The sequence below is a fragment of the Peromyscus maniculatus genome, chromosome 4 (genome assembly GCF_049852395.1).
Source record: "Peromyscus maniculatus bairdii isolate BWxNUB_F1_BW_parent chromosome 4, HU_Pman_BW_mat_3.1, whole genome shotgun sequence".
NCBI lineage: Eukaryota > Metazoa > Chordata > Mammalia > Rodentia > Cricetidae > Peromyscus > Peromyscus maniculatus.
Genome location: NC_134855.1, coordinates 95,982,163 through 96,125,977, shown reverse-complemented (window position 1 = coordinate 96,125,977; position 143,815 = coordinate 95,982,163). Strand labels below are relative to the sequence as shown.

Genomic DNA, 143,815 nt, shown 5'->3' with positions numbered 1-143,815 from the left:
TAGTGCTGGGATTAAAGGCGTGTGCCACCACCGCTCAGTTCACCCTTCCTTCCTTCCTTCCTTCCTTCCTTCCTTCCTTCCTTCCTTCCTTCCTTCCTTCCTTCCTTCCTTCCTTCCTTCCCTCTCTTTTCTCTCTCTCTCTCATCCTCTCTCTTTCTTTCTTTGGGTCTATAGCCCAGACTGGCTTCAAACTCACTAAGAATCCAAAGATTTCCTTGAACTTTAGATCCTCCAAAGTGCTGGGATTACAGAATTTATGTCAATACATATGGTTTATGCAGTGATGAAGATCAAATCCAGGGCTTTGTGCATGCTAGGCAGGCATTCCACCAACTGGGCTCCATTCTTAGACCACTGATCCATTCATTCATTCATTCATTCATTCTTCATTCATTCATTCTCTTTCTTTTTCTTTTCTTCCTTTTGAGACAATCTTACTGTGTAGCTCTGATTGGCCTGGCCTTCTCCTTGTAGAAGAGGAGTAGGGAGGATGACTTGAACTTGAACTCATGGAGATCTGCCTTGCCTCCTGCGTGCTGGAATTAAAAGTATATTCCATCATGCCCGGCACCTGATTATTTCTTTAGAAAATAGTCCTAAGCTCAATGTCTGGGAAATAAATGTAAGGGACAGTAAATGCTAGCATATCTAAAGCTCCCATTTTCAAAGGCTTCACGCAAGAGTTTATTTCTCACTCACACATCGGTCTAATGTGACTATGTGACCTCTGACCTTTGCGTGACTGTTCAGGACTCATGTTCGTCTAGCTTATTATGCTGTTACCATCAACAGGTTCTTTTAAAAGCCCCTAGGTCTGGAGAAAGTAGGGCGGAGAACACACACCAGGTCTCTCAGCGTGGAAGGGATGCATGCCGCCCCCACTCACTTTGCATCAGGGGAGGAGAACTGGTTTCACAGGATCACGCTTACCTCAAGGAAACCTGGGGAACACAGTTGCTGGCTGCCTAGCCATTTCCCAGAACACTTGTTACATGAGGTTTTTCTGGGGAGAATGAACAAATGCCCATTCGCCCCAGACAGGGAACCAGGGACAGATGATTCTACGCAAGTGTTGCTTGAACCAATGAGTCTACTGGGCTCAGCTACAGGAACACGAGTTACTGGCAGGAGGAGTGGGTACCCACAAGCAGCCACAGCATCAAAAAGTCTCATCCCAGCGTGGATGATGACTTCCCCATAGCCATGCACATGCTGTCCCCCTTAGTGAGCCTTCTACTTTCTATAGTCTCTGGCAACTTGCGAGAGCATGTGAGAAGCGGGGGAAGAATTATGTGCAGTGTGGAGGAAGGGGTGGCTGGGATCTCAGGTGAGGATCTAATGACTCTGCCAGTTAACAAGTCTGAAATCGAGGCTGGCTTGTGGGTAACCACAGCTGCTCTTGATTAAGATGATGATAGCTGTTACACGCGGAGGAGACCATTCCTCGGCACCTGTGTACTAGGCAAGGACACTTGACTGTAGACAGCTGTTATCTCTGGTCACACTGGTATGAGTTTCTCAAAAGCTCTGATGCCTGTGTCCAAACCGTCTTTTGTTAAGTCTCTACCACTTTATGCTGTTATTTCTAGTATATGGCCGTCCTACCTGCTGTGGAATAATCCCTCTGTACATGTGTGAATATATGTTGCCATAATTGGTTTAATAAACAAGCTGATTGGCCAATAGCTGAACAGGATAAAGTTAGGTGGGAAAGCCAAACTGAGAATGATGGGATGAGGAAGGGCAGAGTCAGAGGAGTCACCGGCAGAGGCAGAGAGAGCAAGATGGGCATGCTGTACTGAGAAAAGGTACCAAGCAACATGGCAAAGCATAGATAAGAAATATGGGTTAATTTAAATGGAAGAGCTAGTTAGTAACAAGCCTGAGCTATTGACCAATCATTTATAATTTTATTATAAATAAAGTCAGTTATTTGGGAAGTGGTTGCCGGTTATTTGGGAGAAGATGGACAGGACAGAAACTCCCACCAACACATGCCTAACAAAGATTATTTAAAATGGAATGCAGTACTATAATCTGAAACTTTATTTTGCTAATCTTGAATGAAAGGGGGATATTTCATTGTTTAATATATTTCTTATTTTCTAAAAGAATAAGAAGTATGTGTATGCTTAATTGGCATAGTTTCTTCTGTTAATTATCTATTAGTATTGGCTCTTTTGGAGGGATTGGGTAGACAGGATGTTAATATTTAGCCCAGGCTAGCCCTGAACTTGCCATCCTTCCACCTTAGTCTCTTGAGTGCTGAGATTACAGGTGTTTTGTTTATCACCATGCCCATAAGTATTTATCTCCTTCAGCTTATGGCGGTAATATTTTATTGTCCATTTATGAGAGTTCTTTATAAATTGTTATTTGTTTTATAATTTTGTTTATATGAGTTCCAACATTTTTAATATACTAAAATCACGCATACTTTTCCTTTACGGTTTCTGTTGCTTTTATGCTTCTAGAGTGTTTTGTATAAAAATAAATGAATCTTTAGAAAAGAAAGAAATTCAAATGTTGGTTGAAGAGGGGCCATCGTTCAGTGGTAGAGCAGATGTTCAGGATGCATGAGGCCCTGAGTTCAATTCCCAGCACCAGTCAACAGCAGCAGCAAGGCCCCAAACATTTGCCTACAGAAGCTTCTAGTTCTGTACGGTGCTTCGCTTCTGCTATAATTCCAGCGCACACTCAGGAGGCCGAGGCAGAAGGATCTTACAGCATAGGCCAGCCTGGGCTACGGAATGATGAAAGGCCACAGAAGACCTCATCTCAAAAAGCAAGCAAGCAAATAAAGAAACATTGCTTCCCTTCCAAGGACAGTCGTTTCTTCTGGCTGGCGTTCTTTCTGGCACACGTGTGTGAGATAGAGAAGTACAGTTTGATTTTCTCCCGTAACACATCTCTGCTGCAGCCACTCGCCAGGAGACCTAGAACACACATGGTGTCAGTGAGGATTCAGCTTGCTCTAACAGCCTTTCGGTTACATGAACACGGTCATCCACTCTCCCCCAGCCTTTCCTCCTTCTCACTTAGCATTCCCCTTCCTTACAACGTGCATTTCCAAGTCCGCGTGAACTGACTCTGTGAAGACAGTCTGAGACACGGGTGGCTCACACGATGACTAAAATGGCTACAATCCATTTAATTTCCTCTCTTCTCTTATTGTTAGACTCGAGGTAAATCACTTCCATCCAGTGGTGGTATGTTCCCACCCCAGCAGCGAGCGGTCTCTCCCCTCCAGCTTTGACCCAGCAGCCTGCCAATCTTTGATGGTGGAAATTCCCCATACTCCCTCCTCTTCCCTTCTGGGGCATGAGAAGTCATTTCGCTGACTCATTTGTCCTCTGCCCCACAGTCCAGAGCCCCTTTCTCTGAAGCCGAGATATATACTCCTGTGTTTTCTGAGTCACGTCTACAGGCTTCATCCCCGTGGCTCCTCTAGACACCAGTTCCTTTATTTCTTGGAGTTAGATCTTCCGAGTGTGTTCTCAGCAGTCTGGACTCAGTATTCCCTGGGTCTCCTGGCCTGCTTATCTATTTAGACCGGTCTCTGGAGAGGGTGGGCTTCTCCGGAGCTCTGCTTCTCTCTGGGCCTGGAAAATGGTTGCCCCAGAAGGATGTAGGGCAAGTGGACAGCGAAGACGTCCTTCTACCCACAGATCCTCTTCAGTGGAAGAGGAAAGACAGGGAGGGCCAGGATGGCAGAGTAGCATCCAGCAAGCCGGCGTGCACCCTTGAGCACTGCGTAGGTTTCCTGGAGGTCGTTATCGTGGGCGGGTCCGGTTAGTGCCTTGGAGAAGCAGACTCTCCCCACCTGAGAGACTGACAGCCAGAAATGACTACAACATTCTCAGTTCCGAGGCCCCTTCTGAGAGGCCTAGGATCAAAAGCTCTTCCCTGTGAAGAGGCCCCGAGGTTAAACTTCCTCAAAAAGAAGGCAGTTTGTGGGGACAAATCTCATGTCATGAGCCTCAAGGAAGTGTGCCTTGGAGAACTTTTCCCAGGGCTGGTGATTGTGGGTGCCATGAGGTTAGGGACTGGAGACCCTCTCTCTCCCAAAACTCCAGCTTACAGAGGGCCCTGGTAGAATTGCTCGCTTACCTGCTTCAGATGACCCCGTCTGCTCTCAGGGTGCCCCCGTGACCTGCTAGAGGAAGAGAGGGAGAAGAAAGGGTAGTTTCCTCGAGAGACCAGGGCAGGGGACCAGCAGGGAAAGCTGCTTGTCTGCAGAGGAAGCCAGAGAGGAAGGCTGAGACTCTTTGAACTTCTCCCACGGGCTGACGGGAAAGTTGCACAAACACCGTGGGGCTCCAGCAGGCTGTGGAGGAGCAGCCAGGATGAGGTGGCTCCTTTGAAGGCTTCCTTCCCACCCTGACCGAGGGTGGGGAGTGAGAAGTGAGCCTCACCGTCACCGGACAGGCACGGTGGAAGCAGGCTGCTCAGTAGTTGAGTCCCCAGCATCGGCAGAGCCAGAAGATGGGGATGTGAGGGGCAGATGCTGTGAGTTGTCACCGACAGGGGAGGCCCCAGGGGAGGCCGGCAGGAGCTCCGTGAGGGCAAGAGCAGCCTGGGTCCCGGCAGGCAAGCAAGGATGAGGCCTAGCCATGGTTCAGAAGACTGGAGAAGATCAGCAGTAGCTTCAGGCAGGGCTAGGAGCTGAGCCAGCTACCTGTCCTGTGGGACCTAGAGCCGAGGGAAAGCATAGGCTCCTTGTTTAAAAACAAACAAACAAACAAACAAAAACAAAAACAAAACAAAAAAAACCAAAAAAAAACAAAAACAAACAACAACAACAAAAAAAACCAAAGGTGAGTTTTAAGCTATTAATTAAATCATGCTCAGAACCCTTCTGAGCATCAGACCCTGTACGATTGGCTGCATTAGGGTGGAGTGTGAGCTTAAGCAGAGAGAAGGGGACATGTGGGAGATGAAACTGGACTAGATGGGGAGGGGTCTGGGAGGGATTCCCTGAGGGGTCCTTTGGTGCTAGAAAACACTGGAGACAGATAGACTGCATTAACAACACAGTTTTAACTTTCAGACAGGACTTTACATCTCTGAAACCATATAACAAAGGTGACAATTTTATGAGCCAAGTTATGCGTAGCACATTTTATGTTCCTAAACGACCTAAGTGATTTTTGTAGGTCCTTCAAGGACACTAAAAAAGTAAGTGTTGGGGCTGGAGAGATGGCTCCGTGGTTACAAGAACTTGCAGCTCTTCCAGAGGACCTGGGTTCAGTTCCCAACCCCCATGTCAGGGGGCTCACAACCACCTAGAACTGCAGCTCCAGGGGCATCCAATGCCTCTTCTGCTCTTCTGCCTCTGAGGGCACACACACACACACACACACACACACACACACACACACACACACACACAATAAATAAAAGAAAATGAAAATAAATTTTAAAAATCACTTCTCAGTTTGGCATGGTGGCTCATGGTTGTAATCCCACTGAGAGGCTGAGGCAGGATTATTGCCTGGAACTGGCCTACAGTGTCTCAAAAGCCAAAACAAAGAAAGAAGGGAAGAAAAAAGGAGAAGTAGAGGGGATTGCTCAGTAGTAAAATGTCTTTCCTGCGAGCACGGGACCTGAGTTCCCATTCCCCAGAATCCACATAAAAGTGGTCTCCGCGCGCCAGCCACCCCGGCAAGGAGTGCAGGGCTGGCAGAGACAGGCAGACCCCGGAGGGTCATTAGCCAGCAGCCCTGTCAAACCAACAAGCTGCAGGTTCAGTGAAACTAAACCTAGAACTGAAAGTGGAGGGCTGGAGGGCTGACTCAGAGGCTAAGAGCGCTTGCTGCTTCTGCAGAGGACCCGGGTTCAATCCCCAGGCTTCCACATCAGGAGGCTCACAACAACCTGTAGCTCAAGGTTCAGGGCTCTGATGCTCTCTTCTGGCTCTGAAGGCACACACATACTAACTAAGGTGGAGAATGAGCAAAGGACACCCAGTGCTTACCGCTGGCCTCCACAAGCACACACGCATTCAGGTACACACATAACACAGACACTGGCAGAGGTAAATCGAATCCTCCCCTCTTACCTGTCGAGATGTATGGACAGCTCCCACCCTAGTTTTACTTGCCCCTGCCTTATTTTCCGTTTGGAGACAATCATTCCAGGTCCCTTGGGGCTCGGACATCCTCCTACCCACCATCCCAAGCTCCACTCTCCCCTCAGCTGTCAGTCAGTGTGTTTCACACTGGACACCAGAGCTCCCAAAACGGGAGGATCTGGCCCCAGAGCTCAAGGGAAAAAGAAAGGCAAAGCGGGTACCTTTGGGGCCCTGCCAAGGTCTGCCACGCAACAGAGTGCAAGGGGTTTGTTGGGGGAGGTGGAGGTGGGGAGAGCGAAGGAGTGAAAGGCAGGGTGGGAGTGGGCACATGAGAGAGGCAGACAGACAGACAGACGAGAGAACAGGAAGAGACAAGAGAAAGAAGAGAGCGAGAGAGGAAGAGAGGAGCGAGAGACAAGAGAGCCAACTGAGCCTGGCAGACACTTTTCCGGGGTGCACGGGTCGAATGGCTGGGAGTGGAAAGGCCACAGGTGATGACGTAACCGCTTTGGTGGCAGAGGCAGGCTGCTGCCATGGCTGTGGCCAACGCTGACAAAAGTGAGGGAAACTGAGGGTGAAGAGGGAGCTGAGGCCAGAGGGAGCGCCCGCCACGCGTAACACCCCGCCACACCTAACACCCGTGCTCACACTCGGCCACACCTAACACCCGTGCTCACACTCCGCCACCCCTAACACCCGTGCTCACATTCCACCACACCTGACACCCGTGCTCACACTCCGCCACGCCTGACACCCGTGCTCACACCCCGCCACGCCTGACACCCGTGCTCACACTCCTCCACACCTAACACCCGTGCTCACACCCCGCCACACCTAACACCTGTGCTCACACTCGGCCACCCCTAACACCCGTGCTCACACCCCGCCACACCTAACACCCGTGCTTACACTCCGCCACGCCTGACACCCGTGCTCACACTCCTCCACACCTAACACCCGTGCTCACACCCCGCCACACCTAACACCCGTGCTCACATTCCACCACACCTGACACCCGTGCTCACACTCCTCCACACCTAACACCCGTGCTCACACTCCTCCTCCACACCTAACACCCGTGCTCACACTCCTCCACACCTGACACCCGTGCTCACATTCCACCACACCTGACACCCGTGCTCACACTCCTCCACACCTGACACCCGTGCTCACACTCCTCCACACCTAACACCCGTGCTCACACCCCGCCACACCTAACACCCGTGCTCACATTCCACCACACCTGACACCCGTGCTCACACTCCGCCACGCCTGACACCCGTGCTCACACTCCGCCACGCCTGACACCCGTGCTCACACTCCGCCACACCTGACACCCGTGCTCACACCCCGCCACGCCTGACACCCGTGCTCACACTCCGCCACACCTAACACCCGTGCTCACACCCCGCCACACCTAACACCCGTGCTTACACTCCGCCACGCCTGACACCCGTGCTCACACTCCGCCACGCCTAACACCGGTGCTCACACTCGGAGACTGCCTATCTGGGAAGGAGAAGCCAACTTCGGGTGGAGGCGTGAACATAAGGAAGAGGTGACTGTTCCTGATTAGCCCCAGGGAGGCTGAGAGCTGACATCATCTCCTAAGTGAAGAAGGCCTGGTCCTCCCTGACATGTCCACACTGTGCACTAGACAGCTTCATAAACCCAGCTCCCTGCTCCTCCCATCCCCGTCCCAGGGTGGGGCTGCTGAGGTGGGGCGCCAGCAGGACTTTGGGGGGGGGGACAAGAAAAGAAACCTGTCCCCCTGACCGACCCCAGCCAAGCTTGGTCCTCACTGCAGGAGGACATGGCCTATCCCCTAGACCAGACCTTCCATCCTCCTAGTCTGTGGATCAAGAGCAGACCTGGGAAGGATCACAAATCAGGGCCCAGGGTGTGTGTGTGTTGCGGGGGGGGGGGGGGGGGGCACAACTGGCAGTTCCTCCCCACCTGCAGCGGTGGTGGCGGCGGCGGGAGCACTGCCAGCGGGTGACAGCGGGCGCCCAGGGCAGGCCTCGTGCCCTCTCGGCGAGGGTGACTGAATCTGCCAGCTGTGGGGCCTGTCCGTGCCAAGTCTGCCCTGGCTCCGTCTAGTCGTAATCGATGCTGGCGCCAGGCCAGGCCCCCTGCCAGCTCCGGTCACACTCGGCTAGCGCGAGAGGCCCAGCCCATTAGCTCCTCGCCAAGGCCCATTGTCTGGGTCCCTGCCCAGTGGTTTATTTACTCTAGGCTGGACTGGAGGTGGCGGCCAGCGCCGGCGGGAGGGGATGGGGTGCAGGGGAGGCCTCCAGAGCCCCAGGGCAGGGCCTGCTGTTAGGGCTTTTTGTTGGGATTTTAGTGGCTGGAAAGATTCCTGGTAGAAGCAGATGCACCCCCAAGCCTACCTACCTCAGGGCTCCTCTAGCTGCAGGCTCTGCACCAAGTAGAGACCCTTAAACCCCACCTACTACTTTTAAACCCCGCCTACTACCCTTAAACCCCACCCACCACCCCTAAACCCCACCCACCACCCCTAGACCCCACCCACTAACCTTAAACCCCACTCACCTCCAAAGCCCCTTGAAGAACTTTTTTTTTTAAAACCCAGAATATCGTCTTGTGATTTTTAAGTTGGCATTTAAATATTTTTATCACAAGTGTAGTTACCAAGCTCATCCTCTCTAGCGTTTTTAGGAGCATATGCCTTTATTATACAGAATAGTCATGAAGTTTTAAGGGAAAATTATTAGTGATATTTTACAATTATAATTTAGCATCTGTGCTTGGCGGTGGTGGCGCACGCCTTTAATCCTAGCACTTGGGAGGCAGAGGCAGGTGGATCTCTGTGAGTTTGAGGCCAACCTGGGCTACAGAGTGAGTTCCAGGACAGTCAGGACTACACACAGAGAAACTCTGTCTCGGGGAAAAAAAAATAGTATCTTTCTTTTCTTTCTTTTTTATTTTGTTTCAATTTTTCATTACATCTATTTACTTCTTTATGTGAGGTGAGTGGCGTGTGTCCTGGCAGGCTAGAGGACTTGCAGGAATTGACTCTCTCCTTTCATCACGTGGGCCCTGGGGATCAAACTCAGGTTGTCAACCTTGGTAGCAGATGCCTTTACCTTCTGAGCAATCCACCTGGTCTGATTTCTCACTTGTTTGTTTGTTTTGTTTAACCATAGCTGGGGTTAGCCTGGAGCTCACTATATAGCCCGGGCTAACCTCCAACTCACTTGTGGCCATCCTCCTGCTGTAAGGGCTGGGATTAGAGCTGGTGGAGTTCTTTTGAGTAGCCAGTGCTGGCTAAATATCACAGCATTTTTTTCCATAGCAGTTTTGCACTGAGTGAAAAGGAGGTATGGATGAGGAGAAAGTTTTTACCCCAGATATGAGGGAGAGAACAGCCAGAGGCATCTGGAAGAGTCCAGACTGACCTAGGCCAGCAGGACAGACTGGGCCATGAGAAGGGAGAGAGCAGTGGGGGGAACGAGAGAGAACCAAATGAGGATGCAAGAGAGAGCATAGGCAAAGAGGCTGGGTTTATCGGGAAAGAGAAGCTGGGGGCGGTGTGTGTGAGTGTGTGTGTGTGTGTGTGTGTGTGTGTGTGTGTGTGTGTAGGAGTTCAAGGGCTGGAGAGGGTTAGGGTAGGGGTGGGGTGAGAGGAGCCAGGACTTTGTAGGGGCTTGCAATGCTGGGAGCCTGGTGCCAGCATCTGCTTTGATATGTTGAATAGGTACTTCAGTTAGCCAGTTTTCCTGTTTTTTTTTTTTTTTTTTTTTTTTTTTTTTTTTAGACCTAACATGTACGGTTCACTGTCTATTTAAAAATCATAGTGCAACAAACTAAAGTTTCTGCTTGTTTATTTATTTATTTATTTATTTATTTATTTATTTATTTATTTATTTATTTAGAGACAAGGCCTCACTGTATAGCCCAGGTTAGGCTGGCCTCAAACTGAAGATCCTCCTGCTTCATCCTCCCAACTAATCCTTTATTTATTTATTTATTTACTTATTTACTTCTTTCTTTCTTTTTCTTCTTTTCCTTCCTTCCTTCCTTCCTTCCTTCCTTCCTTCCTTCCTTCCTTCCTTCCTTCCTTTCTTCCTTCCTTCCTCTCTCTCTCTCTCTCTCTCTCTCTCTCTCTCTCTCTCTCTCTCTCTTTCTTTCTTTCTTTTGAGACAGGGTTTCTCTGTGTAGCCCTGGCTGTCCAGGAATTCACTCTGTAGACCAGGCTGGCCTTGAACTTTGAGATCCACCAGCCTCTTGTTCCCAAGTGCTAGGATTAAAGGTGTATGCTAGCATTAGCCAGCCCCCTTTAAATTTTTGTTTGTTTTTATGGATGTTTTTGTTGTTGTTTGTGATAGTTTGAATAGGAATGGCCTCCACAGACTCATGTGTTTGAATGCTTGGTCTTAGGGAGTGGCACTAGTAGGAGGCGTGGCCTTGTTGGAGTGGGTGTGGCCTTGTTGAGGGAAGTGTGTCACTGGGGCCAGCTTTGAGGTCTCAGTGTGTCTCAGTTCATTTCCTGCTGTTTACCAACCCAGATGTAGAACTCTCAGCTCCTTCTCCAGCACCAGGTCTGCCTGCACGCTGCCATGCTTCCTGCCATGATGATAATGGACTAAACCTCTGAACTGTAAGCCAACCCCAATTAAATGCTTTTCTTTACATGAGTTGCCATGGTCTTGGTGTCCCTTCACAGCAGTAGAAACCCTAATGAAACATTGTTTTTTTTAGACAGGGCCTTACTGAGTATCTCCTGAAACTCTCTATGTAGACCAGGCTGGCTTCAAATTCAGAAATCTGCCTGCCTCTGTCTCCTGAGTCCTGGGAATAAAAGTATTCCTGGGTGTTTTTCTTTGGTTTAATTAAAAAAAAAAATTTAAAGTTTTATTTTATTTGTAACTATGCACATATGTGGCATGTGTGTGTGTGTGTGTGTGTGTGTGTGTGTGTGTGTCCGTCCAGGGATGTGTGCACATGTGAGTGCAGGTGCCCCGAGTCCAAAAGACAGCACATGATCCTCTGCAGTTGGAGTTACAGGTGGTTGTAAGCTGCCAGATGTGTCTAGCAGGAACCAAATTCAAGTCTTCTGTAGCTTTGGTGACATTGAACTCATGCTCCTGAGGTTGGGCTTGAACTCCTGATTCTCCTGGCTCCACCTCCCAAGTGTCAATCAAAACATTTAACACATTTCATAAAGCTCTGAATGTTAGAACATTTTATTATTATGATTTCAGTTATCATAATAGTTAATATTTAATTGATCAGAACAGTATTGATTATAAAATTTGATAAGTATTATATGTAAAAAGTAAATTTTTATTGGCAATGTATTTTTTTAAAGGTGTGTGTGTGTGTGTGTGTGTGTGTGTGTGTGTGTGTGTATGTGTGTGGTTTTGTGTGTGCACCACAATGCATTTGTACTTGTGTGGGTCAGAGAATAACTTACTGAAGTCACTTCTCTTCTTCTAACATGTGGGTGTTGGGGACAGAGCTCTGGCTGTCAGGCCTGGCAGGAGACACCATCCCCTGCTGAGCCAATCTTGCCCTGCCCAGAAATGGATCTCTTAATGAGATGATTAGGCATTTTTTGTTCCTAATTAGTGCATGTGATGTGACGATGATAATGGCTTATTGCTAGACTAACTGACACATTTCAACATCAGTTTCACTCTGTTTGTGGACCACAGACCACCCCCCTCATGAGGTCTCATTATGTCGCTGAGAATGATCATAAACTCTTGGTCCTCCTGCCGTACTGAGTGTTGAGATCCCAGGTGTGCACTCTGAGGCCTGGATCATGCTTGGTCTTTGAGAAACAGTATTCAAATAAACAAATACAGAGTTGGAGACCAGTGTGTTTTGCTATAGGGATGTCATTCAATTCTTTGAACTTCTTCCAAGTTATGTAGTGTTATCAAGGAATCACTGACAGTTTGATTAGTAACTCTTCAGTTTTGATGAAAACAGAGAACTGGATCGTGCTCAGCTTGCTTCTCCATCACGACACTGACTTTCTCATTGCTTCCCCCGCTATCCCCAGCTGTCATTCTGGGGTGCCTGTTTTGAGGTGTATGTGTGTGTGCACGTGTGCATGCATGTGTCAGGATGGAGGCCAGAGGGCAATCTCAAGTACTGTTCTTCAGGAGTTCTCCACTTTTGTGAGATGAGGACTCTCTCTGGCCTGGAATGCTGCAAGCAGACTTCTCCATGTCTGGAATCAAACATGTGCTACCACATTCAGGGCTGGCTTTGCTTGTGTATGGGTGTGTGTATGTGTGTGTATTTAATGTGGGTTCTGGGGATCAGGCTCAAGGCCTTGTGTTTGCAAAGCTTTCACTTTACCTTATCAGCTGAGCCATCTCCCCAGCCTCTGAGGTTTCTACCTTTAGGGACGTTTCCCAGTAAAGCTCTCCCCGAAGTGAGAGGGGGTAGGTATTTGTATATTGATAGTGATCCTTCATATCTACCTCTTATGAATTATTTCTGATTCTTTTTCTTCTTCTGTCCTACTTAAAAAAAATGTCTTATGTGTATAAGTGTTTGTCTGTGTGTATGTATATGTACTACCTGCATGCCTGTTGCCCTAGGACACCAGAAGAGGGCGTCAGAGAGCCTGGAACTGGAGTCACAGATGGTTGTGTAACTCTCATCTTAAAAACAAACACTTCTTAGACCCTATCCCACCCTCCTGCTTATGCACACCCCCTTGTCTCCCCCACCCCATTTTTACCTCCCTCCTTCCTGCTCCATCAAGCTTCCCTCTCCTTTCCAACACTGAGATGGTCCGAGTCATCAGGGACTCCTTGTGGGCACACTCAGAGGTCCATTTCTTGACCTTCTCTCAACAGTCTCTCACTGGCACTGCACGGAAGAACACCAGTTCCTCCGTGCCTTCACTCGGAGGTCAGGACACCACACTGACCTGCTTTTCTCTCTCTGTGGCAGGTATATGCCCCCCTTCCTTCCCTGGCTCTCCCTCTTCTTGACCTCTAAATATGAGCATGGCTTGGGAAATTTCTTTCTTATTTAGTCTCTCCCTGATTAGATCCACCTAGGCCTCTACCCTTCAGTGGAATTTGGAAATGGGAATCTTTGCAAGCAACACAGAAGAAAGTAGGTAATGAAACAATGGGCCTTAAAGCTGGGTGGAGGTGCACACGCCTTTAATCCCTGCACTCAGGAGGCAGGTGGATCTCCGTGAATCCGAGGCCAGCCAAGACCACACAGAGAAACCCTGCCTCAAACAAAACAAAACAAAACAAAAAAACCAATGGGTGTCAGCATGCCTGGCCAGTGGGAACCCCACTCCGCACTGGATGAGCTGTGGAGCAGCATGGTCTCGTGCCTCAGTGAGATGGCAATGTCCCTAGTCTCTCCCTTAAGCAGTTTTGAGAAATAGGCTTCATAGAATGAGCGGCTGACTTGGGGATGTGATGCCAGAGCTCAGGAGTGATGGGCGGAAGAGAAACAGGGATATTGGGGCCCTGGTACACGGATATGTTAGGAAGTGAGTTACCTCTATTGGTGGCTGTTCCTTGATCCTTCTGAGATGTAGGCGTTCCTGTACGTGTGTGTGTGTGTGTGTGTGTGTGTGTGTGTGTGTGTGTGTGTGTGATGTATGACATATGTGGGGACCATGTATGTGGACGCATATGTGGAGGTCAGAGGATAACTTAGTGTAGTCGTTTTTTTTTTTTTCTTTTTCTGTCTGGCTGTCCTGGAACTCGGTAGACCAGTCTAGCCTTGAACTCAGAGATCCCTCTGCCTCCTGAATGTTGGGATTAAAGGTGCACCACCACCACCACCACCATTACCTGGCTCTTTCTGCCTTTATATGAGTCTCAGAGATGAAGCCATTCACCAGGCTTGTGTGCAACCATTGTTAACCACTGAGCCATCTTATTGGCCCTTATTCTTGTAATTCTAGGGGGTCATATGGCAGTGTTTAATTACTGCCCCTGCACTGGGTCAGGAGGTGAGAGGCATCATAAAGGTCGGGTCAGGGGGCTGGCGGCAGTGGCGCACGCCTTTAATCCCAGCACTTGGGAGGCAGGCCAGGTGGATCTCTGTGAGTTCAAGGCCAGCTTGGTCTACACAGCGAGTTCCAGGACAGGCACCAGGCACCAAAACTACATAGAGAAACCCTGTCTCAAAAAAACCAAAAACAAAAAAAAGTCTCTGTGTCATGAGCTGGGCGATGGTGGCGCACGCCTTTAATCCTAGCACTTGGGAGGCAGAGGCAGGCGGATCTTCATGAGTTTGAGGCCAGCCTGGTCTACAGAGTGAGATCCAGGAAAGGCGCAAAGCTACACAGAGAAACCCTGTCTCCAAAAACAAAACAAAACAAACAAACAAACAAACAAAGTCGGGTCAGGGTGCATTTATGTGACACTTACCAAGACCTGTGCAAAACTGTTCATTGCAGTAGTGACTAGAACAAGAGGTCGGGAACATTTGTTGGTTTATAAGTAAGGTTTTATGGTTTAGTTTTTCTTTTATTTATGTGTCTGTGTGTCTACCTGCATGAATATACACACCGTGTGATGCTGGTGCTTACCTAGGCCAGAAGAGGGCGCCAGATCCTCTGGAACTGGAATACAGGCATCTGTAAGTTACCTGATGTGGGTATTAAACCATTTCTCCAGCCCAGTTCAAAGACATTTGAACTAGTACACGTGTCTAGCAGAGATGGGAGAGCCCTGTGACATTTGCCTCATAGCATTAATAAGGTGGTTAAATAAATAGATGAGTACTCAGCCTTCAGCAGGGCCCATCTGCATGGTGGAGACCCTTTCCCTGACGTCTCCTTTGCCTAGTTAACATCTTAGAGGCCCGTTGTGTCAAAAGTAGGGCTGCATCCCTCCCCTCACCCAGCTCTTCCTTCCACACTTCTGTCATGAGTTAGATGGCCTGGATTCAGCTCTCTTTCCCAGACTCCTTACACTAGCTCATTATCAAACTGTAACTACGAAATACACCCCAGCCTGACCTCCTCATTAATTCCTATCACAGAGTGGCCAGTCCCAGCCAAGTCTCCATGAAGCTGTGCCTGGCCCCAGGCCATAGCCTCCCAACTGTTTTCCTGCCTCTTCCCCTCCTCTCCATTGCCGTTATAGTTTATTCTCCCACAGTGGCCTAAATGACTAAAGGAACTCTCTAATGGCCCGTGATCCTTCTTAAAATAACAGCTTTATTGAGATATAATTCACACACCATGTAATTCACTTGTTTAAAGTGTACAATTCAATGGTTTTTTGGGTATATTCATAGGGCTGTGCAAACATCATCACAATCGGTTTTAGAACATTTCCATTATCCCTCCTCCAAAAGAAACTCAGCATCCATTAACGTTCTCTCCCGGTTTCCTCCCAGCCTCCAGCTCCAGGCAACCACGAGACCCTGTTTCAAAAAGACAAAACAAAAGCAATAAGATAAAATACAGCAGTGAGATGCTTGTCAAAGCTTTTCCCCCAGGTCAAGAAAACCCACCTTGTTATACTTTATAGTCCTTCTCTGTTTTTTGTATGTATGTATGTATGTATGTATGTATGTATGTATGTATGTATGTGTGTGTATGTGTGTATGTATGTATGTGTATATGTGTGTATGTGTGTGTATGTATGTATGTGTGTGTATGTGTGTATGCATGCATGTATATGTGTGTGTGTATGTATGTGTGTATGTATGTATGTGTATATGTGTGTATGTGTGTGTATGTGTGTATGTGTGTATGTATGTATGTATGTGTGTATGCATGTGTGTGTATGTATGTATTGTCGTTGCTCTTGTTAGTACAGAGCTCCGTGTATCCCAGGCCGGCTGGGGCACCAGGCCTCACCTATTCTCCTTATCTCATTCAGTCTTCCTTGTTTGCTGCCCTGCAGCTCTCCAGGGCTCTGTGGTCTCTGCCTCCCTCCTGCCATAGGAGCACCGGATTACCAATAAATGCTTCCTTGTCCAGCTTTATGGGTGTTCTCAGGATTAGAACTCAGGTCCTCATCCATGCATAGCAAGTGCTTTTACTCATTTGAGGTATCTAACAGCCTGTGAAACTGCTTTATAGCAAAGGTTAGAGCATTAGGAAGAAATTAGGAGAATTGCTTTCTCATTTTTCCCTCATTTTAGATGATCATTATGTATGTACAAAAAGCAAACCAAGTTAAGAAAAAAAATCACCATCCTATTTAAGGAATGTATGGTTGTCTGAGCCCTTAGATTCTTTCTTTCCAGAGACTAAGAGCATCAGCAGTCACGCCTGGATGCCGAGTGTAACCCACCTACAACGCTGGCTGTGGCACTTGTGGTGTGGCCTGTCTGTCAGCTCTCCAAAGACATGGGCCCAGTTCTTTTCTTCAGAGTGTTCCCAGCACTGTCACCACGGATCACCCACAGTAGCCACTCACATAATGCTGTTGAATGAGAGATGAATTAATGGATGAGCAGAAACACTTCCTAACTTTGCAATGGAGCCTGGGCTCCTTGGCAAAGGGCCTGTGCTGATTAAAAAAAAAAATTGTGTAAGATGGGTGTCTCTGAGCAAGGAGGGAAAGAGAAAGGCCATTTGGGAAGGCCAAAGAGCGCACTGTAGGTCCGGTCAGTAGCTCTCCCAAAGCAGGCTTTTTGTGTTTTTCTTGGCAGTAAGTTCCCAAGATCATAATGAGTAAACACTGGATAGAGAGCTAAAACAACCAGGAAGCAGGTGTAATCCACTGTGGACAAAGTCACCTCGTCACGGGCACCTGCTTCTCCAGAACTTTTATTTATTCATTTATCTGTCTATCTATATCTATCTATCTATCTATCTATCTATCTATCTATCTATCTATCTATCTATCTATCTATCTGTTTATTTATAAAAGACACATTTGTATTTATGTGTATGCGTGTGTGCCTGAGGGTATGTATACCATGTGCATGCAGTACCTATGAAGGCCAGAAGGGGGTGCCAAATTCCCCCTGGAACTGGAGTTATAGATAGTTGTAAGCGATCATGTGGGTGCTGGGAGTAAATCCAGGTCCTCTGGAAGAACAGCCAGTGCTCTTAACCACTGAGCCATCTCTCCGGTCCCTCTCTCATACAGCTTTGGCTCTGTACACCTGGAAAGAATCAGGACTTGGTGGTCACTTTTCAGTCAGAACTTGACACTCTTGGTGCATCATGGGGCACTGCTCTGATCGGGCCAGGCATGGTCTGGAGCACACAGTGGTCTCCTGACCTGGCCCTGGTCTGGTACTGGACATTGTTGTACCCTGACAGGAAGGTGATATTAGGTAGAAGTCAAGACGAAAGCTTGCCTTGTGTTTACCCAGCATGCACTCTTGCCTCTTCCAGGCCCTGGCTGTCACCTTCCAGCTGGTCTATTCCTGAATTGTAGTTTCTGCCCGGCCTCTCTTTTCCTCCTTCCTACATCTGACCCAGGGATCACAGAGATAGGCAGCTCTGTTTCCTCTCAAGTCTCCTTTGCCAAATGGGCCCCGCAACTGGGGACCGACGTGGCTCTGGGTCTGAGGCCATTGGGTTGGGTAGGGGAGTGCTGAATGGCAGCAGTCTGCCTGGGGTTGGCTGCCGAAGAAGCCAGAGCCTTGGACCCTGTCACCGTTCAGGTCTGTCACGTTCCTACTGTCCCATCCCTCCACGCCCTCTGGCTTTGGCACTAGGCACACATAGTATTCCTTGGTGGTGCCCTGGAAGGGGCACCCAGGTGTCATCAGCCAGCTGTCCCCTGGAATCTGAGTGCGGGTTTTGCAGGCCAGAGATAGGGGTCTGGCGATTAGGCTGGGCTTTGGCTTCAGCTAGTGCTTGGTCCAGGGAGATGTCTCTGCAGGAAAGCTCCCAGCGCCTGGTCTCATTGTCTCAGCCTGTTTCGGGATACCCCTGGATCAGGGAAGCTGGGTGCTTCGCCGGGACCTTACGGCAGGCTGACCTTTCTTTGGGCTAGAGAACAGGCCCTGCCAGAGGCCCAGCTGTGGGGGTTCAAGGCTATTGTGACCAGCTGACATAACTGTGCCTGCCCAGCCTCGCTCTTCCTTCCCACTCATCGGTCACACTCACTTAGCCTCTATTCTGGAGCCCTGTGTCCTACCTCAGGGAACCAGGATGCCAAGCCAACACTAAGGAGGCCAGTCAGCCTCTTCTAGAAGTCAGCAGAGTAGGGCACACTAGGGGCCGAGGGACCTATGGAGAAGAGTTGCGACTATTTTTGCTTCGCAAGAAGCCCCCTCCATTTTCCAAAACAGAATCTCTGCCCTTGGCAGCCAAGCAGGGACCCCGGGTCGGTCACACAACCAGAACATTCCTTGTGGCAGCTCTCGCGGGCTCCAAGAGCATCCCATACCATCCTCAGCCGCTGAATGGAGGACGAAGAGCCCCTTGCAGGCGCCTCAGACTCTGGGCCTCTCGGGTTCCCTTGGAGGGAGGGGGCTGCTGCCAGCCAGCTGCAGCTGTGGGAAACCACACACCGCAGCCTGCAGGTGCAGGGGGCTGGGGGGAAGGGGAGAAGTTAACTATTTCTTGGGAGCAAGCCCTTTCCATCCCTTCCACTCCCAAACTGTGGCTCCCCCCCGCCCCGCTCCCCCCCACATACTAGGGAGCGCCCGCAACAGGAGCGTGGCGAGGGTAGCCAGCAGTCGAGCCCCAGGGGTGTAAGAGTCAAGCCCCTGCCTCAGCTGCAGGGCAACTACTGAGCCAAGAAACCTCTTCACCATGTCCCTTTGTGTGTCTGGTGACTTCTCTCCTGAGCAATCCCTTGCCACGCAGGGAGGGAAAAGGAAGCCTCGTTTTCAGGGAGTGCCGCTCACCGCCACCTCGGGGCTACCCACTGAGGACTTTCAGAAGGTCCCACAAGGGCCAGTGGGCCAACTCTCCCAGGGCAGCAGGTGGCTGAGCAGGCTGCTCTTACTCCGCCTGGGCTCCCACAATGCTATCAGTGTGCACCAGCCACTCCAAGCTCGCCAGGACTTCGCGATACTGCTCTGGGTCTGTCGTGGGCTGGAAGCCACCAGAGGGAGAGTTTTCACACCGCTTCCAGACAGCTCTTTTCAGCTGGGCCGGTCCCCGGAGGCTGGCACGCTGCTTAATGCTGCCAGCTGCCCGCTCCGTTCGCGCTGGTCAGATCCCTCATCCTGTCCATCCACCTGCCTGTTGGGGGAGCCTCTGCCAAAAGCAGCCTTAACGGAATGGTCAGGAGGCTTAGGTTCCTGCCGGAGAAGGCTAGCCTTGACCTTGTCTTAGTCCTACTGACTCCCAAGTTCGTTTCCATTGTTCCCAGTAGAAACATAACCCACTACTTTTTTTTTTTTTTTTTACTGCCCTGAGACAGGGTTTCTTTGTGTAGCCTTGGCTGTCCTGGAACTCACTCTGTAGACCAGGCTGGCCTCCAACTCACAGAGATCCACCTGCCTCTGCCTCCCTGAATGCTGGGATTAAAGGTGTGCGCCACCACCGCCCGGCTACTACTTCTCTCTCTCTCTCTCTCTCTTTTTTGCTACTCCTCTTATTTTGCCTAAATATGAGAAAGGCGATATTCTCTAGGAAGAACTGCATTTGTTCTGCTCACGTGCTGGGCCTGTACTCCTTGTCAGGCTGCTCCAAGGATTGGAACACAGACACTTGCCCCGGAGGAACTCACAGTCAGGACAAGAGAGTCACATTTATTCAGAAAAACCCAGACGCTGTGAGGGAAAGCCCCGCATTCTTAACGCACAAAGGGAAGGGCCGCTGAGAAGGGTGTCTCTGTCGAGTCCGCCAACGTTTCGAAAATGCGGTGTTGGTTGTTGGGAATGAGGCACAAAGGGATACGGTGCTTAGCAACACATTAGGAGATAAACATCTGTATGGCGGGCTGGAGAGATGGCTCAGTGGTTAAGAGCACTGGCTGTTCTTGCAGAGGATTGGGGTTCAATTCCCAGCACCCACATCAAGTGGCTCCGCTGCCTGCAACTCCAAGTTCTAGGGAATCCAATGCCTTCTTCTGGCCTCTGTGGACACCAGGCATGCTTGCGGTGCACAAACGCACGTGAAAGCAAAGCATTCATGCAGATAAAATCAATTTTTTATTTGTTTATTTATTTATTTATTTATTTATTTATTTATTTAGGTTTTTCAAGACAGGGTTTCTCTGTGTAGCTTTGCGCCTTCCTGGAACTCACTCTGCAGGCCAGGCTGGCCTTGAATTAACACAGATCCAACTGCCTCTGCCTCCCAAGTGCTGGGATTAGCGTGTGCCACCACCGCCCGGCTAAAATTAAAAATTTTTAAAACCTTTTTTGAGAGTGTGTGTGGTAATGTGGTTATCTCATTGTTCCCATGATGCAGTAAGGGACTGATTCAATGGCTTTCAGAATTTAGAGCAGGGACCCTTCCCATTGGGGCAATCAGGTAAGACTCCAGTAAGACTGGAGATTGAACACAGGATTTCACTCATGCTAGGGAAAGTCTCTACTGAATCCCCAGCCCCCATCTACCCACAAGGCTAGGGGTGCAATGCAATATATTTTTAAAACTATGTTTAATTAATTAGTTATGTGTGGACATGTGCACACACGTGCACATGTCATGGTGCTTGTGTGGAGATCAGAAGACATCTTGCAGGAGTCAGTTCTCTCCTCCCTCTATGTGGATTCCAGGGATTGAATCCAGGTCATTAGACCTGGCCGTGTGAGCCTTTAATGTCTGAGCCATCTTGCTGACCTCCCGACTCTGACTCACTTTTTACTGTTTTATTTTATTTTAGTTTTTGAGACAGGATGTTACTAAATTTCCCAGGCTGGCTTTAAACTTGTGATCCTCCTGCCTCAGTTGCTGGAATATCTGGGATCATAGGCCATTAGACTCTGGCAGTGAAGGTTACCAGAAGGGAAAAGGCCTTTGACTGGGGGCTGTCACTAGACAGAGCTTAGGAAGGCAGACTTGAGTCATGGGGACCCTGGCACAGATGCAGAGATGAGAAGATGCCTCCTCCCTCTTGGGAGGAGACCGGAATGAAATGTGACTGATAAGCACTTAAGGTAGATGAATTTTAGAGATGGATGGTTGAAGAACAGACAATGATTTGGGACCCGTTCCTCTGGGAGCTAAGCATGATGATGGCTTTCTGATCTCTTCCCCTGGTTGTTCAATCTTCCTTGATTAATGATGTTTCAGTAAAAAGATGGGAGAATATTGAATTCTTCCTTGGTGTGTCTGGTCTTTGGACAGATATGGAAACGTCAGAGAAAGTGTTTCTAGGTGTTTAGGAGAGAGAGGATTGAGAGAAGACCCAGGTTGTGCCAGGGAGGTAAGAGGTACCTTAGGGCTTCAGTGTTAGTCATTTTAATTCAGCTCATGTCACGCTGTCGTGCTGTGGAGTGACATTCATTGAGCCTCAATACCATCAATTCTGACCTTATAAATCTGCCCCATTCTGCATTTCTGCCCCCAGGAGCCCTTCTCCCTAAAGAACTGACTAATCCAGTCTATATTCTTGGTCTTTGTCCCCCTTTTTTGGCATAGAGCTTCAAAAATACCTGGAATTTCCCAGTTGATAGGAACCCTTTCTTGTTCATAGGAATCCACCCCCACCCAAATTTTATGCTAACGAGGAGACTCCTGGTGGCTCTTAGACTGTTTAAGAGTCTAGCCTTGTCCAAAAGACCAAGAATGTGACCAAAAGGTTAGAACTGTCTCCCTCATCCTGCAGCCAACTACACTCCTAAGCTTCAGGGAGGGCAGGAAGGGTGTTCTAGATCGGGGTCATCCTGTGGCAATGGTCATCAGTCACGGCCAGCAGAGAGTTGTGAACATGCAAACTGGCAGGAGCTTCCTGTTGGTGAAGATGGTGATGCTGGGAGGGTGAGCAGTGTATTCTGCAAGGAGGAGCATCCGCTTTGTGCTCTCCATTTGAGATGCTGTCCTGCATGTCTCTTCCTTTTAGCAGTGCCAGAATCTCATACACAATTTTATTGTATTTATTTATACAACTTTTGGCTATGCAGCCTGGGCTGGCTTCCAACTCAAGTGACTCCTGATTCTGCCTCCAGGCAGAGGCAGGCAGATCTCTGTGAGTTCGAGGCCAGCCTGGTCTACAGAGTGAATTCTGGGACAGCCAGGGATACACAGAGAAACGCTGTCTTGGAAAAAAAAATGAGGCGCTAGGGACAGACTCACAGTAATTGTAAGGACAACACTTTCAGTGAATTCTAGAAGTTATTTGAATAAATTGTCTTTTTTATTTTTATTTTATTTTATTATTTTTTTTTTTAGTTTGTTTTTGAGACAGTCTTTTGTATCCCAGACTGGTCTCAAACTGGGTAGGTAGCTGAGGTTGGCCTTGAACTCCTGATTGTAGCCAATCTTTCTTTGGACCCTCAGCCCTAAACAATGACACAGAGACTTATTATTAAATATGAAAGCTCGGCCTTAGCTTGGGCTTGTTCCTAACTAGCTCTTAAGACTTAAATTAACTCATTGATATTAATCTATGTTCTGCCACATGGCTTAATTTCTTCTCCTCCACACTGTACATCCAACTTCCTCCGAGTCTAGCTGGCGAATTCCCCGACTCTCAGACTCTTCCCCAGAGATCGTCTCTCTCCCTGGAAGTTCTGTTTATCCTCTTCTGCCTACCTATTGGCTGTTCAGCTCTTTATTAAACCAGTCAGAAGGTGTCATGGCAGAGACACATCTTCACAGTGTACAGAATGGTTACCCCACAACACTTGATCCTTCTGCCTTAGCCTCTAAATACTGGGACAGCAGGCGTGTGCCACGCTACTCAGCTCTGAAAAATATAAGGAAGGTAGTGTGATGTCTCTAGATTTGTAGCCACATCAGAGAGAGTAGAGGTAGCCTCAGGACCCCACTTACACCCAACATCCGAAGTAAAGATGGAGTTTGCCCTCTGTCTTGTCGGACCCAACACTATGAGCTACTGTGAAATGGCTGGCTGATGTCAGAGAATTGTTGTCACTGTGTACAGTGGTATGCTGGGGATGTAGCTCAGTTGGAAGGGCACCTGTCTAACATTGGCAGAGCCCGAGTTCTATTCCCACACTGCATAGACCCAGCATGAGGATGCAGGCCTGGAATCCCAGCACTTGGGAGGTAGAGGCAGGAGGACCAGAAGTTCAAGTCCAGGAATTCCGTTCTTTCCTCTCCTCTGTCTACATCCTTCACCACCGGGAAGCAGCCTGTGGAGATCCTGCCTTATACACATCACTCTTGATTCTCCTTGTAGGAAGAAAGTTCTTTTGAGGAAAGAGGCCCGGGACTTGATGAATGTCTGGGACAAAGGAGATGCTCCCAGAGCGCTCTGCCCTGCTTGGCAGACAGAAGGGGAAGGTTGTGTTGGGGTGAGGAGGGCTGCTGTCCTGGCAAAGGTTGGTCCTCCTAGAAGGTCAAGCCCCTCCTTCAGCCTCTCCTCCTCTGTTTCCGGCTTGCTGAGATTGGCAGTGCCTGCGATGGGCCAGGGTGGGAGTGGAGCCTCTGATTCTGAGGCTTCCAGCCCCGTTGGCCTTGGCACCTCTACTGAGGTTGCTGGTGCTCACCCAGGCCGACTAACACACACCCTCTTGTGTACACACGTGTGCACACACTGCGTGTGGCAGGAGCGCGTCCAGCTCCAGGCCTGCCTGACTTTGGGCCGCAGCTGAGAATCACCACACACGGCCCTGGCCTTGCTCTTCCTCCCTACTTCCGCTTTTGGCCAGCACTAGATTTGGCAGGGTGCAGGCCTGCAGACCGAACGCTGTGGAGAACAGCTTGTTCCCTTCTCCTTCCACCTCCAATGCTGCACCCTGCCCCGAAGTTGCCTCCCAAGAGCCTAGAATTGTGACTCATTTTGAAACGGCTCTTGGGTCCGTTTGGCCTAAGACACCTGGGTAAGCTGGTGCGAGACTAGAGAGCAGTGTGACCCTGTCCCCTCTTGCACACTGGAAAGGAAGCAGGCGGCAGATATTAAGTTGATTCTTCTTCCTAGGGGTTGCGCACACCTAAAAGGATATGCAGAGGACTTCAGAGGGACACAGAAGGTGATTCAGGGGCCGGGGCCGGGGCTGCCTCCTCCATCACTACCCACAGTATGGCTCCAAAGAGCTAGCATGGGGTCTGCTTTGAGAAAATGGTCCCTGTCGTCTCTGTCCCTCCTCCCAGTTCCTACCCCCTCTTAAGCATATCGTAGGATGTAGAAGGACAGAATGTTAGCTGTTTAAATCATCGTGGGGACTTGAAGGGCAGTGCCAAGTTTTTGTTTGTTTTTCAGCTATAACTGCTGAAGGAGTTCAGGGGGTGCCACCCCTAAAGATCCCACATTGGGGGCTGGAGAGATGGCTCAGGGGTTAAGAGCACTGGCTGCTCTTCCAGAGGTCCTGAGTTCAATTCCCAGTATCCACATGGCAGCTTACAACCATTTAGAACAGTAGCTCCATGGGATCCAATGCCTTCTTCTGATGTGCAGACAGACATGCAGACAAAACACCCATATGAATAAAACATACAGATAAAGACATATTTTTGTAAAAAGATCCCACTTTGGTATTCTGATGGCTTCAAACTATAGGACTTGGGAAACAGCTAATGTGTGGAGTGTGGAGGGACTTTCTCAGGACCACGCTTACCTGCCTTAAGACAGGCACTCTAGTAGAAGCCGGAGTGGTGTGAATCCCTGCCTTGAGTCTCTTTAATCAGGAAAGATTGTCATCACTTTAGAGGAGACTGGAGGACCACATCATGCTTGGACAGGCTTTGTCACAGGCTGCCACCTATTCTTCTGAGATCTTCTAGATCTTTCTTTGCTGTTGTTCCTCTCCTCCTGGTCGAACATTGCTCTCCTGTGTGTAACAGATTTGCACACCTTTCTCCCCCTGATCTTTCCATGTCAGTTTAAACTTACCTATCAAATTCTGGGAAGGGAGGGGGGGAGTTCTTCCTCTTCTACACTAAATGAAAGTCTTAGAAATTTTAAAGAGATACTCAAGGAGGACATAGCATTGGGAAGTCTGGGGTCTGTCCTTCCCAGTTATTGCTGTATTCCACTCTTCTCTGGCCACTGTGTCCCTCCCCCAGTCCTATGTGTGTGACTGAGGACATCAGGCTTCTGGAAACATTCCAGCTCCTCTACACCAAGAGTTTGGGAATTTTCAGTAAAACTGTCCATTGTTTTTTCTTTTCTTCTTTCTTTCTTTTGTTATTGTTGTTGCTGCTGCTTTTTTGTTTGTTTGTTTGTTTGTTTGTTTTTGTTTTTCAAGACAGGGTTTCTCTGTGTAGTTTTGGTGCCTGTCCTGGATCTCGCTTTGTAGACTAGGATGGCCTCGAACTCACAGAGATCCACCTGTTTCTGCCTCCTGAGTGCTGGGATTAAAGTTGTGCACCACCTCTGCCTGGCTTGCTGCTGTTTTTTTTTTTTTTTTTTTTTTTTTTAATGGTCTTGCTATGTAGTCCAGGCTGGGCTTAACTCACAATGCAGCCTAGAATAGACTCAAACTCAAACTCACAGTGATCCTCCTGCCTCCTGCCTCGGCTTCCCAATACTAAGATTATAGGCATGTGCCACCATGACCAAGTATTTCTTTTGTATTATTTAATAGTTATTTTATTGTCGTGTGTATGTGTGCATTATGAGTATGTGAGGGGACACATGTGATGGCACCCGTGTGGAGGACAACTCTGTGGAGTCAGTTCTCTCCTTCCGCCTTTACTTGGGGCCTGGGGGTGAACGCAGGTTGCCAGGCTCACGTGGGAAGCACCTTTACCTGTTGAGTCGTCTTACTGGCCCCTTCTTGGAGAGCTCTTTTTGAGAGAAATTCTCAGGCCGAGAGGTCCAGGTCAGTCTTAGTCTTCTCTCTCTTCTTTTTTTAATTTTATTTTTGAAGACATGGTCTTGTGTAGCTCAGTCTGGATTTGAACTTATGACATAGTCAAGACTGGCCTTGAATTTTTGATCCTCCTGCCTCTGGCCTCCAAGGTGCTGGAATTACAGATGTGGACCATCATGCTTGGCTTCTTTATCTATTTCTGTTTATTTTTGTTTTATTTTATCTCACACTATAACCTAGGCTGTCCTGGTATTCACTATGTAGCCCAGACTAGCCTTAACCTCACACATCCTTCCCACCAGTCTCCCGAGAGCTGAGGTTTCAAACATTGCCAACTCCTCCGGCCTTCTTTGTCTATTTACAGGGAAGACAGGAAGGATTCAATTCAAGGCCTGAGTTGAGTTGCTTACTTAAAAATAAGATGTTTGTTATGTTAAATTGTGTGTATACGTAAGTGTCTGTGTGTGGGTGTGCACATGTGAGTGCAGGTGCCCACAGAGTTCAGAAGAGGGTGTCAGATTCCCTGGAGCTGGAGTTATAAATGGTTATGAGTCACCTGATGTGGGTGCTGGGAACTGAACTCAGGTCCTCTGCAAGAGGAGTAAGCCCCTGACCCCTAGAATGTAAGGGATCCTAACCCCTAAAGCATCTCTCTAGCCCTCCAGCCCATTTCTACTCTGGATCTTAGCAGAAAGCATATCCTGATTTTCCTCTCAGCGATCCCAGCTCCAGTCCCTATGAGCACCCTAAAGTGGCCTTAGAATGTTAGCACTGCACATTTTAATACTGACAGGGACCCTGGAATTCATCGATTCCAACTTCTCACAGTGCAGAGGAAGAAACAGAAGCCAGACAGGAAGGGACTGGTCCAATATCACAGGCTGACTAAGGACAGCGTGGAACTTAGAACTCAGTATTCTGATTCCTCACCACTGAACAGCCCCCGCACTTCAGAGTCTGGGGTCTGGAGCTCAGGGCCTTCTTCAGAGAGGCATTGAAAGTCCCAGGGGGAGGCGTGACCGAGGAGGCACAGCCGGTTCCCCCAAGCTTCTGTTCTGGATTTCATCGCCCCCAGGGTACTGTGCTGGGTCTGGGGTGGGAGGAGGTGGGGGGAGAGGAAGGCTGCTGAGCTGAGCCATGGGCTCTGTTGGGTTCTCAGCTTGTGCTCAGGGGGGCTTGTCCAAACAGACCTGGGAGCAGGTGTGAGCCCTCTGTCCCCAGAGTTTCACGAAGAACAGTTTGTTCTGCGGGGGTGGGGGCGGGAGTGGGGGACAACAGTCGGTGTAGGCGAGGGAGAGACATTAGTAGGGCCCTGGAGTCTGTTGCAGCTGCTTCCTGTTGTCAGAGCACTTCCGGGCGATGGAGAGGCTGGTCTCCCTGGCCCTACACACACACACACACACACACACACACACACACACACACACACACACACACACACACCACCTCTCTCTCTCAACTGTAACCTGCCTCAAGGACTTCTCAGGATACGGAGGAGGCAGCCTCAGGAAGCAAGGGCTCACTGAGAAACTTTGGTTCTAGCTTCGAGGCTCACAGCCCCCTTGGGGAAATGGGTCTGTGTCCTGAAATGTGCCCCCCGCTCCCCCAGTCCTGTCTCCTCTCCCTCTTCTGTGTGAAAGCTCTCTGTCTTCTCTTCAGCGCCCGACTCTCTCCATTCTCTGTCCTTCTCCCCCAAGGCCCTTCTTCCCGAGGTTGTCCACAGACTGTCTCTCTCAGCTCGCTGGCTCTCCTGGGCGGTGTAGCATGCATGCCAGTGTGGACCCAGCCTCCCCCTGTCTTGTCTTGTGGTTTGACATTTCACCTATTTGTTCTGTCTCTTCCTCATGACCGACAGACAGGACTCTCTGGGTCCCTAACCACTGCCTCCTCCTTCAAACCAGATGCCGTGTGGAGCCAGCTCAGGACCTGACCCTGTAACTGAGGGCACAAGTCTGCAGCGCAAGTTCTGTCTCTCTCAGGGTTCCTGCCTGAACATTAGTCATCTGAGATCAGTTGCCTCAGACCCTGGCATGTCGAAAATGAAGGGCAGCGTGCTCTCTTCGGTGGCACGTGCTGCTCGGCAGTGACATTGTCTCCGTATAGGAAGCTGACCAAGACTTTGCCTCTCTCCAGGTTTGGGGCCCCAAGGCCTTCCAGAAGCCCCTCTGACTCAGCATGGGCGTCAGGGACCACCTGAGCTGACCACTCCTCCCGTGAAAGGATCCCTGCTGTGGAAGTGTTTGCAGATGGTCATTTATGGGAGGGGTGGGTGGGTGGTGGCCCATGCCTGGCTGCCCCTCCGGTGTTTTCCACGGGGAACCTCGAGCCTCGATCTCATTTCTTGCAAACGCTCTTCCCTCTAAACCTGCAGCAGGGCCTGGATCCTTCTCCCCAGGGGGCCTGAGAAGGGCTGGAGTGGGGGTGGGGAGAGCAGTAACCTGGGACTCTCAGCCCAGCACTCTTCCCCCAATTGTGAAATGGCCTTGGGTGAGAGCCAAGCCGGAAGCTGCCTCTAATCTGTGGCCTGGCGCCTGGGGTGTGAGGCCTGAGACGGACTCTTCCCCTCCCCAGTGATGGCTCAGGCTGACACACAGGCCCACCTGCCCGGAGCCGGCCTGAGCGGCTCTTGGGTAATCAATCAAAAGGAGCCTGAGCCTCCACCCTGCCCTGCTCTAAGCAGGTGGGGACAGACTGTGTGAGAGCCAGGACAAGGGAAGGCCCGGGGCTCAGGACGCCAGTGTCTACCTTCTCTTCCTGGCCCACGGTTTTCTTACTTGAGACTAACCAGGGGGAAGCTGGGTATAGTAGCTCAAGTCTTTGAATCCCAGCACTCTGGAGGCCGAGGCAGGCGGATCTCTGTGAGTTTGAGGCCAGCCTGGTCTACAGAGGGAGATCCAGGACAGTCAGAGCTACACAGTAAGACTGTCTCAAACAAACAAAAAACCAAACCAAAGCAAAAAACCCCAAAAAAACCCTCTCACCCAACCAACCAACCAACCAACTAAACACACACACACACACACACACACACACACACACACGGAAAAAAACATAACTAGAAGGTAAAGGGTTGAACTAGAAGATCTGGAGAGGCCTTTGCTTTTCCAGGTCCATATTGTGACTCACTGGTCAGTGATCCCTTGACATAGTTACGAGGCTCGATCAGGTGGGCCGTCCGTTTGTGTGTCTGTTTCCCCGACATAAATCTGCGCCTGCTCACCTGCCAGAGCGGTGGAATAGCTCCTTGGTCAGTCAAGGATGCGCCGTGACATGAGGGCATCTCCAGCCTTGAAAGTTAGGACACCTGCCAGGTGGTCTGTGCAGTAACTGTCCCTGGATTCTTTCCTAGTCGTTGACTTCCAAGTTTAAACCTGGGACACCCAGGCACCGTGGCACACACCCTTAATCTCAACACTCGGGAGGCAGAGGCAGGTGGATCTCTGTGAGTTCCAGGCCAGCCTGGTCTACAGTAGTGAATTCCAGGACAGCCAGGGCTGCATAGTATGACTCTGTCTTGAAAACCAAAGAAATAAGTTTGGGACCCCTAATCATCCTGAATGAGGGCCATGTCTCCTGCCTACTAAAATTGGAGGGAGAAGGGGGCAGGCAGGAGGAGAATGCCCTTCATATACCAGGGCATTCTGGCTGGGACTGTCCTGGAACAACCAGGCATCCCTGTCTTGACCTCAGCGTCCTTTTGTACAGTGCATGGTACACCCTACATGAGTGCTACCCCTGCCCCTGTACAGTGCACATGGGGCCAGGGGCTGCTTATGGGGTACAGTCTATAGAGTACAGGGGATCCCATGTGTCTCTCCCAAACCCCAGCATCGGAAGTGCCACAATAGAGTCTTTCCTTCATTCAACGTTGCCTCAGTTTCCTCCAGAGATGGAGAACCAGGTGTGGTAGAGCATTGCTGTAATCCCAGGACTCAACGGCAGAGGCAGGAGAGTGATGAGTTCAAGGCAAGCTTGGGTGGAGTCCTTGCTCAGCCTCAGGGACTTGGCCCGATGGGGACAGTAAAGGAATGAAGGAAAGACAGACACACAGACAGACATACAGACAGACATACAGGAAGCTGGATAGGGTGGATTGGGCTCTTGGATGGAGAAACCACGGTGCCCTGGAAGCTCAGTGTTGATCATAGAGAAGAGAACAGGAAGGCGGGGTTATTGTACACAGCTGATCTAGGAGGTGGTGTTAATATATACAGATAAAGAAGGAGGCAAGGTAATGTATGCAGCTGGATCAAGGTTTAGCTAATCTTGTTAGGTGTAGTCTCTCTAGGGGAGCAGTCTTCAGGCCCTAAACATGGTGGTCTTGGTGGGCTGAATCTCCGATGGACATTTCTGCATACACTGTCAACATCCACACATGAACCAGCGAGGAAAGCTTTGCCCATTTCTCTGTGGGCCTCACCCCGGCAGGAGATGGGGGAGGTGTTGCCATTTTCCCATGAGTCTGAGGCGATGGTCCTTGACATGGCTGTGCCCCCGTCAGCAGGATACGTTCATTCAGGGGTTCACTCACTTAGGTTTTCCTACAAGCATGAGCTACAAGCTACAAAAAAGAACAAACAGAGAGAGAGAGAGACAGAGACAGAGAGACAGAGAGACAAAGAGACAGAGAGAGGAAAGAAAAAAAGGAGCGTGTGAGACATGTGGTGAACATGTTAGGGTGAGGTAGCTGACAGACCCAGTGGTGAGGAGGGTGAGGTGCTTGGTTTCCATAGGGTGAGGAGCTGGACTTGGGAAGACTGATTGTTTGTGCTTTGGGTAGGAAGGGGTGAGAACAGTGACCCTGGCTTCTCTGGGTCTCGTTTGTGGAGTGTCTCTGTACAGGATCTCATTTACCTCTCCCCAGCGAGGAAGACCTTCCCATTTTCCAATTGAGATAGAAGCTCTTAGAAACCAAAGTGACTCTCGGGCTGGAGAGATGGCTCATCACTTAAGAGCACTGGCTGTTCTTCCAGCGGACCCAGGTTCTATTGCCAGCATCCACATGGCAGCTCACAGCCATCTGTGACTCCGGTTCCAGGGAGATGATGCCCTCTGCTGGCCTGCAAGGGTGATGCACATGTGTTACACAGACATACGTGCAGACAAGACACTCATGCACAAGAAGGAGATAAACCGGTTTTTAAAAGTGACTTTCCTTCAGAAATGTAACTAGAAAATGCTGACTGGGGCCCAGAACGTAAGGATTCGAGGATCCAGGGATTCTGCCTGGAGTGTAAGGGGGGACAGGAGCTTGGAGTGGGGGTCTAGATCCAGAGACAGGAAAGATGGAGGGAAGAGAGTGGAGTACCAGAGCTGGCCAATTTCCTGCCTCCTCCCCCTTCCACCAGCTCTAAGGCCATTTCTGTGGCTATCTAAACGGTCCAGTCTCCAGTGTGAGTTCCCTTTAGACTGGGCTCGTCCATGTGGACACTGGGCTAGAAAGGTCCAGTTCCTCTTGCTGTCATTTAACCTTTCGGTGCTCTAGGGACCGTTAGGAGGACTTGAGGAAGCCTGAGCCTGGCACTTAGTAACTTCTCAGTAAATATGTGCCAAGTTGTTCAATGAAATTGGTCCCTCCACTACAGACAGGTCTGTTTTGACTACCCACACAGTGAGTGTTTAGTACCAGAGGGTGTCTGGTTAGTCCCTGTTCAGGGAATGGATGAAAAATGATTTCCTTGTTTCGCAGAAAGCTCCAGCCCCTCCTGAAGCGTGTTTTAAAGATAAAGCCCACAATCTAGTATAATGGCTGTCTAAGGCAGTGGTCCTCAACCTGTGGATCTCGACCCCTTGGGGGTCGAAGGACCTTTTCACAGGAGTTGCATATCAAATATCCTACACATCAGATATTTACATTACACTTCATAACAGTAGTAAGATTACAATTATGAAGTAGCAATGAAAATAATTTTATGGTTGGGGGTCACCACACCATGAAGAACCGTATTAAAGGGCTGCAGCATTAGGGAGACCCACTGGTCTAAGGAAATTATTGTCCAAGCTCTGGGAGCGCCTGGGCACCTAAGGCTACACCTGTCCAATGATGCTATGGCGTCCCCTGCTGGCTGTGAGCAATACTGCAGGTGGGCTCCTTGGAGGCTGAGACTGGGAGATGATGGGAAGACACTGAGGCCTCCTCAGCTTTATCTGTCTAAAGGAGCAAGAAGGCCAGTGTAATCGCAAACATCTGGAGGTGCTAGAGAAACAAAGTCTTTCCGGGCGAGATACTATAGTTCTGAAAGGGCCTGGCTCTATAACTCTGGTTGGCTGAGAAATCACTAGCTAGATCAAACTGGCTTCCAACTTGCATCTATCTTCCTGCCTCTGTCTCCTCACTGCTAGGACAGCAGGAACATCATACCAAGCCCTCTCAGTTCTCGGAAATGGAAGTAACTTTAGTAATCAGTGTAAGTCCTTATAAGAAAGCGGAATTACCTCCTTGCAGCTGGTACACAACCCTTTGGGGTAGGTCCTATGATCAGGATGAGGTCCAATAAATAATTTCCACCAAGTCTCACACAAAATTGACGCACCAAGGTGACCACAGACCCTCTGACTCCAAGTTGAAGCTGTTCACATGGTCTCTATAGGGTACTGGGGCTGGGATTAAAACCCACCACTTCATTCTGAGGGTGAGAACAGGGTGGGCAATGAGTCCCCAGAAGTTGGGAGTCTCCCACCTGTACACAACAAACACTTATTGACTGGCTGACTGAGTGAAGAAAAGAGTGTAGGAATTGGCAGCTTCGTGTAGTGCTGGCCAGAGTGTGTGCTGGCATGCCGATGTGGTTATTCCTTGTAGGAACAGCTGAGCTTCCAGAACATAGTCTCTCCTCCCTCTGACTCTCACTAGGGTGCCTTTACCACAGCTAGGACTCGGCAGAGATCTAGGTCTCAGGACCTCACTCTGTCTCCCTGAACCCAGCCCAGCCCAGCCCCGCCCGGTGTCATTTCTGATTTCTTTTTAGTCACTCTCTCTTCATCTTCTGCTCACCCCAAATTCAGTTCACTGAGCCTGGGTGAGGTAGCTTGGAACCCAAGGCCTGCTCAGACTGAACCTGAAAACGGTCCACGTGGCCCAGAAGAGTCTCTGTAAGGCACGGAGCATCTGGGGAGGAACACACCACTGTGCTGCCCGTCATCATCTGCTTCTGAGCCTGCATCCGCCTTGACAAGGAGGGAACCAGAGCAGCCACCTCCAGCCTGTGTGACTGGAGTCATAACGCTGCATGATCAGAGAGACCATTCACTTCTCTCCAGTGAGGCAGGCCCTTTCCTGTTTTATGACACCCCCACTTTGTGGTTGAGGAAATTAAGGTGCAGGGAGATTTAAGCAAAGATGGAATAACAAAAGTGGAAGAGAAATTCAAAGAAGAAAACGGCCTTCACCACACACACACACACACACACACACACACACACACACACACACACACACACAGGAGAGAGAGAATCTAAGAGGTTGGGACCGTAACTCAGTCAGTAAGGTGTTGGGTTTGATTCCCAGCATTGCATAAAACTGGGCATGTATTCAGAGGCAAAAGCTGGAGGGTTGGAAGTTCGAGACCATTCTCCTCCACACTTAAGGAGTTCCAGGCCTGCTCGAGCTCCATGAGATCCTGTCTCTGTTATGCCCAGATCACAGGGACCCCCAAAAGACCATCACAGAAACCAAATCCCGCATGTAAAAGCAAAGAGCCTTTATTCTCTTCAAGCTCCGAGTTTGGTCACTCTGTCTGTCCAACACAGCGGTGAGAGCAGAGAGCCCTGAGCTCAGGTGGGGCAGAGTTTTTATCATAGCGGAGGTTGGGGGGGGGAGGGGATTTCCAGGGTCCAGGACCCTGACTGGCTGACAATTGTCTAGGGGTATCTGTAAAACAAAAATTGGTGTGTGCTAGACTCAAGGACATCTGGCCACCTTATCTAATGACTGGAATGTTGGGGATGTCAGGTCCTTCCTCATCCCTGGGTGGATCCCTGGGTGGTATCAGCTTGAGGCTTTTCCTGGATCTGGGTGTTGCCTGCCAGTAAGCCTGTCACAGCAGCTGTGTCTAGGCCCCTAAGCCTGTCATGGCTGCTGTGTGGTCAAGCTGTTTTGGGGCCCCTCCACAGTCTCCATTCTTGCTTCCCTCAGAAAAACATGGAAGCAAGCAAACAGACAAGATCTACGCCAAAGAATGAGCAATGTAACATAGATCCTGCGCTCTGGCCAACCGGCAGATCTTGGTTGATTTGTGATCTATTTGGTGGCTTCCTTTGTAGACATTATTGGCTAGCAGTTTATGACAGCTTCATGCCCTGCTGCATCTTGAATGGTCACACCACATTTGGTTGAGTGGGGGCAGGCATCTTGCTCTATTAGAGCAACCTGACCTAGGAAAGAGAGTGGGTGCTGGTGATGGGCGGTGCACCTGCCGGCAAGGAGTCCTGCGGCACAGCTTTGAGCACCACAAGGTACCTTTAGTGCTGTCCTACTTTTCAGAGAGAAACTTGTAGTATAAGGGGAAAAAAAGTAACTTGTTTCCCTAGTCCCCCCTCCCCCCCAGACAGGGTTTCTCTGTGTAACTTTGCGCCTTTCCTGGAACTCACTCTGTAGACCAGGCTGGCCTCAAACTCACAGAGATCCGCCTTCCTCTGCCTCCCGAGTGCTGGGATTAAAGGTGTGCACCACCACCGCCTGGCTCCTAGTTCTTTTATATACAGTTTTGAAAATGTAATAAAAATCCAAAGCAAAACAAAGATTAGTGTGTGTGTGTGTGTTTTTTTTTCCCAAAGGGAAAGGCTGCCTTGTTTAGCTAGCATACCTCGGGGCAGCTGGTTCTAGCCTGTTGTCTCATTAGATCAAAGAGGAGCCATGGCAGTCTAGGTGACTCTTGTGCCTGGGCAGACAAACTCTGCTGAGTGGAGGGACAACTCTGGCACCCGCCTGTATAAAATTCAACTTTGTTCTCTCTTACAAACTCATTTCTGAACTCCCGGTCTGTAAATGTGCCTGGTCTTTATATTTTTTTCTTTGAATGAGTTGTTACATCTACTCAGTTCCCTTATTAATAATAATTTTAACAAAAATATCATAATTTCATTTTCTTAAAAAAATACATCTTAACAGGGTTTCTATAATTTGTCTCCAGCCACTTACCCAGGAGAGGTAGACATGAGATACAAATTTCACCAAGTAGGAAGTGGTCACTTGCTGTGGAATAATCCTTCTGTACACTGTGAAGACATCCTGCTCTTATTGTTAATAAAAAGCTGATTGGCCAATAGCTAGGCAGGATTATCGAGGCAGAGAGAATGCTGGGAAGAAGAAATGCAGAGTCTGGGGAGTCGTGAGCCAGATATGGAAGAAACAACATGGGAAGTTCATAGATGAGGTAAATGAGCCTGGGGCAACACACAGATGAATAGAAATGGGTTAATTTAAGCTGTAAGAGCTAGTTAGTGCAAGCCTAAGCTACTGGCTGATCAGTTACAATCAATATTAAGTCTTTGCATGGTTATTTGGGTAGCTGCTGGTAAGACAGAAAAGTCTGGCTACAGTCACTATCTTTTTTGTTTTGCTTTTGAACCAGGGTTTTGCTATGTAGCCCAGTCTGGCTTTAAAGTTGCAATCTTGTCGGGCGGTGGTGGCGCACACCTTTAATTTAATCCCAGCACTCGGGAGGCAGAGCCAGGCAAATCTTTGTGAGTTTGAGTCCAGCCTGGTCCACAAAGTAAGATCCAGGACAGGCTCCAAAGCTACACAGAGAAACCCTGTCTCAAAATAAATAAATAAATAAATAAATAAATAAATAAATAAATAAATAAATAAACAAACAAACAAAGTTGCAATCTCCTGAGTCTCCCAGGTGCTGGGATTACAGGCATGTGCCACTGTCATGTGATATTTTGATTGTGTTCTGACAAATAAAGCTTGATTGGAGTCAGAGGGTGGAGCTAGCCACTGGCTGACCATAGAGGTCTGGAGGACTGTAGAGAGAGGAGACAGGAAGTAGTAAGGTGGGGCTGAGAGAGGATCTCAGCCCTTTTGGTTGGAGAAATTATAGATGGATGTTTCTGTCCCACCCGGTCCCACAGCTGTTCAGTCCCAAATAAACACACAGAGGTTTACATTAATTATAAACTGTTTGGCCTATTGTTCAGGCTTATAACTAACTAGCTCTTATGCTTAAATTAACCCATACTTCTTATCTATGTTTAGTCACGTGGCTTGGTACCTTTTCTCAGTCCAATATTCTCATCTTACTTCCTCTGCATCTGGCTGGTACTCCATCTTTCTCTTTCCTCTTCCCACCTTCTCCTAGTCTGGTCTCCCTGCCTACGCTTCCTGCCTGGCTACTGGCCAATCAGCATTTTATTAAACCGATAGAAGTGACAAATCTTTACAGTGTACAAGAGCATTACCCCACAGCATTTCTTTCTTTCTTTCTTTTTTTTTTTTTAATTACAAACTGTTTGGTCTATGACCCAGGCTTATTACTAACTAGCTCACTCATCTTAATTGACCCATTTCTATTAATCTATATTTTGCCATGTGGCCATGATGTTACTGATCTGCTGGCATCTTGTTCTTTGGGCTGCTGGATGGTGTCTCTCTGACTCTGCCCTTCTTCTCCCTGTATCTCTGCTTGGCTTTCCTGCCTGGCTCTTATCCTGCCTTTCCATAAGCCAAAGCAGCTTTATTTATTAACCAATGGGAGCAACACATATTCAGAGTACAGAAAGGTATCCCACAGCAGTAGGAAGCAACTGTGGCTCCTCCCCTGTTTCTCTGATGTTTCAAGTTTTTACCCCGATAAATCTGACTCTTGATTTTTTATTGTTAAAGATTAATCAGATTAACGCTTCATGCCACCATGCCTGGCTTATGACTGGGCTTTAAAATTATTTTTATTTATGTGTATGAGTGTTTTGCTTGCCTGTGTGTCTATGTATCACATATGTGCATTTGTCCTCAGAAACCAAAAGAGGGCATTGGATCTCCTGGAACCGGAGTTACAGATAGCTGTGAACTGCCATTTAGATGCTGGAACTGAACCCAGGTCCTCTCAAGCCCATGCCTATGATTTTGATCACCACACTTTCCACGTGCTCCCCTCTTAAGAAGGCAGGACCATTAATTGTAGACAGTAGCAGATATGAGCATGAAAACATGGAGCTTGTATTGATTTGAGAAGAGGCCATTAGCCAAAGAATGCCATTAACAGCTAGAAGGTTAAGAAACAAATTCTCCCTGGAAGCTTCTATGTGGAAATCAGTCTTAATAAATTCTGATCTTCAGAGAGATAAAAGAATAATTTAAAGAAAATTTCATTTAAAAAGGTTTATTCTATTTTATGATTATGAATGTTTTGCCTGTATGCATGTATGTGCACCAAGTATGTGCCTGTTGTATCCTCAGAATCTAGGGTTAAGGATGGTTGTGAGTCACCATGTGGGTGCTGGGGAATCAAACTCATATCCTCTGCAAGAGCAGCAAGTGCTTTCAATTACCAAACCATCTCTCCAACCCCAGACATAAAAGAGTAAATGTATGCTGTGTGAAGCTAGGTCTGTGGTGTTTTGTTAGGAAGCAATAGGAAGCAGATACTGTCCCCTGGTTGGGTTCCCACTTCCCTCCTATTGTTAAACCTGAAAATTGTGAGGAAAAAGACCAAATTCATAATTTTCTAATTATAACAAGCTTTATTTAAAAACAGCCAGGATGACGGACACTGGCAAGATCCATACCCAGAATTCCCAAAGAATGGTGCTGAAATAGGTTAGTCAGGTGCTTATAAAGGCAAACCCACAAGGCTACATACTTCCGGCCTTCCTCCAATTGGGGCAAGCATACATCCTGACATACTTCCTGTCTAAGTACTTCCCTTCTATGTAACATGAATTGCTAAATGGTCTTATTAATAAAAAAAATGGAGCTAGATATTGGGGTGAACGCTGAAAGATCAGAGAAGCAGAACAAGCTACAGCCAACCTCACCTCGCCAACTCCTCAGCCGATCCTATTTCCATTAATTCTCAGACCGAAACCCTTGAGTCCTCACCCCTGAGGGTCTTAGTTGAACTGCTGCTTAGTTCCTGTCTCCTCAAGCCTTATATACCATTCTCCACCCAGCCATGTCACTTCCTGGGATTAAAGACGTGTGTTTTCCAAACAAAGGCATGAGATCTCAAGTGCTGGGATTAAAGGCGTGTGCCACCACTGCCTAACTCTATTACCAGTGTGGCTTTGAGCTCACAGAAATCCAGATGGATCTCTGCCTCCCAAGTGATAGGATTAGGGGTGTGTGCCACCACTGTCTGGCCTCTATGTCTAATCTAGTGGCTGGCTCTGTCCTCTGATCCCCAGATAAGTTTATTAGGGTATACAATATATCACCACGTTTAGGGTACACGATATATCACCACACCTCTACATGTGATCAAGTGCATCCTGTGCAGTTGGGACAACCAATCTTGTTTGCTGAAGTGAAAACATGTGGTGTGTTATCTTATATGAACAACAGCCCCCAGCATTCCAGGAAGCTATCTGTCCTGGGGCCAGTGGGGCTGACAGGTTAGAGGCCTTTTTGTTTTCTAGATCTCTTAAGCACAGTCATTTAAACTAAAACAGAACTTGAGCTCTCACATTGTAAACCCCACCACCTATTTTTTGACTGGGTCTCACTATGTAGCCCTGGCTAGTCCAACTTGCTGCATAGACGTGGCTGGCATCCAGTTCACAAACATCTGCCTGCCTTTGCCTCCCACATGCTGGCATTAAAGGCATGTGTCATCATATCCAGACCTTTTTTTTTTTTCTGAGACAGATTTCCCCATGTAGCTGTCCTAGAACTCATTCAGGAGCCCAGGCTGGCCTCGAATTTACACCCACCTTCCTGCCTTAGTCTCCCTAGCCCTGGGATCATAGACATTTACCACCAAACTCAATTCTGCCTTCTTCCTTTGTAGTGCATTCTCCTCCACACCACAGATGGGGGAATCTTCCAAATATAAATAAGATTGTCATTGTCCTGCTGTTGTGGGATATTTGTACACTATGTGAAGGTGTATTGCTGTGATTAGTCTAATAAATAGCTAAACACCAACAGCTAGGCAGGAGATATAGGTGGGACTTCCAGGTAGAGAGAGAGGAATCTAGTGTGCAAGGGTGATGCCAGGAGACACAGAGAGGAAACAGGAGGTGCAAGATGGAAGAGAGATAATGCCATGCGGTAGAAAGTAGATTGATATAAATGGGTTAATTTAAGTTATAAGAACTAGTTAGGAACAAGCCTAAGCTATAGGCTGAGCTTTCATAATAAGTCTCCATGTTGTTATTTTGGGAGCTGGCTGGTGGACAGAGAAAGACTTGTTATGTTGTGGAATAGAATATTTGTTTAACTATGTAAAGATGTGTTGTATTTGCTTGTGTTGCAGAATTATTGTTTACCTGTGTAAAGATATGCTGCTGTTTCACCTTTCCTGCCTAAAGCATCTGATTGGTCTAATAAAAAGCTTAATGGCCAATAGCTAGGCAGAGGAGGGATAGGCAGGGCTGGTGGGCAGAGAGAATAAGTAGGAGGAGGAATCTAGGCTGGAGAGAATGAAGGAGAAAGAGAGGGAGATGCCACGGGCCAGCCAGCCAGGCAGCTGCCAGCCAGCCAGACAGACACGGAGGAAGCAGGAAAGTAGGACATACAGAATGAAAGAAAGGTAAAATGTAGATGAAGAGAAACAGGTTAAAATAAGTTATAAGAGTTAGTGGGACAAGCCTGAATTAAGGCCAAGCATCTATAACTAGTAAGTCTCCGGGTCATGATTTGGGGGCTGGCAGTCCAAGAAAGCCTGCGCCGTTGTTACATCCTGCTTAAACCTTTCTCATCAAGAGCCTTCTCTTTCTGTTTAAATGTTTAAAGAATGTTGAATCCAGATACTCATGCATGCTGGGCAAATACTCCACCGTTGAGCCACCCGACCTCTTCTCTTTAGATCAGGAACAGAATCCAAATGTACTAGTTATGGGCCCTGCATGGTCTGGCCGCTGGCTTCTTCTCTGTTCTCCTCCATTCCTCTTTCCACGGGGTTTCCTCTCCCTCTGAATAGGATAGGAAGAAAAAAAAAAAACTGGGAGGAGCTGAGAAGAGGAAAAAGCACCTTTCCCTGGGGCCAAGAAACTTCCACACCACTGATGAGATCAACACTGCTGGCACAAGAGACAGTGCTCTTTCTAAAGATACCGCAAACAAGAACTCTGCTGTCTTAGGGTCAGGATGCCTTTGGCCTCTTTTATTCTTAAATGTAAACAATGTAACCCATAAAACCACCTTACAATTTCATTTACAGTAGAAATTTCTAAGCAAAGCAGGTCACTTTGTAAAATTTCTGTTTATTTTTGTTTTTGTTTTGTTTTGTTTCTGAGACAGGGTTTCTCTGTGTAGCTTTGGCTGTTCTGGAACTCACTCTGTAGATCAGGCTGGCCTCGAACTCACAGAGATCCATCTGTCTCTGCCTCTGGAATGCTGGGATTAAAGGCATGCGCCACCACCACCTATCACAAACTTATTTTTAAATATTTAAAATTTTTAAATTTTGTAAATTATATACTTTGAATGATGTAACTTCAAAAATCACAAAATCATATATATTTTATATATTCATTGTAAAGATGCCCCCCCCCCACCTGACCTTCTTGACAGAGCAGATGCTTTCCACTTTGGGATCTTTGCTCTAGACATTCATTTGGCCTGAAACACTGTCTCTGGAATCTTGGATGTCTGGTCCCTTTATCCTTCAGCTCACAGTCATCCTCTTCAGGGGAGGCTTCCCTGACCACCATTTGAAGAGGTTCCCGTCACTGCCCCCATAACCCTTCTTAGTGGTCTCTACAGTGTTCGTTATCTGAAACTCAGCCACTCACTTGTTTGGTTATTTCCTCCCTACCTGTAATCCCAAGTTCAAGGAAACCAGAACTTTAGTGTGTCTCGCACACTGTTGTATCTCCAGACCCTACAAGTACCTAGTACAGGCTAACAAGCACTCACTAAAAGCCCATTGCAAGATTGAATACTTGCTCTTACAAAGGCCCAGGGTTCACGTTGGCTTTCACCAGAGCAGGGTCTAGAACCCTGGCCTCCTAACTAAATCTGGAGGTGGAATTGGACCGGACTTTAGTCACTTTTGTTAGAACTTGGGGTTGGACTTTAGGGCCACCCAGCCTGCTTAGAGGAGTTCACCTTTACTATTTGACTTAGGATGGGGATGTAGCTCACTGGTAAAGTCTTTATTTGCCTAGCATACACAAGGCCTGGGGATCTAGGACTGCATAAATAAAATGTATTCTTTGAGAATGGCAATGGAAAGAGCAATGATGTGGTGGAAATAAGAAGGGCCCCCATAGGCTCATGTATGTGAGTGTTTAGTCACTAGGGAGTGACGCTATTTGAAAGGATTAGAAGGGTTAAGAGGTGTGGCCTTGCTGGAGGAAGTGTGTCACTGGGGTTGGGCTTTGAGGTTTCAAAAGCTCATGCCAGGCAGAGCCTCTCTGTTGCCTAAGCATCAGGATGTAGAACTCTCAGCTACTTCTGTACCATGTCTGCCTGCGTGCAGCCATGGTCGCTGTCGTGGTGATAACCGACTAACCTCTGAAACTGTAAGCAGGCTTCCCGTTAGATGCTTTCTTTTCTAAGAGTTACCTTGGTCGTGGCGTCTCTTCGCAGCAATGGAACAGTGGCTGAGACAAATGGTTAAAGCTTAGCTAGCACTTGTATGTACCAGACAAGATTCTCTATTTCCATATAAATTCATCTGCTCTTCACAGCCAGATTGTGAAAGGGGTCACGGTCATCCTCACGTTAAAAACAAGAAAACGGAGGCAATGGACTCTCGGGTCACTTGAATGTTTCTATCAAGTCTTTCTTTTGCTCTCATTCCCTCCCACGCCCCGGCCTGGAGGTGAAGCAAGGCGTGACGGTCCAAGTTCCCAAAGTGTCATTCCTCATCCTGGACAGGCTGAAGGGGTGTGTGTGGGGGGGAGGGGGCGGGGGAGGAGTGGTGTCCGAGGGCGCATGCCCAAGGGAGAGGGAGAGGGGCAGGGATTGGCGGAAGAAGGGCAACTGGGAGCGGAAGCCCCGCCCACCGCAGGCGAGACTTCCGGCCGTAACGGCTTGGGCCGGCTTCTGCTGACGGAGTTGACACCGCGGAGACCGGGATGGTGTTGCTGGAGAGCGAGCAGGTATTCGGCCGCCCGGAGGGCCGGGGACTCAAGCCCGTGGGGTCGGCTCGGGTCGCGCTTTCCCCCCCTTTGCGGGCGGGCGGGCCGGGGCCGTGGGGCGGCGGGGCGGGGCGGGGGGGCTGGAGGCGGCCGCCTCACCGGGCGTGTTGTGTTGCAGTTCCTGACGGAGCTGACCAGGCTCTTCCAGAAGTGCCGGTCGTCGGGCAGCGTGTTCATCACCCTGAAGAAGTGTAAGCAGCCGCCGGGGCCGCGCGGGAGGAGGGCTGGGGGCGGGCAGCCCGGGGGCCGGCTGCTGTCGGGGAGCACGGGCCACCGCTGGGGCTCCGGGGCCGCCGCTGGGGCTCCGGGGCGCGGCGGTGCTCGGAGGTGTGCCTGGTGCGGCGCCCGCTCACCGTGACAGGGGGGCCACGAGCGAGCGTGTCAGACGCCCACGTGCCTGCCAGGCGGCCCAGGCCGCGCTCCTTAGTGAGATCGAGGATGCCTTGGGGTCGCACTGTCCAGCCGTGGCCCCCGCCTTAGTGACGGCGAGTGGGGGGGAGCTGAGAGCAGTGATGGTGGATTGGGTCACCCCTGTAGCCCGTCTCTGCGTTTTCCACTTTGGACCCAGCAGCAACGCCTGTGGTGGTGTTCACTAGGATGTATTATTATTATTATTATTATTATTATTATTATTATTATTTTACGCAGATGATGGTCGCACCAAACCTACTCCACGGAAGAGTTCCGTGGAGGGTCTCGAGCCCGCAGAAAACAAGTGTCTGTTGAGAGCCACGGATGGGAAAAGGAAGATCAGCACTGTGGTGAGCTGGAGTCTTTTCTGCTTTGTTTTAAGTCTGTCTGGCCGTGAACTTAATCTTCTTCCAAGTAGTCGAGGTACAGGTGCATGGCCTGTCCCATGGCCAGCTGGTAAGCTGAATTGTTTTAAAAATACAGGGTCTTGCTGTGTAGTTCAGGCTGACTTTGAACCTGTGATCTAGGAAGATCACAGCAGGAGCTTCAGCCTGTGTCTGGGTCACAGGTGCATGTTATCAGCTGAGATGGGTACAGTGATGATTTTGTGGGGCTACAGATTGATGCCAAGTCATCACCCTGTTACCGAGCCTCACCACCGGCGCCCTGAACTGTATCTTAAAACGACATTAACCGATGAGGGGCGTGTCTGAATTAGGCTCCTCCTCCCTTTCATTTTTGGCCTGTCACGCCCAGGCTGTTTTGGGATCAGGACCCACTTTTTTTTTGGGTGGAGGGGGTTGTTTCAGATGAGGTCTTGTGTAATTCAGGTTCATTATGTAACCTAGCATGGCCTTGAACTTCCAACTCTGTTGTCTCCAAAGTGGTGGGATCACAAGGGTGCACCACCTTCCCAATTACTATTCATAATAAACGTTTTTTGTTTTGTTTTTTTTCCCCCAGACAGGGTTTCTCTGTGTAGCTTTGCACCTTTCCTAAACTTACTCTATAGACCAGGCTGGCCTCGAACTCACAGAGTGCTGGGATTAAAGGCGTGTGCCACCACTGCCCATCTCATAATAAACTTTTAAAACAAAATAGAGGCCAAATGCTTGTTCTGCTAAAATTTCTATGGGAGTAAAATGAGTATATGGGTCCATTCTCCCAGTAGTTGCTATGAAGAATGATTGACGTATTTCTTTTCTGTGCTGGGCCTTCAGTAAATCATTTCTGGGTGTTAGATGACTTATCCGCCTGCCTCTGTCTCCTGAGTGCTGGGATAAAAGGCGTGCGCCACCACTGCCCAGCTCGGTGATTATTTTTAAGCTGATTTCCCCTTGTTTTTGTGGTCCACTTAGCAAACATGTAACCACAGGTTAGGCTTGGTATTTGGAATTCTAGTCCAGAACTGTGGTCTTTCTATGAGAGGTTGAATATGGCAAAACAAAGATTCCCTGATTCAAAGTGAATACTACTTAATTCTACAGACTGTCTGTGATCACATTAGTTGAGGATACTCATGAAACTGCCAACAATAACTGATGTCTTCCTTTATGAGTTATCTTGAGAAGACCTTTTTTTTTTTTTTTTTGAGACAGGGTTTCTCTGTGTAGTTTTGGTACCTGTCCTGGAACTCACTCTGTAGACCAGGCTGGCCTCGAACTCACAGAGATCCGCCTGGCTCTGCCTCCCGAGTGCTGGGATTAAAGGCATGTGCCACCACCGCCCGGCTTTGAGAAGACTTTAAAGTAAAGCAAGTTCATGTGGCTGTCACTGATATGAACCTGAGGATTCTTCCTAGGTATTATTTCTTTTGTGGCAGCTTGAATTGTGTCTATATCAGTCTGAAATAATGGAAAACAAAGTTTTAAGACAGGTTCTTGCTTATCTAGCCCAGACTGGCTACTCATTATCCTCCAGCCCAAGCCTCCTGAGTGCTGGGACTCCAAGCCACTGCCAGCATGCTCAGCTGAGGGAGTTGGTTTAATGTATTTTGCATAAAAAATTCTCTTAAGATCCAAGGAAAAATTCAGGGGCATCTGGATAAGTTTTTTTTTTTTTCCCCCCACCTTAAATTTAAAGGCTGTCTGCCATCTCTGCCTCACAATTGCTGGGATTGGGATTACCAGAGTGGGCTTGTCTGAGGGATTTTTAAGGGTGAATAGGTTTGGTGCCTTCCCATCCTGGTGCAGCTCTCATGTGTAAGGCGGCACAGAGCTACTTTGCTTGTTGGCAGGGTCTCTCTGCAGCCCTGTAACTTGCTCTGTAGACCAGGCTGGTCTGGAACTCAGAGATCTGTCTCCGAGTGCTGAGATCAGAAGGCAGGTGTCCCACTGAACCTGGCCTAGGTGGTGTTTTGATGAAGCATTCTGAGGTCCTGTCTGAGTCAAAAGGGTGTCTATGTCTAAGAGGTGGTCTTTTGTCTTTCCAGGTGAGTTCCAAAGAAGTGAATAAGTTTCAGATGGTAAGTTCCACTTCCTTGTGTTCTCCATTCCTCCTCAAGAGGGTGGGCCCTGGCCAGGGTGGGACTGTCACTGCTTGCCTTGTGGTGCTTTATTTTCTGTTATCCAGCAGTGTTCTCTTCCCTTCAGTTTTTAAGGCCAGTTTTGTCTTAAACTTCAGCTACACTCTATAACATTGTTGAATAGGAAGTTGCATGAAGTTTTCCTTTTTTGCTTAGAAAGAGTGCAAAGCCTGCAGCTCCCTGTGAGGAGTGTCTCAGGAGCTGCTAGCTGCTGAAGGGGTAAAAGCTTTCTGTGGCATACCAGTTCCCAATGCAGGTGTCCCATGATGCCCGAGTAGGCTTCCTGGTGCCCGTTACTCTTCAGTGCACTGTGGGAAAGTCAGCTGCTTCCCTATTTGTACCTTTTCCTGCTAAGTCCATGTTGTGGCTTCCAGGCCTATTCAAACCTCCTGAGAGCCAACATGGATGGGCTGAAGAAGAGGGACAAGAAGAACAAGAGTAAGAAGACCAAGCCTGCACAGTGACAGCCTCGCCATTGGCAACAGCTGGAGGGCGGTTTCCTGTGTTTGCTGCTTTTGGCGCCCTCTGATGTAACTGTTTTCATGGAAGGGTCGTTCAAGAGAGAAGGGTTGGCTGATCATTGGGTAGTTGTGGTCAGAAGCCCGTTTGTCTTAGATCTTCCCTGTATGGCTGCATAGTCTTTGATTCCAGTCTTAAAGCGTCTAGTCATCTTTCAAGAGCTGTATGTCATTAAGTCCACCCACGCTAGCTGTTTCTTTGCCTACCCTGTTTCTGACAGTAATTACTAACTCTAGAACGATACAGTTACTCAGTGGTTTGTTTTTTGCCTTGTCTTTGAGAATACTGTAATAGAAATCTGACAGTTTTATTAAAAGTCATGTTATCCTATGGATGGGTTGTATAATTTAAAAAAATTAATTACATTATTTTTACGTGTGTGCACATATAATCAACTTGTGTGATTGATTCTCTCCTACCGCATGGATCCTGGGATTGAACTCACGGTTGTTGGACTTGGCAGCAAGCACCTTTACCACTGAGCCATCTCCCTGGACCTTGTTGTCTAATCTTAAGATTCTTTCAGCAAGTCTGAGTTCTCATACCGAACAGGAGTTCACTTAAGACAACAGAATAAATATTAGAGAATCAAGAATCAAGATTCTGCCTGGTGTGGTGGCACAAGTCTGTAATCTCAATGGTCTGGAGGCAGGCTGAGTTTGAGGCCAGCCTGGGCTGCATAGTGAGACCCTGTTCGGTACTCTTACCCCCAACTAAAGAGGCAAAACAGATCACAAGGGATGATTTTGGGTCTCTCTGCCTTTTTATTCACTTGGAAAATGCTAGGGCATTTTCATGTGCTTAGTGTTTAGGAGCAAGGGAAGACAAAGGCTGATCTTCTCCAGCTCCACATAATCTCTAGTGTTGGCAGAATTGCAAGTGGAAAGCAGAATATATATATTTATATATGAAAGCATTTATTATATCCAAAAAGATAAATTTATAATATACATGAAAAACCGACAAAGCTCAACTTTGTAGGACAGCTTATTAGAATTTTAAGTTAAAATAAATTGAATGTACAACATTCCATTATTCCAGTATACGCCCCTGTCCATTTGAACAGTGCAGCAACAGTTCTTCAAGGTCAAAACAGGATTCTGTAGTAGTCATCTCTGTAGCTGTACAGGAACAACACCGACACCCTGCAAAGGAACGGGACAGACAGACTGATGGCAGACTCCACCAGTGGGTAGAGCACTGATACTTTGAAAACACTAGCTGAGTGTGATGGGAGACTGATGACTGGAAAGAGTGCCCAAGCTTTCCTGGAGCTGTGACTGACAGTTTGCAGTTCAAGGTCTGATGCAGAAGACAGCCATTCACTCCCAGCTTCCCTGACACCTTCAAGTTACATGAGAACATGAATGACTGGCATTTTTACATACACAGCAAAGGCCGTCACTTTTTTTTTTTTAAATGTCATTTTGCTTTTTTGTGATAGAGCCTCGTGTAAGCCAGACTGGCTTCAATTTTGCCTTTAAGGTAAAGGATGACCTTAGTGCTAGGATTATAGGTGTGCGCCACCACCCCTGGCTTCCTTCTTTACACAGTTTCTGGGGCTTGGGAGATGGCCCAGTTGGTAAAGGGCACGTCAAACAAGCACTGAGTGTGGACCCCTAGAACCACCATTACAAGCTGGCCAGAATGGTGGAGACAGGTGGGTCCCTAAGCTCCTTGATGCCAGTCAGCCTAGCTAATCCACTGAGCTTCAGGTTCAGAGAGACCCTACCTCAAAAAGAAAAGGGGGGGAGAGTGATCGAGGAGAGTGACATGAACCTCAGGTCGCCACATGCCACACCCATTTCCTCTCCCCCCACAAGAAGTGAGGTGCCTGGATGGACCTTAATTGGGACAGCTACACTCAGGCCCACAGTGTTTTGTTATGGACAAGATTTTCACTGTGATTCAAGATCTGAGTAGGACTTACTGGCTGTCAATCACATTTCTGAACTGTCAAACCTCAAAAGACAAACACGGCACTCGGACCCGTCCCTGCTTTTAACCACATGAAACCTGCTGTCACTTACTTCTTTTCAACTTTGATGTTATAAATCTCATCGCAGACGAGTTTGAGGTACCTCTGCTTTGGCAGGCGTGACAGCAGCTGCTTCACAGTTGTGTTAAATGCCTGTTCATCAGCATCCCACTAGGAGAGACGAGAGATGACAGAGCAGAGCAGCAGGGTCAGAAGAGTGGGTTCTTCCTTTGAAGCATTGATTTTCTTGAAGACCACAGGTGTAAAGGCGTCTTAACCTTGCCACAGGTGTGCTAATGTGACTTTAGGTTGCTTTTCCTGGATATTTAACTCTGTTTTAGGTGGAGATTGTTGCCTTTAATGCCTACTCACTGGACTGGATTACAAGTCAGCAAACTGCCAGAGTGGTGTGTGCTTATTATTTGTATGATCAACAGGGAATGATGAGACAGGCTGACTCTCTGGCACTGTCTGGCCCTGAACTGAGGACCCTCCCGCTTCCAGTTCTTAGTGCACAGCTTATTTTATTTTTAATCTGTCACTAAACAGTATGGAAAGACAAAAAAGTTATTTGATGTGAAATGTTCTAAAAATTACCTGTAGCCTGTAATCTCTGCTCCTGGGAGCCTGAGGCAGGAGGATTACTACATTTCAAGGCCAACTTGGGTTATGTGCTGATTTTTGTTAATGACACAAACTAACCTGGAAAGAGGGACCATCAGTAGAAGAACTGGCTCAGCAGATTGGCCCCTGGAGCATCTGCTTGATTTATGTGGGAGGGCCTAGTCCACTGTGAGTGGTTACCCTGGGCAGGTGGCCTGAGCTACACCAGCAAGCCAACAGCAGCATTCCTTCATGGTTCTTTCCTGCCCTGGAGTTCCTGTCTTGGCTTCCCTCAATAATGGACTGTAGCCTGTAAGAGTTACGATAAACCTTTTCATTCCCAATTGTTTTTGGTTGATGTTTTTATCACAACTACAGAAAACTAACTAGGACAGGCTACCTGGTAAGATCTTGTTTCACAAAAAAATAAAATCACTCATAGCTATGGTTTTTTTACTTCAAATGGGAAACTTCAAATTTTTAAAAATTGGAAAAAAATGTATAGAAGTATAGACCTATAAACAGACTAACTGAATCTTCGGTGTAGTTGTGCCTCCCTAGCTGGGATGAAGGTTTGCTTGGGAAACCAACACATGGTGCTATGGGTAAGAACCTAGATTATACTAGTCCTCTAAGCTCCAGTCCTGGCTCTGATACTTTGTGGTTGTGTGATTCTGATTCAGGAATGCCTCTGACACATACTAACAAAAGACCAGTGTTACTGCTAAATTCCCACTGCTGTCAGACAGACATAATTACTAAGGACATTTAAGACCTTTTCCAGTTTTCCTTTGACAAGACTGAAAGTCACAGTGCAGATCAGTTCCCATTGCTTACCTCTAATGATAAAAACTGTAAGATTGTTTCTTTGGGTAGATCCACCTGTTAACACACAGAAACATGTATCATTTACCAAGAACTCTTAAGCAGCACACACAGACTAGGGACCATGTGTCATTGTGTGGATGATGTGAATAGGGCAGCTGTTAATGCTGTGAGTGTGTGTGTGTGTGTGTGTGTGTGTGTGTGCGTGCATGTGCATGTGTTGTAGGCACACATGCGTGTATGAAGGCTCAAGATTGATACTGGACTTATTTTCAACTGCTGTTCCATCTTTGTCTTTGAGACAGTCTCAGTGAAGTCCAGAGCTGGCTGACGTGCCTAGTCTACAAGCCAACTTGCCGCGAGAATGCCGTCCCTGCCTTCTGAGGCTAGCATCGTAGGCCTTTATGTGGGCTCAGGGATCTGAACTCTAGTCGTCATGCTTGTGTGGCAAGAGCTTTACCATCCTCCCAGCCCCTAGAGCAGACTTCAAATGGACTGAGCACTAAGAAGCACTTGAGGCCGGATCTCCAGATTTCACACCCATACCCTAGAGGTACAGACCCCACATGTGCTTAGTAAGGCCTGAAGAAAGAAGAAAAAGGAGAAACACCCCAACCACCTTCTTTCCCCCCAGCTCTGTCTGGCTTCAGGCTGCTTGTCACTCCATCAGGGATGGCCAGGTCTGACTCCAGATACAGCCGATAGCAAAGAAAGCCCTGCATTCTGGGGCCACACTAGACAATGCAGACAGACGCCAGCTTCAAATTGTTAAGAAAGTGACTTACAGCCAAAATTTCAATTTCACTGCTTTTCTGATGTAAATTGGCAAGGGTAGTCTGAAGTCGGGTCTGTACCTAGTAAGAAAATGGAGTTTAGAGTGTTAAACCAAGTCATCTTATTTCCCACTCCAGAAAACAGCAGGCAACAAAGCCTCCCAACAGAACATAAGGGTTTGATATACAGTGAGGGAGTTGGAGTTGATATACAGTGAGGGGGAGATTGGCTTTAGGACTTGTTATGTTGGCCAGGTTAGCCTCACACTTGTGATCTTTCCAAGTAGCTGAGATCACAGGTACACACCACTACAACTGGTTTACAGATGTTCTTAACAGCTGTGCTGTGGTGGCACATGGCTTTAATCCCAGCACTGGGGAGGCAGAGGCAGGTGGATCTCTGTGAGTTCTAGGACTTCAGCTTCCATTAAAGCTTTGCAGAGATATAAACAAAATGTAACACCACAAAGACTTTTGAACATAAAATACTTTTCAAACAAATTATTATTATTATTATTGAAAATAAAGTTGTCTGGGTGGTGGTGGCACATGCCTTTAATTCCAGCACTCAGGAGGCAGAGGCAGGAGGATCTCTGTGAGTTCTAGGCCAGCCTAGTCTACAGAACAAGTTCCAGGACAGTCAAGGATACAAAGAGAAACCCTGTCTGAAAAACCAAAGGGGGAAAAAAAAAACCAAAACAAAAAACCCCAAACAGCAACAACAAAACCCACAGATGCGCTTACCATCCTCTCCCATTATGTTCCTGGCCACTCTTATCACTCACATTCAACACACTGAACTGCCATTCTGTCACTTCAGTTCCCTTAACTGCACAGTGCACATGTGTCTAAGGACACACACACACACACACACACACACACACACACACACACACACACACACACACACACACACACACACAGCCTCAGCACAGGCATACAGCAGACACCGAAACCAGGTTTAGAATGAAAACCTCACTCTTGTGAGCGGCTAAAATGCTCTTCTTTAGAAGAGAAACAAGCTGCTCCAGCTGTCACGGGCCATCTATTGACAGCCGCTGCTACACACTAACATCTCTGTGGACAGATGGGCTGAATTACAGCACCAGAGACCTTCTGCTGACATCTTCAGAGGCCACCAGGGGAAGAAATCCTTATATTTCTTTCCTGTTGCTTTCTTCTCTATAGCTCTTATTAGAAAGCCAAGGATGTGGTTGGGGATTTAGCTCAGTGGTAGAGCGTTTGCCTAGCAAGCGCAAGGCCCTGGGTTCGATCCTCAGCTCCAAAAAAAAAAAAAAAAAAAAAAAGGGCACAGGGCTGGAGAAGTGGCTTGGCTCAGTGGTTAAGAGCACTGGCTATTCTTCCAAGAGGACCTAGGTTCGATTCCTAGCACCCACACAGCCACTCAAAATCATCTGCAACTTCATTTCCAGGGGATCTCATGTTCTCTTCTGGCCCCAAGGGCATGAGGCATACATGTGGTACACAACATACATGCAGGCAAACAAAGCAAAAAAAGAAAAACAAAAAGCCGAGGAAAGGTGGAGGTGAGGTACCTGAATCTCGTGCCGCCTCCTGGTGCTAGCCGACAGCTTTTCTGGGGATAGAATACTCACGGTGGGAACTACCGTTGTTCCGTGGATTTCAAACAGACCTGAGGCAGAGAATTTCAAGTTACAGCCTTTATCTGGGCCCAGTTTCTAGAACACGCCAACCATAAAGAGCAGTTCATTAGTGTACATCCAGTTATGATTCTTGGGGACAGATCCTGCCTGGGCCTTCTTTTGTCTCTTTGAGACAGGGTTTTGTTATATCAGACTGCACCCTTTTGCCTCAGTCTCCCGAGTGCTAGATTACAGGCATGTGCCACCCTATCTGCTTGAGATACATTTCTTCAATCCCTTCTATGAGGAAAATACCCACGTTTCCTATACAGTAAGCAGAGTAAAATGAAGGGTAAATCACATGCATGGATGCAGCAGTGAGGCAGACTCAATGGAGGGTGTCCCAGCCCAGGCTGCAGTCATGCTTCCAGGACGCTGGGACACATCTCCTGGGACACAACACTGTTGACACGTTCCTTGACAAGCTATTTTCAGTGTGAGACGGCGTCAGCCTTAGTTCCTAAGTGCTCAGTGCAGACAACATAGCATTCTCAACGCTCTGATTCCAATTAGTGATTATACCTGAAGCACTAGAAAACGACCCCTTCAGAGCTTGTGCAGCAAGATTATCAGAAGCGTCTCTAAAAACAAGCAAACACACAATTAGGAAACTGTCAATAGGCAGAAAGCATCTCAGATGAGGGCGCCCTCACCACGTGCCACCTTCCTACTAATGTAAAAATGTGGTCCTCTTGGTTATTAGTTGGAGGAAAAACCAAAACAGCAGAAAATGCTCTTAGTGATCCTTTTGGTCATGAGCAAGTAAAAAAAAAAAAAAAAAAAAAAATTAGGAAGGACATGATTCAAGTTAACAAATGCCTAAGAAAACATTCTGATTCATTCAGCTGGGTCTGAAATCCAGGCTCCATATAGGCAGCTATTTTAGTGAAATGTAATGAGTGTTCTTTCGGCTCCCTCATAATACAAAAATTCAAGTCCCAATCTGACCTTGAACTCCTGACCTTCTAAGTGTTGGGAATACAGGCATATGTCAGGATTACAATACTTGGATCTGTTGTTTTGATACGAGAATGTATATGAGTTGCAAGGATATGTCTAAAAGTAATTACAATTAAACATCTGTACAGTTTTCCAGACAGTTTCTGTATACAGATTGCATAGTTTTGGTTTAAGAAAGTAGGATTACATGATCTATCCTATTTATGGACATCCTTCCACTGAAGCTTTGCAGAGATATAAACAAAATGCAACACCTCGGAGATTTTTGAACATAAAAACACCACTTTTCAAACTGTAATTATTATTGTGTTTTTTTTTGTTTGTTTGTTTTTGTTTTGAAAATAAAGTTGGCCGGGTGGTAGCGGGGCACACTGTTAATCCCAGCCCTTGGGAGGCAAAGGCAGGTGGATCTCTGGAAGTTAGAGACCAGCCTGGTCTACACAGGAAGTTCTAAGACAGCCAGGGCTACACAGAGAAACCTTGTCTCGAAAAACCAAAAAAAGTTGTTTTCCATGAAAATATGTTATTGAGGTCAGCATGACATGGGTTATTACCTTCATTTAAAATGATTAAGTATTTTTAAAAAATGTTTAAGTGTCAATTTCTAATGGATTTTGAAATTTTTGAGATGGGGTTTTAGGGTGTTGCTAAGTTCAGGCTGGCTTAATTTCACTTGGCAGCCCAGACTGGCCTTGAACTTGTGATCTTCCAGCCTCAGTCTGCTAAATGGTGGGAATCATGGACCCATGCCATCATTCCCACCTCAACTAGAATACACTGATGAATATAACCCACACATTTCTGGGAGCTCCTCAAGTAATTGTGAGGGTACCAAAGGTCTGACACCCCGAGTCTGAGCAGTGGTGTCGTTTGTGTCTTGACAGAGGTTCTGACCCACACACACCACAAGAGGTGTTTAGATGTATTTATATGTATGAGTCTTTGCCTGCATACACATATGTACACCATGTGTGTGCCTGGTGCCCTTGGAGGTCAGAAGAGGGTGTTGGATACCCTGGAATAGGCTGGAGTTATGGAAAGTTGTGAGTCACATGTGGGTGCTGGGACTTGAATCAGGTCCCTCTACAAGAACAAGTGCTCTTAACCACTGAGCTATCTCTCCGCTCCCCAATTACTTTTAGTTTTAATGATTTTACTTTGCTAAATTAATATCTAGGTGATTGGATCATGTGCATATGAGCTCTTTCCCCAGGACCTATTATTAATGTATCTTTTGATTTGCATAGATAAAATACTGCCAAGAGTCACTCATTAAACAGACTGAATGAGATAGAGGCAGACAGATTTTGACCTTTTAAAATGATTTTTAAATAGCCAAAGGAATGGAAACACATGAACTATGAACCAATGGCTGAGGGGCCCCCAGCTGGATCAGGCCCTCTGAATAGGTGAGACAGTTGATTGGCTTGATCAGTTTGGGAGGCAACTAGGCAGTGGGACCAAGTCCTGTGCTCATTGCATGAGTTGGCTGTTTGAAACCTGAGCTTATGCAGGGACACTTGGCTCAGTCTGGGAGGAAGGGACTGGACCTGCCTGGACTGAGTCTGCCAGGTTGATCGCAGTCCTCGGGGGAGGATTTGCCGTGGAGGAGGTGGGAATGGGGGATGGGCTGGGGGTAAGGGGAGGGAGTGGGAGGGGGGAGAATAGGGGAACCCATGGCTGGTATGTAGAACTGAATGGAATTGTTAAAAAAAAAAAAAAACCAAAAAAAGATCAATAATAAAAGAAAAAAAAATGATTTCTAAAAATTGTGAAAATACTACTGGTTTGATATAACTTAATAGTTTATAATATTTTGTATTAAACTATTTTATTTTATATATTTATATAAAATTTATATATAAATAGAATGTATTTTAATTAATATAATACTAATGGTTTGATATAATTTAAATGTGTTTCCAAAAGTTCATATGCTGGCAGCTTGATCCCCAGAGTAGAGATATTGAGAGCTGGGGGCCTAGTAGATAATAATTAGGACAGAGATGCATGGCCTTGGCCAAGATTAACAATGGTCCTACTGAGTACTCACAAATTCAGTTTGTTATGAAGTGTTTGTTTTCTTCTGTCTATGGCTCTTTACTGTTCCTCCTCTCTGCCATGTTATGGCAGAGACAAAGGAGCCTCCCCCAGAAGAGAAAGAGAGGGGTGGGGCCACCCAGTCCGGGACTTTTGGCTTCATAGATTGTCAGCTAAATTACTTTCTTTTCCTTTTTCCCTTTCTTTCTTTCTTTCTTTCTTTCTTTCTTTCTTTCTTTCTTTCTTTCTTTCTTTCTTTCTTTCTTTCTTTCTTTCTTTCTTTCTTTCTTTCTTCCTTCCTTCCTTCCTTCCTTCCTTCCTTCCTTCCTTCCTTCCTTCCTTCCTTCCTTCCTTCCTTCCTTCCTTTTTTTTTTTTTTTTTGGAGACAGGGTTTCTCTGTGTAGCCCTAGATGTCCTGGAACTCACTCTGTAGATCAGGCTGCTTTGAGCTCATAGAGATCTCTGCCTCCCGATTGCTGGGATTAAAGGTGCATACCACCACCACCCAGCAACTTTGTTTTCCTTACCCAGGCTTGGGAATTTCATTATGACCAGAAGAACCATCATACAGAAAAACAAATGTTGAAAGCGATATGTGACGAGTCTTGTTCAAGTGACATAATTAAAATGTCGATTGAATTATTCAGAAGCAACAGAATGGTTTAAGTCAATCCTGATTCATCTGTATCTCACGAGATTTGGCTTTAAAACTCAATTTATGTAGGTTCTATGCAGGTAAGTGCAGTTAGTCTTCTGGGATTTGTTCTAAGTTACCTGATGTTCCTTTCATCACTGACTTTGGTCCTCAGTTTCTGCATAACATGATCCACAAGATCCGATTCCAATACACGCTTCTCTGTTTGCCTCTCCTTCTCAAAGGACTTGACCTGGAAAAGAATGGAACAGTTATATGGAGGTTTCTGAAGCCAAAAGGGTGGTTCCTTGTGCCCTAGTGAGGGGACTGGGCCAACAGTTTGTAGTCAGTGGGTCTTAATTGGGGGTCGTTCTGTCCTGGAGGACATTTAGCAATTTTTTTCTTAAAGTAGCACTTTAAGAAATGTTATATATTTTGTGTGCATATGTGTATGTATGTGGGTGCATGCACGCCATGGTGTGTGTGTGGAAGTTAGAGCACAACTTGCAGGAGTGGAGGGAGGCTCCTTTTACTGTGTGAGTCCTGGGGATGGAACTTAGGTCATTAGGCTTGGTGGTAAGCGCTCGACTCACAGGCTCTGGAGATGCTTTTATGCCACAACTGTGGGGTGTTCCAGCATCTTAACATAGACTATAACAAGGTCAAGGTCAGAGATGCAGCAGTAATGAACCACATGGCTCCAAACATTAAGTGGTGTTGCTGAGATATATTGGTCTGCTCAGGAATGGTTAGAGTTGAAAAAATGAAAACAAACAGCCATGATGGACAGGTCCCATATTCCTCCATTGCTCTCTGAACACCCAGCCAACCCCCCTTACAAATCAGCCCCACCACCCCACTTTCACAGTGCCTGCTCTTTCCCATTCACACTTCCGGCCAGCGCCCAGCTGTGGCCTGGGCTAGCCTGATGCTGTCACATTGTTTTCAGTTCCCTCAGTCGGCCCAATAATATCCCTGCAAGTAAACATTTTCCAATTCAGTTCTGATGTACCCTTTGTCCAGATTTTACTGGCTTCCCACTGGCTGCTAAATCACATCCAGACTCCTTGGTCTAGCTATGACCATTCTCGCCTGCTGAAGTAAGTAGCCTTCATCCAAAACAGACTGTTCGGGCATAGTGGCACTCGTCCTTGGGCATGTCAGAGCAGCTGATACCTACTCAAGATGCTCACAGGGTGGACCTGTTCGCATTGTCTCAGAAGGGTGCAGAGAGGGTCATCAGATTTTCACTTTCCATTTCCACCCCTCACCCAGCACATGCACTCTGTCCCTGCTGCACGTGCTCCCGGTTGTCAGAGTGCACAAAAGGTGGATCGTGGCTGGGCCTCCGGAGAAGCCGCTGTCCTGAGCTGTCCCTGCTGGGTGGGGCTCGATGCAGCGGCCTCTCAGCTACCCGTGCTTTTGTAAGCAGTCTCAGTAAACTCATTGCTCTGGACTCAGGGGAAATAGTTTGTCTATCTGTCCTCTCTGAGGTATATGAGTACTTCTGTACAACTCCCTGGGAAAAGTCACACATCCGGGTAGAATCAGAATCTTTTCTAAGGATGTGTCCCTATCTTTGAGACAACCTACTACTAGAAAATACCCCGTGACCTTTGCTGTGCCCTCATTTCTAAGGCCCTTTAGCACACACCTATAGGCTGCCTGTCTGTGCGTCCAGAAACCCCACCAGCACTTGAAGATGTCCCCACTACCTGCTACCACCTTCCAGGCTGAGACTGTTCTCTGCAGGATGCTGATTAGCATTTTCTAGCTCATAATCATGCAAAAAAGTTTTATGTCCCCCATAAAATTATATTTGCACATCCATGTTTATTACTGCCCTAAGCACAAACAGCTAAGAAATGGAACCAGCTGGGATTCCATTTCATCATCAGTAGTTGAATGGATAAAGGAAGTGTGGTACATAACACACAAAGCCATTTTTTCAGCTGTAATAGAAATGGAATCATGACATTTGTAAGAAAATGGATACAACTGGAAATTATGATGCTAAGCAAAATGAGCCAAACACAGAAAGACAAATGCTGTGTGTGTTCTTTTATGTGGAATCTAGATGTGTGTGTGTGTGTGTGTGTACACACTCAGGCTCACACACATTTTAGAAAGGGGAGACATGAGAGAGACAGATCTTAGGGGGTAAGAGAAAAGGTAATGGAGTCCAAATGACATGAAAGCAAGAGGAAAGACTATTTGGAGGCAGGAAGGGGGGGACCAAAGAGAAGAGGGTAGGGAGGTGGGGGGACCAAAGAGAAGAGGGTAGGGAGGTGGGGGGGACCAAAGAGAAGAGGGTAGGGAGGTGGGGGGAGCCAGGTGGGAGGACACGAATACAACCAAGTACAATGGCAAGAATGTAGGAAAATGCCTCTTTGAAATCCATCGTTTGTAAAGTTAGTTTAACAGTAAAATGATCTGTGAAATTAAATATGCTATGTTAAAATGAAGAAAGCGGGAAGACACAAATTACTAATATCAGGAACCAAAGCGGGACCATCCCCCCAGAGCTTAGAGACAGTGGGAAAAATATCCAAGGAATACCTGAGTGGTCGCAAAGGAAACTATGATGGGAAAGATGCAGTTCCTGGCTCACCCTGAAGGAGCCAGCTCAACCACTATGAATGGAGGCCGCTGTGGGCTTTGTTTACTTGTTGTTGTTTTTTTTTAATTATGTGTATGTGTGTGTGTAGGTATGTGCATGTGAGTGCAGATTGCCTGCAGAGGCGGGAGGTATTAGATTCTCATGGAGCTGGAGTTCCAGGTGGTTGAGTCCTGGTGTGGGTGCTGGGAATCGAACCTAGGACCTCTGGAAGAGTATTCTTATGTGCTTTTACCCACTGAGCTGCCTCTTCAGCCTGGCCCGTGTGGTTTTATATGATCATACCACACATTTGAGGTGCAATTCTAATTGTAATCGCATACAAACTCTTACAGAAAACACAAGTCCAATTCAATTTATAAGATTCTGCTATCAAAACCTGATAGCATTACGAGAGAAAATAAAGAGAATGAGGGATATAAAGGTCAATTTTTTCCCTTTAAAAACAGTATTTAAAAAAGGTCATGAGGTGGTAGGTTTATGGACACTTTGTTAGGTACAACAAAGTAAAATTGTTTAGGAAGACTCAGAAGACATGCTGGTGACAGGTACAGCTCTCCTAAGAAAAGAGCCCAGGGCTGGGGGATGGCTCAGGGGCTCGGCACACAGGCTGTTCTTGTAGAGGACCTGCGTTTGATTTCCATGCAGCAGCTCATTACCACCTAGGGGATCTGATGTCCTCTTCCAGCCTCTGTGCGTACTGCCCACACACGTGCGGTGCACAGACTTAAGATATTACCTACATTCTTCAGGAAGACAACCAGTCATGGTAGAGTTCAGAGCCAGAGGAGGAGACAGCATGCTCAAGCACACCAGATGCTTCACAGGCGGCACAGCTGGCGGAAAACGCTGGTTGATTTCCATGGTCTCACTGGCGCATGTGTGTGCAGTTTTACTGGGGACTGAATCAAGGGTCTCACCCATGCTGGGCGAGTACTCGGCCACGGAGGTACATCTCCAGTCCTCCTACGATCGTTACCTTAACATGGCTTCCTTCTTTATCAGAGACCAGGGCCACATAGGTGATTTCATGATGTCTGCAGTACTCCTGTAACTCTTCTTGAGACTGAAACAAAAAGTGAGACAAATGAACATGTGTGCCTGGAGTCCCTTCAGGTCATTAAAGACAAAGAAATACTGCTTCCTATTGTAATCCCAAAGTGAGTTACTAAATACGCTGACTTGAGGGGATATGGATGTTAGGGAGAGGGGTACAGAATTCCAGGAAGGAAATCTCATGTGCTTTCTCTGCTCTCATGATTGTTCTGAAGGACAGCGAACGAGTAATGTAGTCGTGACAGGAAGAGATTTTCAATGGCTTCAAGTCTTAACAAAAGGTGCCAAGAACTGTAACACACACACACACACACACACACACACACACACACACAAACACACACACACACACACACACACACAGCCTTTTAGGAAAGCCAAGGCATTAGGAAACAGTGAAAGGCAGAAAGCAGAATTAAACTGGGTGTTCTGGCTGTCGCTGGAGGAGGCTAAGAGGATGGGCTACACAGTGAGATCCTGTCTCACAAAACAGAAACAAAACAACAGAATACTTTTCTACCATGAAACAAGCAAACTGATGCTCTTTCTGTCACGTGATTAAAAACTGATGGTTGGCATCCTGACAACAGTTTTTATATGAACACACAGCGCAGCCGCAGAAAGCTGATGGCCAGAGAGTTGGCCTGTCTGTGTTCTGGTCATTGCAGAGCCCGGGGGTGCCATTAGTGTGGCATCTATACGTACCCTCCCTCCACAATCTGTCTGTGATAGTGCAGACACCGGGTATCTGAAGCTCCCACCCCCAATTCTGAAGGGCAGGCCAGTGTTATGGGGTACCACTTTCCTTACCTCCATACCCGTAGCAGGGACCAGGTCTACACACTGGAGGTCTTAAGACTTACAGAAATCCAGACACACCAAGTCCAGAGTGCCCTCTGCAGTGAGCCAGCCATGGCCCCATGCAGATGTGCACATCCTAGTCCCTGGAACCTGTCAATGCTTGCCCTGGGTCATCACAGAGCAAGACAGAGCCTCAGTGAAGAGGAAGCTTCGGAGAAGACGCCACACTGCTGAGTTTACAGGGAGGAAGGGACTGAGCCAATGCAGGAGGAAAAGGCAGGAACAGACCCATCCCTGGGCCTCAGGAGGGGCAAGCCCTGCCAATCCAGCCTAACCCAGGCCGCTGACTTCCAGGAACTTAGGCAAACAAAACCGCTAAGCCCCCGGGCTTGTGGTCATCTGTGACAGCAGCAGTCAGAAGCTAACGCAGGAGGTTAAACTCCATCCGACAGACTCGGTGTAGACTCGCAGGCACATCCAGTCTTTTTTTCTTTTTAAATGTATTTATATTTTGATGCATATGTGTGTGTGTCTCTGTGTGTATATGCCTACATGTGTATAGGGACCTGTGGAGGGCAGGAGGGGTTGGACGCCTGGAGCTGATGTAAACCACCTGACATGGTGCTGGGACCAGAACTTGGGTCCTCTGGGAGAGCAGCAAGGGCTCTTAACCACTGAGGCCTCTGCAGCCCCTGTGTCCATCCTTCTGACACTGCGACGTGATAGTGGAGTTAGACAGATCCCCGAGGCAGAGAGATGTGGAGAAGGCAAACTTCCCTTTCTCACACTCCTGACCTGAGACAAAGACCTAAAGGCTGGGCAGCTGCTGCTTCTGCCCGAGGCCCCGCTGTCATTAGACTGGTCTAAGGAGTTCAAGGCTAGACCAGGACACAGTTACCCAAAGTTTTGGGCCTGTCAGCTTCCCTGTCTTTGTTTAAACTGACCAACCCTAAATACAGGGACAAGGAGGGCTCAAAGACCCCTAAACTCCCAACCCACAAGGAGGCCGGACTGGAGGCTCCGAGTTGCTCTGTTGAGGGTCTGTCTCTCTATGTGCCTTGCTGTGTCTGGGATTCTCCCTGCTGCTTCCGGTGTGCTCTTGTGTTTTTCTGCCTTTAATTCTTTACCAATCTTGACCCCTAGACAGTACCATTATCATCTACAAAGCTCACCCTTGAGAAACGCCACTGAGTTACAAACGAGAAGTAACAACAAAAGTCTCAGCGTTATAAGTAAGTTTAGGATTTTGGTTGGGCCCCGTGGTTCCATGTGGCCTGTGAAGGGCTGACTTACCCTCATAACTATTTGCTCTTCATTCACAACTTTCTGTCCCTTACCTGTGACCAGTCATACATGATCTCTGCAGTGATTCCCGCTGTCCAGAGTTTCTGGGTTAGGTTGATGGCTCTGGACATGGACATCTGGCCAACACTGACAACCAGGAGGTCACAGGAGCTTACTGTAACCTGATGAGAAACAGCAGTTACACCAGAGGGGGACACTGCAGCTGTGGGGGAGACAGCAGCACCCCAGAATTGTGAAGAGCCACACAGTGCACAGATGGCTTTGGTTTAAAACGACATCATGAAAAACAGAACAACAACACAGTTAAAAGAACTTTATATTCATTCTCTCTCTTTAACAGTCCTGGCTGTCCTGGAATTCGATTTGTAGACCAGGTTGCCCTCAAACTCATAGAGATCCTCCTGCTTCTGCCTCCCAAGTGCTGGGATTAAAGGTGCGCGCCACCATGCCTGGCCAACATTCATCTTTTAACACAGACATTATTTCAGCTATCCTTCACTATTAGGAAGATATATGTTTTCCCCTCTCCTGGAAAATGGATCTTGCCTGAAATAGGGGAAAGCCATTTTTTAGCTTTATAGACTATAGCTGGGTTTTTGAGCAAGAGGCTTGATAAAAGTGTGTTAAGAACCAGAATATTTTATCTATACAGTGTATTACAGATGTGGAGCCGAGGTGGGACAGGTGTCTGAATCAGCAGCAGCCGGAGAGTAGAGGACCAGCAGCTATGTGCTCTTGGTCCCCATTTCCTCAAAGAGATGCTTTTTTCTATGCTAATGAGATGAACTGACACAGAGGCCAGCCCTTGGGTAGACTGAGGCAGGATAAAGGGTTGGGGCCATCAGACACAGCTCCAGTGCCGGGAGTGGGGGGTGGGTGGGAGGGTGGTAAGTATCCACCCTGTTGACATAATCAATCCTGCTATGCAATGGAGCCTCCACCAAGCCACGAATGGTAAGGTTCAGAGTGCTTCCGAGTGGCAGGAAGGAGGCTCCGGGAGGGCAGCCTCAGGCCAGCCTGTAGAGAGCCCCAGAGGAAGGTGCATCAGATACAGCAAAGCAGCTCAGTGTCCCTTCCTGAAGAGCCTAGACTGCCTTCCTCACCCCTCCCTCTAATATCCTTTATATTAAACGGGTCAACACAATGTGTCCTGAGTTCTGTCACGTGCTCTAAGAAACAGATCAAACCCAAGGAGGTTAATGAACGCTGAGCTACAGCGAGTCAGGTGCACAGACAGACAAACGGGGCTTCAGCTGGCACTGGACGTGGAGGGGCAGACTTGGGGACCGAGTTCTCAACCTGTGGGTTCTGCCCTTGTCTCCAGGTGTGTGGCTAGCGTCACAAGTGAGGAAACCGTGCCCAGCTTTGTCTGCTCCGGTGGCACGCCTCACTTGTCACGTGCTGAGCTCCAAAGGTTAGCAGTCACGCTGGGAATGGAGACGGCTCCAGGCATGCTGGAAGGCAGTGGGACTTACAGGCTCTTCCATGTTGAGGACGGCGGTGAATATCTTGTCTATGGCTATGCTGACGCCGACAGCAGTGGGTACCGGCCCCAGAGCCTGGGGGCCTCGGAACTTGGGAATCTGTGGATAGACCAGAGGGCTGGTTATACGACAGAGACATGTAACGTGCGGAAAGCAATGGTGAAAAAGCGAGCTTGCAAGAGCCTGGCATGATGGTGCATGCCTGTGATCTCAGCACTTGGGGGCAGAGGCAGGAGGAAGATCAAGGGTTCAAGACCAGCCTTAGGTACAGGGAGAGTCTGAGGCCAGCCTGGGCTCATGAGACATTGTATAACAAACAAAAAAGCTCCCATAAACAATCAACAAAACAAACAAAACCAAAAAATCCCATAAATAAAACCAAGTTTTGTGTCAGTAATTAAAGGGTCCAACAACAACAAAAAAGTGGAATGTGTATGTATGTGCAGATGGAGAATTGAATATGCAATCAAGTGCTTTGTCTAGATCTGCATGGGTCACTGTGCTAGCCACTGGCTACATGTAGCTACCGAGTATCTGAAATTTCCAAATTGAAATGTGCTGTGTGTCTAAAGCACATGCTTGCTGCAGAGACTCAGAATTAAAAAAAAAAAAAACACAAGTTTTAGAAGTTTCAGTACCTGTTGAAATAATATTTAGGACATAACAGGCTAAATATAAAACTGTTAGTAAAATTAATCCTGCCCATCCTATTTATTTATTTATTTATTTATCCATCCATTCACTTATTTATTTATTAGTTTTTCAAGACAGGATTTCTCTGTGAAGCCTTGGTTGTCCTGAACTTGATCTGTAGACCAGGCTGGCCTCAAACTCACAGAGATCCACTTGCTTCTGCCTTCAGAGTACTTGGATTAAAGGCATGGGCCACCATTGCCCAGATACCCATCTCTATTACTTACCATCCCTAGGTAATTTAACATCACACATGTGGGTTCCGGACTGTGATAGAGTGCATCTCTCTACTGTTTCTACTGAGTACACTGAAAACCCTGACCATCATACAGCATCAAATGAGAAGACCTTGAGAGTGGAATGAATGGCTGTGTCTGACTGTGGTGGCCTACGGGAGTCGACATGATAAACAGTGCAGAATAACTCAGTGTGCCCATTCCTACTTTTGACAGTCTATGCTAAGTGATATGGATTAGGGAAGAGAATGGGTAAAGGGTCCTGGAGACCTATTTGTACCATCTTTGCAGTTTCCTATCAGCCTCAAATTATTATTATTACTACTACTACTATTACTACTATTCTGTAGTGTGTGTATGTGTGGAGGTCAGAGGACAACTTTGTGGAGTCAGATCTCTCCTTCCAACTTTATGTGGATTCCGAGGATAGAACTCAGGTCACTGGGCTACCTGTGATGGGCACCTTTACCCATCTTACCAGTCCTATTGGTTTTTTTATTGGCCTACATTCATTGTACCTAATACTGCCTTCCATAAGGACATTTCATACAACTATATAATATACTTTGACCACTCTCCTCTTTGCCTCCCTTCTCTCATCTATTTTTTGTTTTTTAAAGACAGAGTTTCATGTAGTCATGGTAACCTTGAGCTTCACGTGTAGCTGAGTCTAGCTCAGTCCTGTCCCTGTCCTAAGTGCTAGCATCACACCTGCACATTCTGTTTTGTTTTTGAGACAGGTGTCCTCATATAGCTCTGGCTGGCCTGCAACTTGCTATGAAGCTCATATTGGTCTTGAATTCGCAACAATCCTCCTGCCTCTGCCACCCAAGGGCTAGGATTATAGGCGTGCACCACCATGCTTAGCTCCCCAGTCCACTCAGTATTCCTAGATGGATGCTAAGAGGGACTGGATAGGATTTACTGGTTTACCACTTAGCATCACAGCGAAAAAATTCAAAATAGTAAGTTGAAAACTAGAAGCCAGCCAGAGCTAGTCCATACCCAAAGAACATGCTCTCACCAGCAGGTCATATCTGCCGCCAGCTGCCAGGATTTCAGGCACAGCCCTCTGCCTGCGTCTGCTGAATGCCAGGAACTGGAAGATGATGCCAGTGTGCTGCTGCACCTTGTAAACCAAGCCTAGGTTGATGGAGACCTGTGGAGGGAAGGGCAACACGCAGGGTCAGCAGCCTCAGTTGTGGAATGTGGAGTACAACTCTGTTTCAATTATTCTGCATAAACAGAAACTTTTGAGAGATCGGGCAAGAGCTATGTACTGGAGCCTGCCAAGCTCTCTGACAATAATCCCCTCTCTGAGGCACACACCACAGCGTGGGTGTGTGACAGAAACAGTGATGCTTGCAAAGAAATCCCAAGCAGAGTTTTTCTGGAAAAATACAACACTAGCGTTAAGGAAATAACACCCCACCCCCGCCCCCGGAGCTATTGTGGACACTGCTGGCCCGCACCGGCGGCACAGAACAGCCTTCAAACCTGTAACTTCACGCCCAGCTTCTTCAGCAGCCCGACCACTTCCTCCAGGTCTTTCAAGCTATACTTCACCAGCTGGGCCACGCCTGTTTTCTGTTTTATGAGTGAGTTGATTGTTGGGGTTAGGTCTTGCAAATCCCCCTTCTGCTCGATGAACTTGTAGAGGCGGCAGAGCTGGAAAGCAAAGAGGCCCCGTCAGCTGCCGCCCTGCAGAAGGGCGGTGCACAGGCCTTCCACATGCTGGGGACCCATGGAGCCTGGGCAGCCCAGGACTTTGCGGTCAGGTGATCCCAGACTTTGCTACAATCCTAAAGATTATCCTTCCCCCCCAAACCCCAGTGTGAAGCAGCCCACAGAAGCGTGAGACACACAGTCCACTCACTCAGTGGTGAGCACTGGCCAGAAGTGACCCCGCCCCTGCAGGGCCTCGTGGGCATCTTCCTCTGTAAACCTTGTTTCCCTCACCTTCCTCCTCCTCATCTCCATTACCACAGGGGCACAGCTCGTTCAGATAGTCAGAGTTAGCCAGAGATCCTCTCTTCTCCCTTTGCTAGAGTAATCCCTCCTGGGAGCCTGGGACTGCCTCCGCCTGCTCCCTCGGAAACCTTTGCTCCCTCAGCTCACAGTGGATGTTAGATGCACACTGTTCCCGTCACTGCCTGCTCCTGAGAAGACCAGTGCTGGGGATGGAGGACTGTGCCTGAGCGCAGTGCCCAGCACACAACAGAAGGAAGAGGGGGTACCTATGGACGTGATGCCAGAGGCAGAACTACCAGGAGCCGAGCTGGAAACAAGACCAAAATTATAGCTTGCTCCACTGCGGGCAGAATCAGGCCCACCTCTACACTGGAACACAAAACCAGGAACTCAACGATGACTCAGCTTAATACAGTCAGTTAAGTATAAGTCACTTGCACCTTAGATCCCAGAGTTAGTTTCTTTCCTTTTCATCTATCTATCACCTTCCTGTCCTGTCCTGTCCTATGCTATCCATCCACCCACCCACCTACCTATTTATGACCCTGGAACTCCTTGTGCAGACCTGGCCTCAAACTCAGAGATCTGCTGATTCTCGATTCTCCCTCCTGAATGCTAGGCCACTGTGCCCGGTTGAATATTTCTTTTCTTCCTCCCTAGGGCTGGCAATCAAGTCTCCCAATTAAGAACTGCCAGGGGCCATGATGAAGACTTTGCACCCATGTGAATCTGGGTTGGACACTGGCACCCGACCTGCTTCTCCCCTCTCTAATATACCTGGAGCACCATTTAAAAATAACCAAGTACTGTATGTCATTATTAGATCCCATTTTTTCCTTTTAAAACTAGCCAAATACATTTCTTGCTCAGCATCATCACAAAGAAAAGTCGACATTTTAGCAACAGTGTTTAACATCTGTGAGACATTTTCAAATGTGGCATTAGTTTAAAGAGCCTTCTGGGAATGGAGTCACTGAGCTGGATGGTTTCAGCCAGATTCTTGGCTCCGTTTTATTCCTGGGGCTATTTCTACACATAGGAAGTGGCTTTGGGCATGTTTAGGGTATGTGTAAATGTGTTCTTCATGCCTGAACCTTAGGCTATTCGGTCACTAATATCTCCTCCAATATTAAATATTTAAGGTTTAACTTGGCTCAGTTTCTAGTGAGCCCTGTGCATCTCATTTACTTTCTACACTGGAAAAGGGACCCTCAGTTGAGGAATTGCCTCCATCAGGCTGAGCAAGCCATGGGGGGCAAGCCAGTAAGCAGGGTTCCTCCATGGTCTTTGCTTCACCTGTCCGGACTTCATGGAAGTGTAAGCCAAATAAACCCTTTCCTCCCCAAGTTGCTTTTGGTCTTGGGTGTTCATCTTGGTAACAGAAAGCGAACTAGTATACCTTCCCTAAATGAAAGTGGGCGTTTCTTTCAACCATGGTGTATGGGTGCCCTGTGAAAGTTGTTTCAAAGAGTTGAGGGCAGACATAGGCTGTGAAGATCCTCTCTCATTCTTCTATGTTCAGGCATGTACCAACCATACAGTAGGTGTCCAGAAGAGTCAGAGGATCTACTTGGCTTATCTACAATCATATTTTAGCCTACTGAACCTGTCAATTTTGCTGACACCATATCATGTAATGAAGTTTCAGATCAAGGGCTGTAAAGCTTCTGGGCAAGTTTTTATTATTTTTTTTAACTTATTTTTATTTCTCGAGACAGGTTTTCCCCGTGTATCCCTGGCTATCCTGGAACTTGTTCTGCAGACCAGGCTGGCCTCTAACTAATGCCTCTGCTCCTGAGTGCTGGGATTAAAGGTGTCCACTACCATGCCCAGTTGTTTCTGGGAAAGTTTTAAACATAAAAAACTCTTTTCTTGGGGCTGGGGCTGTAGTTTAGTGGAAGAGGGTGATAGCCTAGCATTATGAGACCCTAGGTTTAATTTTTAACACTGCAAAAGAAAACTAAAACCAACTTTTCCTTACATACATATGGAGGAAAATACACAAAATTCTGTTTTCTCCTGTTGTCCAGCCATTCAGTTAAATGTGGTCTATTGTGCCAAAGAGCTGGATTAACGGACATCGGTGGAGAAATTACAGCTGATCTGTTTACCATTCAAGAGTCTCCTATTGCTGACTGGATCCAACAGAAGGATTTAGGGTAGGAATTTTCTAGGGAAGTAGGAGCTCCAATTCAGTGCTAAAGAGGAGAAGACCTGGGGTGAGCACAGCACTATCCAGAAGGATTGCAGAAGTCTGTGCCCTGGTTCCACATGACCTGTTTCAGAAGAGGGCAGCTTGGTGCTGGGCTTGCTCACAGGAGGCTGTGCCCAGCACAGGCTTTACAAGGGTGATAAAGAAAGACCTGGCGCTCAAGGAAGAGTAGGCCAGGCAGCAGATGGAGGACGCTCAGAAGGGCTCTTGGATCACAGCATTGGGTCCTCTCTTCTAATCTCAGTGGTTGCCATGGCACTAACACTCAGGGGGACGCTGTATCTGTGAGTGGCAGATGTGTGTTGCTTGCTACCACTGCTACAAAAATCTGGTGACATTTTCTGACATCATAAAACGACAGACAGTGGCAATCACGCTATCAGAAGGTACTTACGCTATTAGAAGACAATGACAGGTTACAAAATTTAGCTTCCACCTCTCTCCTTGTCAGCTTCTCAGTCTGATGGAGAAGAGAAATGGAACAATGAAAGACACCTAGTTCCTGGGAGGCAAAGGCAGCCTTCTGTGAATTCAAGGTCGGCCTGGTCTACATAGTGAGACCTGGTCTCAAAAAACAAAACAAAATGTAAAACCTCCTAAAAACAAACGAAGAATGAACATCAACCCTCCCTCCCCAGGCCCGGGGCCCCTGCCAGGGCCCCATCTGCATTCTGCTGCACCCCGCACGGCCAAACAGCAGCAGCACTTTGGGAGGAAGAGACAATCTCTAGAGAACAGACAGTAATACTGCAACTCCCAAAGCCAATCTGCCAGATGAATGAAAAGCTGGCCAAGGCCTTCATGTATTGAAAAGTAACAACAGTGAATGTCACAATTCATTCTGCATTAACCACAGATTGCCCACACTGTTACCTCCCCTACATACACATAATTAGAAATAATAAAAATAAACCTTAACCACAATTGGTTCTGTCACATTAGAGCAATGAAGAAAGGAGATGAAATTCTCAATGTAGTTTTATGGTTGCATGAGTCAGAGAATAACCATGGGCTATTATTATTGTCCTTCAACATCAAGTCAAAGTAAGTAAATGCTCACCACAGCATCATACAAAATAACGTAGACCTGACTAAGTTTATCTTCTGGAATCCCACAGTGTAGGAGAATTGCCTTCAGCAACATTGTATGGTTCAAGTAAATGCTGTAATTTCTTTCCTAGGATATAGAGAAAAATGCAATTATTTTCATTATAAAAGCAATACAGGTATGTGGCCAAATCTGATATCTAGTAATTAATTTATTATCCTAACACCACAGAAGGGCTTAAATGTAGTATCTTCTCTCCTGGTTTATTTTTCATATCCATTATCTTCACAGTGTTATAGTTGAAGGATGTGACACTTTTATAATATGCATAAATACACTGGCTGATCTTCAGCTAAGTTAAAGAGCCTAAAAGAGCTCATGTGATTGTGAAGCAAGAAATCCATCCAATGGTAACTGACTTGCAAGCAGAGGGTGGTTAGTGGTTATTGTTACTTTTGGCCCATAGCAGCCAGTTCCTGAGTTCTTACGGGTGTGCTGGGGCAACTGGAGAATGGCCCAAGGGCTCTACCTCCCATAAGCACACTGTGCTTGGAGAAAAAAACTCAAGTGAGCACCAGGATCCTCATATCAAGAGCTGAGGGCTGAGACTAAAAGGTGACCAGCCAGCCAATCCTGAGGGGCTTCCTGGGAGAAAGGGTGCAAACCATGGCTGGGTGAGGAAGACGTTCTAACACGTGGGCATCCATGACTGACAGTGGGTATGGCAGGGACTGTGAGAAGCAGGCAAGCAGTCCCCATCAGTGAGGGAAGAGAACGGGTGAGAAGGGACACGGGGTGCTGGGGAGTTAATAGACGAGATGAAGGAGGGGCACGGAGGGTTCTGAGCAGGTAGGGATGCACGAGAGCGTCATAGGAAGCTTAGCCTCATTCTTGAATTTTCCCAAGAATGGGTAGAGAAACTACATTCACCCAACCCCAACACACCAGCTCTGTCAGGGGAGAAGCGAGCCTAATATGAAGCTCAAAGCATCACCCTCAGACTCTTTGCAGTTGGCTTCAGAGAAGCTGTGATCTGCGCCAGCACCAAGCAAGAGGTGGGCAGCGGGTGTGGATTCCTCACTACACTTAGGGAAGGAGGCTAGTGGCGCCATTTAACACATTAAAGTGCAGAAAGGAACCTGAAGTGCGGGAAACTCCTGGATGATTTCATAGATAGTGTAGATGGTTTCGGCAGTGGGCAGAGAGCTGTTGGTGGTGGACGTGACGATATCAAATGCACATTCCAGGAGTTCTTTGGGGTGAAATCGGTCTAACTTGCGAGGTCTGAACACCCGCTCTATGCAGTATCTGGGGGAAGAAAAGGCTTTCTTAGATGGCTACTTATTGGAAACAAGTATGTATGAGGAATCACTGAGCAAAAGAAATGAAATGAAGATGAAAAAAAATCCATATTATACTCAGTGGTTCAAAGTCAGATTTGAAGCAGACCTCATAATCTACACCCCAGTTCCTTGCACTGTTAAATGTTTTTGTCGTTGTTTTGTCTGAGAGAGAAAAGTTACACCACTTTTACCTGAAGTGATAGCGTTCTACACAGAACCACCCCCACTTTGTGGCTGAGTGGTAACTGCGGACGCACAGCACTTATTGCTGCGGGTTCACTTGAAGAGAGCGGCTGTGAGGTGGCGTGCCTCACTGACAGCAGTACAGCTCAAACTCATGGAGACCCCGGAGTCTGACCCCTGCGGTAGGTATCAGAGTGGGCACAGAACCTGTCCCTGCTGCCAAGCGTCTCAGCGCTGGGTGCCCTTGCTGACTTACCCTGTTCTCTACAGCAGCTTCTGTTCCGTTACCTGCACCAGGAGCTTTCAGAGACCACTGGCCATTTGTCCTTCCAATTAAACCTTACAAGGGGCCATCTGAGTTCAAGAACGGCCAGACCCCCTCCCCCCAAGCAACCTTTTGAAAACATCATTGGTTCTGTTGCCTGGGGACATGTAGAAAGCACAGAATAGATGGCAGGCCCATCACGTGACCTGACCTCTTCATTTCTTCTAAAGGTAAGATGTCTGGTGACATTCTAGTCATCTGAGGACAAACGGGCCCTGGGGCTGGGCTTCCCAGCACATGCTGCTCAATACTTCAACCCCAGAATTCTTCCCTCTGTGAAAGTTTCAGAATAAAAAGCCTTCTCTTCTCTGCCTTCGTCCCCATGCCTCCCACATGCAGGGAGTAATGTGACTCACCGTTTTAAATTCAGTATGTTATTTCTTGCCACATATCTTGCAAAGGGGACCTGAAAGAAGAAAATTTTAAAGATCCCTGTCAAGAGGCGCCAACTACTACGTTCTTTGAAAACAGCTTTACTGGGCTGGAACTTACACATCGTTTTAAGGTGTATAACTCAGTGGTTTTGGGGTAGTCACCCGCTTAACAGTGAGGTCAGGACAGACTGCACCTACAACAGCAGCTCCATAAGACTGCTGCTCAGTGATCTTCCAGCCAGCACACTCTATGACGTCAGCACAATGATGAAATAGCCTGTTGATGCACTTCTTTAAAACTATCCCCTAACCGTTAAGTGACGCCTGATGGCACCCGAGAGCATTCTCCCCTGACATGGTCATGAGTACTTCAGCAGCAGACGCCACTGCTAGACTCTGGTCACTGTGGCATTTCTGAAGTCGGAGAAAAATTCTTTCTGGTTGAAAATATAGTTATATATTATTCCATCCATTTGAAATCTGCATAGATTATTGACTACCTGTGATTTTTAAGATGTAGTTTATGGGTTAGGGAGATGGCTTAGTGTGTAAAAAGGCTCACCCTGTGTGCTGGCCAGCTTTATGTCAGCCGGCACAAGTTAGGGTCATCTGGGAAGAAGGAATATCACTTGAGGAAAGGCCTCCATAGTACTGGCCTACCAACAGGTATATGGTCATCTCGTGACGACGGATGAGGGAGGGTGGGCTCAGCCCATTGTGGGTAACGCTCCTATGGGCTGTGGTCCTGAGTGCAATAAGAAAGCAGGTTGAGCAAGCCACTGCGAACAAGCCAGTAAGCAGCACTCTTCCATGGCTGCTGCATCAGCTCCTGCCTCCAGGTTCCTGTCCTGCTTGAGTTCCTGCCCTGCCTTCCTTTCATGATAGGCTGTGATGTGGAAGTGTAAGCTGAAATAAACCTTTCCTCCCTAAGGTGCTTTTGGTCATGGTGTTTTATCAAAGCGATAGAAACCCTAAGACACCATGTAAGTCTAATGACGCGGGCTGGGACGGAATCCCAGAATTCACAGTAGAAGGAGAGAACCAACTCGCAGAGGTTGGCCCCTGGCCTCTGCACGCACATTTCTCTTTTTCTCTCTCTCACACTCTAATACAGTTTTCAAAATTCTCATTATTACAGTAAAAGTGAGTACTTTCTCTCAGGGTGAATTTCCCAAGTTCCATATCAGTCTCTTAGAGGAAATTCTTACAAACCACCCACAAATAATCAAACTGGTATTAGACTGCCCAGAGATGTGACAGTATTCTTAATGGGCCAAACTTGCAAAATAGAGCCTCTCACTTTTTTTTATTTTTATTTTTTTTTATTTTGGGGGAGGGGGGTTTTGAGACAGGGTTTCTCTGCACAGCTTTGGAGCCTGTCTGGAACTAGCTCTGTAGACCAGGCTGGCCTCGAACCCACAGAGCTCTGTCTGCCTCTGCCTCCTGAGTGCTGGGATTAAAGGTGTGCATCACCACCACCCGGCTGCCTCTCTTATTTTTTGCATTTGAGTATCAGTGTATGGAAAGGGAGGTTAACCATCTGCCCTTACCAATCCTCTAGTAACCAGAGAGTAAGAAATCAGTTGTAAACACAACTGTGTAACCTTTGGACTTCTATTTTTTAACAGGGCCCAAATGGTGATAGGCTGTTTAATCATCTCTATCAGAAAATAATTCCAAACTACTTTACTTCAAAGAAAAATGGAAGCCAAAACTACAGAAGGAAGGACGGGGGCGGAGCTCACTGGCGGAACCCTGGCTTCGTGTCACTGAGGCCCTGAACTCTACTCCAAGTGCACCCCACCCATGAGCGTGTATGCGCACAAGGTCTCTTGGTCTTTCCATTCCCCTCACTCCCCCCACCACATACACATAATGATTTGGAAGGAATTTCCTTTTGCATCATAAAAACAAAAGTTGTTTTTGAAATAAGCCATAAAAAATAGACATAAAAAAGAAAAGCCAAAAAGTTTTGGTTGTATTCCTCCCCTAGGAAAGTAGGTGGAAGTTTTGAGGTCCTCCTTGACACTTTTCGGGGATGCCAAGACAGGCTGGTGTGCATGGCGGCTCACACGTGTAAGAGTGTGCTCATCTCACATGTACACCAAGTGCATGCGACACACACAGCACTTCATGAACACACAAGTTCCTGTTAGAAACCTTTGTAACAAAAGTGGGATTTTAGAGTTCCTTTGGAACTTAATTCTTAAGCTATCAATATGTCTTACATGTTTACAGATAAGATATAGTAACACATATAAATATATATGTATTTAACCTTACATATATGAATATTTAATATTTAATATATAGACAAGTTTGGCTCTAATTTTTGTTTTTGTTTTTGTTTTGTTTTGTTTTTCGAGACAGGGTTTCTCTGTGTAGTTTTGGTGCCTGTCCTGGATCTCACTCTGTAGACCAGGCTGGCCTCGAACTCATAGAGATCTGCCTAGCTCTGCCTCCCAAGTGCTGGGATTAAAGGCGTGCGCCAGCCCCCCCAGCTCTAATTTTTAAATAACTTTATTTTACATGTATGTGTGAGTCCCTGAGTGTACACAAAGTTATCATGTACACGCATGTGCCTGCAGAGTTCAGAAGAGGGTGTTAGATATCCTAGAAATGGAATGACAGGCAGTTGTGATCCACTCCGTGTGGATGCTGGGAACTGAATCTGGGTCCTCACCAAGAACAGTAAGTGCTCTTAACCACTGAGCCACATCTCCAGTCCCTCTAATTTGTCCAAGATGAGTCCAAGCATACAATCTGGACGAGCCTCAAACTTGTAATCCTCTCGCTTTAATCTCCATGTGCTGGGATTCCAGGTGCGGGCCACCATGCCCAACTAAATGTTTTAAATAGCTTGATATTCTATAATATCAATGACATATATTTAACCACTTTCTTATAGACAAACTGATAGGTTTCAATTCCTTTTAACATTCATACACTGTGTTATTTAAAAAAAAAAAAGCCCTGAAAGTATAATGCCATTTCATAGAATATGGACTGTGTATCAGGAACTTAAAAATTTGGGGGCTCAGTGGTTAAGAGTACTTTCTGCTCTTCCAGAAGGACTGAGTCCTGTTCTCAGCACTCATGATGGATTGCTCACAACTGCTTGTAATTCCAGGTTCAGGGGATCTAATGCCCTCTTCTGGCCTCTGTAGGCATCTGCACACATGTGGCATACACTTACACAGATATACACACAAACATTTAAAATATTTTTAAACGTTTGATTAACTTTCATTACTTTTCCAAAGACTAGCAATTAATGGTCTCATCAGTAGTTTCCCTGGATCCTGGTCATCTCTGGATAATGTAATTCACACATCTTTGCAGTCTGCCGAGTAAAGTTAAGCTTGTGTGCACAGCCACATATATCTTGGCATGTCCTCAACACCCTGGGAAGATTACCAGTGTTATTCGTTTCCTGTCTACATATTGTCTGGTTACATGTTTTATGTCTCTGTATTTTTAAAAACGTTTTTGGTACTGAGGAGTGAACCCAGGGTATCACACATGCTACGTGCACACTCTCCCCTACATGCTTTTCTGAAGTACCTTCTGTACCTCAGGGATGGGACCCTGTCTGTCTTGCTCACTGCACGTTTCCCTCGAGTCTGTAGTGCAGTTGCCAACGGGCTCGTCAGCAGTCAAGGCAGCAGGGGTGAGGGACTGAGGCTGTCGTGGTGAAGGGAGCCCTGGGATCCCATGGAGAAGACATGGGCAAAACTCAGCACAGCCAATTCGCTGTTCCAAGTAGTAACCGCCTAAAGAGTAACACTGTGGGATTTTATTGAAGATCTAGCTGGGAAGTAAACAATACCCTACATTCGTTTGTCTGAGTTGAGGTTACCTTGCTATAAGGTTACTCTGTGGACCTTAGCACCTGCAACACAGGATCAAACATTTACTGAACTCTAATATGCTTTTACTCTGATTTTTCTTTTCCTTAGGGTGACACCCCAAATATAAGCCTGTAGTGGGGATGTCTGGAAGGAGCAATTCTTTAACAGAGCAGACATGGCACATGGCTGTCAGAGGAGCATCCCAACTCACCCGCAGGTCGAAGGGAAGCATCACCAGCATGCCGCTGTGGTCCATGAACACAGCGGCTTCATTGTGCTCATATATTTGCCTATTTCGGGGAAGCAGCAGCGGGGTACACAGCTGGACAGCTCCTACACCAAAAACAGAAAAAGCAACCGAACCTGGGGTTCTTAGACTTCCTAGGAAGAACCCAAAGTGTACGCAAACCCAACAGGTGAGTGGGCTGTCCTTGAGATCACCGAAAGCCCATCACCAATTTCCCCTCAGTTTTCCTGATGGAGAACTGAGCTAGGGCTACGTCTACCAGTGTAGTCAGATTTCAGACTCACAAGCCAACTGTATTTTAGTAGCAAGGCTGGAATAGTCAAACCAGCTTCTCCTCACAAGCAGAGCTATACAAATAAACAAATTTCACATGTCAACTGCTTATAACTGGATTTAATATACAGTTATATTGAAACCCACTAGTAGTAGTTTGTTTTTTTTTTCTCCCCCTTTCCTTCAGACATGGCCTCACTATACGCCTCACCTAGCCTCAAACTCATGATCCTCTTGCCTTAGCCCCTGAGTGTTAAGGTTACAGGTGTGGACACCAATAGCTGGCCTTCCTTTTTCTTCTTTCCTTTGTGTATGTACAGCCATGTGGTATGTTTGTGTTGGTATGTGCACACATGCATGGGTTTGTACATTATGGTGCAGTTATGCTGGAGGTTGATGCCAGGCCTCTCACTGAGCCCGGAGCTTATTGACTGAGTTGACTGTCTGGCCACAGTGATCCTCCTGTCTCTGGGGCCCCTGGCCGGGGTTATAGATGCATGCCGTCATATCTGGATTTTTCCCAAGGGTGCTGAGGACCGAACTCAGGTCCTCAGGCTTCTGTGCAGGCACTTTAATGACTGAGCCCTCTTCTCACCCCCTCAAAGTATTTTCTAATGATTTTTTAGAAAATTGTTTGAGAAGGAGTGGTTTTTAGAAAAGCACATACCAGGGGTTGGGGATTTAGCTCAGTGGTAGAGCAAGCTCAAGGCCCTGGGTTAGGTCCTCAGCTCTGGAAAAAAAAAAAAAAGGACATACCATGCCTTTTAAAGATGCGGATGATGGTTTCACATACAAGCTGCTGAATCTTGGCTGTACGAATTAGGAAGTTGCCCTAAAATGAGATCAATTTCAATGTCATCACCAAGCCTACTCCAAGAATTCCTCAAAAATGTTTGCATTTGGCACTGCACAGCTCGGTACCAGGATCATAGCAGAGGTCTCCAACCAGTGTTTCTTTGAGCACATTTAGAGGAGAGACATGTATATATTTCCTTTTCATTCCATTTTATTATAGTAATTTTGGAAATAAAAAGTAAGCAAAAAGACCTGTAGTCTTACAAAGAGATCTTTCTAATATTACCAGACAGTCAATACTCTGCTCTTTATCTCTGAGACAGGGTCTCATTGTGTTGCCCAGGCTAGCCTGGTCACAATCCTCTTCAGCTTCCCAAGGAGTCACAGGTGTGCATGACCATATACACTTAAGATCTATACTGTTTTCCTCTACTATTCTATCATCTAAAATCATACCACAGGTTAACTACATAGAGATACATGGCAAACATAAGCAATATTGGTTAGCTATTTATTCACCCAACTTTTTAAAAATTTCTCTAAATTGTTTCAAGTTCTTCTGTTTCATATTTTTAGAAATGGAATAATAAAGGCTCCTAAAATTGGCTTCTTGACTACTCTTCAGAAGCAATCTGGAAGCTTTTAAAGACTCTTGAGATGCCTCACAGCTGGGGAGCCAGGGAATCTTCATGCCTCACAGCCATGTGCCAGTGCTGGGAACCACTCTGTTACCTGCATGGATCTGACTGCTTGCATGCCCCTGGCTGAGCATCTGGGATGGGCTCTGTCTCTTAGTCTCCTGGGTGGGCGTGGAGTGGGAAGGGTCAAGAATCAAGTTGGTGGTCACCAGCACGGCTCTTCCCTGGACTGTGCACAGTCAAACTTCGTGCATGTGCTTTTGGGGCTCTTTGGAACTGAAGTCAAGAGCTTCCAGTGGAGGAACAGCTGGGTAGACCCAGTGTATCAAAGTAAAACCCAGACCAAACCGGAAGTGGGTGGCTCAGCAGGTGAAAGTCCTTGTTGCCTTGGGTTCTATCCCCAAGTCACAAGTGTGGGAGGAAAGAACTCCTGCAAGTTGTCCTCCGACCTCCACATGTGCACAATGACGTGTGTGTGCCCCACCCCCACAAATAAGTGCAATTAAAAAAAACCCTAAAAAACATTAAGTCATGAAGGTTAGATAAGCATTTAGTAGGGGGAGGGGGCTCAGGACGGGAGGAGGGTAAGAAAGGGCAGAGGGATGAGTGCGATCAGACTGTATCACAGACATGCATAAAGACGGTCGAGGAATAAATTAAAAAGTCCAGAGAAACACTCTGTGCGAGGCTCAGCCCACCTTCAGGATGTCACTGTCGTAGGTGTAGTCTATGGCAGGGGAGATGCGCTGGGAGAAGATCTGGCCCATCATGGTGCGGTAGGCCTTCCCGTCTATGTTGGCCAGCGTGTGGTGCAGCACCTCATGCAGCTCCGACTCCTCCATCTGTGGCGGGGGCAGCAGCTCACTCTTGAGCAGTTCTGTGGCTGTGGGCCGTTTTGCTGGGTCATGGTTCAACAGCCAGGAGATGACGGATTTCTGCAGCGTAACAGGCATACAGCTGGTGAGGACGCAGCAGGTCGGACTCAGGAACTTTACACTTGACATTTCTGAGAGCTCTGATTGTGCCATTCATACCTCATGACCACAGACTTGTGGATAACTGTAACTGGAGTATTGCTCAAAAGGGAGAGGCCCTTTTTATATCTCTTGTCACCAACAATCAAAATCATCCTTAACTCAGCAAACCATGCAGTAGCTGAGCTTAATTCTTAAAAACACATATTACTGTATAAAAGAAGAGTTACGGAGAAAACATCAAAGACCCGATGCCTAATGCTAGCACTTAGCATAAGGCACACGGCAGCTAACACCCTTAATGCTCACCGCATTTGTCTCGGCTCTTCTCCATTTACGTCCTTTATGATCCCATTCCCGGAATTCTCTTACTTTGCATTGTGTGTTATGCCTCCGTAGTACAGAACCCTCTAAAGCAACATGAGCCTTTGAAAGGTTCTGGAAGGACTCTTTGTCTTTTCAGACAGAGTCTCACTATATAGCCTGCCTGGCCTAGAACTCACTACATAGACCATGCTTCAAACTCACAGAGATTCACCTGCCTCTGTCTCCTGAGTGCTGGGATTAAAGACATGTGCCACCACACCTGTCCTTTCGTGATTCTTAATCCTGATATAAATTCTTAGAAGATGGTATAAATCCTTAGAATAAGAATTTATATAAAATGTTAGTAGAATATTTGAGAACAGAAAATTTCAATTTTTAGATGGATTTTATTAAACATCTCTAATGTACTTTTAAAATACCTTTCTCATGGGGGTGGTAGAAGCAGAGGTGGGTGGATCTCTGTGAGTTCAAGGCCTGGTCTACCTAGTGAGTGCCAGGACAGCCAGGGCTATGAATATAGACTCTGTCTACGAAGTGAGCATTTCTAGTTATGCTACCCAGAAACACAGCAAATGACTAATCAAACGAAAAATAGCAGCTAACTAAGTAAGTAGAAGAGATAACAGCCCGTTTTCTAATGGCTCTTCACTAATTAGAGGTGCTTGAATAGTGTCCTGCTAAATGCCACTGAAGTACAGGGGCTCATGTGAACAGAAATAAAAAGATACTATTAGTCCCTATTGCACAGGGAAGACAAATTAGTCTTAGAGAAGTGCAGTGGTGTGGCTGTGCGCCAATAAGTTGCAAATACTGACATGCTCTGTTTATGCTCCTGTTCTCAACACTGATATGCTACGGAATAGTCCTTCTGTACACTGTGAAAGTGTGTTGCTCTCATTTGGCTGGCAGCTAGACGGGATTTTCGGGGCAGAGAATGCTAGGAAGGAGGGCAGAGTCAGAGCAGTCACAAGAGACACAGAGAGAAACAAGATGAGGGAGCCATGTTGAAAGAAGGTACAGCCAAGTGGCAAAGGGTAGATAAGAAATACGGGTTAATTTAAAATGAAAGAATTAGCTAGTAACCAGCCTGAGCTATCAGCCAAGCATTTATAATTAATAATAAGTCTCTGAATGGTTATTTGGGACACACAGAGAAATTCCACCTACATTGACAGTTTAAATAAGAGACTTTTGCCCTGACTATCATTGTCAATAAAAGTCGGCGTAAGGAACAAATTTCCCTGTGCTGAACATCAGTGAGTGCAAGTTTCACCACAGCAAGCTCTTTCAGCAAGAAGAAAAGAATACCAGCTACAGCACACAGCTCACTGATAACTCTCGTATTAGCTGGGTGCCAATGTTAGCCTGAGACAACCACAAATGTGCCCTCAGATAGTTACAGTAGATGTGAGAAATTATCTTGCTTTAAAATACTGTAGCATCAGCTGCAGGGATAGCTCAGTGGTGGAGCACCTGCCTAGCATGTGGGGGGCCTGGGCTTGATGCCCCAGTACTATAAAACCAAACAATCCTCTAAACCTGTACCAGCAGGTCACCGGAGAGTGCAATCCTTCCTGCAAAACCTGAATTACTTCAACCACAAAACAGACTAAGATTATATTTAATTTTTCCCTTCAAGTCCTAAGTTTTATCTAAAGCAGTTTGCTGTAAAAGCTTTCCTTCCCTACCTCCCACAGCCAAGCCGATGGTCCAAGGAACACTTCAAAGGCACAATTAAGCACACAAAGGAACTCTGGAGTTTGCTAATTGGCTCTGTCAGACCTTGGCCTTTTTCTAGTGTAGCTCAAGTCTAGTAACATTTTAAGAGCTCTGTCTTTTGATATTTTCCCCTCACATTGTTCTTAGAACACAAGAGAATGAGTGGCAGAAGATTACTAATTGAATATGAAGAAAAACAGTAATTAAAACTCACAACTGAAGACAGCAATTAAAGCGTCAGCGAATTACCTGCTTTGCATGCTCTCCATCACCGAAGTCCTCTGGAAACTTGGGCGATGTGGGCTAAAAGAGTATTATATTCAAATCAGCAAGCGCTTGGCAGACTGCCACAGGCAAAGCTTTTATTCATCACAGAACGCTAACCAGAGAGCAAATTAAATTTTGCTAACACGACACCTTCCCACGCCCTGTGCTCAGTCTTCCAGTACACACAGTCTGCTAGTGCGGACTTCACGTTATGGAATGTAACTGAGAGAGAATTTAAGTAAGAGACCTTTGCCCTGACTCTCACTGTCAATAAAAGTATATGGAGCAAATTAAATTTAAGGGTTTTATAGGAACACTAAGTAGCTTAATGGGACGCATAGTGAAAAAAGGCAAAATTTCATCAAATCATCAACCTAAGGTAAGAGAAAAACTTGGTAGGTGGAGGTGGGAGGAGCAAGGGCAGCCTCAGATACACAGCGAGTTTGAGGCCAGCACAGGCTACATGTGGCGCTCTCTCTCTCTCTCTCAAAAAAAAAAAAAAAAAAAAAAAAAAAAGACAGAAAAGATTCATACTAAATGGACAAACTTAGCACCAATCCCGATCATTCCCCCCAATCCTCCCTTTTCTGATAAACAATTACAAGATTAACTGAGTTTAGATATTCCTGAAATGAAGGAACAAATGGAATTTCAGACAGACACTTCCTCAAGGACCTGCTCATCCAGGAACACCCCAGCTGGGGTGAATGGCAGAATCACCCTTGGTTCACCAACACCTCATGAACTCACACGCTGCTGTCAAAAATAATTCAACTACTGTCCAAAGTATCCATAGGTTTTAACATTCACTAACATGACACCTTCTCCACACCCTGTGCTCACTTCTTCCAGTACACAGTCTACTAGTACAAACCACCCAAATGACTGCCTAGGTCGTGAAAACCACCTCCCTTAAGTTTAAATGAGCAATAATTTAAATGCATCTCAGTGTATGCACTACTGATTTGTTCGCTTGTTATCTATTATGGGGTTGTTGACAGGATCTTGCTGCATAGTCCAGGCTGGCCTTGAGCTAGCTCATGGTCCTTCCTCTCACATGCCGGGACTATAGGTGTGCACCACCATGCCGAGCTTGCTGTATGGGATTTCATGTGCTTGTCTTGCTCCCTAGGGATGAGAAAGGCTCTCCCGATCTGTGGCTCATGAGTAGCTGTGTCTGAACTGCCCAGGTTTTTTCTCCATTCTCTTAATGCCCTTTTGTCATGGGCCCTGGAAACAGCAACAGCGGCAAGGGTTGGCAAGGGTTAATCTCAAGGACATGACTGGAAGTTTCACCGGGGAAAAACAGCTCAAGTGACTTATGTTTTTGAAAGCCATATGTGTGCAGGCTTGGAAAGACTCTCCCACAGAGGCCTGTCTCCAGACTTCAGAACCATTTTAACTTCTGGTCATTTAGACCTGCTTTAGGCACTACAGGACCAGGTCTGTTCAGGAATCTTTATGTGTTTGGGGGAGGACAGAAGCTAAGGTCGTAAGTCTCATGTAGCCCAGGCTGGCTCATCTCAAACAAAACTGTTTTTCATCACTGGGCATGTGGACAGGCGTGGGTTTTCCTCTCACTAGAACACAGAACAACAGTCTATGATGACAATCCCTAGTTCTCAAAACTGCTATGTTAACATCTGAAATGAGGCGACTCTCCTTGTTCTGAAGACATGTCACTGAAGATGACAGAGCTGATTGTCTTACCAGGTATCAGCCAAAGAGAGTCATTAAACTGACAGGAGGCAGCTAGGCTTGGTGCTATACACCTACATTCCCAGCGTTCAGATGGTTAAGACAGGGGTCTCATGCTTCGGGCCAGCCTGGCTATAGGCTAAGCCCAGCTTTTTAAAAAAATCAACAACTGATAGCCTCTTCTATATTGTAAATACCAGGGAAGTCCTGCTTTTGAGTTCTGATCTCCACACGAGACTGAGGATACAGGAAATTTATGTATCAAACATATTTGACACCCACATCTCGAAGCCGGGTGAGAACGAAAATTCTTTCCGAGGCTGTCACCATGGGATGATAGGACATCTCAAAGAAGATAATTCCCAGGCTGAAGAGATCCACTTTCTGTGGGGAAAACAGAATTGCCTTTAGAGAGTCTGGTATCAAAGCGAATTTCCAGGAGCTCGGGGGTTTGCACTGGAATGAAGTTGAAAAATCTGTTCTAAAACAAGTCTTTAGACCTGTAATTTTAAAAACAAATCGTCAAAGTTTTCACTCAGATATGACTGTCACAGCCAAGCTCCCTCTGATAAGGACACATGAGACATTGCTAGTCTCTTGCAAAGTTGGAAATTCTCACTCATTGTTATAAACTGCAGCTACCACGCTGTACAGAATGCATTCACCTCACAGGAACCTTTTCTTGACACTTTCTGCATCCACTGCTTCATCCCTTCCCCTCCCTGGCATGCTCTAGCCATGGCCGTCGGTGCTGACAGGACCCAGCCTTTCACGAGCCAGGCAAGCACTCTACTGACTGAGCCACATCCCTAGCCCTGGCCTCTCTGTTCATCCTTTATTCTAAATGCCATCCCTTCAAGGGTCTTGGGTCATGGCTCAATGGTAGAGCACCTGCCTAGAATGCTCAAGGTCCTTAGGGCTGGATGCCCAGAACTGAAGAAAACAATTCTGAATGACTGTCAGGCCCCCACTTCTTCATGGGCCCCATCACATTTGGGATTTTCTCTCATTTCTTCCCTGCCCACTGCAGGTTCCATCATCCTTGGTCAGCTCCCCGAGGGCTGGGAACACAACTGTCTTACTCCTGTGACGGCCTTGCTCCCTGTGTTCCTGACCTGAGGAGGGGAACAGCAGAGGGTGGCTCACATATTCCTAATGGAGAGAGACTGCAAGCTTCTGCACCAATGAGGCCAGCTTCAGTTGCTGCCCTTGGGCACTGCTCCTGTCCTGCCCACAATGGAGTCAGTGGCTGTCTCTTTTTCACCTGGTCACTAAACCCCACCTGTTACAATCTTGATGTTCTTACTTGTAACTTACTCTGGAGACCCCCTCCTCTTCCCCTGACCCCACACACACTCAAACACACTCTCTACCTGGTTATATGCTGACTTGGTGCTTCCTTGGACCTCAGGGCTCACATAGAGAGCAGTGCCAACCATGCCAGTCAGATGGCCTGTGAAGGGAAACAGGAGGAGAGCATTGCAGCCATGGACTAAGTTATTACTGTTGTTGCTGTTTCACAGTGATAAGTATTGAACCCAGGGCCTTGTGCATGCCAGGTGAGTGGCAGTGAGCTACACCCCCAGCTCTGGATAAAGAAAACTGAAAACCAAAGGGCTTCCTCCCCACCCCAGCTCACACTTATTTACTTGGGTGTGGGCGTGTATCCTGTGGCACATATGTGGGGGTCAGAGGACAACTTGTGGGAGTTCACTGTCTCCTTCCACCACGTGGGCTCCAGGGTTGAACTCAGGTCATCAGGCTTGGTGGCAAGCACCTTTCCCTGCTGAGCCATCTTGCTGGCCCCAAACAAAAAGAGCTTCTTAAAATCAAGGCCTGGTCTGTTTCCTGTGTATAGTACTCACCAGGAGAAACCGTGAGCCCCAGACTGCCCGGGACTGCCTCACACAAAGGTGTCTGCTTACACAGGAAATGAGGACTAGATAGGACGCCAGATGGGCCAGGGCTTGAGGTAGCCTTACAGGACCAGTTGGGGTTGGTCAAAGCACAGCTTTGGGACCCTAGGAGGCCATTATTCTACCAAAGCTCTATGTTTCTGAAGAACAATTAACATAGTGAAAAAGAAAAACTTAAACTTCCATAAAAACTATTCAAAGAATAATTTTAATTTGCTTCAGAATAAAGTCTTTACAAGTAAAAGGCAGATTTCAGGCTAAGTTTTATGGTCTGTTTTTAAACACATGGATGGAGAGGCTTTACCTGAAGGGTCTGACTTAATCCCATGATCACCTGCCTGGTCGTCCTGTTTACCATCAGCCTAAAATACAATTGAGTACAGATTAAAACCTTAGAGCATTCCATGGGAATGGCTCATCCATTTCTAAAAGAAGACTGAAAAGCTAACATGGAAGTCAGAATAATTATCACCATGCTTTTTTTGTTTGTTTATGTTTTTTTCAGGGCAGAATTTCTCTGAGTAGCCCTAGATCAGGCTGGCCTCGAACTCTGAGATCCACCTGCCTCTGCCTCCTGAGTGCTGGGACTAAAGGTGTGCGCCACCAGTGCATGGCTATCACCAGGCTTTTCTGAGTTATCGCCTTTACTTATTTTTTTAGACTTAGTTAACACATTCGTGCAAAGGCTCAAAGGAAACCCCATGGAAACAAGAGGAAGAAGAGCACATCACTGCACAGCTCTCTTCAGGATAGAAATGCCCACCTCTTAGAGAAACCAACTTATGTTCACACCACAAACACCAAGAACAGAATCTGTTTACCAGGAAGTACAAGACTAGGAAAAACAGCGACAAAATCCTTGTTCTACCTTTTCTAGCCCTACAACTTTTCCAGGTCAGTTTTGCTATTTTTTCCCCCTAAATAGGCTGGTCACTAACTTGGCCCCGTTGTCCTTTGCTGAAACACTCACTGGGCATTCTCATCCTCTTCCCCACACCTCAAATGGTCACACCCTAAACAAGGGTGGTGGTTTAAGTGAGATGTCCCCATAAATCTTGGGCATTTGAATACGTAGTCCCTACCTAGTTGGTGGCTGTTTGGGGGATGACCAGATGTGGCCCTTGCTGGAGGAAGTGCCACTGGGGCAGGGTTAGCGGTGTAAGATTCATGTCGTTCCCAGTGTGCTCTGGTTCCTACTCACCTCAGATGCCAGCTACCCCAGCTCTGGCACCATGGACTCTAACCCTCTGAAACAGTAACCCCCAAACAAACTCTCTCTAAGTTGCCTGGCTCACAGTGTCTTATCACAGCAACAGAGAAGTAGCTAATACACCCAGACCACGGGAACATCCTCCAGGTGCTTCCGCTTGCCGTCGGTTCTACTCTGCTGATGAGTCTTTGAAGAAGGTCCCAGAATACACGCATTTTACAGACGAGACACGAGTTCTGCCGAGCCATGCACAGGGCAGTGATAAGGCTCTGTCCGGACCAGTGGGACTGCGATCCTCTCCTATTATTTCCCAACACCATGCTGGGGACAATATCCCATCATGAGGTCTGTGCTCCGTCTCTGCCCTTTTCAACACCCTTTCCCCGTTCTGCTCAGGACCCGGACTTTATTGCTCCTCTCCCACCTCTTTTCAGGAGTGGGTGTTAGCATCTTGCTCCACAGCTCTGGCTGGCCTAGAACTTGCTATGCAACCTAGGTTGGTCTTGAACTTGTAGCAGGTCCTCCTGCCTCTGCCTTCCGTGTGCTGGGGTAACAGGCACTCCCTGCCACTCCCAGCTCTTTTCTGCCTCCTCACTCTCCTCACTCTCCACTCCTAACTTCACTGTTAAGTTAGCCCTGGTGGTTATTCTCGTCATCATCTAAATTCTATTTTCCTTCTCTGACCAGCCTTGGAATGAGCTGTACTTTTATAGATCATGGTACCTAAAAGCTGGCTTATGATATTAAGCAGAGCCCTGGCACTCAAGTCTGCCCAGCTGTCCAAAGACTTCCTCTCTACATATCAGCCTGTCTACACGTCACACTTTCAGCCAGTCAGAACATGGGGCATTCAGACAACCAGGTCTGCTCACCCTAGGCCCTTAGCATACACTGGTGGTCCCTGCCCTGGTAGTCCTATGCTCTGCCCTTGACTTTAGCCTGTTACACTCCTACCTACCTTTTAAGGACCACCTGAAATGCCACTGTTGTTATATAGTCTTTTATTCTTTTTCTTTGGGTGACGGGGGTCTTATGTGGCCCAGGGTTGGTCTTGAGCCTGGGTTTAGCTGATTCTTTTGCCTCCAGCATCTGAGTAGCTGAGACTACAATATGTGCCGTGGCACTGGGTTGCAGCCTTTCCTGATCCTCACCACCCGTGTCCTCTCCTCCACTGCACTGGGTTGCAGCCTTTCCTGGTCCTCACCACCCCGTGTCCTCTCCTCCACTGCACTGGGTTGCAGCCTTTCCTGATCCTCACCACCCCGTGTCCTCTCCTTCTTACTCCCATCTCACCATTTCTCTACCTCACGTTAATTAGCTCTGTATGCTCAACTAACCCCCGGTGCCAGAACAATGTTTGTCCCAGGTCTGGGTCTCACTTTGGCAAACCAACTAAAGTTCCTCAGATGTAAAGCATCTTGTCAAACGCTCAGCAAGGGAGACCAAAATATCAAATCATTTCATAAAGTATTGCATACCTCCTACCTAAACATTGTTCATAAACCAAGCCTAAGGGGCACTTCCAACTTGTCCCCTCAGACCCAGTTCCCAGCAGAGGGTGACAAGGCCGTGCACAGGAGGCTCACTATCCTTCTCTTTATTTCCAGGATTATCAAGGCACCTAGGTCATTTTCAGGCATAGCCTGATTTTAAAAATACTCACCGAGAAGGCTAGATGGTCTGTCGCCAAACCAAAATCACCTATTTTCACATGGTCATCGGAATCCAAAAAAATGTTGACAGGCTTCAGATCCCGGTGAATCATTCCCTGTTGGAAGACAATGAAGAATCCAACAATTGCTTCCCACACAGAGTTTAACACTGCATGGTTCCTAATTTCAAATGATGGCACCTGGAAGAGGCCTTCTCCTGTGGTCCACCTGGTCCTGGATGTCTGGTCTCTGGAATGACCTCTGAGGGTCCTGTGACCTCCTCACGGGTGGTCCTAAGCAGGTCCTCCCAGGCTCCCTCCACCAGCTCCCCTCAGAGACTTCATATTACCTTCCCTCGCTGCACCACCACAGCCAGGGCTGGGCAGGCCCCACCCTGCTTTCTCCCCTCTCCTGGTACTTTCTTGGCACTACTTCCGCCTCGGGCACTCTGTACTCCTCCTCTCCTTCTGACTGTGCCAACATCTACCTGTTCCACTCTTTCATGAGCCTTGCATACTAGCCTAACAACTGAGTTTATACCGCCAGCTCCTGGGAGGAGCTCAGTGATGGTATCCCAGGAATCCTGCTTTCTCCTCCTAAGGGCTCAGCATGCTTCCTCTTTCACTTAGAAGATGCTAAATGTAATCAGAACTCTTCCTTGTCAGATCTTTTACTATGATATAAAGGAACTTCCGGCTCTGAAACAGGAGTCCCGCGCAAACATGGATGGACTCTTCACATGCTTGTGTCCCTGTGTATGCAGTTGATGCACAGAGCTGGAGGCCCCAGCGGCAGTCTGCAGATACTGAGCACATAGAGCACAGTCCCAGGACCCCAAGACAGCACCACAGGGAAGTGTCTAAAGGCATCCATTAGAATTCCCTTTGTTTTTCACCTTACAGATTAGGAAGATTACAGTCCTGGTTTCTCAATATGAACAGGGCACACTATAAACATTTTGAAGTTCCAAAAAGTTAAGGCAAAGGGGAAAAAACCTAACATGTTTTCACTGTCTGATGCATTTAAAATATATAAAAGCTATTCTTAGTTCACAGGCCATAGAAGAACGGGTGTGAGTTAGAGCTGACCCATGGGCCGGCCGTCTTCAGCGTCTCCTACAGGAGCTGACACTGGTGCTGCCCCTATCTTTTGGCACTTTGTTCTGTTACCTGCAGAAATCCATTAGTTCAGGCCAGCGAGAGGGCTCAGCAGGCAACGGTCCTTCCCACCAAGCCCGATGACCTGAGTCTGATCCCGGAATTCACATGGTAGAAAGAAAGAACCTTGTCCTCTGGCCTCCATATGTGCATCGTGGCATTCACTGGCCCACACACATCCACACAAATAAACAAATGCATGTACACAAAGGTAAAAAGACTATGTCGTCATCTGAATAGTTTCTTTCCTATATATAGTTTTCTTTTGTATGCTGTTTTCTCCATTTTCCTATTTGATTTTTACTGTGTTATTATAAGTAGGGCTGGAGAGACAGTTCAGGAGGTCAGCATGAGGACCTGAGTCCAGATACTCAATCCCCACATAAAAGCTGCAGACAAGCAGATCCCGAAAGCTGGCTGGCTAGCCAGATTAGCTGAAACAGCAAGCTTTATGTTTAGCAAGAGACCTTGTCCAAAAAAAAGAAAGAGAGCAATAGAAGACAGCTGTCTTGTTTGTCTTATTTACTTTTCTATTGTTGTGACAAGACACCATGCCCTAGGCAGTTCACAGAAGGAAGATTTTATTTGGGCTTACAGTTGCAGAGGGTGAGTCCATGACAATCATGGTGGGGAGCAGGGCAGCAGGCAGGCAGGCATGGTGCTGGAGCAGTAGCTGAGAGCTTACGTCCTGATCTACAAACTCCAAGGCAGAGAGTGCTAACCGGGAATGGCATCTTCACCATTCTGGAGCTCCACCTACCGGAGACCAAGTATTCAAATACAGGAGCCTCTGGGGCCGTTTTCACTCAGCCTACCCTGTGTTGACCTCTGGCATCCACAAGTACACTTGTAGAGGAGCTTATCTCTAATCTCCACAATACATGCACAAACATTCATGCAGCATGCACACAATTTATGTAAATAGAGTACATGGACATGGGATGTTACAAAGCTTACTTTCTCATGGATATAAGCTAATCCATCCAGAATCTCTCGAAAAAGCCTCCAAAGCCTAATGGTGTCTCGAAACAGTCCCTGGTCAATGGTGTCACGAAGAGTGCTCTTTTCACAGTACTCCATCTACAGAACAGAAGGAACAGGCAGGACCTGATCACATGAAAAGTTCAGTATAAGGAGCATAACTTGCAGTCAATGTAACCACTCATTAAAACTTGTGCCAGGGATTTTAAGCAGTTTTGGAAAGAATTGTTTCTTTTTATGCTAAAAAAACAAAACAAACAAATAAGAGTATTATAAAAACAATCTTTAACAGGGAACGTAGCGGGAACATAGCGGGAACGTAGCTCAGTGGTAGAGTGCAGTGCATTCTAAGTATGCATGAAGCTCTGGAGTCAATCCCCAGTACTCCAAACACTCCCTAAAACCCATAGAAGTAAAAATGTGTTTAATAGATTTATTAATCACAGATTAATGTGATATTAATAAGAACAGTACTGAAGAACGCATTGGGGCAAATAAATATAATATTAGCAGCTAATAAAACCTTTTCTCAAGCTGGGCGGTGGTGGTGCACAACTTTAATCCCAGCACTTGGGAAGCAGAGGCAGGCGGATCTCTGTGAGTTCGAGGCCAGCCTGGTCTACAGAGTGAGTTCCAGGAAAGGCACAAAGCTACACAGAGAAATCCTGTCTCAAAAAACCAAAATAAATAAATAAAATCCTTTTTTCCCAGTGGGATTGAACCCAGGATGTCTTGCATTCGAGGCAATTGTTCTACTTCTGAGCTATACCCCTAGCTCCTACTTAAAAAAATATATATCAGAGCATTGGCTGCTCTTCCAGAGGACCTGGGTTCAATTCTCAGCACCCACTTAGCAGTTCACAACTATCTGTAAATCTAGTTTCAGGGGATCTGACACCCTCACACAGACAGACATGTAGGCAAAACATCAATGTAAATAAATAAATAAAGCTGCTTATTTTAGAAAGGTTTTACTTGTTTAAAATTCTTGTCACATATATGAAAATTGAGATTGCAATAAAATGTTATTACATTACAAGATTGCTTCCAATCTCAAATTTCCAAGAATAGCTAATTAGCCTAATGATGTCCTTGGCTTTATTTGTATACAAATAAATACTCTTTGAATCTAGAGAAAAACATTATGCCTATGGAAATATTCAAGCAGGGGCTCTGCTTCACTCCCCCCCTTGGGTGTACTAAGAGAGAAAACAATGGAGCATCATTTAAGACTTAGTCAATGTGTGAAACTAGCTTCTGGTTCCAGCCAGGGCCAGAGTGTGAAACTCCTCATGCAGAATGTTGCACTGTTTCGCAGGTCAGCCTCATCTCATCTGCAGTCACTTCTGGCACATTCTGAATCAGCCTCCAGGCCTTATTCAGGACCTCCCCAAGCTCCCATGAGTCCCACTCACTTCACATGGTTGTTTAGAGAATGGACAGAGGCAGACAGTTAAGGCATGCTCCTCTTGCATTTATGGGATTCAGACATGGGTATAAGCACTTCATCTTATGAGGCACAAAAGATTAAAGAATCTCATCGGAGCTCATACAGTGGTGACAGGTAGGTCTAGGGTGTGAACATGCACAGCCTGGGTCCAGAGCTGGCCCCAGGTGCCTCCTGATAACACTGTGGAAAAAAAAAAAGTGTTCAAGGCTGGGGGACAGGGAGAGGCTTCCATGCCATAACTTTCCTGGCTAGTTAATCTCTGGCAATGCCACTCAGCCCCTTTCTGTCCATTACCTTGTGGTACGTCATAAACACACTGCCAACCAAAAATGAGGGGTGCACATCACCAACTGTCCACCAGGGTCTCACCTGGATATAAAGGTAGTGCACAGCGCCGGTTGTCACTGATGGCTCAATTTCATGACATCTGTCCTTCTCATTGCATTCTTCAGCCTGAATCAAGAGGAACACAGGAACTCAAACTGAGGGCCAAGTTCAACAAGAGCATCCCCACCGTCAAGAACTTGTGTCTGGGACCCCAACTTCAGCCCTGGGCATGGCTTCCTATTGCTTTGAGGGACATCAGCAGAGCAGAACACAACACGGTCCTTTAGAAGCCTGGAGCACTTCTCCCAGAAATTCAGCAGAGCTTACAGACCTGCTAGTACACAGAACAATGAGAAAATGGGGAACAGGTAAGATGTGCAATAGCAGAAAGTCTTCTGCTCAAGTCCTACCACTGAAGGCCTAAGGATATGAGGTCCAGTGTGAACAGGCTGTCTTCCTTTGGTGGGATTCAAAGAAAGCAGTTTAGAGAATATTGTTGCCCTTGGGGGTCACACTCCTGAACAACCACTTAGCTGCTACAATGTGTCTCCCAGAAGTAACTTTCTTTCTAATGCATGACACCTTTAAAAAAAAAAAAGAGTCTTTTCCAGGGTTAGAGAGCCTGGGAAAAGGTTAATGGCTCAATGCTCACTCCTCTAGCACAGGACCTGGGTTCTGTTCCCAGCACCAACATCAGGCAGCTCACAGGGGAGTCAGTGCCCTATAGCCTTCCATGGGGGAGCCACACTCTTATGGTGTGCATAACCCCAAACAGAAACACATACAAATGCATTAAAAATATTTTTAAAGTTTTTTCTTCTCAACAGACATATTAAAATACTTTTAACCCCCAGTAGGGAAAAAAGTATGTTAGTTTCTGATTGTTTTTGATTTACAGGGGTTTTATTAGATTTTATTTTTCTATTTTTAGTTATATCTATGTGTGCATGCCTATGGGTGGGTGTGTACATGTAAGTGCAAGGGCTCATGGAGGCTAGAAGAGGTCGTGGGACTTCCTGAAGCTGGAGAGCCAGGCAGCTGTGAGCCTCCAGACATGAGTGCTGGGAACCAATTCTCTGTAGAGCACCATGTGCTCTTAACTGCTCTCTGGCCCCTTGACTCCAGTTTTTATGAGGAGGGATGTTTTTCAATATTTTCCCTTTACAAGAAAAATAAAAAGTTCTGCTCTTCAAATAACTGTATTCAACTCCTGAATGACTTATATTCTCTGGAGAGCATCTATGAAGATGATTCATCTCTTGGGGTTTCTACCCACCAATCAAAACATTCATGGGATATTGTCTTTAACTGAGCCAAACTGGAAGCATAAATTTGATGCTCTTAATAATTAAATGCACAACTAACACCAAAAGCAAGTATAGGTTTTGCTTTAGCAGTTTAGATTATTTATGCTATTATTGTAGCTAAATTTATAATTAAAAAACGAAAACAAGAGGATCTTAAGTGATTTTTAATTGACAAGTACTTACTAAAACATACTGGCTAATTCATTCAAATCTTCAAAACAAGTGAACTGTGTATCTAACAGCGTCTACATGTGTACATCCTGTGAGTAAACTCATAAATGCTGGTGGTTATCCTTTTATCAAGTAATAAAGTTATCATCGGCCACATCAAGTTACAGAACATTCATTCTTCTGAATCTACAAAGGACAGCCCACTGGTTTTACTCTGAGCTCTAGGCATCAGCCTGGAGCCCTGCAGCCTGACCAGAGAAGAAAGCAGGGATACACGGAATCTAAGGTGTAAAGAGTGTCTGTTGTCAAGCTTTTAAAACCATGTGCTATGGAGAAATGTGTTTTACACACCTACTACACATGCCCACAAGAGACAGTTCTTTAAAAAAGATTTCATTTGTGTGTGTGTGTATGTAAACATCTGGAACTGGAATTATAGACAGCTGTGAACTTCCTTTTCAAGGATATTACTTGCTTTCAACCACTGAGCCAACTCTCCAGCCCCCAGAAAGGACATATTCTATCAAGAAAATTTACTTTTACTAAAAGTAAGATGAATTCTGGTATTCTCTCCTCTTGTCCACAACATCAGAAATAAAATAAGGCTGGCTGTGATCCTTTAAATGAACTCATCAAACATTACAGGACCATGCTGCATAGTTAAAACACTGTCCCAGAAGATGGTTTATCCAAGTGCACATCAAGATGAACTGGTGTGGGGAGACTAGGCTAACTCCATGATGAGACCAGTTAATCTGCATTCCATCCTCATCCCCAAACATAGGAAGCATGTCCCAATCCTCTATGAATTCCTAAAATGTATTTTATTTATTTGTATGTATGTGTGCCTGCTTGAGTTTATGTTCACCATGTGTATGCAGATGCCTGTGGAGGCCAGGTGACGTTGGATCCCCTGGGACTGGAGTTACAGGTGGTTGTGAGCCACCATGTGGGTGCTAGGAACCAAGCTCAGGGCAGCAAGAGCCATTAAGTGCTTTTAACTGCTAAGCCATCTCTCTAGATCCTCTGTGATACAGTGTGTCAGTTTTTCTGTTTTATATGTCAGTATAAAACTTATGATAAATTTATATATGTATATATCAGTATAAATTTAAGAAGATTTTAAAGAATGGGTGTGTTTTAAAACTGATATTCACATATCAGATTAATGCTCTGGCATTCTGCCTGATGTTTCTAACATCAACTGTCATTTCCTTACATACCACACTCTGAGTAGAAGTAGGTGACTTCCTCTTCCATATTTACCTGGTTCTGACTCTTACTGTTTTCGTCTTCATTGTCAAAGATGATGTCACTGTCAGAGTCTGAAGCAGGTCTTAAGAAAAAGAAATAAGAAATGTTAAAGAAACTGGGAAAAAAATGCTAATATTCTTTTCAGTTCATCAGAACACCAAAGAAGCTAGAGCATTATACCATGTGGTGGTCTGAAAGAGAATGGCTTCCATCAGCTCACTGATTTGAAAGCTTCGTCTCCAGTTGGTGGATGAGGAGGTATGGCCTTCTTGGAGGCAGTGTGGCACTGAGGGTAGGTTTTCAGGTCTGTCAGTCTCTGTTTCTCTGTCTGTGAATCATGCCTGCCTGCCTGCCTGCGGCCAAGCTTCCCACTAACATGGAAATGGACTAATTCTCTGAAACCATAAGTAAGCCCCTAATTAAATGCTTTCTTTTATAAGTTCTTTGGTTATGGCGTCTCTTCTCAGCAACAGAACAGTGACTAGGACACGCCACGACTCTGCAGCATCAATACAGATTGGGCTGTTGGCTTCTCTTTTCTGTTACTCAAACTCAGAGCTTTTATTTATTTTATTAAAAAAAATCGTTATTTTATGTGTATGGGTCTGTGCATCGTATGTATGCAGTGCCTGCAGAGGCCAGAAGGGGGCATCACCCCTGGGACTGGTGTCACAGATGGTTGTGAGCCTTGCTGGGCATTGAACTCAAGTCATCCGGAAGAGCAAAAAGCACTCTTAACCACTGAGCAATCTCTCCAGCTCCCAACAAAGAACTCTTTAAAAAGTAGCTACATTGTTTCTCAAAGTTGTTAACTGCTAAGATAAACTGTATCCAACTGAGTCCAGTGAAGTACATCCCTAAGGCAAATGCCCTTGGGAAATAATTACGGGTCTCAAGGGCAGTTAGGACATCAAGACTCTAAGGCTCTTAAGAGGTCCACAGAGTTGGAACCTGTGATTAAAGCAGTGCCCTCTCACAAATTCTCCTAAATCTATCAAGATAGGTACTGGAAATCACTTCTATTTTTCCTTTCTCCTGGCCTTGGGGTGGGAACTCTTTAAAATTCCTGTGGGTTGCATTTGGCTACTCTCTGAAAGAGGTTTCCAACAGCTTGCTTCTTTCTTGTTCCTCTGGCGTGGGCTTGTTAGGTTAGGCATCAGGGGTCCCCTACTGCTTGCACTTACAGGAAGGACTGTGAGAAGACACCATCGTGCTCATCCTCATCCTCTTCGTCGCTGCTGGAGCCAGGGCCGGTGACAGGGAAGCGCGTGCTGGCGGAGCGCTCTGCGGATGTGCTCCACTCCACGGAGCTGCTGAGGATGGGCGGCGGTGCTGCGGCCTCCACGCTGCCCAGCTCCTCTGTGTCGCCTGCTGCTTTCCCGCAGGCCGCTGGGCTGTCCTGGGCCTGGGGTCTGCAGTCTGGGGGTGGTGTCCCGGGCACCGCAGGGCGCTCATGCCGCTCGATCCAGGCGTTGTAGTAGCGCACAATGTTCTCATGGTGCAGGCGCGACAGCAGAGTCACCTCGCCCTTGATCCTGCGGAAGTGCCTGCTGGCGGGGTTGATTGGGATGCGCTTCACTGCATAGCAGCAGCCGTCCAGCTTGTTTTGCACCTGCCCAGCAATAGGAGACAGGACCTGGTCAGATTTGTGGCCCAGGATCTTGCACGTTGGCGTTTAGACTGGCATTTACACGGCCCAGCCCCGTTAGTTCTTCCCCAGAAAAATCTGGAATTCTGAGAACCCACAATAATAGCTGAGAGCCACAAGGCTTGAATTCAAACCGAGGAAAGCCTTGGTTACCCCCAAACTAGGGGAAAAGCTCAAGGCATTGGTGGTGGTGGTGGTGGTGGTGGTGGTGGTAGTGGTGGTGTTGGTCTGCTGGGCGACACTGGGGAGGGAACAACTTTCACCTCCGCCTCCTTGTTCCCTTCCCTTTCTCCTTGCCTTCCCTTTTCTCCATCTCTTGGGGACAGGATCTCACTATGTAGCCAGGCCTGGAACTTGACATCGCCCCTGCTTCAGAGCTGGGATTACTGGAATACACATAACTTCTGTTTTTTTTTTTTTTTTTTTTTTTTTTTTTTGGTTTTTCGAGATAGGGTTTCTCTGTGTAGCTTTGCGCCTTTCCTGGAACTCACTTGGTAGCCCAGGCTGGCCTCGAACTCACAGAGATCCGCCTGCCTCTGCCTCCCGAGTGCTGGGACTAAAGGCGTGCGCCACCACCGCCCGGCCTATAACTTCTGTTTTAATCACTACTTTTCTTTCTTCTTAAGGCAGGGTCTCCTATAGCACAGGCTAGACTCAAACTCCCTATTCAGATTTAGACTCTGTAATCTCCTGCCTCCACCTTTTGAATGGAGCACCATGCCTATCTCAGTAATTTATTTCTTTATTGATAAGTGTGACATTTTCTTTTCTTAAAAAATTTAGGCTAACATTAAGTAATGAGTTTCATTAATTACTTTTCGTGACATTACTTGCCTTTTCTTCTCATAACTGCTAAATAAATATCAAATACATTTTCGTTTTAAAGTAAAATTAATTTTCTAAAGCCAGTGTAAGTTTTCATCTGATGATTTTATTTTCTTAAAACTTAAAGTCACTAAAGATGAATGAAATTCCAGAAATGTTAACAAACCTAAAATAAAAATGCTAATTATTTTACAAAGAATGTATAAGACCATGTAATTTTGGGAGAGACACTCAGTTTTCTTTCATTACTGGCCTGAATGGGGTCACTGAGGAGATGAGAACATAGAGGAAGGACACTGTGCCAGCCCCCGAGGGGTGTGCTTAACCAACAGCAGCAATGACCATCTGTGCACGTGCCGCCCACTGAGGCTGTCACCTAACCAAGATTCAAAACTGTGCTCATAAAATAGGACAATAAAGATAGGAGCACAATGAATGCACAGAAAAAGTCTCAAAGGCCAGTGTGCTTACAGACCATCCCTCTCCTGAGGTTTTCACTGGCCTGACTGGATTAACTACACCAGTTTCCCTTCTCCTCTACCTAAGACCTGATACCTGACTAAAACCCAGGGGCTCATTGTCCAAATGCACAAGTGCACAGATGGTGGGGGGCCAGCTGCTGAACACCCCCGATCCTGAACACCCCCGATCCTGAACACCCCCGATCCTGAACACCCCCGATCCTGAACACCCCCGATCCTGAACACCCCCGATCCTGAGCACCCCCGATCCTGAACACCCCTGATCCTGAACACACCCCTGATCCTGAACACCCCCGACCCTGAACACCCCCGATCCTGAACACCCCCAATCCTGAAGCCGACTGCACTACTCAGAAGGCAATGTGGGGAAGGAAGGGTGTGAGCGCCAACAGGAGGAAGCAGGCCCCACAGCTGAAGACGCCCTTGCCACAGCAGCTCACTAACTGTCTTTAAGAACATGTAAATAAGGAAAGTTACAAGGGACCCTGTTGAGAAAGAAAAGAAAGAAATGAAGTTTAACAAGCTATGTCCATAGTGTTTTAAATTCAAGAATCTAAAAAAGACACGTATGGACTTAATAAAAATGACACTGAGTTAAACGCCGCCTAGAACCATGAGCTTTCTTGTGGGATGCCTGCCTTGCTGAAGGCGGCCCCTCTTTTGCTGTGGGGAAATTGTTTTGGTTGAGACTATTCTGCAGTAAGAGTGGTGCTTCCAAGCCGGGTGTGGCAGCACGTTTCTGTAATCCCAACCCTTGGGAGGTGGAGGCCACAGGACCAGGGTTCAAGGTCATCCTTGGCCACACAGAGTTTGAGCACAGCCTACACTACATAATACTCTATCTCAAAACCCTGCATGGGATCCAGCTCATTTAGTAGAGTGCTTGCCAAACATGCAAGGCCTGGGTTTGACCCCCAGCACTGCCTGAAACACAGGGAAGAAACAGCCTGAAATCCCAGCACTCAGGTGTTAAGTAGGAAGATGAGAGGTTCAAGGTCATCTTCTGCCACATTGTGAGTTGAGGCCAGCCAAGGCTGCAGGAAACCTTGTCTCGAAACAAGCAAGCAAGCAAACAAAAAACAACCACAACCCAACAAAACAAAACAACACCCCCCAAAAAAGCCAGATAAAAGTCAACCAATAAACAAACGTGACACCTTCCTCCTCATACTCTCAGAATAAAACACACCTATGTCCCACCACTAGAGGTCACCTTCATATGTACAAGATGGCATGTACCTCAGCTGTTCTTCATACATTTCAATCTGCATCGTCTATGGTTTGCAACATACTTAAATTATGTAAGAACAGCAGAGGCCTCTTCCTACATTCACATAATAAAATTTGCCCCAGACCAGAATGAAGCGCCCTAACAGCAGCACACCTTAAAACACGCCATTAATTTCCCATCTTTGTAAGCTAGAAAATGAGAGCCATCAGGACCATCTCCCAGTGTGAATGCCACCTCTGTTCTAACTTTGGAACCCTTTTCTCTATGGCAACTCCACCAAAACTGGGGGGAAGTGGAAAGGACAATTCCCTTCCTGAACTAAAGCACACCAAAATGTTCTTCACGCAGAGATCTTGACCACTCAGGATGCTTATAATGGTGTATTTTTCACATCATTGTTCTGAGCCAACCAAGGACACAGGAATAGTGCATTCTCAATGCATCCAGTGTAACGTTAAAGCAAGCTTTAGCTCCAGGAGGTGGAGGTGCTCACAGCTTCAAAGTCTTACTCACTTTCCTTTCCACTCTCAAAATGGAAACCAAGGCTGGGAGGCCATGGAAATGAAAGAGAAGGGGCTTTAAGGGGGGGTGGGGACAACTCTGTCACACACACCTTGATGACGGCTCCAAAAGCTCCTTTCCCTAGAAGTTGTAATTCTTCAAACTCAATGAAGTATCGGGAAAACTGTCTCTGTGTTTCACTGAAGAACGCAGCGCTGGGCAGCTGGTTGCTGGGAATGACGGTCTCAATATAATCTTGTCCCCCTGAATCTAAGACGAAACAAAAGCATTAGAAATACAGGAAGACTGGGCCAGAGAGATGGCTCAGTGGTTAAGGGACCAGACTGCTTTTACAGCAGTTTGGTTCCCAGCACCCACGATGGGCAGCTCACAACTGTCTATAACTCCAGCTCCAGGGAATCTGATGCCCTCTTCTGGATTCTCTGGGCACTACATCTACACATGTATATACCACCCACCCACCCACCCAGCCACATACACACTTAATTAAGAATAAAATAAAAAAATGCAGGCAGTTCACAGAACCCAACAACGTAAGCATGAGAGGAAGGGGCCCCAACTAGGGGTCTAAAAAAGCACTTCTTGTACTCTGACATCTTTTCTCACCTTGTAATCTTTAAAGTAGGCAGGATATATAGTCAGCCCATTGTACAGGAGAGGGTACCAGGGATGGAGAGGAAGAGACTGAACTAGACAGCCAGAACCCAAACTCAGGTCTCTCGGGCCATCCCAGGCTCTAAGGCTATAGGGTTATGAGTGGCACAGTAAGATGAGGATGTCCACTCCAGCAACAGGAGCTGAAGAACCAGGGTCACAAAGCAGTCCCGCGCACACAAGGCCCGCACAGAGCAGATTATGTGTAGCCTGGCATTGGTAAAAGAAATAATCCACGAAAACGTTCTTACCTTCAGGCTTTGCGTTTTCATAAAAAAAAAAAAAAAAAAAAAAAAAAAGGGATGGTAGTCAAGTACAGTAGGGCATGCCTGTTACCTTAGTACTCAGGAGGCAGAGGCAGCAAGACCAGGGGTCTAGCCTGAACTACATAGTGGGACCCTATCAAAACAAACAAACAAACAGGAAAGGCAGGCAGGCAGAACTCACCTTCAGGACTCTGCTCCACTAAGGGCATTTTTGGCTGAGGGTTTATGAAGCTGTGTTTCAGTAACTGCTGAGGGCTCCATCTTTCCTTGTCGTCCAGGCAGACACACCTCAGTGGGGGAGGGAGAATCTCAGCTGTGTATAATATAAACACCTTCCTAGTTCATCTACCCAATCAACTACGGTCTGCTTTCCTTTTTAAATACACACCAGCAAATTCATGCTACTTATGGAGCAATATGTCCTTAAAAGTGAATTTAAATGAGTAAACACCATTTCAGGTTTGCATGTCCCACAGCAGACTGGATGTAAGTAGAAAATGAGAAAGAAAGAAACAGGACAAAAGAACTACATTGTGCCGACCACAGCGGCATTGAGTGACTTGAAATGCTCTCAGACCGCAGATGCCAGCTTTGGGTTTCCGCGTCCATTAGCAGCTTGGTCACTTGCCCTGTTGAACTAAGCCTGCTGGGGACCAGGCATAAATTAAGTTTTCCAAAGAGAACAACCAGATGCTGATGAACCTGAAGTACACTGAGCAGCACTGTTGAAAAGTCCCACATTTCACCACACACCTTCAATATTCATTCCTTGAGCTCACATACTTAGCATTTGATGTTCTAACAAGTCATTTTTGTTTTCTTTTGGATGAATCACAAAAAGCCATACCAGGAATTCTCAAAGTGGGATCCCTGACCACATTTGACTCTGTTTCAAGTGACATATTTAAAGAATCAACTGTCACTGTAAGTTCCAGCTTTTGAATATACACATACGAAGTAATAACGGTAGCTATCATGAAGGATAACTTAGTTTTTATGTCGTAGCACAAAAGGTAAAAGACTAGGCAAAGGGTAAGAGAACATCATGTGTATAAGATTATATTTTCTGCTACGTTTAAAATAAATTTCAATTATACCAGTAAGAGAAAATTCTTGCAGATATTAAAAATATTATTCAAAAATTATAAAGTATCTTATTTTACTTTTGAGACAGGGCCTCACTATGTAACTTACTATGACCTGGATGGAACTCACTCTGTAGACCAGGCTGGCCTAGAACTCAGAGATCTGCCTGCCTTGGCCTCTGGAGTGCTGAGATTAAAGGTGTGCACCACCATGCCTGGCCTTATTTTATTTTCAGATTTATTTTGATTTTATGTATATGATTTCTTTTTTGCCTACATGTAAATATGTGCACCATGTGAGAAGTTAAGAGGGTGCCGGACCCCCTGGAATTGGAGTATGGATAGTTGTGAGCCACCCTATGAGTCTTGGAACCAAACTCAAGTTTTCTGTAAGAGCACCAAGTGCTCTCAACTGCTTAGCTGTCTCTCTAGCACCCTTACTGCACATCTGAGACAGGGTTCTACTGTATATTCCAGATCGGCCTTCAATTTGCAATCTTCTTTTCTCATTCTCCCAAGTAAGATATAGGCACGTGCCACCCACATCCGACAAAAAAAGAAAAAGAGAGAGAGAGAGAGAGAGAGAGAGAGAGAGAGAGAGAGAGAGAGAAAGCTAGTCTTGTAGGGCATGTGCACACCTCTAATCCAAGCACTTGGGAGGCAGAGCAGGAGAATCTCTGTGAGTTCAAGGCCAGCCTGGGCTACAGAGCTAGTTAGAAATATAAAGTGAGACTCTGTCTCAAAACAACAAACAAACAAAAACCAAAAACGAAGTTCTTGCCTCTGATTTCTCCTCCCTCTTAATCTCTTAATGTGCATTACTATAGACCCTTTCCTATCGATTTCCATATATAAATGCACAAGAACCCAAGCATGATGCTGTCGAGATTATTGAAGCTTTTAGACAACATTATCTTGTACGTATCAGTTTTTAACTTGCAAGTAGCCTTTTCAGCCAAGTGTCAGAAAAGACCCTTCCAAACTCCTCTGTCAGCTTGGACCTACTGGAATTAATTTGTATATTCTCCTAGTTCTGTCGGGGTTATTCCCAGGTTTGCACAGTCAGTGTACTGGTCATCCCTACACACACTGTTCTAAGTGCACTGTCTCCTCGAAGTCTACCGTGACATTAATGTGACTGACACAGCACATCTGGATCAGAAAAGGTTTAGAGCTTGCTGAGAGCGAACTGCACTCTTCAGTGGCTCTCACTTGAAAACGTTACAGTCTCAGAATCAATCATTTTGGCAGTTTGGTGGCTACCAGCAGCAGAGGCAACGCTAGCTCCAGCTTTGAAACCAGAAGGGATGCAGGCCTGGAACCTTCTACAGCTCCCACTGCTGAGGTGGTGAGAGCTACAGTACTGACCCAGCAGGGGCCTGTGGCAGCCCTGCTAGGTGTCAACTCACTGAAGCCCAGAAACAGCCAGGGAACTACCAGAATTTATTTACTACACATCCTCCTACTGCTGGGATTGTTCCCAGTTACACACACACACACACACACACACACACACACACACACACACACACACACACACACACACCTTCCTCATGCTGTGTTAGATTACTGAAGAGCACTATCAACTCTCTCTCAACTGTGACATTAATGTGACTGATGTGACAACAGATGTGGATCAGAAAAAGTTTAAAGCTCCTGAGAATGACTTGTATTTCCAGATATGCAGAGCTACCAGGATCTTGTTGGTGGGAGCCGATCTGCCATCTGGCCCAGCTCCTGAGCTCTCACCGGCCTCACAGCTGACTTCCTAAGGGTGTTACTAAGGATGGCAGGGATCACAGATGGGAGCCACTGGGCTTTTGCTAACTGGGGTGAGAGCAAAGCTAATGATCCCACACCCCAACTGCTATATGGTGGTATTCTAATTGTACTGAAATGTGATTTTGATTGTATGTTAATAAATAAAGTTGCCCAGGGGTCAGAGCTATTAGAGCCATAGACAGAGTGTGGCGGTGGTGGCACATGCCTTTAATCCCATAGATCTCTGTGTGTTCAGGGATACAGCCAGCATTGGAGACATATGCCTTTAAGACCTGGGGGGGGGGGGGCTGTACTTACAGGCAGTGATGAGGCAGTCAGTCACGTGTTTGGGTTTACAACCAATGAGAAGGCAGAATGACTATGAAATGACTTACACACAGGGAAATAGCTCTCTTTTCGGGAAGCTAGGACCACCGCAGAAGGAAGGGTGAGATTTTAGCTCTGAGCTCTGATCTCTTGGCTTTCTCTTTTACAATGGTTCTGTGTTTCTTATTTAATAAGACGGTTGGTTACATCTACACTGCTATCCACCCCAACCAAGCAGTCCCTCAGAGCCCTCCCAGAAGAGAGGAACACACACAGCACCTCAGGTGACCATTCTGCTAAGAGAGTCAGAATAAACCTCAGCTCTCAACCTCAGAAGTGACAGAGGAGCTGTTTCTATAAGGGAGACCAGGAGAGTTCAACCCTCCAACCCAGCGCTTGCTACCGAGGTGAAAACGCCTTTAGCGTAAACCTCCTGTCGTTTTTTGAATCCATTAGTGCCACCCTTGACTGAAACACTCCTGACCAGCAGACAGAAGTAGAGGGCTCAAAGTGACATGGGAAACATGAAAGTAAGATTTTCCACTAGGAACTCAACATCCCATCTGTCATTGCGGCCACCTTCATTGTGGAGTGCATTTAAATAAATGGTTTTAAAAGTTCTCTTTCATTGAAAAGAAATAGATTTCTCTAGAAATCGTAAGTTTATATACTTTAAGGAGAGAATGTTACATACAGAATCAAAGTTGGCCCCTTTCCTCACAGGAATGATTGACTGTGGCTACTTTTTGTGACATATCAACACCCTTGTTTAAATGCTACCTGTTGTTGATAGATAACAGGGCACAGCCTGAGCATGCGTTATCAGGTGGTTTATAGAGCGTGCTGCATAAACGAACACAGCTCCAATGTCACATCCAGTCTATGTGGACACCGTCACCTGCGCAGAACATCACTGACAGACACTGACGTGTGCAAGATGCTCAAATTCAGGAACTTCCATACTAGTGACCAGCAAGCTAGTGAGTGACAAGAGGTCACTATGGGTCAGGTCAACTGGAGATGGGCAAAGAGAAATGTGAAGGCCAGAGAAAAGAATGCAGAGATAGCCGGGCGGTGGTGGCACACACCTTTAATCCCAGCACTCGGGAGGCAGAGCCAGGAGGATCTCTGTGAGTTCGAGGCCAGCCTGGGCTACAGAGTGAGATCCAGGACAGGCACCAAAACTACACAGAGAAACTCTGTCTCGGGAAAAAAAAAAAAAAAAGAATGCAGAGAGATGAAGTGAGCCAAAGTGAACGGCTAGGCAAACAAAGGTGAGAACCAGGACAGTGAGGGAAGGGAGAAGCTGCTGTAGGAGGCTGGGGCGTGCTGGCACAAGCCACACTGAAGGGCACTCCTCCTCTGGTTAGAAACCGAGAAGGTAGCACCGGCTTAGACTGAGAACAGTCAGGGTTAGGGTAGAAAACACGGAGGGGGACGACCTGGACAAATACTCTAGGCCCGAGGAGAGCCTTTGTAGTAAGGATCCTCTCCAGCTAGACAGCCTGATGATTTGACAACCAGAGTTCAATCCCTAGAGCCACCGTGGAAGGAGAGCAGACTCCAGACAGTTCCCTGACCTCCACATGTAATGTCAGTGAGTTCTTGTATTCAAAGACACGGGACACACACACACACAGACAGACAGACAGACAGACAGACACACACACACACACACACACACACACACACACATTTTTTAAAGCTGGCTTTGTAATGATTATGTACCTGTGAGTCACAAATACGGATACTCCTCTGGCTGAAACAGGCGGTCATTTGATCCTCTGACCTGGCTGAGGGAGACAGCCACAGGAGAGGAGTAGTCAGGAAGAAAGGGGCAGAACCAGACTTCTCAACTGGTTTCCTGCGGCCTCCTCTCTGGTCCCTTAGGATTCAGCAGCACAGTGCGGAGAAGGTCTATCACATGAACACCCTGGGCGGGCGTCTCCCTCCCTACTGCCAACCCTCGTGTGACGGACAGGAATGGGGAAAGATTCTAGAGTATTCCAGGCAGTCTCCCCAAAATAGTTTGAGAATCAATTATTAAGCTCAAGTGGGTTTAGGAGAATGTGGAAGACCGTGACAAGGAAACAGAACACACGAGCCCAGGAAAGGAGTTCACCCTGGCTCCTCTCCTCAAGTCTCGGCTTCCCCGTTCCTTAGACGCACAGAAGAAAAGTGCAACTGAGCGGTCAGTGATACTCACTTCTTCAGGAAATCCTGGAAGTCAGCTGGTAAGTCACTGGGGATGGTCACGGGGTACTCCCCACACTCCTGTCCTTGGCTAAGAGACAGCAGCAGAAGGCCAAGACGCCACACATCCCCTTTCTTCCCTGTTTTATAAGGCAGGGCACTGTCACTAAATCGAACCCGAGTTTGCTCAAATACATCCTCCTTGCAAATGTCCGCCAGCCGCTTAGCGATGCTGTAGTCCGTTATCTTTACGGTGCCCTCGGCATCTACCAAGACACTGGATGCGCTCAGAACCTTGTGCACCACGGAGTTGCTGTGCAGGTAATCCAGGCCTGCCAGGAGCTGAGCTGTGTACTTGCGCAGCTGGTGCACAGGGATTGGGCCGGAGTGGCGCAGGTGTGCAGCAAGAGAGACCCCACTGATGTGCTCTGCCAAGATGTCTACCACGATGGAGTCCTCCTGCTCTCTGGAGTTCATCGCAAAGTAGCGTACGATATTTGGATGGCTCAGTTTCACCAGGGAGCTGAATTCTGTTTCTGCTCCTTGAATCTGAGAAGAGCATTACGCAAATGGCATTAACTTGTGTTTCACTACAAAATGAAGGAGTGAGATAGAAAATATACTTTCAAAGACAGGAAAACAAGATGCCATGACCTGAATCTTCCCCTAAGCTGGTGAATCAAGCTGACTGATAATTTAGCTAATTATCAACTTCAATGTCAAAACTGAGTGTCCAAATATCATAAAAATTGCTGAGGGGCTTTTAAAATCAATTTTATTTATTTTTTGGATGATATGGCTAGCAGGAAAAAAAAAAAGAAAGAAAAGGAACATCATCATATCTAAGATAGCACTTTCTGATTATAATAAGGGTTATTGTAAAAAATGTAAAATCTCAGTGGTAGAGCATCTATCCAGCAAGCAGGAGACCTTAAATTTAATTCCCAGCACTGCAAAAAGGAAATATATATATATATATCTCCACTGTGGCGGTTTGAAATAAAATGGCCCCCAAAGGGATGGCACAGTTAGGAGGTGTGGCCTTGTTGGAGGAAGTGTGTCACTGTGGGGGCGGGCTTTGAGGTCTCTTTTTCTCAAGTTTCCCTCAGTGTGACAGGCAGTTGACTTCCTGTTGCCTGCAAGACGTAGCACTCTCAGCTCCAGCACCATGTCTGCCTGTGTGCTGCCATGATCCCCTTCATGATCATAAAAGACTGAACCTCTGAAACTGTAAGTGAGCCATCCTCAATTAAGCGTTTTCTTTGTAAGAGTTGCTGTGGTCATGGTGTCTCTTCACAGCAATAGTAAACCCAAACTAAAACACAAAGGGAAAAAATACTCAAACTTATTTATATGATCACCATCCAAAAATAACTACTGATTTTGGTGTGCTTCAGAATTCTCCTGCTTTGGTTATTTACTAACTTCTTCATTAAGTAAAGACAACATACAATACTAAATGCTACCCTGAGTTCAGCATCATATACACACGTAAAATTCTTTTCTCATTCCCAGCACTGCACAAAAACAAAAAACCCTCAACCCTCAAAATTCAGTTTTAAAGCAGCATTTTAAAAGAACAAAAAATAATAAGTGATTGTAAACGGCAAAGCTGTGAAGAGGTAATGGATCTCAGCCAGGCCGAAGTCACAGGGGCTGAGACGGGAGAGCATGTGGCTGTGACAGGTCAGAGGTGGGAGCAGGGCTGAGGCCTGGCGGAGGTGTGGGTCTCCCACGTTCCTCACACTCTGTGGACCATCCATCTGTGGGAGCCAATGGAACACAGGCTTTTTGCTTCATCATTCACAGCTTGCGGTTAGGCCTTTGGCCAGCCATGGGAATTACAGGTGCATGCTATCATGCCGGTTACCTACTTGCTTTTTGCACTTATCGATCTTCTCTCTTTCTTGACTGGTAAGGAATGGGCCCATCTTTTTCTGCCACTGAAGGACCCACTCATACAACAAGACAAAGCTGCCCGTGGCCGTTTCCAAAGCATTGTACACCACCTTCCCCAGCTGCTCATCACTGCCTGTAGAAAGACAGAAAGGTCACTGCCCATTTTTTGTAAATATGTGTGCAAGTGCGTGTGTATGCGTGTGTGCGTGTGCGTGCGTGTGCGTGCGTGCGTGTGTGTGTGTGTGTGTGTGTGTGTGTGTGTGTGTATGAGAGAGAGAGAAAGAGTATGAGAATATGTGTGCATGGCTTGGGTGATGGTCCTCATGCTGTTTTTGAGGCAGGGTCTCTCATTGGCCTGGAAGTCACCCAGTGGCCGGCCAGTGAGCCCCAAGAATCTGCCACCTAGGGCTGGAGAGACGTCTCAGCGGTTAAGAGCACTGGCTGCTCTTCCACAAGACACAGATTCAATTCCAAGCACCCACATGGTAGCGCACAACCGTCTGCAACTCCAGTTCCAGGGGATCCAACACCCTCACATAGGCATACATGCAGGCAAAACACCAAGGCACATAAAATAAATAAATAAACCTTAAAAAAAAAAGAAAAAAAAAAAGAAAGAATCTGCCCACCTCCCCAGCACTTATATTACAAGTACATGCCATCATGCTTAGCTTTCCTTTATTATTTGAAATGTTGTTCTGGGGTTGAAGTCAGGTCTTCTTGCAAGCTACTTTACTATCCAGCTATCTCCTCAGCCTAATCCTTTCTCTTAGTAAAAAATAATCCTTTCCTCTTAGTACAAAAAGACCATTTTTTCAGGACATTACTTCACTTTCCGAATGAAGAAAAATCATTTAAAAGCCACTGATAATTATGTTTTCATTTGAAAACTCAGAAGCAGAAATAACCTGCATCTAGAAGACAGTTTTAGCAAAGGTACTTTGGAGAATTATGGCTGAATTAGCTTACCTAGACTCTGCATTTGACAACGCAGCTTTTATTTCAGAGAAATTCTGGCAGTTTAGAGATTTTAATTACAATAATCTAATTATTTGCAAGTCATAATGATTCCTAAAAGTCTTAGCCTAAGAGGGAAAATCCAATGTTTGGAAACTTGTCAACTAAGGAAAGCAACTTTAAAAACATGTATTGAGCAGTTCATTGGAGATAGTGACACTAAGTTTATGGGATGGAGGATGACATGATTCACATGAGGTCACATTCAATTTGTGTGTTGACCAGTGCATTGTCGTATATGTATATATGCATATATAAATAAAACATTTATTTATTGTATGTGCATGCACATACACATATATATAAGTAAAACATTTATTTATTGTATGTGTATGCACGTACTACACATGTATATACATAAAACATTTATTTATTATATGTGCATGCACGTACACGTATATGTGTGGGGATGAGAAGACAACTTCCTGGAGTCACTTCTTTCCTTCTACCATGTGGTTTCTGGGTACCAAACTTACGATGCCAGGTAAGTGCCCCTATCCACTAAGCTACCTTGCTGGCACTGTGGAGACATTCCATAATTGCTAGGGATTTTATATTCTAATTTCATTTTGCTACCCTCCTAGCACCTTTTTCTTGGTGGAGGCAGCCCAAGGAATCTTGTTAGGATAACAAGACAGAGCTGAAGGAGAAGTGTTGGCAGGACACTGACTGAAGCTGTCACCCACCAGCCACTCACTTATCCAGGTGAGTCAGGGCCTCAGCCACAGCCATAAGCCATTCTCTATTCTCTAGCTCCACCAACTTTAAATTCAAAAACAAACATTAATCTGTTGCTTTTCAAAATAAAAAATATTAGTTGATGGTTACAAAAAAATCTTTATACAAACTTAGGGACTATTTACAATGCCAGACCCATTGTGAGAAAATAATAATTTACTTTTGATGGTTAACATGTGTCTCCTGATGAAATCACTGGAAGTGACTAATAAGCACCAGTGAGACTAAGAGTCTGAGTACTTTGCCTTCCCAGATTATTAAAGCAGGGAGTTTCATGTTGATAGTTCATGAACATGAAATGTCTGAGTCAAGGGCAGTCTCAAGTCCAAGGCCAGCCACCTCCACCATGGTCTTGACCCTGCCTAGCGGCTGTTTTGAGTACGTCAGCCCTGTGTCTGCAGAGTCCTATCTGTCTAGGCTGCTATCACAGTGGCCAGGGTGAGTGGCCAGATCACAGACTCTTCAGATGTCCGTTTCTTCCCCTCCATCTGCTGCCCGCTCATTAGCTGTTCTCCGGCTTATTCGTACCACCTTAAAATGAAGAAAAAGATGCTGCAAGCAAGCAAGCTTGATTTTTGACATACTGTCCATTGATTCTGGCAAGAATATTTATAGGATTGAAGATAAAAGTTAATTCTTAAATTCACTACTTGAAAGCAAGCCCTAGTAGCTTGTCTATATGGCTACGAAAGTCAATACAGAAAACTGGATTAGAGAAAAAATTAAAATCCTGACTTGCAGAGAAAGGTTCATTCCAAGCAGCCACCAGAGACAACTGCTAAATAAGATGTAGAGAAAATAAAGTGTTTTTTTCCTGGCCAGGTACAATGTGCCATGTAGGAAAATGCCAGGCAGATGGATAGTAACTTGAGATGAGGAGACAGGGCCAGGGATGTGACTCAGTGGCTGAGTACTGGCTCAGCATGCACAAGGATCTTGGTTCAATCCCCAGCACCGCAATGGAAAAAGCAGCGATTTGGTTAGTAAAGATCCCACGTATCAGGGCTCATTTTGTGTATACACATTTCATCAGTACCAGATGCACGTGATGCACCATTTAGGACTATTTGTCCCCTATGTGTTTCCAAGAGCATGGCTTTACTTCCATGTTACATTAGAGGAGCGGAGCAGCTTCTCACCCCAGGCGTGAGGAACGGAGCAGAACTGCAGCTTCCTGCTGGGGAGGGGGTTCTTCCTCCTTGGACTATGCTGGTGTGGATGCCGGGCTCCAGTCTGCTCTGTTACACAGGGTTAACTTTTGTCACTAAACAAACGTCATGAACTTGTCTCGTTTACTCACCAACACATTTCCCTTTGTGCACCATGAGCTGGTCAGGGCTACCCACACAGAAATACAGCATTTCACACGAGCCGGGAGAGGCTTCACCACTACAGACAGAATACTGACGTTCTCGCCTTAAAAATAAATTTGGACAATGTTTTTTTCTTTAAGTTACAATTCACATAGGAAATTCTTGCCTCTCCATTCCTCCTAAATTATCAGGCTCTTCAGTGCAGTCTCGGTGTCTACTAGGGATGGAGTTGAAGGCTCTAATGGGAAAACTATTTACTGCCCACCTCCCACTGTTCCCTTTTACACAGGAATGTCATAAACTCCATTCAAGGTGAAACTCTAATTCAGATCTTGACCCAGCAAGATGCCTCAGTAGGTAAAGATGCTTATCTCAAAGCCTGGTGACCTGAGTTTGACCCTAGAACATGGAAGGAGAAAACCAACTCTACAAAGTTGACCTCCACACAAGCACAGGGCACCCACACATACCATACACGAAAAAAATAATAAAATAAGTTCTTATGCCCTTCATCACCTGGAGCGGGGTGGCTACTGTATGGACAGTGACGACACAGAACCTTTCATTATCAGAGGAAGTTCACCTGGCCGTCCATAGCTATAAGAAGTTCAACTGGATGTAGCAGTTTACATTCGTCCCTCGAAGATCCCCCATCTTTTTATTCCCAGGCACAGTTGCATCTGGAGAACACTCAGAGCAGGGCTCAAAGTCCTCACAGTCCCGGTCTGGGCCTCCCCCTCTTTCTGTCTTTGATAGACCTCCCTATCTATCATTCCCCTCCATGACTGTCCCAAAATACTAAGCTCTCTGTTTTCTGTTTCTTTTTCCTGTTATCTCTCCCCTGCCCTCATCTCTCCTCTCCTTTTCTTCCTCTACCATGGGTGGGGAGCACAAGCTGGGAAACTTGAATGTAAAAAGAGTTAAAAAGTTGGGGGACAGGGTTACAGTGAAGCAGTGAAAGAGCTCATAAGTGCTTGGACACTCATTAGAAACCTCTGATGGCGCCTGCAGCGGATCTCTAAAGAGATCTCTTAGGCTAAACACAGCCTGTGATACTTTGCTGAAAACAAGGAGCACAGAGGGAAATCCGTGATCCCGAGGGCCCCACCCATAAAGGAAGCTGGCGCTGACAGCAGTCAACACTGAGGACAGACTGTAGACAGCGCCTCAGTTCCATTCGCTATAGTCCTGTCTGAAATCTTGGTCCATCAGCTAGTCCTTCCATCCTGAACGCTCACAGTCTCTGCCTCTCACCCCCACACTGCCCTCTTGGGCGGCACTCCCCACACACTTCTGGCTCTTCCTAGTCAGACAATGCCCTTGCCGTCTTCCTGCAGCCTCCACCCAGTCACTCCTCATACCCCTGCAGCCACAATCAACCAGCATCGTCTTCCTCCGCTGTCAAATTCAGTTTTATTTTCCTGTGGTTCTTTGACTTTGGTTGGTGGCATGGTCACTTACTGGCTCTCACTAGTCCTATATCCCCCTCATCTCTCACTAGTCCTACATCCCCTCATCTCTCACTAGTCCTACATCCCCCTCATCTCTCACTAGTCCTAAATCCCCCTCACCTCTCACTAGTCCTAAATCCCCCTCACCTCTCACTAGTCCTACATCCCCCTCATCTCTCACTAGTCCTACATTCCCCTCATCTCTCACTAGTCCTACATCCCCCTCATCTCTCACTAGTCCTACACCCCCTCACCTCTCACTAGTCCTACATCCCTCATCTCTCACTAGTCCTACATCCCCATCTCTCACTAGTCCTACATCCCCCTCATCTCTCACTAGCTCCCTGTCCTGTCCGGACATCTCCAACCTTTTCCCAGATACAAACACTGCTCAGTCATACCCAGTGTCTCTGCTTCCTTACCTGCAATTTGTGCCCATCCGAGACCTCTTTCCATATAGAGTCCCTTATACCACACACGTCCTACATGTTCTAAATGCTGGGGCACATCCAATACATTGTAGTTCTGTCTAAGTTTCTTCTTATGCAAAGAGGAGCACACAGGCTTGCAGAGTAAAGGACACAAAGTTCCAGAGCCAATGACAGACTCACATGAGGAATTCAGAAGCCCTCGGTTTGAGCTCTGCCCCAGCCAGAAGCTGGTGCTACACAGTCCTTTTAGTCCAGGCCATCCCAATGTCCTTCATTGGACAGGTTTGAAGGTGCTTTAGAATATTCATCACTACATACTTCAGTCACAGAACATGGAGATATCAAGCTGGTACTGACCTGTAAGCTTCATCCCTACCGGCTAAATTTCAGAGTACTAGAAGGAGCTATGTACACTACAAGAGGGTGACGTAATCACTGACCTTGCCCAGCTGTGAACCCTGTGAGCTACAGTAAGGTCAGCCCTGACAAGGTGTGCCTACTGGTGTAATAGTGGCATGAACAGCATGGAAGTCCCCAACCACTCTGACTGGATTTAAGTCCCACTCCACAAGATGAAACCCATACCTGGCATCATTGTTGGCCCAAGAGCCTGTGGCTAGATAGGCCCCAGACCCTAGAAGAGAACTTATTGCAATGATTTAGCTAAATGGACATTGTATTCAACTAATTCCTATTGACATCGCTATACCCAGATGAGTGCATTTCTAAGCCTTCTCAGATTGCAGCAGAGAACACAGAGACAGCTGGCCACGGTACAGAGCATTAGAGACCATGGAAGGCTCAGCCCTAACTGGACATCCATATCCCATTCTCCTCCTCCTAAGGCTCAGGGATCGGTGTAGAAGAAGAGGGGGATGTGGTGAATGGATACAAGGAAACTACTCTGGATACAACAGGGCAGCTGAACACCTGAGCTCACAGTGATTGTGTGGCTTGCACAAAAGCTGTGCAACCTCAAGCCAGGCTACATCCCAGCACGGAGAGGGGAGGTGACATGCAGTTCCACCCCGAGCTGAGACACTACTAGCAACTGCTAGCGGCTGGGAGAAGGGCAGTTTTCTTTAAGAGTTTAACCCTTGGTACGTAGGCCACGCTCCAGTGGAAACCATACTTCCAAGAACACATGGGCAGCACAAACTGGACCTGACAGGTTGAAGAACAGAGGACACAAAAGGGAGGACACAGAGTGGGGTGGGGAGGAAGTAGGGATTGAATTTGGGAGGAGGTGGGGGCTGATAAAACACACTGTATGAAATTCTCAAAGAACTGAACAAAACCTGACCACTGCAACAGTGTTAGGGCTGCAGATGTAGCTTCATGGAAGAGCATTTGCCTAGTATGCACAGGCTTTGAGTTTCATCCCCAGCACCTCAACAAATAAGGTGAATGACACGAATAAATAAAAACACACACATACATACATACGATAAAAGTGTTAAGAGGGTAATCAGGACTAAAGGATAAGTGGAGATGATTTTAAAAGTGCAAGTGTCAATCAAATAGTTAAGTGTGGCACATGCCAGCCAGGAGAAACGAACACTGAGAACGATTATGTAATGAACAGAATTTAAAAGCCAGCCAGCAATGCCTACTGTTTACTCGGGATGCATGCAAAACCAGGCTAGCAGAACCTTTCAGGACCCCCTCTGCTCACAAGACAGCAGCTGCTTCTGAACTCTTGCTGACACCACCTCCATGAGGCCAGCAGCGTCTGCAGACAGTGACATCAGTCTAGGGTCTGCTCTGGTTATGGAGGGCTCGAAGTCTGGGGAAACATCACTTCCGTTAGTAGCTTTGCTGTGTAGCTGGGGCAGCATTGAGCCTAATAAGACGAAGGTAGTTTCAAACCAAACAGCCAAGAGCTAACAATCAGGTCTCACAAGGACAGCGAACCTAATGCAAGTCTATTGTAGGGACTCCATTAGGAAGGTAAGGTCTTAATACTGAAAAAAAAAATGAGGGCCGGTAGGATGGCCCAGCGGGCAAAGGCATTTGCCACCAGGCCTGACAACTTCAATCTGCGTATCTGTGTGGCAGAAGGGGAGGACTGGCCGCCACAGGTTAGCCCTTAATCTCCGTATGCAAGCACACACACACACACACACACACACACACACACACACACAAAACACACACACACACACACACACACACACCCCACATTCACAATAAAAATAAAACTTTAATTAAAAGTGAGCTGAAGAACCTATAATATTTAATAACCTCTCCACTCATGGCTTCTGCATTCAAATTCCTTTCTGGTTTTCAGGGGGCCACATGGACAGAGAAAATGTTTAAGTAGGAAAGGACATGGAGAAAGCAGTGTTCTTTCTGTGGCCTCTGGTGACAGAACCCAGGAGCCTACCTCATAGGGTGGGTCTCCCTACTTTTGGAATGGGCATCCTATACTATGCCCACTTTGGAAAATCCTACACATCTGTCTGTGTTTAATCTAACTACAGCTGGCCATGTAGCTCAGCTGATGGAGTGCTCACCCAGCATGCACAAGGCCCTGGATCCAACCCCCAGGACCCAGTAAATCAGGCATGCTGCAATCCCAGCACTTAGAAGGTAGAGGCTAGAGGGCTGGAAGTTCAAGGTTATCCTTGGCTACATAGCAAGTTTGAATGAGGTCAGGACAAGTTATATGAGAACCTGTCTCCCCCCACCACCACAAAAAAAATACAGGCTCAAACACACACAGCATGAAATATGAAACTGGAGTGGATGGTGATGATTCAGATGATAAAATCTTTAAATCATTACAAGTCAAATAAAACTGCACTGAAGGTGAGACTGGAGTGTCACAGGCTGTTCTAAAGGGGCACAGGCTGTGTAACTGGCTCCATTGGGTACCTGGAGCCAGGCAGGAGGTTGAGGCAAGAGGTCAACCTGGGCTGTAAGTAAGATTTGCTTCAAAACATGATGAAAAGAGGGTTGGAGTGCAGCTCAGTGGTAGAGTTCTTAGCCACAAAAACTAATACAGGAAATTACTTAGAAAGTGTTCAGTAAGAACTTGGCTTCATATAACTAGCTAACAGATTGCAATAAAAGTGCTAAATAATGTATTAAGATTTCTATCTGAACATTCCAGCCACGTTCACTGCCGGTCATTTTTCTCCTTCCACATCTTTCACCCCCCCCACACGAGAAGTCGGAGGGACTGACCTGGACCTTCCTGAGGAGTTTGCCCGGGCTTTACCATTTCCTACGAAGTCGGGAGAGCCTCCCTGGAGAAGGGCGGCTGCTCTGTGTCCTGCTGGGTCTCTCTTAGAGACAGGATCCTGGTTTGGCAAACTAGTAATTTCCAGACGTTCCTAGAAAAGGGAGAGTGAGACCCACATCAGCTGTCTGCACAAGTGGATGATAAGCACGATATGGAATCACCCGCTCGGTACAGAAGAAACATTTTATTGGATCGGATGTTTTAGTTCCCTTCCTGTCGCTGGGCTACAATACTGTCAAGAAGCAACTTGGGGGGGGGGGGGATTATTTCAGCTTACAGTTCTGGTCACAGTCCACCACTGTGGGGAGTCACCGGGGCAGGAACTTGAGGCAGCTGGCCACATCCATCTACAGTCAGGAGCAGAGGGATGGATGTCAGCGTGCCTCATACCCGGCTAGGTTGCTCTTATGCCGAGGAACCTGCCCGACTCCATTCTGAAGGCAGGAGCCATTCTGCTGTATTTTAAAGATAAGCTTCTATTTACTGCGAGAGCTGAGTTGCTCTGTTTCCTGGGACCTGAGTCTCCCCACCACATGATGTTTTTTTAAGGTTTTTGTATTTCTTTATTGCCCCATTGTCTCTCTTGGTAAAACTGCTCGTGATTTTACTCCTTAAAAGGGGCCCAAGAAGTGGATTTGGGGCTGCTCTCTTTAACCCGACTTAGGAGGCAGTTGCTGGCCAGCTCTTGGGTGCACCCCAATACAAATCAAGCTTGCTTCAAATGTGACTCAAATCATGATAGTGGTCTTATTCTCACCGTTGGGATTAACAACAGCCCAGGGTCCCAAACCAGGGAATTATGCCTCTTACAGTGGGCTGGGTCTTTGGCAATCCAGACAACCCCCCCACAGGCCAAACCTAATGTATACTATCTCTCCTAAGACTTTCTTCCTAGTGGGTCCAGGTTGTCCAGTCGGAAGAATCAGAGCTTACAGTGTAACAGACTCAACTTAAGAAAGGTAATGTGCACCAGGGGGTTAGCTGGACAAGCAAGTGCAGGGAGCCGGATGTGGTGGGGTATGCCACCAGGAAAGCAGAATCAGGAGAACCCTGGAGCCTCACTGGCCAGCCAGTCTAGAGAGCTAAATTCAGTAAGAGACTCTCTCAAAAATAGGTGGAGGGGGCTAGAGAGATGGTTCAGAGCACTGGCTGCTCTTCCAGAGGACCTGGGTTAGATTCCCAGCACCCACATAGCAACTCACAACTGTCTGTAACTCTAATCCCACAGGATCTGATGTTCTCTTCTGAAACTGTACACTTGTGGCACATGGACATGTGTGCACACAAAACATGTACTCATTAAAAAAATAAAAATAAAAAGAGGTGGCAAGCCACTGAGGAAGCTAAGTGGGCCCCAGCCAGCACCCACAGGTGTACACAAGAGTGTGTGCATATATATCAGAGTGCATCACCCCAAGCTGACCCTGGATCATGAAGTGAAGTCCAGGTCACAGCTTTAAAAGAAAGAGATTTTTAGGCTGGGAGGAGGTGGTGGTACACGCCTTTAATCCCAGCACTCAGGAGGCAGAGCCAGGTGGATCTCTGTGAGTTTGAGGCCAGCCTGGTCTACAGAGCGAGTTCCAGGACAGGCACCAAAACTACACAGAGAAACCCTGTCTTGAAAAATTAAAAAAAAAAAGTTGAGAGAGAGAGAGAGAGAGAGAGAGAGAGAGAGAGAGAGAGAGAGAGAATATGAATGAGATTTTTATGTGAAAGGTCTTAGACTCTTCATGGAAACAGGGCTCGAGGAGAGGATCAGAGATGGGTGGTTAAAACAAAACAAAACAAAAACTAAGAATGGCTGTTGGGAGGCAGCCCAAAGGCAAGATGTGAGGGCTGGAGGCAACAGAGAATCAGATTTGTATGCGGCATTACCTAGGGCTGTCAGCACTACAGACCTTTTGTTTTTAATATGAGAAAAGACAGTCACCAAAAGTGTCTTCTCTAAAGTCACAGTAGGCAGTGGAAAATAAAAGCTTGAATAAGGAGGTCCCTGCTGCATGGGACCCTTGCAGCAAACTATCTGAAGGACAGTGAGGAGTGCCCCCATCACATTGGCTGTTTGTTCTTTTTTAATTTGCTGGTGAATCATCCTTTCTACCACCAAATTAAGTTTCAGGCAGGTGTGTAAGGTCTCCACTCGCTCTTTATAAGAACAAACTGGTTTGTTTGTTTGTTTCATAAAAATTCTATTCCAGGATAATTAACAAAACTCCAATCTCCTCTTTGGACCCATTTGATAAATTACTGTAATCATTTACAGACAATATACAACACTGAATTTTGTCACCTCTTTGGGAAATCTAAAAACACACAATTAACAGAGCACAGTGCTTACGTGCGTGCTCTCAGAGTTAGGGAGGCTGAGGCAGAAAACTGTCATGAGTACAGGCTAGCCTATGAAATATTATGGATTCAAAGCCAGCCTCAGGTTCATAGTAAGAGCCTGTCTCAAGCCCCTCCACCACAAATACGAAAACAAAACAAACAGCCAAAACCATAAGGAATGAAAGTTTTCGATTTTAGCACGGGAGGGCAGAGTGTCTCCAAGGCAGACACTGTGCAGGAGGAAATGCAAACCCTCCGCACGGAACAGACAGCACCTGCTTAGCCAGCTCCTTCCTCTTCTTCTCCTCTCTGATCTCCTCTTTCCTTCTCTGAATTTCATGGAGGATTTCCCGTTGCTGAAACAAATCAGACCAGGTCAGACACCAATCTCTGAAACGCACTCAACGGAGAAACTCAGGAATCACGCAGCTTTTGAATTTCCATGCCCCAAAGCCCTTGTTTCCTGCGATCCACACAAGGAGCTCGGAGGACCCCGCCTCCTCTGTGCCACCAGCGTCCCTGCAGGGTCTAAGTCTGTGTTTTTTCCCACTTCTCTAGCCTTGCCATCTGCCTGTGTGCAGGGACCATGATGGAAGCTGGACGTCCTCAGAGCCTAAGCCTGGGGTGGTAAAGGCCCAGGCACCATGTCTATCCCCCATGACCTTAATCTGCCTTCTCCATCATCCCTTTAAGTATTAGATCTAGTATTTTGATCTTCATCAACTTTTCTTAGTTCTTACAACTCTAAATTACATCAAAACTATTAAGGAATTCATCAAAAACATTAGTAGTAATAATATAAAATGTGGGAACATAACCTATACTTACAGGTAGCTACAGCAGTACACCAAAAAAGACTGTTAGTTAAACACGCACTAACTTCTAATGATGACCAAATATTCACTCTAGATGGTGACTAGACACACTTTAGTGGGAGCTAAGCAACAGTGGATGAGAACTTTTTCAACAGAAAAGAGAGATGGAGAAGGGAGGCCTGCTCAGTCAAACATTAGAGCCTTCTGTAGATGCAACACACAGAGGGTGTTAGCACAGCACAGGATCGAGAAACCGAGGCAGGAACAAGAACCAGGCACAAGAATCCAAAGCAGGAAGGGGCTGTTTGGGAAGAGGAAGGAGCCAGAGGATGGAGAAAGGGAGGTGTAGGTGAGGGTAGCAGGAGAGGTGAGTATGACCAAGAATGCATAAACATGTCACCATGAAACGTATGACGAGTTAAAGAGGGAAATCCAAGTCTTAGAAGTCCCAGTAGTAATAGCTCTAGCAGGAAAACCGGACATTCTTACCAAGAGATAGAAATAAATCCATTTCCAGATAGGAAGTCTAGTGTGGAGGAGACACCAATGCTTCCTAAATGAATATGCAAACTTCCTCAATTCCTTTGATTGATTTCAATCAAAATCTCAGGAGGCTTATATGTTTTGTTGAATCTGAAGGAACAATCTCATAGTTCACTGTGAAACCAGGTATGTGGCACATGCCTGTGGTACCCACACTGGGCTACACAGTGAGACCCTGCCTCAGGAAAAAGAAAGAAAGGAAAAAGAGAAGGGGTACGAGAGGGAGAGGATGCTGGACGCCTTTAACCCCAGCACTCGGGAGGCAGAGGCAGGCAGATCTCTGTGAGTTCGAGGCCAGCCTGGGCTACAGAGTGAGATCCAGGAAAGGCGCAAAGCTACACAGAGAAACCCTGTCTCGAAAAACAAAAACAAAAACAAAAACAAAAAAAAGAGAGAGAGAGAGCAAGAGAGGGAGGGAGAGGAGAGGAAACTGGGGAATGAGAAGGCAAGCGAATGACTGAAAAACTATGGAAGGTGAAGATGGGGAAGGGTAGGCTGGCCTGTCAAATATTACAAGGATTCAAAGATATGAAACTTCAGAGTATATGAAGACTCAAGAGAAAACCAGATGAAATAATAATTTACCAGTAGATTCTAGCATAGGTCAGCAATTAAAACCTACTCAAGAGGAATCCTACAGACCACTGAATGAGGACTGGCTGTTAAGGTGTTAGGGAAATGTCTCTTTCTATAACCTGCACCCACCTAAGTTCTCACTAGGTGGATCAATCGACTAAACAGAAAACAATTTAAAATAAAATCCAGAAGGAAATCCAGGGTACAAAACATCTTCAACTTAAGGATTTTTAGAGGCTGGAAACAGCTCCTGCTCAGGACAGATTAAAGGAAGAATAGAGATGTTTAGTGAACATGAACGTCAGTTTAACTCTTGGCTCTTCTACTCACTGGGCATTAGACACATCTCTCAGTCAAGAGAAAAACAGTTTCCAGATTCAGTGAACTCCGGTATAGTCTGGCAGACACAGAGACACAGTCACACGACCCTTATCCCTTTGTCCCTGTCCCTGAAGACCGGGGAAGGGCTCTCAGGGCAGCAGAGATGGCTACAGGAGGGAGCGGGCAATGATGCTCAGCGAACTCCTCGGGATTTCTCTCACACGGATGCACATTTCTTCAATCAAATGCTGACCAAACTCACAGCCACACTCACAGGCAGAGATGGAGTAGATACATGGACACGTGCGGACGCCTGCGGCCTCCAGACTGGGGCCAGCACCAACAGGCCATTCTTACCTCCTCCTCCTCCTTCCGCCTGGCCTCTAGCAACCTCTGCTGTTCCTCCTGAGCCTGCCTTTCCAGCATCTCTTCATGGAAAGACTTTGGCGGGGGCTTGTTATGCTCGCTGAGAAACGACTGCACGTGGTGTGCTAGTTCAAATATCATCACCTACACATGTGAACAAAAACAACCACAAATGATGAGATGACGGCAGGGGCCGAGCCTGAAGAGGAGCTGCCACCCAGGAACGCGATGAACAGGCAATCAGACTCACACCTGCCATGCCAGCGTTCATGCGGCTCGGACACCTTTGGAATCAGGTATACGACAGTCACAGCAGGAAAAGCTTTGAGAGGTTCACTGAGTCCATGATCAAGATGAACTGCTTCTTAGAGAAAGTAAGAGCTTCTCTTCTTGTGCGTGCATGTGTGTGTGTGTGTGTGTGTGTGTGTGTGTGTGTGTGTGTGTGTGTGTGTATGGAGGGAGGTTAGACCTACTCAACTTTACTGTCATTTCCCTGATATCCAAACATCTGTGTAAATAAGCTGACAAATATCTAAAACTGCAGGAAGGGAAGGGAATGGCTACCTCCCCAAGTAGAGAGCCTATCTACATGACAGCTGCGCAGAATGCTCCCGAGCATCAGCAAGCTGTCACTTCTTCACACAGCACAGTGATCAGAGGTCCCAAAGCAAGATTACACAGTCCTCACTTCCTCCCTCCTGGCAATGAACCAACAGGAGGCTGATCAACTCCTTAAGAGTCAGCCAGACAGAGCCAGGAAGGAAAGGTCACCTCAAACATCCCCTGGGGGACAGAGAAAGCTGCTCTAACCACTGGACTAAGCCAAAGGCCATACCTGGGGTGGGAAATCAATAGTACAAGGGTTCCGAGACCACACTGCCTGGCACCCAGCCCAGGTACAGAGGCCAAGCTACTCCTGTCAATGAGGAATGTGGTACTGAGGTTCTTTCCCCTACAATTTAAAATGTCTTATTTCTTCGTGCTTCTTCTAACGGGGCCCTCAGGAAGACTGAGAGTCTGTCATTTGGCATTCCGCCTTCCAGGAAGTGAGTGCTGAGAAAGTAAGCCTTTGCTGGGTGGAGTTGATTTGGTTTTTGTTATACCAGAAGCTGTGGTGTTTGCTGACTATGTCTTGACCTAGAGTTGAGAAATGTCAGTCTAGAGACTAAGAGGCAAGTGCTAAGAAAAAGACTAAGGAAATCTGGGGAAAGCAGGCAATTTGAGAGACCATTTCAAGAGAGCATTTCTAGAAAGAGGCAGGACCAGCGCTGCCAAAGGTCTGCTGTCACTGATTTAACTTCCCGGCATTTTCTGGCTGAGTGAAGACTGATAGTTTGTAGGACTGGATGAAGACAACTGTACTCCAAAAGGTTCTTGCTCTATACATCTCTCCTGCCCATGCAGCACGGTTCAGGATTTGCCTCAGACTCTGCTTAGGGGCTTCTCCTGTCCTCCTTCCCCTCTGGACCCCTCACTATAACCCCCCAGAGCGTTAGTGTCTCCAGTCTATCATGGTCCTTAGCCATGCCTCGTCTGCGCCCCTCACAATGAGGTCAAATGGTCTGCTCACCATGGCTTCCCCAGCACCAGGCAGTCCCAGCACAAAATGGACAGGTGGTAAACAGCTGCTGTCTCATGGAACCCACGAGTTTGATTTTACTCATTAAAAACAAATAGAATCTCTGCTACATTTTGGATTACTTTCCAGGACTGATAAAGATCTACTAATACACAGCCAGGTGTAGTAGTGCACATCTTGACTAATCCCAGCACTCGGGAGGCAGGGGCAGGTAGATCTCTGTGAGTTCAAGGCCAGCCTGGTCTACAGAGTGAGTTCCAGGACAGCCAGGGATACATAGTGAGATCCTGTCTCAAAAAAACCAACCAACCAACCAGCCAACCAACCAACCAACCAACCAACCATCCATCCAACCAACCAACCAACCAACCAATCAACCAACCATCCAACCAACCAACCAACCAACCAACCAGCCAACCAGCCAACCAGCCAACCAGCCAACCAGCCAACCAGCCAACCACCACCACCACCACCACCACCACCACCAACAACAACAACAACAACAACAACAAAAAATCCTTGCTAATACAGATTAAAAAGTCAGCCGGGTGGTGGTGGTGGTGGTGGTGCACTCCTTTAATCCCAGCACTCGGGAGACAGAGGCAGGAGAATCTCTGTGAGTTCTAGGCTAGCCTGGTCTACAAAGTGAGTTCCAGGACAGGGTCCAAAGCTACACAAAGGGACCCTGTCTTGAAAACAAACAAACAAACATAAACAAAAGATAAGAAAAAAATCGCCAGGCGGTGGTGGTGGCGCATGCCTTTGATCCCAGCACTCGGGAGGCAGAGGCAGGCAGATCTTTGTGAGTTCAAGGCCAGCCTGGTCTACAGAGCAAGGATCCAGGAAAGGCGCAAAGCTACACAGAGAAACTCTGTCTTGAAAAACAAAAAAACAAAAAAAAAAAAAAAAGAAAAAAAAAAAAAAGAAAAAAAGTCATTCAGAGGAGTGTTGAGCATGTTGGCACACACCTCTGATCCAGGCCAATCAGAGCTATAGAGTGAGACCCAGTCACCTTACAACCCCGCCCCCCCCCAAAAAACCATCACTCCAAGGCAAAAAGGAATGTTCCTGAGCATTGTTTTTGGCAGCCAGTTATGAGGTAATGCCCTACCTTGATGAGTTCCTAAGCTTCTGCTAACACTTAATTACATCCCATTTTACTTGAAAACAAAAGCAAATTTTTCAGAATGCTAGGACTTCACACCTACAGAAACAAACTTTAGACAAACAAGACGGATCTGTACTGTACAGCCTCACACTTTATATCCCTCAAGTTTCATCCCATGAGGATGTCTCAGGTACAGTTTTTTCAGTGTGTGGGGAAGACTCAGGTAGCATATTGTCCAGCACTGAAACATGAAGTAAAGATGCTGGGTGACCATGATCTGCATCCATCACTGTCTTCTATTTCCAGGACTTTCCAAGCTGAACCTGCTCCCACCACACTTCCCGCTCCCTGCTCTCCGACTCCTGGCAACTTCCATTCTACTGTCTGTCTCTGTGGATTTGATTTGAGTATCTGGTACAGTCACGGAATATCTGTCTTACTCCAACAGCTTGTTTCCTTTATTACAATGTCCGTACGGTTTACCATGTGGTGGTGAATGCCAGAATTCCCTTCCTGTTTAAGGCTGAACAACATTGCACTGCACTTTGACCTCCTCGACTGGCTGTCTGTGGGATGACAGCTGTGATGCTGGGTGTAGAGGCCAGCTGCAGCTCCTGGTTGGTGCCTGATCACAGAGGGAAACAGGTGACACTCTCCAGGGGACTCTGTTACTAAACCATGACATTCAGTAGGTTAAGTATAGAAAAGACATCTTTCACTTATGATGGGCTTATCTTTGTGGCTTGAAGAACATATGTAGGAATATTTACAGCAACTTTATTATAGCTAAAAACTGGAAAATTTTGGTGGATTTCATCTTATAAATAAACATCTGGATGGAATACTACTCAGCAATAAAAATCTAACAGTTATTGATACATCTGACCACGTGGAGAACTCTTCAGAGAACTGTGCTGTGTGAAAAAATGCCAATCTCAAAAGGCTGCATACTGTATGAATACCTCCAAAATGAGGTTATAGAAATGGAGGACAGCGTAGCGGCTCTCACACTCACAGGAGGGAGAGGGCAGTGGAATAGAGAAGAGGCCAAGAAGGGCATGGGGAGGGATCTTTGTGGAGATGGAATTAGTCTGTACCTCAACTGCGTCACTGTCGGGATGGTGGCTATAATCCTGTACTTAGAGCTGTAAATGTTGTACTGGGGCAGACTGGGTAGAGGTGAATGGGTCTTGTGTATTATTTCCAGAGCTCTAGCTTAGCAAGCCTTACCTCCCCACGTTGCTTTTTGGCCAGTTCTTCCAGGTGAGATTTTAACAAATTAACACTTTCATTTGACAGACCTTTAGCATTCTTTAACTCTATTTCGGGAACTCTGAAAAATAAAAATAAATAAAGCAAGACAGAAAGGAGTTACTTGCGAAGGAAGTCTGCTAGGTTCCCAGCCCGTCCCAGCACCTGAGGACTCCATGTGCAGACCTCCTGGCTGAACCTCGCCTTGTGACCCGCCATGTATCCCTTTAATCTCAGGTCTTCAGCTATATCCCAACAACTCCAGCTCACACAGTGCTCAGCACGGAGGAGCCTCTACCCTGTGGAGCAGGGAGCAGGCCCAGCCAAAGCCTCACCTCTCCCCGACTAGGCTCCACACCTGACTCAGGTATCAGTTTAATGAACTCATTAAAATGCCCCAACATCAATTACTGCCTCTGATGCCCCACATAAAAACACTTCCTGTGAGCATATATCCTGAACACCAGTCAAGTGCATCATCTAAACCCAGCCTGTTCCAAGGAGGCCTGGTTCACTCGCTGTTTCATCCCTCAGAGCTCATCTAAGAAAATACTTTAAACTCGAGGAAATAACAGCCAGCCTTAGGGTTTCCTTTTACTCCTAAACAAAAAAATTCACGAATAGCTCTCTGGGATTAAACAGAATTTATGTCATTTTCTCAATGAGAAAATGATTCATCACTTCCTGTTAGGCATTTCTAAGTGCTTCCTGGCATTTTACCTGGTGAAGCCTTCTTGAGTATTAATCAACTCCCTGTGCATTCTCTTAGCACTTCATTCCCACCCTGTGGGACAGGATGCTATAGTCATCATCTGCCTGGACAGATGAAATCTGGGAGATCTAGTTTATCTTTTAAAAAATGTTTAGTAATGCCAAACTGTCTTGAGTCCATATAGCCTACCACGCCCAAGATTCTCTCTCATGGAGACATCAAGGACTACTGTGCATAAACCAAAGATTTCCTATGTCACATCATTTAAAAAGGCCCAGAGCAGTCCCCAGAATCAGGCCTTACATAATTGTTTTTCTGTGTGTCTTTGAGCAGGTGCACATGTATAGTTGAATGTACACATGTGTGCCTGTGCATGTACAGGTACTGCCCCTAGGAGTTTTCCACCTTATTTTTTGAAGACAGAATCTATCACTGGGATGTGGGACTCACTCATTAGGCTGGGCCAGCTGTATCACCAAGCCCTAGGGATCACCAGCATTGGGAGTACCATGCATACCATCATGGTCAGCTTTTCACATGCCTGCTGGGGATTGAACTCAGGTCCTTGTGCTTACACAGCAAGCATTTTACTGATTTAGTGCTGTGGGATGTCTTTCTGTATGCTGTGAGTATGTGTGGCTCCCATTGGATAATAAATAAAGTTGTTTTGGCCTATAGCAAGAAAGCTTACAGCCAGGTGGGAAATCCAAGCAAAGATAGAGAGAGAAGAAGGGTAGAGTCAGGAGAGATGCCAGCCGCTACCCAAGGAGCAACCAGATGCCAGCAGACCGGTAACACCTCGGCCATGTGGCAACATATAGATTAATAGGAATGGGTTAATTTAAGATGAAAGAGCTAGCTAGCAAGAAGCTGAAGCCATTGGCCATATAGTTTATATAAGCCTCTGTGTAATTATTTTATAAGCAGCCGTGGGACCGCAGGTGGGAGAGATTCGTCTGGACTGTTGGGCAAGGCAGGACCGGAGAAACATCCTGCTACAAATTATCTCCCCAGAACTTACATAATAAAAAAACAAGATTTACCTATTTTTATTCTCTGTGTATGGATGGTTTTTTCCAGCATGTATGCTGTGTACCACAGCGTCCATGAAAGCCAGAAGAGGGTATCAGTTAGGGTTTTCATTGCTCTGATGAAACACCATGACCCAAAAGTAAGTTGGGGAGGAAAGGGTTTATTTGGCTTATACTTCCACACTGCTGTTCATCAATGAAAGAAGTCAAGGACAGGAACTCAGACAGGGCAGGATCCTGAAGGCAGGAGCTGATGCAGAGGTCATGAAGGGGTGCTGCTTACTGGCTTGCTTCCCCTGACTTGCTCAGCCTGCTTTCTTACAGTACCCAGGATCACCAGCCCGGGATGGCACCACCCACCATGGGCTGGGCCCTCCTCCATGGATCACTAATTAAGAAAATGCCTTACAGTTGGATCTCATGGAGGCATTTCTTCAATTGAGGCTCCTTTCTCCCTGATGACTCATTTGTGTCAAGTTGACACAAAAAACCAGCTGATACAGATCCCTTAGAACTAGAGTTACAGACAGTTGTGAGCCACCATGTTGGTGCTGGGACTTGAACTGGGTCCTCTGGAAGAGTAGCCAGTGTGCTTAATCACGGAGCTGCTTCTCCAGCCTCTCCTGCTCTATGTAATTTTTTGGCCAGGTGTGGTGGTACACACCTTTAGTCCCAGCACTTGGTAGGCAGAGTTGGGTAGATCTCTGTGAATTTGAGGCCAGTGTGGTCAGCATACTGTGTTCTAGGCCAGGCAGGGCTACACAATAACACCTTGTCTCAAAAAAAAAAAAAATCTATACAGCAATATTAACAGAACAAAAGTCATGTGCTATACTAATTAATGTTTTATGTCCTTGACATGTTAGTAATAATTTGTGCAGTTGATATGATTACTTTTTAACTTTCTAAGTTCTAAGCTTTTCTATATTTTTTTAAAACGCCATCCCATGTTGTATCAAATGGATACATAATCTATCTGAATAGTTCTTTGGAACTAGTAGCCTTTCAACAGGGTAGTTTTATTTTCCCAGGAAACATTTATCAATAACTGGAGACTTTTTGGTTTTCACAACCCAAGGATGGGTTGTTTGGCAGACAAGTCAAGATTATGACTTATCTTTCCATCATGCATAGGAAAGCTCAACTAAAAAAGATCTTCCTGTTAAACATATCAGTAGCTCCAAGGCAAGAAACTGTGCTCTTTTGTGGCCTCGAACTCACGATCTTCCAGACTCAGCCTTTCAAATACTGGGATCATAGGCACGAGCCTCCTGCCTGGCTCTAGTCTATTTATTTTAAGAAATTAAGCTATAATTAACATTTTAGCACTCACATATCTAGGTTTTTCATGTTGACTTTTCAAGAACAAACATTTGATTGTTTGAGTCTGTGCTGCAATAAAGAATATGTTACCAGCGACCTTTGGCCACAGCTTCTGGCTCAGAGGCCCCGTCACCCTTGGAATTCCCTGAGTGACAAGCTCAAGGGAGCTCATACATTCTTAGTCACAAACCCTCTTCAACCAGACCAGAGTTTGTGAGGCGAGGTTAGCTCTTGCTAGATGCCTGCTTAGTGTCAGGATGGAGGTGGTCACAAATAGCTCAAGCCTTGACTACGGGATGAGGCATTCCAACCATACCCCAGACCTCTGATGAGGAGGAGGGTGGTGCTGGAGACAGCTCAGGTACCAGTGGTCAATGACTTAATTACTGCTCAGTCATGCCTACTGAGCAAAGGCTCCCCGACTGCCATGAACAGCAGGGTCCAAGGATACAGTGAGCTGCTGAACCCACAGACATGCTGAGGATGGCGGCCTGGAGAGGACATTCTGGTTCCCGCCCTTCCCCATGCTCTGTCCTGTGCAGCCTTATTTGCAGCCTCAAATCCTTTACAACAAACCGGCAAGTCAGTTTTCCTGAGTTCTGTGAGTCTTTCTAGCAAAATATCAAATCTGAGGAGGATGTGGCACTCTCCAAATTTACAACCACAACTTATAAGTCAGAAGCACGGGGCTTGTACCTGACATTTTAGCAAGAACTGTCTTGAGAAAGTGAGCCCCTGACCTAAGCAGTCTGTACTCAGTGTCAGTACCATGTACACCACACCATGAAACACAAAAACCCAGAGCCCTGTCTTAGTTTTATTCATAAACTTAATTACTTTCCTTGTGAATTCGCCTCCCCCATGCCTACTATGCACGCTCCCTCAACACTGTTGGGAGCACACAAGTTACTGACTTCAGGAACCTCAGACTTGACCTGACTCTGACAGATTCTTCACCACGTCTTAAAATCATCGACTCCACTCATGGCCCACCCACTGTGGAAAGCACACTACCTGTAATTGCCACTCTCCAAACCCCTCATGTGTCCCCTGCACAGGAAGTCAGAACTGCTTGACAATCCCAGCCAGTGTGGAGGACCCGGGGAACCTTCACAGAAGAGCCCGCCCGGTCCCGATGGCTCATGATTCTGTTTGAGCTGTGATGAGATGTTTATGGTTTGTGGTTGCCTCTACCACTGGAGAATACCCCCGGCATTAGTGGGGAGGAGCTGGGATAGTCGAGGGCTGCGGTACCAGGACAGCCCTGGAGGCAAGGGACAACCCTGTACCATCTGGTCAGGCTCACGCTGCTCCACTAGAGACAGCAGCTCCAGCCATTCCTTCCTTTATTCAGGCAGTAAAAGGCCAGGCAGGACGGAAGGCCACATCATTTCCAATAGCTACGAAGGAGGCTCTTTAAATGCTCGCCACACCTTTATCCTAGGCATCCAGATCTTCCTTCTTTCTAGATTACAAAGAATTAAGTATTAAAATGCAAAAGCAAAAAGGTAGCCAATGAGTAAATACTAGTGTGTGTGTGAGCAGACTTAAGATGGCTTTTGTGAGACTGTCTAGGCCGATGTAGAGCTGACATACAGATGACAGGAAGTGAGATTTTACTGGGAGACAGAGAAGGAAAGAGAAAATACTCCTTAACTGTAAGGTTTCTATGGTGTCAAAACAGACAACAGAAATTACATCAATGCTACTAGTAAAGGTACTCACACATCTGGGTATGTTGGGGGGCATTTAACCCTCAGGTCCACCTTCACGTACACTTCTTCACCAGTTAGGCCCTGAGGGTACAGAACTAAATTGATTTCAGGAGGCTCTTTTACCTAAAAGAGAGGGGGAAAAAACCACATCTGTGTTTTGTTTTGTTTTCCTGGAGAGCCAATATTTTTGAATTTTATTATTTTATGTGTGTGGGTGCACATATGTCTGTGCCTGGCACCTGTGGAGCCTGGAAGAGGGCATCAGATCCCCTGGAACTGGAGTTACAGATGGTGGTGAGCTGCCATGTGGGTGCTGGGAATCAAACTCAGGACCTCTGGAAGATGCTCTGAAGCACTGGACCAAACAATTTTTTTTGGGGGGGGGTGTTCTTTTGAGACAGGGTTTCTCTGTGTAACTGCCTTGGCTGTCCTGGAACTCACTCTATAGACCAGGCTGGCCTCGAACTCACAGAGATCTGCCTGTCTCTGCCTCCTAAGTGCTAAGATTAAAGGTGTTTTGTTCAACCCTGCTAGGCTTGAACAAAACAATTTTAATGAGGAAGATAATGACCACCTTAGTTGAAAAGTTCTACTCCCAAATTTTGTAAGTAATTATAGTTTGCACAGGTGTTGGGTCATATTTCCAAAAGCACCGTTTAAAAACAAAACTCAGGCCAGAAGAAATACATTTTCCCTTTCAAAGGTATCACAGGACTGAAGAAAAAAACCCCGAGTGGTTTCCACTGTTGGACGGCACTGGGTGTTAACTACTGTTCAGCACTGGCCTGCAGCTGGAGGTGAATGTGTACAGCCCTGGCCCCAACCGGCAGATACACACTAGAAGGCAGACGAGCAGCGAACAGTGTCAGAAGACAGGGGTGGGGGTGGGGGATAGGCCTGAGTGATGGGACAAGGTGGTGAGGGAGAAGCTATATGAACAGGCAGAGGACGACAGGCCTCTGAGCAGGGGATACAGGCTGAGCATCCCCTGCCTGAAATGCCTGGGGTGGCTTTCAGATTGTAGAGGTTTGGGATTTTGAAATATTTCCAGATCTTTAAAACTTTCTTTGGGGAGTATTTTAGAATTCAGGTTTCAGGTTTTGGCTGCTCACTCTTGTATCTGGATTGAAATCTGAACACTGAGACGTTCACAGGGGACCGTTGGTTGGCACGGTGGAGTCCCAGAGTGTCTCTGAGGCCACATGTACTTTTCCAGTCAGCTGCTTTTTACGAAATCACCAGATCCTGTGCTGTTCAGCCATTCTGGACTCCTTTCCTCCCCATCCCAGCCACCACGATGTAGCTGCTGTCTTTCTTGGTTACCTCCTTTTTAGCTTTGTAGACGGGGTGGTCTGTAGAAGTCTCGTTAGCGGCTATTCTTACTTACGGTCAAATCTATTACAGCTAACTGCCCTGGAAGCAAGGCTGTCTGGAAGGACACCAGTGCCCTGCATGTGCCCTCGAGGGCATCGCAGGCACTAGCTGGCCTGCCATCGCTGGCCCCCAGCTGTTCTGGCTGCTGTCTACTTTGGACACCTCACACCCAGTCATCTCCCTCAGCGCTTCTTTTGTACCCAGAATGCTGATCGTCCTGGCTGCCTTGCTGTGTCTAGGACCCTCACTGTGCCAGCCTGCCCTTCTAAACTGTTCCCATCAACATCCTCACGTGCTTTAGCATCTTTGCTGTCTTTAAAATCAGAACAAAAATCCCCCCTTGATTTCACATCCTCTCCGGCTCTCTTTAGATATCTTTACCCTTAATCTTCCTTTTAACTCCAGCCTGGCCTCACCAAAACAGACATGAGCAGCTTGCCATTGTCACGCTGGGCAATTCTTTCTTGTTATGTATAAGAAGCTAGCTCGTGCCACAACAGGCCTCCTACATGAGTACTCTGATCACTTAGTGGACAGTGTTTGAGGTGTAAGGGAGCACACTCAGATGTGGTCACTGGGGAACACTTAGGTAAGTAAGCTGAGACTGGCAGAGATGGGTGCCCCCAAAGGCCAAAGGACGCCAGTGTGCCTGGGGCATCTGTGAAAAAGGAGACCAAAGATATCAGGTGTGATGGGAAATGAATGGGCCATGTAGGGCTTTGTCAGCCAGGTAACCAACTTAGCAAGATTTAAAGATGGCGATGACAAGATAAAATACGTACCTTAAAAGACCACTTTGGTTGCCGAGTAAGGGATGAGAAAGCAGGACTAAAAACAAACTAATATGCTGGGATGTAGCTCGGTGGGGGTGTTTGCCCAGCCTGTATAAGGGCTGGGTTACTTCCCCAGTACAGTGTTTCAAACAAAGAAAATGATTACAACAATCCAGCCAGGGTGGGATGCCCAGAGGAGAGGATGTGGAGGAGGGAAGAGAGAATGGATGTGAGGTCAAGCTAAGAGAGCCCTGGCTATGCAGGAGAGAAAGGAAAGGGTCACGTCCCAGTCGTTCCCTGAGGTGGTGGAGGATGAGAGCAGAATTGATGGCTGGGCCCATGAGGACCCAGCAGGTTGTGACCTTGCCAAGATCAGTGCTGTGGGCACCTTACACAGAGCATGTGCTGAGGAATGACAGCTAGGGAGCAAGTCCAGACAGCTCCTTCAAGGTCTGAGCTAACGGGGACAGGGGACAGGACCTGAGGAAGGTGGGCTGGGCATGGTCAGGAGAGCCGGAGAGGATGTGAAATCAAGGGGGGATTTTTGTTCTGATTTTAAAGACAGCAAAGATGCTAAAGCACGTGAGGATGTTGATGGGAACAGTTTAGAAGGGCAGGCTGGCACAGTGAGGGTCCTAGACACAGCAAGGCAGCCAGGATGATCAGCATTCAGGGTACAAAAAGGGGGGGGGGTCTGGAGGAGAGGCTGGAGTTTCCCTAGAGGAGCCCAGAGGGGTGGGGTGGAATCACTAGGCCCAGGGCCTCCCTCTTCAACCACAGCAGGCCAAAAATGTGGCTTTACAGGCCAAGAGAATTCCGCAAAGGAGTTATTCTGTTGTTAGAAAGGACATGGAAATCTGATACCTTAATCATTCTCCTTAAATAGCCCATTTCAAAGTTATCATTGTTTTTAAATTAGTGTGTGCTATGTGTTGTTTATGTGAATGGATGCCACCTGTAGACAGGTACCCAAAGAAGCCAAAGGGGGGTGCTGGATCCCCTTGGAGCTGGAGTTGCAAGCAGTCAAGCTGGGAACTCAGGTCCTTTGGAAGAGTAGGACGCACTCTTCACTGCTGAGCCCCAAATAACCTCATTTTTTTTTTTTAAAGTTTTTAATTAGGGGAAATTTCAAATGAAGGAAGAGATAATAATGATATAGTAGAACCTTGAACTCACCATGAAGTTTCTACAGTTATCGATTACAGTCCATTTTTTTTAGCTGAGGCTACTCCTCCTGCAACCACCTATCATAGCTTATTCTAAGTCCTACCAACCAGACTTTGCTGATATTATTGCCATTTATTCTCTGACAATCGTCTGGCAGAGTTAGGTTATTTAGCTCCATTTTAGAGATATACAGAGAGAAAGCCAGTCAAAATTTTACCTGTGCTTTCTACACCAAGCCACATCTTTATAGACTATTGTCTCACTGGACATAAATGTTGAAAAGACATTATAATCACCTATTAACATTCTGTGAAGAAATTATTTTCCCCCAATATGTTACTTTAGAACAATACAGAACACAGATTTTTTTTTTTTGGCATGTATGTGGGGTGTGGGCGTGCGTGCGTGTGTGTGTGTGCGTGTGTATGTGTGTGTGTGTATGGATGTATGTATAGGTACACATACACTGTATGCATATGCATGCAGAGGCCTGAAGTTGATGCCAGGGGATCTTCCTTGATAGCTCCCACTTTATTTACTGAGGCAGGGTCTCTTGAGCCCAGAGATTGCCAATTCCAGCTAGACTAGCTAGCCAGCTTTCCTCAAGGATGCTGTCTGTCTCTCAAGTATTGGGATTCAGGCAACCACCATGCTTGTGGGTTCCAAGTTTTGGTCCTCAAGCTTGAGGCCCAATGCTTTATCCACTGAGCTATCTTTCCATCCCAGAATATAGTTTTTTTTTTTTTTTTTTTTTTTTTTTTTTTTTTTTTTTTTTTGTTTTTTGAGACAGGGTTTCTCTGTGTAGCTTTGCGCCTTTCCTGGAACTCACTCTGTAGACAAGGCTGGCCTCAAACTCAGAGATCCACCTGCCTCTGCCTCCCAAGTGCTGGGATTAAAGGCGTGTGCCACCACCGCCCAGCTCAGAATATAGTATTTTAATATCCAAAGGACAGCCAAGAAATGTGGCTCAAACCTTTGTCCATCATCTGGGACACTGAGGTAGGAAAACTGCACATGAGGTAAGTTATTTCTGAAAATGGTTTAACCTTCCTGTCAGTTTTCTCCCAAAACGTTGAGTGAATATTTGCTGACAGACAGCATTCCCATGGTCATCTTACTGAGTAGGAAGGGGATGCTTATGACATCCATGTACTGGATTATCCATGAAAATTAACATTGTAGATCCTGCACTATGAATAATTCTAAGAACACACTCTTCTGCATCTTAGAAAATGATCTTTCCAGTTGTAACAACATCTCCAAAGAGTTTTCACTTGACTTTGTCTAGGTTTCTGGGCCTGGGCGGAGTTGAAGGTGCACACGCCTGCATAGACAGAGCACCCCAACCAGGGCACTCTGGTTTGTGAATGCAAGCCAAGGACTGACTTGTGAAAATTCACACAGAACTAGGTCAGGATTCCTCGGACTACTACCCTGGGAGCAGGCCAACGGGGAGGGCAAAGCCAGAAGAGCACTGAACATTCAGAACTTTACCAAACACTGGGGCCCTCGTGGTCTTCTGTACTGATCCTGGCTCTCTCTATTACATAGAAAATGAGTCCATCTGGATGCCGCTAACATCCTTGGGAAAGGGTCTAGGGAGGCCAAGGCTAAAGGCTCTGACTCACTGAAGCAGAAGCAAGCTTCAGGAGACAGCAGCTCCCTGGAGAATCACACAGCACTAAGAAAGACATTCTTCTGCAAATGAGTCCATGTAAGGATTGCCAGCAAACTACAGGAAAAGAGGCCTCTGATAGCCAGCTCCTGGGACCACTGGGGATCATGGAAGGGGAATGGTATGCAGAACTCTGGGCTGAATAAAACACATCCAGCAAATACTCCCTGGCTGGAGCAGCCATGACCCCCAGGCAGGTTTTACAGTCTATACACTTCCACAGCGTGGCAATACCAGAGAATTGGTGGGGATCAAATGACCAGGCCAGCTAATACCAAAATGAACGTTTAAGAACAAGGATAGAACATGAGTTGAAGTGAGGAGACACCCGAGGCATAAAGGTTTCTACTTCAAGAGGCTCAGGAGCCCAGTGATGGTGGCTTACAAGCAAGAACAGACCACAGCCACTCAGGAATGCCACAGGGGGAATTTAAGCCTAATAACTTGTCAGGCTGTGAGTTCCAAGTGAGGGCCACCCAAAGAACAAAGAACAGCCACTGAAGCAACAGGCTGACTGGCTACGTTTAAGGCCCTTATTTTGGTGGACAGAGTTACATGGTCACTGTAGTATTTCTCCCACAGATTACAGACTTCGGGGTATTTCTAAAAAAAAAAAAAAAAAAAAAGAAAGAAAGAAAGAAAGAAAGAAAAAGAAAAAAAAACTACTAGTTATCCTCAGTACCCAGTCTCCCATTTAGAACCCCTGACAGTTTAGCTAGATACATTTCCCCGGCTGCTTTGCAGCTAGTTTAGCCACCGCATTTCTGGAAAACGAAGGGAACTGAGACCTGCTGTATGCAGGGCTAGGGATGGAGCTGTTGTATGGTCCAGGTGCATGAGGCCCTGGTTTCAGTGCCCCAAACCACAAGGGGAAAAAAGAGAATGACCACGTGCAATAAAAGGGTACAACAACTTCTGGGGTTTTGCCATTTAACCCAGGCTGGCCCTGAACTCACAATCCTCCTGTCTCAGCCTTCTAAGGGCTGGGATTACAAGTCTGTGCCACCGTGCCAGCTTCACCTGCAGTTTCTTCACCTATTTCTTCTTCAAACCGGTTGGAATAAAGCACCGGAAGCTGGAGTTTAGCCACCTGCATTAGACCACTAGGGCACATTAAGGGCAGACCATCTTTAGCAAGACAGAAGAGCTCCTGGACTCTAGGTTTTATGTGCAAAAAACTTTGTTGTTAGGTTCTTTGACACATGTAGCTAAACTTAATACTAATCATCACAAGCTTACTGAAAGAAAAATATCAAAAGCAAAAATCTACTCAAGAAAGAGTTCTTTCAGAGATAAGACCAAAATATTTGCTAGGCTTTGCTTGAACAGTCAGAAAAATGTTTTTGTTTGTTTGTTTGTTTTGCAATATAGGCTCAGAACATGAAGAATTAGCTCGTATTGGGGCATTCAAGGACTCCTGGACCTGGACAGGATTTGGTTAAAAAGTATTTAACCATCTCTTGTAACCAGGCAAGACTTCCAGTGGAGGGATTAGGACACCAACCCAGCCATATAACCTTCAACTTACAATTTGTCCTGCCTACAAGATGTGCTGGGGTAAAGGGGGCACAGAAATTGTGGGAGTGGCCAACCAATGACTGGTCCAGCTTGAGACCCATACTATGAGGGGGAGCCCACCCCTGACAATGCCTGGAGGACCAGGACCCAGAGGCTGGACAGAGGCCTAGGATAGAACCAAACATGACTGGCAAAACAAAACAAAACAAACAACAACAGAACAAGGAAATGATTCCTAATGATAGTCTGCTCCACTCATAGGCTGGTGCCTGGCCCAGTTGTCATCAGAGAGGCTTCATCCAGAAACTGATGGAAACAGATGCAGCCAAACATTAGGCAGAGCTTGGGGAATCCTGCCAAAGATGGGGAGGAAGGATTGTAGGAGCCAGAGGGGTCAAGGACACCACAAGAAAACCCACGGAATCAACTAACCTGGGCTCATAGGAGCTCAGAGAGACTGAACCGATAACCAGGGAGCCTGCATGGGACTGACCTGTCTTCTACATATATGTGACAGTTGTGTAGCTTGGTCTTCTTGTGGGACTCCTGACAGAGGGAGCAGGGGCTGTCTCTGACTCTTTTGCTGGCTTTTAGGACACTTTCCCTCATACTGGGTTGCCCCGTCCAGCCTTCAACTAGATATGCCATGTTTTACAGATATCCATGGGAGGGCCCTCCTCTGAATAGTAATGGAGGAGTAGATGTGGGTGGTGCAGAGGGGAGGTGGTGGTGTGGGGGGATGGAAGGAGAGGAAGGAAGGGAAACAGCAGTCAGGTTGTAAAATAAATTTAAAAAAAGTATTTAACAACTATATGCACTGGGTGTGAGCTGGTAAGGTCTCCATCCTTACAGAAGACATCAATGATCATAAACATTGGACGTAACCAATCCAAAGGAAGGCTGCATTTATAAATATGTGCATATAAACACAAAGTAATAAGCACCAGGGGAGAAGAAAACTATGAGGGTTTATCATTTCCACAAACCACACAATGTGGGGCTGGAGTGATAGCTCAGCAGTTAAAAGTACTTGTTATGTGTGCAGAGAACCAGGGTTAGATTCCCAGCACCCACGCGGCACTAACAATGGTCTGTAACTCAAGTCAGATGGGATCTGACACCCTCTTCTGCTCTTCTTGGGTATTAGTACACGTGTGGTACACAGACATAAAATAAGTAAATTTTAAAAATGCACAAAGGTCTATCTAAGGAAAAATATTTTGAAGACTGAAAAATATTAGTGATATGAAAGTGGTACAACAAGACCACCTGAGGTCAGGTGTGGTGGTGCATACTTGTAATCCCAGCACTCAGGAGACTGGAGCAGGAGGATCTCCACAAGTCTGAGACTATCCTGCTCTACAGAACTGAAGAGAAGATAGTTGAGAGAGGCCATGTGTCACTATAATAGAATATGAACTAGACATGTTCCTTAATGTGACCATATAGTTGGATACTCTTCCTTTAGCAAAACATCTAAACAGACTCAAGCAAGAGATACAAATTCAGCCCTCTCTCAGGAGAGGCCAAGCTTATGTGGAACTCACAGAAAAACAACCAACCAACCTCCTAGCTCTTCAAAAAACAAAGTAGCCAAGATCTTAAACCCTAGGAACACAGAACACTACAGGGACCTCCAGTCAACCCCATGCACATCTCCCAGAGAGCTCCCAGGCCGAGCCTCGGAATACCTACTGTTTCGTTCAAACCACTTTGCCACAGTCCGCATCCTCAATGCACTTTAAGGGCTCACCGCCAGTCTCCATTCCCAGTTCAGTAACACTGGGAAATTAACTTGTTATTGTTTGTTTTTTGAGACAGGGGTTCTCTGTGTAGCCCTGGCTGTCCCTGAACTTGCTTTGTAGACCAGGCTGGACTTGAACTCACAGAGATTCACCTGCCTCTGCCTCCAGAGTGCTGGGACTGAAGGCATGGGCCACCACTGCCCGGCTGGAAATGAACTTTTAAGAGATGGGGTCTAGTGGGAAGTCTTAGGTCTTTTGGGGTGTGCCTGAGGAGCTGGCCCTTTTCTTCGTTTTGTGTGACCATGAAGTGAATGGGCTACCTCTGCTACATTCTCACAATTGTACACTTGCCTTGACAAAGGCCCTGGCATGCCAATCTTGGTTGTCAACTTGACTATATCTGGGATTAACTAAAACCCAAATGACTGGGCACACCTGTGAGGAAGTTTTTCTTAATTAAATCATTTGGAGTAGGAAGACCCACTTCACTCCAGATCTTTGAGGTGGGAAGATCCACCTCTAATTGGACGACACCTTCAGCTGGCAGCCTGTATAAAGAAAGGACACGGAGGAAGGAAGCTTGCTCTCTTTGCCTGCTTGCTCTAGCAAGTCCATTCCCTTCACTAGCACCAGCGCCTACTTCTTCGGGATCCTGGCATATCCGGAAGACCAGCTGAGACACCCAGCCTTGTGCACTGAACAACTACTGGATTCTTGGACCTTCCGTTCACAGGCAGCTATTGCTGGATTAGCTGGACCACTGCCTGTCGTTCTAATAAATCCCCTTTCTCTATATAGAGAGAATACTATAGAGAACCCTGACTAATACAGGACCTAAAGCAAAAGCCGACTGACCACGAAACCTTTACAACTGTGCCAAGATAAATCTTTCTTCTTTTAAATTATTGTCTGAGGTATTTTATGATAGTGACAGAAAGCTGCTTAACAGGGTTTTTCTCAGGCCTCTTCCTCATAAACGCTCAGTGAAATGGACTGGTTTAGATGCCTGTCTGTGCTTGTTGAGAGTACTGCAGGGAAGAAAGGGTTAAAGAGCCTTAAAACCTGAGGGTCTTCCTTCACGAAGCTGAAAGTCTTCAGGTTCCAGGACTCAAAGGCTCAAGTATGAGGGTGACAGTCCCATTATTACACTTCACTGGCTTGTAAAACAGGCACCAAAGTGAGGATGGGGTCTGGGAATTCATTTGTTATACAAATGTCCACCAATCACAGTGTGAATAACTACCAAGCACACCTACAAGTCCACAGTAACTGTGCATACATACGCAGCTATCATAATCTTTAAAGAAAGAAGGCACATAACTAATCAGTTTGAGGTATCTGGTCTAGAATTGTTACCCGGGTTCCTATACATCCTCCTTGCATTTGATGGTCAAACTTCCGCTCAGCATACCTTCTTGTTCTTCTCTCTCTGATTATAACACTCAGATGGAGTAATTTATATGAAAACAGAATAAAGCCACGGAGAAAGATGATCTGGGCAGTCTGCTTGTAAGTCTGTGCAGAACCAAAAATGGAGACAGCAGACTGGAAGGATGGCTCGGTGGATAAAAACGCTTTCTGTATCAGCAAGAGGACCTGAGTTTAAATTCCCAGGACCCACATAAAACCCATACATAACCACATGTCTGTATGTGCCTATCACCCGAGCACTGGAGGGCAGAGGTAGGTGGATCCTAAGAGCCAGCCTAGCCAAAATGGTGAGCTTAAGGTACATTGAGAGATCCTGTCCCAATTAAAACAAAACAAAACAAAACAAAATACAAGTGGAAAGCAATAGAGGAAGATGTCTGATGTCCTCCTCTGGCCCCACACATATAGGGCACAGTACAAGTACTGTACGAGTGCATGCACATACATACACATAGACTCACACACACACATCACATCGGGAAAAAATGAAGACAGTAATAGCCAGAAAGATACTAATTGCAAGTGCTCAGGAAATGGAATTAGGTGACATTCCTTTAGATTTATATGAAATGCCTTAAATATTTATTTCCCTCATTCCTCCATCTCTAACAATGAATACTTTCTGCATAGTCACCAAATTCATCTTCTTTTCTCAAATGTTTGCCTGCTGTCAAGCTGGTGAAAATTACAAATACAAACATTAGATTCTTTAAAACTTAATATGATCTTCAGCTCTATTTTTGAATAAACATTACAACATTCAGAATCTGAACTCTCCTTGAACATAAGTACTTGTTCTAACAGAAATTAGAACAGGATTGGGCACGGTGCTATGGCTTCATGTGCCCTTCAAAAACTCATGTATGGAAAACTAACCTGTTCTAATATATTCTGATGATATTTAAAGGTGGCACCCCATGATGGGATCAGTGGCTTTATAAGATGACAAAGAGAGACAGAAGCACACATGTCTGTCCTCTGCCATGTCACGTCTTCTGCCATTTATGATGCAGCAAGGCCCTTACAAGATATAGTGCCCTGATTTTGGACTTCCCAGGCCCCAGGACCGTTTTATTTTTTAGATAAAGTTTCCAATCTGTAGTAGTATGTTATAGCAACAGAAAGTGAAGGCAGGCCCATTTGAACATTTATATTGAAAAACTAGTCAGGAAAATTCTGTACAGTGAACAGCAACAACATTAAACACCGAATCTACAACAGTTTAAGTAATGTTAAAGAGACAATGGCAAGGAACAGATGCAAATACATCTGGGATCTGCCACTGGCAAGTCTAGAAGGCCTTAGGTCAAGCTCTGGACGGAAGGCTTAGTAACCCGTAAGCAGGCCTGAGCTTGCTGTCCGGCAGTCTGGGGGCCAGAAAGGCAGCACTTCAGATTGGCAGTAGAAAACTCTGGAAACTTCAACCATTTCTCAGACTGTGAGATTGGATAGCACATGAGGAATGTGATCTAGGCCCTCATGAAGATAGAGTTTTTTTAAAAAAGCTATTTCTATATTTACCTGATGGAAGGTTTTTTTTTTTTTCTGTTTTGTTTTTTAATGAAATCATGAAATAATCAAAAACATTGGATGATTCATCTAATGCTGGGGCAGGGGAGTGCCTTCCTTCTCTTTTTCCCTCTGTTTCTTGGTACTGAGGAACAAACCTAGGGCATGGTGGGCAAGCACTCTACCTCAGACTGGGAAGCACGTTCTAGAGGAAAAATAAATAAATAAGTAAATAAATACATAAAGATAAAATACCCAGGTGGCTCATAAGTCGTTCATTTTGATTCTGTTAAAATTTTAATCACATAAATTACATAAACATGTCTATGCTTAATTAGGAGGAAATAGCTGTAGCATGTTTCCATAAACATTAATTTCTCTAACATAATTCTACTCTTTTACCATTAAGAAAATAGACTTTAGGGAGAAAAATAAATCACTGAATATGAACAGTTCGGAGAAAAAGAAAAAGTTATTTACAAACAAAGGTAGTGGACATGACTTCTAACCAAAGAAATAAAACAGGACAGGTTTCATTCATTTACTGGCAAGTTGAAAAGTGTGACTCAGTCCATGTTGATGAAGAGGCAAGGACACACACAGCCAGGGGGCCCAGGACACACACACACAGCCAGGGGTCTCAGGACACACACACACACAGCCAGGGGTCTCAGGACACACACACACAGCCAGGGGGCCCAGGACACACACACACAGCCAGGAGGCCCAGGACACACACACACAGCCAGTGGGCCCAGGACACACACACACAGCCAGGGGGCCCAGGACACACACACACAGCCAGGGGGCCCAGGACACACACACACAGCCAGGGGGCCCAGGACACACACACACACACACACACACAGCCAGGGGGCCCAGGACACACATACACACACAGCCAGGGGGCCCAGGACACACACACACACACACACACACACACACACACACACACACACACACAGCCAGGGGGCCCAGGACACACACACACACACACAGCCAGGGGTCTCAGGACACACACACACAGCCAGGGGGCCCAGGACACACACACACACAGCCAGGCGGCCCAGGACACACACACACACACAGCCAGGGGGGCCAGGACACACATACACAGCCAGGGGGCCCAGGACACACACACACACACACACACACACACAGCCAGGGGGCCCAGGACACACATACACAGCCAGGGGGCCCAGGACACACACACACAGCCAGGGGGCCCAGGACACACACACACACACAGCCAGGGGGGCCAGGACACACACATACACACACACACACACACACACACAGCCAGGGGGCCCAGGACAGACACACACACACACACACACACACACACACACACAGCCAGGGGGCCCAGGACACACACACACACACACACAGCCAGGGGGGCCAGGACACACACACACACACACACACACAGCCAGGAGGCCCAGGACAGACAGACACGCACACGCACACACACAGCCAGGGGGCCCAGGACACACACACACAGCCAGGGGGCCCAGGACAGACAGACAGACAGACAGACAGACACACACACACACACACATACACACACACACACAGCCAGGGGGCCCAGAGGCACCAAGCCACGTGATAAGTGAGCAGACCCTTTGCTGTTACAGAAAGCTAAACAAGATAAGCAAGTAATACTTGTTTAAATATCCTTGATTATAAAATATATCTTAGATGATTGGTGCCCAAACCTTTTAACATATAAATTAATTTTTGATATGCACTCTAACATGTTTGGCTATCTATGAACAATAAGCTCCAAACCTGAAATTTAATCCATAAACTATCCCCCAAAAGGTAAAAAACAAAACAAAACAAAAAACTGATCTGAATTTATTGGTAGTAAATTTGGCCTGAAATGAAAAGAGGCAATTTATTGCCTTTATTCTGTTCAGGTTAAATTTGCATACTCATATGGTTCATTGTGTTTCCATTTTGGACACACCCCCCAGGCATGGAGGCAGGTGGAACAGGTAGGTACCCATGTCTGTGACTAACAACACTTCTCAATTCAGAAAACCACTAGGCCTCAAGGGTTCTGGATTCAGGGTAATGAACCCGGAGAACAGCAAGTAGGAGGTGCTAATGAGAGATTGTTCATCGAGTGGCCTCTGATTCATCAGACTGAGCATCAATTATTTGCCTGAGAGGCCTATGAAAGAAAGTGTTGGCTGTATTCCTTGTGATCCAGGGCCAGAGAGCACTACTGAATACCTCCACCTGCCCTTAAGGGTTCTGTGTGCAGTCTTTTTGGTTACAAAGACCACCAGCTGTAAATCCTTGGGTTTACTGGGATCAGCTGTAAATTCTTAGGATTATCAGCAGCACTACCTAAATGCAGCTACTGGTTTGCATTCCATTTTCCTGCATCTTGGGAGCAGAAAACTCAAGCACAATCAGCCGGCTCTGAGTCCCTGCACATTCTCTAACACTATTCTGGCCGCTTAGGTCCTACTTCCTGGTTCCCTGGAAACAGAAAAGTTGCCAGATGACCCATAGGTTCTCTATACTGTTTACTAGGATCGTGTATAAAACTGTATGTAAAGTTACAAATAACTCTTAAAAGACCTAGAAAAGTAAGCTCCCTGCAGGTAGCAAGGTTTTTGTGTCTATTTTGTTCCCAGCGTCTGAATCTTTTTAGCTATTTAATGAAAAAGCAGATCGATTAGTGGAAGAATCTTGACCATGACAGCTCCAGGAAAGCCTAGTTCATAAAGAAACGCTAGACAGAGAGGTTAAGGCAAATAATACTGTGAGTTACAGAATTAAGGCAGGTGGGGGTAATCCCAAAATGGCAATATTCAGGAACATTTTAGTTCGGAAGATAAACTATTCAAGAATCGAGAGGAACTGTCACTGTCCCCAGCTTAACTTGACACAAAAAGAAAAGTAATACTTTAAATAAAACGGACTCGGTAAACACTGCATTCCAGGGACAATAAATGCGTTCTATACTTACTCTTCCTCAAGTGCTTCAGAGGAAGGTACAGAAAGTTCTTCCCCACCGGAAACAGGATTTACATAGTGTGACCTGGCATTCTGTTTGCACAAGGCCTGGACCCACGCCCCCTAAGCATCCCCAGCACAAAGTAGCAATGAGTGACTCGGAAGGTACGGTTGTAACCCACCTCTAGGGCCTGGGGCAAGTTGGGAGTGGGGAAGAAAGTTGGAAAAACAGCAGGGCTGTTAGGGGATGTCAGCGGGAATAAGAAGCAGGGCTGAGTGAGGAGTTGACTTGCGGGTAAGAGAATTCAGCCCAGGTGCTGCCTCTGGAGACCGGCGGCGGTGCAGAGGCCGAAACTAAGATTGGTGGAACTGGAAAGATAAAAAGCCTGTAGGATCTACGTGGTCGCCCCAATCTGGAAGGGTTCTGGCTGGGTCCCTAGACCGCCGGGCCGGGGCAAGTCAGGCGCAGGCCAGACCAGCCACGTTCCTACCCGTCCGCGCGCATCGGGCCGCAGATCCTGGAAGTCCGGGCCGTAAATGGCCTCCAGGGCCTGCAGCTCGTGGTCCTGCCGCTGCGAATAGCTCTCCTGCGGCTCGGCCCGGCCGCGTCCAGAGGCCCCGCGGCCCCCAGCCATGGCGGCCGGGGCGGGCGCAGCGGCCTAGGCGAGGTAGCGGTGGTGCACGGGCGGGCTACGGAGCTCAGCCGGCGTGGTGACCGAGCTGGGGGCGTGGCTCTACGCTGGGGCGGCGCTTTGAAGACCGGACCTCCAGTCGGAGACCAGCCTGGGGGCGGAGCCTCGAGCTGAAGACCAGCCCGGGGGCGTGGCTCTGCGCGGGTGAAGGCGGCTGGGGCGGAGCCTAGAGCAGGAGGCGGGTCTGGGAGCCCGGGATCTCCGGGCTGACCCGTTTGGCCCACTACGGAGAAGGCCAATGGGCGGGGCTTCGCCCCAACTTCCCAAGGCCAGAAGACTTCTAGTAGAGCCGGATTAGAGAAAGTACCCTAATCCCGAGGGATGGGATTGAATCAGGAATTGCAGGAACACGTGGGAGAGCCAATCACTCAGGCTGAAGTGATGAAGACATACTAGTTTTCACTAAACAAGCTTGTAGCAGAAACAGGCGCTAGAACTCCACCCTGCCTGGCTAGTAAGAAGTTTTTAAAGGTAGTCCGGTGAGTTCTTTTTTTTTTTTTTTTTTTTTTGGTTTTTCGAGACAGGGTTTCTCTGTGTAGCTTTGCGCCTCTCCTGGAACTCACTTGGTAGCCCAGGCTGGCCTCGAACTCACAGAGATCCACCTGGCTCTGCCTCCCAAGTGCTGGGATTAAAGGCGTGCGCCACCACCGCCCGGCGTCCGGTGAGTTCTTAAATCGCCTATTTTACCCGACCTTCCCAGAATGAGACTACTGGGAGTAAAAACCATAAACCCTTTTTTTCCCCACAGTAGTACCCTTCAGTCATCCCTTGAACCATTAATTTAATATATTATGCATGCTCTCTGGCCTCTCTGAAATTCTGTCTTTGCATTTTCCACTGAAAAATTGTGCATTTTAATGAGCTTCACTCTCACGAAGAGAATTATCCGACCAGTTCGTTTAGCGAAAATTTCATGTAACCTGGACAGTCCATCTGATGTAAAATGGAGCGTTCTTTCTGTTGCACCCTACCTTACATGTACAGGTGTGTCTATGTGTCCTTATGTGTATATGCATATTTTGAGTCAGGGTGTTACTGGTAGTCTTCCTGCTTCATCCTCCCCAGTGCTAGGATCGTGGGACTGTACCACCGTTACTATCTGACCATATTTTTTTCAAACATATAAGTAACCTATCTATTCAGACATTGCTATTGCTTTGCTGTCCACAAGCTGCAGCTCAGTTCAGAAAAATCGCATCATAGCATCTCAAGCTAGGGACATGCCTCTCTGTCCATCTTGTTTGCGACTATGTTGTTCACTTAGTGAGGATTACTTAGGCATCTCGCAGTTATTTTCCCATTCTGTT

At 46.7% G+C, this 143,815-nt stretch overlaps 2 protein-coding genes and 1 non-coding gene across 6 annotated transcripts; 2 read left to right on the top strand and 1 right to left on the bottom strand.

Moving 5' to 3' along the window:
• The first annotated feature begins 41,918 nt into the window (after positions 1 to 41,918).
• Positions 41,919 to 45,925, top strand: Srp14 (signal recognition particle 14). Its single transcript, XM_076570341.1, has 5 exons — positions 41,919 to 42,064; positions 42,222 to 42,294; positions 42,752 to 42,864; positions 44,946 to 44,978; positions 45,413 to 45,925. The coding sequence occupies exons 1-5, from the start codon at positions 42,041 to 42,043 to the stop codon at positions 45,500 to 45,502; spliced, it is 333 nt and encodes a 110-aa protein (XP_076426456.1). The 5' UTR covers positions 41,919 to 42,040; the 3' UTR covers positions 45,503 to 45,925.
• Positions 45,926 to 46,453: 528 nt separating this feature from the next.
• On the bottom strand, positions 46,454 to 142,562 carry Eif2ak4 (eukaryotic translation initiation factor 2 alpha kinase 4). 4 transcript variants are annotated; one of them, XR_013050657.1, is made up of 40 exons: positions 142,308 to 142,539; positions 127,665 to 127,777; positions 122,853 to 122,955; positions 118,927 to 119,079; positions 116,590 to 116,670; positions 113,929 to 114,077; positions 108,845 to 108,960; positions 105,765 to 105,922; positions 103,904 to 104,439; positions 98,706 to 98,812; positions 97,696 to 97,853; positions 94,081 to 94,508; positions 92,909 to 92,978; positions 90,207 to 90,290; positions 88,364 to 88,486; positions 86,261 to 86,365; positions 83,692 to 83,749; positions 82,845 to 82,924; positions 81,754 to 81,855; positions 79,756 to 79,809; positions 77,185 to 77,421; positions 75,810 to 75,885; positions 74,745 to 74,866; positions 70,665 to 70,714; positions 69,597 to 69,765; positions 68,470 to 68,586; positions 67,804 to 67,869; positions 64,724 to 64,894; positions 64,251 to 64,385; positions 62,289 to 62,396; positions 60,846 to 60,974; positions 58,631 to 58,717; positions 55,175 to 55,287; positions 51,923 to 51,981; positions 51,293 to 51,390; positions 49,749 to 49,817; positions 48,976 to 49,020; positions 48,238 to 48,448; positions 47,588 to 47,706; positions 46,454 to 46,702 (listed from the first exon to the last, which is right to left on the bottom strand). XR_013050657.1 is itself a non-coding variant. In XM_006979230.4 (39 exons), exons 1-39 carry the CDS (start codon positions 142,449 to 142,451, stop codon positions 46,645 to 46,647), a joined length of 4,950 nt encoding a protein of 1,649 aa, XP_006979292.1. In that variant the 5' UTR covers positions 142,452 to 142,562; the 3' UTR covers positions 46,454 to 46,644. The 4 variants fall into 4 exon arrangements, 2 of the variants coding, with proteins under 2 accessions (XP_006979292.1, XP_015853393.1); XM_006979230.4 differs by lacking the exon at positions 48,238 to 48,448 and having other exon boundaries at positions 142,308 to 142,562; XM_015997907.3 differs by lacking the exons at positions 48,238 to 48,448; positions 127,665 to 127,777 and having other exon boundaries at positions 142,308 to 142,515.
• On the top strand, positions 50,951 to 51,023 carry Trnaa-agc (transfer RNA alanine (anticodon AGC)). Its single transcript has one exon. It is a non-coding gene; the product is annotated as a tRNA-Ala (tRNA).
• Positions 142,563 to 143,815: the final 1,253 nt, after the last annotated feature.

Coding starts and splice junctions, on each gene's coding strand:
- Srp14 (XM_076570341.1), top strand. CDS start 42,041: ATGGTGTTGCTGGAGAGCGAGCAG. Junction 42,065..42,221: donor TGTTGCTGGAGAGCGAGCAG/GTATTCGGCCGC, acceptor GTTGTGTTGCAG/TTCCTGACGGAGCTGACCAG. Junction 42,295..42,751: donor GTTCATCACCCTGAAGAAGT/GTAAGCAGCCGC, acceptor TATTTTACGCAG/ATGATGGTCGCACCAAACCT.
- Eif2ak4 (XM_006979230.4), bottom strand. CDS start 142,451: ATGGCTGGGGGCCGCGGGGCCTCTGGACGCGGCCGGGCCGAGCCGCAG. Junction 116,671..118,926: donor GGCGGAAGGAGGAGGAGGAG/GTAAGAATGGCC, acceptor GATTTGTTTCAG/CAACGGGAAATCCTCCATGA. Junction 104,440..105,764: donor TCGATAAGTGCAAAAAGCAA/GTAGGTAACCGG, acceptor TGCTCTTCTCAG/ATTCAAGGAGCAGAAACAGA.